This window comes from Clytia hemisphaerica, unplaced genomic scaffold (assembly GCF_902728285.1).
Source record: "Clytia hemisphaerica strain Z4C2 unplaced genomic scaffold, Clytia hemisphaerica genome assembly, whole genome shotgun sequence".
NCBI lineage: Eukaryota > Metazoa > Cnidaria > Hydrozoa > Leptothecata > Clytiidae > Clytia > Clytia hemisphaerica.
The window spans coordinates 306,684-418,030 of NW_027104154.1; the positions used below are offsets into that span (position 1 = coordinate 306,684).

Sequence of the window (111,347 nt, forward strand, 5' to 3'; positions counted from 1 at the left end):
CTTTTGTTCCTTTCTATTGTTTATAAGTTGAACTTGCGTTGAGAAATTTGTTTCTTCGTTTGTTTTTTTTTCTCACTTTTTGACCATGTGACTAAATTTTAAATCCAACCCAAGAGGAGAGAGTATCTTTATAACAGACAATCATCATCATCGGGAATTCAGCAAGTGTACACGTTTTTCATATATAAGAACAAACTATATAAGAACTTCGGCTTCGTTGGCCGAAGAGTTAAGAACAAGTTAAGATCATTTTTAAACTAATTATTATCAAGCTTTTTGGGGGCTCCTAATCTCAAAAGGGGGAGGGTATTTTCAACCACCCTTGCATAACTTCTGATCTAGGAAAACTATGGACTTGAAACTTGGCAGTAATGTTCTCTACCATAAAATAAATTAATAGGAAAAAATTTGAGTTGATGACGTCATCACAAAGTTTCATAATTACCGCTGACCAGTGAAAATGTAATCTCAACTAAAATTGCATTTAAAGTTGAACAAATAAAGATTTTTGAATTCAGTTTTGATTTTATGAAAGCCAAACAGAATATCTTTAACGTAATTGCAGGTTTTTAATGTACTAATAAAATTGACGTTTAAAATCTACGCAGTAGATGAAAAGATTTATATACTAAGAAGTATTAAAAGCTAAAACTTGTCAAAGTTTGAAGTTAAATGTATGCCAATATCAAAAGTTATGCTAAATTTAAGATTTTGTGATTTTACAGGGTTTTAGCTGATTATATAACATGCCTGAACTTTAAGAGTGTTAAAATTTATCCATCAGCAAAAAAGTGCCAGGGTGGTGGAAAACAACCCCCTCATAAAAATAGGGTTAAGGCTTTGCTGGGGATCCGATTTATTAGGAAAATGGACAAAAATACTCACAATATACCTTCATCTTAAGAACAATTTAAGGCTTAAAACTCAACAAAGTTAAGAAATATCCTAAGGTTTCAAACTTTTTGGATCTGTTCTTATAAAAAAAAGTGTACACAAGAATGCCAATTTTAGAGCAATTTAAATTACCCAATATCCCCCCCCCCGTAATACTAAAATGTTTCTCAAAAATGCCATAAAATTTTAAAATGAAAGTGTGGCTAATTGCTGGCCACAGCAATAGTATGTATTGGAATAAAAAACTGTTTCGTGCACAGTTTTTTTTTTGCTTTTCTACAGTATTATTACCTTATTAAATGAAAATAAATATGGAAGTATTTAACGGCCTTGAAATTAACACGCAAAAAAATCAACACGAATTTTATTTGCTTTTTCAATGATACCACGGCTGGTTGCATGTAGCAATAGAAAAATCTATATATTCTATATATTTTTGACAATGAATAAGCCACTGCAATCCTTACAACGAAATTATTTGTTCACTTACAAAATGAATTCCCTGCAAATTGTCATTTCTTTAGAGTGAAATATTAAGTGGTTGTTGTTTGCAAAGAGTTTGGGCTTGAAAATCTAGACATATATTTTTTTCTCATAAAATGTTGAGGATAATTTGATTCAAAATTACGTGGTTGACTATAACTTAAAGTCTGTTCACGATAAGTGTGCACTCTTTTTTCTTTTACCTATAATTTTTGAAGGGATTCTTCAATCTTTATAAATTTGGTATCGTTGGAGAGATATTTGTGAGTATAACAATTTGAAATAACAAAGTCTTTGAAAAAGTTCTAAAAACGAAGATGAAAATAAAGAAGAAAAAAATGAAGATCTTGTTAGTCCAGGAGCCAAATCCTATATCTCCTTAAATAAGTACTTTTGCTTAACCCAAGATTCTACAGAACAAACTATATATTTTTGAAATCCTCAATTATCCTAGTTTAAGAAATGGTCCGTCCCCAAAGCTAACTCCTTGTCAATTTTTCATACTGGGCCCAAATTTAGGGGGTACTTTTTACCCTTTGTAAGGATTTGTTAAGGAAAATATCTTTCCATGTATGATATAATTTGCTACACCTCGTGAATAAATTGACCAATTACTTTGAAACTTTGCCAAAACAGTTTTAAGATAGATTGGTGATCATCATTTGCAAAATAATTTAGCGAAAAATTATTTTGGGGGGTTTACCTGGGTGAAAATAGGGAAAATTTGGGTATTTTCACTGAATTTTGACCCTTTATAAGACTGGGACCTACCAATACAACTTTTAATGAGGCATAAACTTTGTGTTATGATAAAATTTGATGCGATACACCAGCAAAATTTCTTGTCAACTGTATTTGGTATCATTTTGACGCTTCAGGGGGTAAGAATGCCCATTTTATTGATTTTCTGCATAATTTGAGCAATATTCACTGCTTATTATCTCGCCTAAAATATCTTCGAAAATAGTTTTAACTTGATCTTTGTGTAATATACACTAGAAAGTTGCAATTCTGAATCGAAACTATCACATTCTGAGTGCAACTGGACAAACCAGGGGGTAAAATTGCCCATTTTAGTGGATTTTTATTCATTTTTGGGCCCATTGGACCCATAAAACAGTATTAAGGTGTACAAAATTTGATTTCTAACTACTGGAAACATTGATACTTTCTGATAGACAATAGAGGAAAGCAGTCTGTGGTTTTCCATTATCTGGCATCAGGGATACAGGTGGCAAATCAGGGTGTAGATATGCCAATTTCTAGTTCGCAGTCGTCTGAGTTTTTCTTTTGAGAAGTTTCCTCAAAAACCTAAATTTTTAGGATGGAAACCAGCTCTAACAAACTTTAAATTACCATTTAATCATTTGTTAGTCCTTTTAAAGACAACTACACAACATTTCGATGCTTTTAACTGAAGTTATGGCTACATAATTACAGTGATTTAGCGTAAATTTATCAGCTTTTTCTTCCCAAAACCGTCACTACTGCCGGCTTTTAAGTAGAACTTCTTATTTTGAGGCAAGCTACTGTTACTGTTAGGAAAGTAAAATAGCGGAAAAAAGAGAGAAGTCACCTCAAAGCATGACCTTATAGAGGACATCAAGTTCTACTTTCATCGAAGATGATTTGGCTTTCTTCGTCAGGAAGGCCGTATATCCCCCTTAACCCGCAATATACTACTTTTATTTATACGCCTTTTAGCAATTATTTATCAAGTACCAGACTCCAGATAATAATTGAACTGCTAGTAGGAACCATTTCGGGAGGTGCAACCTAAATACTGTTCTATGGGTCAAATGGGCCCAAAAATTTATAATAAAATCGTTTAAAATTGGCAATTTTGCCCCCTGGTTTCTCCAACTGCACCCTGTATGCAGAGTTTCAAGTCAGCATCGTAATTTTCTAGTGTATCTAGTTTACACAAAGATCAAGTTAAAACTATTTTCGAAGATATTTTAGACGACATAAGCAATGAAAATTGCTCAAATTATGTAAAAATTAAATAAAATGGGCATTTATGTACCCCCTGAAGCGTTGAAAATGATACTAAATACAGTTGAAAAGAAATTTTACTGGTGTATCGCATCAAATTTTATCATGACACAAAGTTTGTGCCTCATTAAAAGTTGTTTTGGTAGGTCTCAGTCTTATAAAGTGTCAAAACTCAGTGAAAATACCCAAATTTTCCCTATTTTCCCCCAGGTAAACCCTCAAAAATAATTTTTCGCTAAATTGTTTTGCCAATGATGATCACCAATCTATCTTGAAACTCTTGGCAAAGTTTCAAAGCAATTGTTTAATTTATTCATGAGATATAACAAATTATATCATACATGGAAAGATATTTTCCTTAACAAATCCATACAAAGGGTAAAAAGTACCCCCTAAACTCGGGCCCAGTATGAAAAATTGACCAGGAATTAGCTTTGGGGACGGACCATTTCTTAAACTAGGATAATTGAGGATTCTTAAAATGTATGGTTTATCCTGTAGAATTATGGGATAAGCAAAATGCTATTTTTCAGGTTTGGCTCCCGGACTATGTAAAAAAGTGCTATAACTTTCATTATCACTGGAAAGATTCTTTGATCTTGGGAGGTCATCACTGTCAAGAATTTTCGCCAAAATATTTATTCAATATAAAGCTATGATACAAAGTAAATAAGAGATTGACCCAAAAAAACAGCAGAGAACAGCGTTTTTAGACGTCAATTAGCTTATAGCTTTGTTTGATATCTTTTGACTGAATGATTATTTTTGAGAAATTCTTTCACAGTGATGACGCTCGATGATCAAGGACTCACTTCAGAGAAAACTTTTCTACAAGATCTTCATTTTTTTCTTCTTCATTTTCATCTTCATTTTTATAATTTTTTTAAATTGTTTTTTTATTTTAAATTGTTTCACTCATTAATAATATCTTTCCAATGATATCAAATTTATAAAGATTGAAGAATTGCTTCAAAAGGTATAGGTAAAAGAAAAAAGAGTGCACACTTATCGTGAATAGACTTTAGATTTAGATCCCTGTTTGAGGGGAGATACATTAGATACCGGGGGGGACCCAAGATGAATGACCTACCGTACGTGTGGTGCTTTTTCCAACCTTCCCAAAGTGAACTACTGTAAGAGTCGAAAAGAGGAGATGAGAAAAAATGCACTCTAAAGGGTGTAAAATTTGAAAAATCTTAACCATATTTTGCCTTATTATCAGTTAGTTACACTAGGAAATCAAGCTTTCAGAAAAAAACAACATCAGTCATCTACATGATGTATTTGCAACAACAAGGATGAGAGTTACCTGAATCAAGTTAAAACTTGAAAACTTAAAATAAGACAAAATGACAGATTGCGAACGTGCAGCAGCCAGAATATCAACTAACCAAATTTTGTCATTCAATTCCCGGGACAGCGCTTCGATTTCTAAGGCCTTGTTTATACGTTAAAGTAAAAATAATTCCACACATGTAAATGGGTCAGTGTTTGAGGTCCGGCAAAGTTTCCGGGAAAACGCCTATCCGGCGGTGTGCGGATCTAGGTGGGCTCCGTCTCCCCGTAGATCTTTTTCTTGGGAAGTTGATCTTCAAACTAGTTTTTAAGGTTGGCTTGGCTCGAATTTTTTCATCTATGGCCCAAATTTTCGAAAATGTTAATTTCATTAAAAAGCAATGGGTTGGTTTTTCATGAATCCCTTTAGAAGTTTTGCGGCGCATTTCTTTTCTTGCGAGTCAAGTAAACGATATAGCGCTTTCGCAGTATTAATCTTTAATACGCATTTCGGCGGGACGCTAGTGTGACTAATCAATTATGGTAAAAGCTTTTCAAGAAAATCCACCACAAGGGTCCATTTTTTACTCAAAATTGACTAAATTCTCTCTGCACTGCAAGGATTCAATTTTAAAGGTCTTATTTTGGGCCACATGGACGGTCGTTTTTTGAATCGAGTGCCCTCCTTGGGGGATTAGACAATTATAGAATAATTGCGTTTTGAAAGCAATTTTCGGATACTTGTATATAAGCTAGCAAGGAGCTATATTATCAATCTATATTACCAATTCAGTTTTAACCTTTTTTCGACTTTCACAAAAGTTATTTTACGGGTGAACGGTTCAAATGGACTTCCAAACCAGTTTTTGACCAAGTTCGCAAAGCTGGGTACAATCTTTGATGGGTAGGGCAAGTAGAGATGAGAGATCCTTAGAAGGTTCCTATTCGACAAAAATTTGATTTTATCATTTGATAGGGCTTGAAGAATACGTTCCAAATGAGGCTATTTTTCCAATTTGGTCGACCAATTTGGCCCCTAGGAAATGGCAGATAGAAAGGTTTATTGGTTAGGTTTTTATCATCCAAGCCAAGTACAATTTGAAAAGAAAAGTTCGTTTTGATTGGCAAATTCTCAAAACTGATTTAGTCGAGATTTAGTCATCGAAACTAGAGTCTCTTTTCCATTCAGCAGTTACGAAAAATTGCAAAGTTAATGGGTTGATTGATGCCTATAGACTTTCTCCCAGACCCACGTGGAACCTTTCCCACTGGAATAATTGGCCAGAATATTGTCCCCGGTGGAAAATTATCCTCCAATTTTTGTCCCTACTGGACATAATCAAATAGACCAATCCTCCTCAGGTTGGCGCACCCTCATCCAGATTTGAGGAAATATAAAATGAGTGCTGGAGCAAAGCAATCAAAACAAAATTGAAAACCAATCATAAAAATAGACATTAAAATTCAGGCACTTTCACTTTCGTCTTCAAGCAAAAAGTAACGTGGTTTGAATGTTTCGGCTAAACAACCAGGTCAGATCGTCACATTCGCCATATCCCTTTAGAACAGAGCGTGGTATTCGCTTACGAGGACCCCCAGAATGTAGGTCAACTACCCCCCCCCCAAAAAAAAATGAAGGCTCAAATTTGTTGTCAAAATATCTAACTTAGGACAATGAAGCTTAAAATAGACTACTTTTCCCGTTTTTGCCACCGGAGGAAGCCTAAAGCTTCTGAGGATGGCATTCATAGCTTCAGGCATAAGGAAGTTGGGAAAACATCTCATAATTTTGCGCGCTTTTCAGTATTTTGGTTCAACTTAACAGTAGCATTCTTATCTTACGGTCTCTCTATTGCTTTATCATCATCAAAAAGACTTTTCCGGAGTTATTTTGATCTGATTACTCATTTTGAAATGTCAGTTTGTCTTTTCTTATCCCTGGAGAGTTAAATGAATCTAAGGAAATTCTCTTTTCTGTATAGTTATTAAGCGCTCTTCATAGGTTAAAAATATTACTCTACTCAAAGTACTACTAAACGGGGGGGGCGGTAAATCGGTATTAGAGGAAAAAATTGATCGGTAATCGGTATTCTAAGGCCATCTCGGTATCGGTAAAAGACCCTTTTTTATGTCGGTATTTCGGTATTTTTGGTCAACTATCGGTATCGACCACCTCCTTGGTATCGAAGATCATGAGCCATATTGCACTCCAAAACCAATTTTGGTGGGATAAATTTTAAAATCTTGCAATTTTTTTCGCTCGCTTCGCTCGCAATACACAACTTGTGTTCACCAATTAAAAACAAAATATCTCAATTTTTTTGCTCGCTTCGCTCGCATTAGCCTCTTTGAATTCTTCTTCATAAGTATCAAATTCTCATCGCTTTTTTAGGGTTTTTACTATATGGTTGCGGAAGACTTTCAAAAATTTCCATATCGCCAAAGCCTCCGTTTCCATGGGAATATATGAACGATATGTTCTAAGCACACACTCACACGTAAATTAGTACAAATTATGGGGGACGCCAATTTTAAGAATCATGGCTGCAATTTTGATAAGGCAAGAGTCTCAGCCAGTGGTCTGCTTGACACATTTTCCTGCCGTGAATACAGTTGACGCTCTCTAAACGATCCATTTTGGCGTTTTGGCAGGGGGCCACGCCTCCCCAAGTGGAGTTTTGAACGCCCAACTCTTAAAATTACCCTAAAATGCGCTTTAAATTGCGCCCAAAGACCAGAAATAACTTGAAAAGTCATGAAATTTTTTTTTGCTCCCTTCGCTCGCAATTAAGTTATAAGACGATTTTTGAAGGGAGATCTAACTGCGCCCCACGACCAATTTGGCGAAAACAATATTCAAAACAAAAACTCACTATTTTTTTCTTGCTTCATTCGCACGCACTAGCTTCCTTCAATTTTTTGATCTAGAGATAGTATTAAATTTATATCTTTATCCGTTACTTTCTACTATTCGACATTCTATCACACGATAAGCTCCCATTTTCGATGAAAGTTCGAGGTTCCTTGATGGTTTTCCTTCTCTTATTCAATTTTTAGCATCTTGCTATACTTTTGGTCAAATTTAAGCTCTGTTTTGGAAAAAAATTTGGCTCGCGTCAAACAGAGTTAACTTTTTCCACTGACTAATACAGAAGCATGACCATGGTTGTGTTTTTTGTTCTTTTTTTGTCAAAAATTTAGTTCAATGTTATTATACTGTAATTGGCTTTACTCAATCCATCTCGATGAGCAATGTCGCATTTTTTTCTTGCTCGCTTCGCTCGCATTTCCTAAATGTTTCTAAAATGAACTGAATTTTAACTTCAATTTTTGGTATACGAATACAACCAAAAAATGGGCGCCAGAATACTCATTTTGTTTTATAAGCATAACGTTTATAAGCACACTGAAGCTCAAATTTCCAGAAAAATTAAGCATATGCTAAGCATACCTTGAGGCTCAGCCAAAGAAATTTTTAGAATTATAATTTCCAAAACTTCAGAAAATAACAGAAGAATGAAGAAGAGAATTACAAACAAAATTGGTGATTTTATTTTTGTTTAATTTCTTATAAATAACACAACTTATAATAACAACAACATTCGAAAACAATAGAATGTCTTCATTTCTCTCAAGATTAAAGATAGGGGAAAATGCGCGAGATTTTTTACCCCCCTTCATAATTTTTTTACCAAGCATAGGGTTAAGCATAGTCGAGGCTCAAACTTGAGCTTTATACTTAAGCATAGTGAGCTTCAGCCGAAATTTACCGTATGTTTATAAAACGAAATGAGTGTAAGCCTGCAAGGCGCCTTAAGCCAAAATTCTACTTTTGCCTGCCCATCCTTGATCTACCCACCACGCTACTGTTTGGTTTGGTAATCGTCATAGAGACTTTGGATGGTGACAAACCCAACCTTTATCGTCCAGAAAATACCCAGCACCCATATTTGGGGTACCCTCCGGGAGATAAGTACCTGAAAAATTGGGAAAAATTTATCGGTATTGGTATTTGAACGAAAGATTTATCGGTATATCGGTAATTGAGAGAAAAAGTGATAGGTATATCGGTATTACGAAGGCCCGTACGCCCCCCACTAAACGTGTACATTAGTAAAATAACATATGAAGAGCAGTATCTTCAGATATATACGCTTTTTATAGGAAAAACCAGTAAGTCATATGATTCTGGCTGGGCTGCTCTTAAATTTATATGTGTTTTTCAGCCTTAAATGTCAATATTAATTAAAATGCAGTAATTTCTGAAATCTGAGGTTTGGATTCTTCTTAATTTGTTCTTAGGTTTTGGCCAAATTTCAGCCTCGTATTCTTATGAAATTGTTCTTATAAAAACGTGTAAGACAAGCCACGGATTTCACTCTAAGTAGACTGTAAATCACTCCCTTGACACATTTGTTAGCATTTGAAAGAATTTTGACTCAGATGAGAGGTCACTCTTAACAAAAATTACTGTAGGGCTAAGATCATTCCTTTTGAACGCAAATTCAACTCTATGTGTTCTTTTTGCTGCGGTGGCACCTTAATGAAAGTTAAGGCTTGTCTTAGTTTAAGTAAGAAAATACCCTACTATTATAAATTAATTCCAATAGATTTCGATTTAGAGAGGATTTATTTAAAAAGTATCTAGATTCGGTTGTATCCTGTCAACTTCGATTCAGATTTTCATTTTAAGAAAATTATTTTAAGCTAAAATTTAATGTCTAGAAATAATAAGTAATATATAATGGTATGCTTTGAAACAACTTTTTATAAAGTTGTATGATCATTTTGGCTAAAATGCTAATAAATGAGAAACCTACATTCTCGGGGTTTACGACAATCTTGGGGTCAGGTGCTGACCATAGAGGTAATAAATGTTAGATGGAGTAACAACTTTTTTGTAATAGCCAAAGAAGTCATAAAACTCTTTAGAAATTTCTTTCAAATCGGCCTCATTTGTTTACCAATCATTAATAGCAAAAATCAGTCAAGCTATAGATTATAAGAACTAAAGTAAAGTTCCAACGAAACCTCCTATTTTTAGGTAAAATGAGAATTTTTTTCGAGTATAGATCTCCTTATAGTTTTAAAAGAAGTTTTTCATCTTATCGGGAAATTTTCGAGAGGTAAACTTTTCAAATTTTGCGAATTCTTCGTTGTTTGTGGAAGTTTCTTTGCTATAAATATTTTTTTTGATCTAAAATAGCAGCTACCTCAAAACTTTGATGGAATATAGCTGAAAGGTTGTCATTAGTAAATATGTAAAAATTAATAAAATTTGCCGACGATTCCCTGAGCAGCGAACATTTCGAATACGATGTTTTGTGCTTATTCTTCTTGCAAGGTTTTCTTATGTTTTATCAACAAACCTGTGATCACACGATGAAAAAATCAAAAATGTAGCAAAATTTTATTCAAATTTTCTCCGACTCGTATTTCCATAAGTGGAATCAAAATTTATGGTTTTCTCCCAAAGCAACAAAGTAGCAGTTTGCTATCAATGATATAATACAAAATAGAGTAGTAGGAGTGGTATCTCCATCTATATTTTTATTATTGCCTCCATTATTTGACACTACACAAAAATCTAATTTCAGTTTAAGTGTCTGTATCTGAGAAAGCGTCTTTAAATAAAGCATCAATTTTTGTTCACGCAAAGCTTTCCAATTCACGCATTCACGCAGTTTTTCTTTAATTTTCACGCATTCACGCAAGTGAAAAAGCCCATATTCACGCATTCACGCAAACCGCTGGGGGGCATCAGGGGGTTCCTCAATAAGAATAATTAATTTCTTATGAAAATTGATTGTAGTGTCGACACGTTCTTTTGTATGTCAACTTTGGCTGCGTCTAGACCAGCCTGGCATTTGTAATTGCTTGCAGTATTCTTTTGATTCTATTGTTCTGTGCAATTGTTCGGTTTGTCAAATGCCTAATGGTGCCAGCGTGTTGGCATTTCGTTGGTATTTGAAAAGGAATTCCCTTTTCTTGCATTTCAAATCAAACAAAGGAACCAAAACAAAGAGAAAAAATGACATTTTTGATTTTTTAAAGTATTTGCACGTTTTTTATTCAGTTCTTTCTATAGATTGTAAAATTTGCAAGATTTGGCATAGCCTAGCCCTACGGCAAAAAGTTTCAGTCTTAATGACTGCAGTTTGTGAGAAATTCCATGCTTTTCATTGTTTGATCTGTCAAAATTGAACTTGAGGGAATCACCTTTTCAGTAATGACTCTAAAAAGACGATTCCTTAAATGCCATGACAGAAAATACAATGGAAAAGCTAATAAAACCGAATCCCTCATGAGCAAATGCCAAATTACAAATGCCAGTTGGTCTAAACGCAGCCTTTGCTTATTTGAAAAATGTATCATTTCATACAAAATGTTTAAAAGATTGATAACGTTCTCTTTTGTTACACGTTTTTTAATAAGGAACCTTAACTTGGCTCCGAGCCTGGAGTTCCTTATTTTTCGAGAGAATTTCAGCTTCAAAGTTCCTTATCCAGTTTCCTTATTTAAAAAGCTGCTAAGATTGGATTTGCTAAGTATGTGGCTTATGTATAAGTATAACAATGGACTAAAATGTAAAAAGAGACGTTTATTGAACGTTGTTTCGTCAACATTTGTTTATCTTTGTGTTTAGACTTTGTAAATGTGTGAAAATTCAAGTTTAACTCTCTGAGACTTGACTTGTTTTGTTATTCTCAGCCTGAGCAGTTCCTTAACAATTCCTAGTTTTTCGGACCATTTTGAGCCTCAAGTTCCTTATAAAGAAAAAAACGTGTACATGCTACGCGGAGAGACTTTTATAGGTATAGTCCGGGAGCTGGGGGAGGTCAACTATGACAGTCATAGAGGCACGTGCAAACATATATCATCATGTAGCACTATGTCTGAAGTTTCCGAATTTACTTGTTTGCCGTCCGAAATTTTCTTATAGGTGTCTATTTTACGGACCAGAATGCAAAAATAGCGAGATTTTTTGACGTCAATTGTGTTTACTAAATTATATCTAACTTCTAAACGGTTTATAGAATTCAAACGAAACTGTGCCAATCTGTTACTGATAAATAGCGCTAACTTTCAATAGCAAAAACATTGCTGTGTCCCTACCAGTTTTTTTCATTTCCTGGTGATTGTGCAAAAGTTTCACCTTTTTTTCCACTTCTACCGACAAACGTTTTCAAAAAAACATGTTTTAAACTTAATTTTTTGACGTATTTTTACATCGAATTATTCCTTAGCATATTAGTAAGCGCTGTTGAAAGTTTTGTTACAAAAGTGAAACTCAAGATATTCAATTTTAAAGACCACCATGTATAAAAAATAATCAAAAACATAACAAAATGATAAAACTGACGTCGAAAAACGAAAATGAAAAATACAGACCTAGACGTCAAAATTGTTCAAAAATTGTTCAACAAACAGTATCCAGCTTTCGTTTTTTATATTCGGAGAATTCCAAAACGCAGTACAATGTAATGCATTACTAAACAATTTTCCCCCAAATATGCTTTTGCGCAGTAATAAGACAACTTTAGGGAATTGGGCTATGGATTGAATAAGTCTAGTGGTAGAAAATTTCCTAGGGGTAGGATATCTGCATGAGGTGCAAAAAGACGATGGTTCAACGCCGTGAAGGGGAGGCTTTGTAGAGCTTTGTTAGATTTTTTGTTTACAGAACGTTGTAAACTCACGTTTTAGCGTATTAATATATAGAATATAATATATAGATTAGAGAGACAATTTCAAAGTGGAAGTTTAAAAGGCCCTCTCGCCATACCCTTGAATAAGAAAAACTAAATTTACGCATGCCACAGTTGGCTTGCTGGTTCAAAAGAATGTACATTCTTCATGTAGATCAGAGTTCAAACCGGGACAAAGTAGAAAATAAAGATGTTTTAAAAAGTTTTGAAATTTATGGGGAACCGCTATTGTAAACAGAAAGTTTTAAAGAGCATCTGAATAAGAATTCTTCGAAAGCATAAATTATATTTGGGGTGAAGTTTAATTTTAACCCATCCAGCTGGAGCTCCAATGTTCCTGTATAGAAAATAGTGTCTTGGCGTCTCAAAGTTAGTCTCGTGGTAGGTAATCTGCATGAGGTGCAAAAAGACGATGGTTCAACGCCGTGAAGAGGAGGCTTTGTAGAGCTTTGTTAGATTTTCGAAAACTGTTTAAAGAACGTTGTAAACACACACGTTTTAGCGTATTAATATATAGATTTTTCGCCCGACTCGAGTCTATACATTGAAAAAATTCGCTCTTGTTGTATGGCGATTCTGCAACGGAAAAATATGTTGACAGTGTGCCAACACTGCTGGGCCTTTACGCCGCTTAGGCTTTCTTGTCTTATTAAAAAAGTCGTCATCTAATTGAGGAAAAAGTGCATAAATCTCATTTAAAAGGATTACTTGCAATTAAGATATATCCAGCCTTGTAGAAGCTAGCTTGATCCTATTTCCTTAATCCATTCAAGTCTGATTTTCACAATATATAAAAGGATGGAATTAGCTAACCTTCCATAGGGCTTATTGCATATAAATAGAAAATTTAATCCCATAATACAAAACCTTAGAATAACCCTGTTCTTTAAGGACTGTATCTTAAACAACTTCAACCTTTTCTCACGCAGAAAAGTGGAACGTTGTCGTCTTTTAAGACGAGTTAATCTCAATCATCTCTACCCTAATGGAAATGATCTCAAATTTTTAGGCTCCTCTTACCTTAATTCTCTTTCAACTTCTGTTCCGATAATCTATTTGATCTGTGATTTCTAGGTATTTTAACGTTTTTCATAATTTTAAGTTCGGGCGAGAATGGCAATTTCAGGCTTTCCACTTTTTCTAATCGAGCATTTCTATTTGACGGGGGTTTATTGGCTTCTAGACTATATTTGGAGCCTTGCTGGAGTATTTTTGAGCATTTGGATCCTCAGATCATAAGCTCCTAAGTCTTAAAGAGACATAAAAGTAGTAAAATGTAAACATTGCGCGAACCACGTGTCGTTAAAGAGAACAATTAAAATCACGTGTCCAAAACAAACTTGTAAAACAATTGAAACAATCAAAATCATCCATATTTGTTTTTATTTTTTATTTTGACATGTGGCATTTGTTTTGATTTTGTATCCCGCTGCGTACAGTTTGTTTACTAAAAAGTACGTTTCAAATTAGCTGGCAGTAAATTTTCAATTGCGTATTACTTTTGATAGATTTCGAATTAGATAGCAAAGTTAAACTTTTTGGAAAGGCAATCTGGAGTGGAATATTAAGGTCATTAAGCGTATAAAATTTTTCTAAAATTTTCAAACACGAAGGTGAAAAACGAAAAAGAAAAAAATCAGCTTTTTATCTAGCGATGCTATAACCACCATTTTTGGACTTGAGAAACTTCAATCTTTGCCCATGTCAACTGTGAAATTATTTTTCGTAATTATTCAGTCGTATGATATTGGACACGGAAGGAGGCTAGGTAGGCTTTTCCAACGTGTTTTAGTTTTACAAGAAAAGACGAAACGACGGGGGTTAACGAATGAGTTACAATTTGTTAATTACCAAGTGGCTTGTGATAAATTGAATGTTCAAAGTTTGATGCCTTTTCCCTCGCATGGGCCCCGTCAACGGGGGGGCCGGGGCGTCCATGACCCCCCCACTTTTTGGTAGACCATGTCATACGTTTTTAAGAGTTACTATTTTAAGCTGGTTTGAGACCAAATCAAGCCACAAAAACTATTATTCTCCCCAATTAGATAATCGTTTTAAGGTGTTTTGAGGGTCTAAAAAGTCAAAAATTTTCTTCGTCGCCCAACCATGGTGGGCAACATTTCTTTCGAAAATGTTGGCCCCCTCACTCAAAATGGCTTGCCGGGGCCCATGCCTCGAGGGCAAAATTTTATTCACAATTGAAAAGTCTTAATTACCTAACATGTACAACTCGTTTTATTGTATACGATAAATAAATGTTTCTACGGGCGTGTTCACACTGGAAAGTTTACTTAATTAAATCTATCAAAGTTAAACAAAGAGATTTATGATGGATGAATACACTGGTTTATTACAGTTCTTTGTAGGTTCACGAGATCTATTATAACACGGTAATTGATTTTGCTTAAGGCTTCTCATTGGTTGATTTTGTATTGAGAGTTTCGATTTCACCTGTGATTGGTTGATATTGGTATCCATACATCACTTGAAATCCGCAAACATATTTGTTCTAATGGTTTTACTCAATAACTGCATTCATCTTACACATCAACAACACCGTTTGCACTATTTCTAATTTTTTCCTCAGTTCGTTCGTTTTTGAAATCGTAAAACTTTTTGTTCACTGCACGCATTCTTTGTTTATGCTTCCTTAATAAAATCTTTTGTTTTAAGGGAAGCCTCTACCCTACCCTTAAGACAATAGAGCTTACGACTCTAAATTAAGGAAGATCGATTAAAAATTACAATACTACGCGTTCGACTCTTTGTTAAATGCACGTTCTGTATTGTAGTCAACAAAAGATTCTCCTAACTACATTTTTATTAAGGAAGGTCTGTAGTGTGAACACGACCTACATCTCATGAGAAATACATTATATGTTAATTACGCCTTACACTATCAGAAATTTACCCCCGTATTTTTCAAAGAAACGGAAAATTTACTTTGTGGTGAAAAGCCTACCTAGCCTCCTTTCGTGTCCAATATCATTCGACTGAATTGTTTTTTTCCAAAAAAAAGTTCACAGCTGGATGGGCAAAGATTGAAGTTTCTCAAGTCCAAAAAAGGTGGTTATAGCATTTCTAGATAAAAAGCTGATTTTTTTCTTTTTCGTTTTTCATCTTCGTGTTTGAAAATTTTGAAACAATTTTATACGCATAATATTCCACTCCGGATTGCCTTTCCAAAACGTATAAAATCGCTATCTAATTCGAAATCTATCAAAAATAATACGCAATTGAAAATTTACTGCCAGCTAATTTGAAATATACTTTAATTTCGTCAGTTTTTTTATGTCCTTTCAAGTCTCATGTTAAAACTCTACCCTTCTAACATTAGAGCGCTTCAAAAATATTTATGGTTTTCAAATTTTGCTGGGAATTTCCCTTTTGTCTCAAATATTTCGACCATGATTGTACAGTGAAAGACTTTGGATAGATTGCAATATTTTGCTTGTTGCAAAGATATGGAGAAGTAGAATTATCTTGTAAGAAAAGGCCTAAAGTTTTTTATAAACCATTAGCTTAAGCATTAGCGAGTCTGCGTAGATTTTGCATGAACTCAAACTACTCATTTTTTAATAAGCAACTCCAATTTTCAGGTCAGGGCTGGGGTTGCTAAGCATTCAAGCTCATTTTTACTTAAACATCTGCTTTGACCACCCCTGATATTATACCATATTTATGCTATCGGGCTAATCGTTTGCAACCATCCTCTAGAGGAAATTTATTGTTTAAAACTGTTTTTGGAGCTTTGGACTGTGGTATGTTTTTATTAGACTAATCATATGATTTTACTCGGCTGGGTGCAAAGTTTTTCAGTATCAAAGCAATTCCAAAATATACTATACCGGTATATACTATCGAGGCAATGCTAGCATGCGAAATTCGTCCGTTGATTGAATAATGGGTGATTAGATCTTTTATGAACTCGAGGAAAATAATAATTAAGAAACTCTTTTGAAGGGCACAACTGCTTTCAAGGTATTTTTGCCACGACCCTAAGTTGTTTTTATGCTGACGTGACTTATTCGCATACAAAAGCTATTATAGTATTCATTTAATTTCATAATTTTATTTGTAAAAGTAAAAAACATACACTACTGTTTGTTTCACGTTGAGCGATTGTCAAGCATAGTTACCAAGTGACATGTACGCAAATTGACCTTTTGTCCCGCTGAACGCCCGCATCCTCTGTTTGTCCTGCATTTTAAAATATTCAGTACAATTACGCTCAAAGTCACACAAAAATGACAAAAATGAAGAATCACAGCCAATACACCTTTCCCGAATTGTTATTTAGGCTTTTTGACTTTTTTGTTTTAATGTTTGAATGTTTCTATTTAGTTTCATAAAATTGTATGTCGCAAAACTAAACAAATAAAAAAAGAATTATGAAAAAAGCACTTCCGGTTTTTGAGTTATTTTGATTTGAAATTTCTTTATAAACAATAGAATTACATGGAAACGAGGCCGGGCTGTATGTTTTAGTTTTTATAAGGGATTTCACCTTGAACAAAAACAGTCATAAAAATTGATAGAAAAAAGCTTTTGAGCTCAAATTTTCAGCATGCACTTGTCTTTATAGGAGGAATACAAATATATAGTTTTCAATATGGTTTGAAGACCTTCGAAAAAAACCAAACAATTCGGGAAAGGTGTACTGGGTGTATAACGAGGAAGAAGATTGATTAATGATAAAAAGTTGAAAATTAGACATGTTTTGTAATTTTCTCTGGGCTCTCTGCCCCCAAAACCCCATTGGAAATGTTTAGCTCAATTTTGCACTCGTTTCATTCGCACACCTTGTCCCGCATTCAGAATATTGAAACTTGGCAACTATGGTCAAGTGTAAAACTAGCCTGGGTATCCAGACCCAAAATTTTAGAAAGAAAAACTCTAACCTCAACATACAAAGATTCTAAAATTTTAGAGTCTGGTGCAACTAAAAAAGTTGGGTACAGTTTTGAATGACACAGTCTGTGAGTGAACCCTTGTTGACAGAGTCTCAAAACTTTGGAAACCCAGGCAGACACACATAATTACTTACCATAAAACCTCTTTTACAAACTCAAAAGCCTTTCAAAACTAATTCAAACCACATCCAAACGTCAGCCACATTCATAAAGGATCCTTTCCATCAGCCATTTTGTTTAAAAATGAACCTGTGTTTTCATTTTCATTTGTTTATCTTTTTTTGCAATGTCAGCTTTTTCCATAAATTATGCGCGCGCATCGAAAAATATCGAAACCCCCGCGAAAATTATACTCAGTGACTGGGCGCGTACTGACCAATTAGAGACACTCCATATGCAGGGACAGATATCCCTGCCAGAGGAGTTAGTTGGACCAGACACGTAAACCAGAGACAAGATTATAAAAAACTAGACGGTGAAATAGTTTACGGTCTGGATATCCAGGCTAGTGTAAAACTACTTCGAAAAAATCTCAACAAAATGTACAAAAAGTTGTTTTTGTTTGTTTCCATAGGGAACATAAAAATTCATTATAGAGATAATAAAAGATAATAAAATGCTAAAAAGACCGTTGTAAAATGTAAAAAGTTTTAATCTTCCGGAGGGACTGCTTTAAAGCTATTAAAATAGAATCTGTTGCTATGGCGACATTTACATATTAATTCAGTTCTTTTGTTGTTTTGTTAATCAACTTTAAGTTCGAGTTAATCAAGTTAATATGGTACTTTTCAGTCAAGCATAAATTACAATTCATTTATCAAAATATATAGCAAATCAACAAGGCGGAATGATTTTAAGCATTTTTTTAAGCAGGCATTGTCCATTGTGCTTTTGTTTTATGCTTTGAAATATTTTTTGTTTTTCAAAACAATCTCTAATGAGTAATCACTTTTAATAAAGAGATGCGTACTGGAAAGTTTGTTAAATGAGTATGAGGTTGCATGGTGGCATGGTTGCTAAATGATTTCTAGCGTGTGAGATTGAAAGTCACTGTGGCTTCACGAATATATACTCGAAAGTATTTCTTTTGTATGTCCGTTTATTTTTTGTTTATTGCCGAGTTTACTTATTTGATATTCTAATGGTAGATTGGCGGCCGACCAGGCTAAAGCTCAAAGGAGGGAGCCATTTTCCCATCGGAGATGATTGATAGTCGCTCTTTGATGTGCCGTACCCCCAGTCGCATTCAACTGCCCTTGCGCGTAAACTTAAGAATATTTCGGTTAGACCAGCCAATCCCCGAAAACGAGGGCTTTCTTACTTAGTCTCCGGCTGGAAAACCCTTGACAGGGTCTTGCGAAATTCCGTAATCTAAACCTTTCAGTTGTTGAAAATTTTCCAGGTCTTTAGAGCTTTAGCGAGTCGGATGAGATTTTGTACATCTAGTACCAGATAACCAGTTTAACTTTTCAATAACTGTTGATAGACGTGTATATTCCTTTTTAAAATTAGTTCTTACAATGTAAACCAAGTATGGCAGAAAATAAGCATCTACTTTATGAGACTGGAATAAATAACTCTGGATAGACGGTGGTATACTTTTCAATAAGTTCTTACAGTGAAATAGACCGATTCCGTGTGATTTTTCTAAGAAATGGCAGAAACAATAGGTACAGGATGATTTAGTAACACCTTGTTTAGCTCCAAGGCTTATATATTGTACCCGTTTGGACCTGCGCATAGTTTCTTGTTTGCTTTTATTTCATTGGCGAAAATTAGTCAGTTAGGAACAGGCAGCTTGCTTGAGATTTGGTTAGAGATAGTGCCTAATTGGATATTGCCGAATCAGTCTATTTATAAATAGATAATCACAAAGTGCCCAAGAAAATTTGAAACAATTTGTCATGGATGGCGGTAAATATATGAGCTTATTTTTTTTTCTTAAGCATCTATATATTAATACGCTAAAACGTGTGTGTTTACAACGTTCTGTAAACAGTTTTCGAAAATCTAACAAAGCTCTACAAAGCTTCCTCTTCACGGCGTTGAACCATCGTCTTTTTGCACCTCATGCAGATTTCCTACCCCTAGGAAATTTCCTACCACTAGACTTTCAATCCATAGCCCAATTTCCCTAAAGTTGTCTTTTTAATGCGGAAAAGCATATTTGGGGGAAAATTGTTTAGTAATACATTACATTGTACGGCGTTTTGGAATTCTCCAAATATTAGAATATAAAAAACGAAAGCTGGATATTGTTTGTTGAACAATTTTTGAACAATTTTGACGTCTAGGTCTGTATTTTTTATTTTTCGTTTTTCGACGTCAGTTTTATCATTTTATTATGTTTTTGATTATTTTTTATACATGGTGGTCTTTAAAATTGAATATCTTGAGTTTCACTTTTGTAACAAAACTTTCAACAGCGCTTACTTATATGCTAAGGATTAATTCGATGTAAAAATACGTCACAAAATTAAGTTTAAAACATGTTTTTTTGAAAACGTTTGTCGGTAGAAGTGGAAAAAAGGTGAAACTTTTGCACAATCACCAGGAAATGAAAAAACTGGTAGGGACACAGCAATGTTTTTGCTATTGAAAGTTAGCGCTATTTATCAGTAACAGATTGGCAAAGTTTCGTTTGAATTCTATAAACCGTTTAGAAGTTAGATCCAATTTAGTAAACACAATTGACGTCAAAAAATCTCGCTATTTTTGCATTCTGGTCCGTAAAATAGACACCTACAAGAAAATTTCGGACAGCAAACAAGTAAATTCGGAAACTTCAGACATAGTGCTACATGATGATATATGTTTGCACGTGCCTCTATGACTGTCATAGTTGACCTCCCCCAGCTCCTGGACTAGTATGACATTAATCTTCTTAGTTGATAAGATTATGAAAAATATTATGTATCTCTGTTTTTTTTTCATCAGACAGGCGTTTAGTAGAAGTTTAGGTGACAAATAAAAAAATGCAGATCATGATACCAATATTGAATAAATTGCCAAAAGTGAGACGTATTTCCCAAAAGAAGGTCGCTGTAATGGTTGTTCTGTTTTTTGGTTTCGTTTGGATGGCCACCAACTTTGAAATTACTATCCGGAGAAGTAAAGTACCAATTACAATACAAACAACAACAATAACACTAACAACAAAACGAAAAATTCCACAATTAAACCCAAAAGCAAATATTAAGTTGTTGAATGCTGAGGATATTGAAAGATTTACTGGCAACATATTAGTTTTGACGACGTCTGGAATTCAGAATCAAAATAAAAGAGATTCGATTCGAACAACGTGGGGGAACTCAACCAAATTTATTGAATATCGTAAAAAATACAATCATATCACATACAAAGTTTACTTTAACACTGGTTTTCGTAGTGACACTATCAAAGCAGCTAAACTGGAATCATCAAATTTTAAAGATATGTTGATTACAAATCGAACTGAAGGTTATTGGGACCTATCTAGAAGAGTTATGCTTGGTTTTTTATGGTCATTGGAGTATTGTTCTTATGATTACCTCTTGAAGGGAGATGATGATGTCTTTACTAATATACCAAATTTATTTCAAATCATTTATACAGACCCTTTCGTATTAGAGCATAAAGATCGAATCTATGCTGGATTAATTTATCCAAAGACTCTCCCTAACCGTAATCGGAGATCTAAGTGGTATATTTCTAAGAAGGAATACGCGCCAGACACGTATCCACCATTCGCAACAGGTTTAGGTTTCATATTAACCAGATTGATCGTTGAAAGAATTCGTCCACACTTTGACTGGGTGAACCCATTTCGGATGGATGATGTTTACGTTGGAATGTTAATAAATCGAGCAAATATAACTGGACTAGGGATTCGTTATACAAAAGATGAAAAACAATTTTCAGGATTTAATTCACCTAAGCAATGTAAATATCAAAAAAATGCAGTTGTTTATCATAAAGTTGGTTCTCACTCGTGTATGAAAAGTTTAACAGATAAGAGTATCTGAAAGATTTCGTTTATTCTATATGACTTTGAGAGTACTTTAATCTATCATAAGGTAATCACCTATACTTATCAAATAATTACCTATACTTCGAGTAAATGGTATTTTAATCAACAAAAGCCACCGATGCTACAATTTCAAATTCTAGAATATCTATGCGACTTAGTGTTACTTGTTTGGCTAATAGTTTACTATAAAAATGAACTACTTAATGTATTTTATAGGAAAATTAAGTCCTGTCATTGGTTTACAGGGAAAATAAAGTGCTCGGTACCATGTATTTTGCAAGGAAAATGAAGTGTTCTGTATGTATTTTACAAGGAAAATCGAGTGTTGTGTATATCTTTTACAAGGAAAATGAAGTGCTCAAGTCTGTATGTATTTTGCAAGGAAAATGAACTGCTCAAAATGTAATTTTCGAGGAAATTAAGTGCTCTCGTGTATTTTACAAGGAAAATTAAGTGCCTTTGGACTTTACTCAACGTTATTTTATGAGCAAAATGGCAAAATGAAGCACTTTCTATGTATTTTACGAGGAAATGAAATGCTTCTTAGTTGTCAATTATTTCATCATCATTCGAACGATTATTATTTTTCATATTTATATAGTAAAGTTTTGTATAGGACAGTCTTTGAAAATTAATTGTCAAATTAAAACATCTTTGTGTTGTATTTCTTGTGTGTGGTAAACTAATAATAATGCCTGGAGTTATGATATTTAGTGTACAAACTTTTAAGTCACAAAAGTAAATTTTACTAATATTCCACAAGTCTCTAAGAAAACCAAAAAAGGGTCGTTGATATGTACAAATCAGTAAGCAATGAATATACTTACTAAACTATGTTTCAAATCTTTAAGCCACTGGAGCGAGCGCAGCGAGTGAGTAACTTTTTCCTCTTTGTCTCTAAGTACAACAAAACATTGATATATATCAGTATATTATAGAAGCTAATGTATACAACAACAATAAACAAGGCCTGTAAACAACTGGTAAAGCAGGGCGTTATATTCAGTGGACCAGGTCTTCACGGTAATTTGACGTTACAATACAGACTTGAGCACGCATTAATTTACCCGAGCACCTAAAGTCTCTTCGCCTCTACGAAAAGTCTTTCACAAAAAGCCAGCTTAATTTCGTCTTCTTTCAAAGTCGTTGTACTTCGTCACTATCCTCCGGGAACACTATCCTCATCTAAATGTTGTCATTTTGGCGCGTCTGGTATTGAACGAACGTTTGGATTGTTAGCGGTTACAAAGGTGAAAATTCGAACACTTTTTACGTCTGATGGTCCGTAATTTTTCTAATTTAATGCGTACTCTAATTTAACGCGTACCCTGTTTTTGGCGAAAAGTCGTAACTAATTTTACTCTAATTATCAACGCGTAGCCGAAATTCCAAGTAATTAATTTTACTCTAATTATTACGCGTGGTCAAAACTTGGAAATGAAAACTTAGACAAAAATACAATACAATATACGATACATACTATGTAATATATACTGTACAATCCTGACTAAATAAAGATTTCTACGTGATATCTACCTCCAATCTAGCGCGTCCAATTCAATTTCCCCTAATTATTAACGCGTACTCAGCACACTCGGATAGCGTAATTAATTATTCTCTAATTTTTCACGCGTAGCGTCCAAAATAATTATTTATCTTCACGCGTTAAATTAGAAAAATTACGGTAGCCGGTATATGGCGATTAAAGTCTGTCCACAAAAAATGGAACAGGTTGTTGAAAAGTAAAAGTTTAAATTTCAATGAAGATAATAATCAATGGCGGATCCTAGTGCACAAAATGTTAAATTAAAATTATTAAATATTTATATACAAATTTTTACAAATATAGTTTCAGTTCCTCTTTTTTGAGTACGGCTCTACAACAAGAAGAAATATCTTTAACAAAGAATTTAGTTTTTTTCTCGACTCCACAAAAAACCCAATGGTCTATGTTTCTAATTAATTTTCTCCATATTCTACATCTTTGACCAGTGTATTTGTAGCCGCAGGGTAAAAACCATCAGCACTAGCATCATAGGATGCAAAGATTTCAACATTATCCTTTTGTAGAAGTTCACTAGAATATTCTCTAACCATTTGTCCATTAAAGTAAACGTGTCATTGGTCATTGGTCATTGGTCATTCTTACCTATATCAAGGGCCATCGGTCAAATCTATTTACCATATCAAAAAGCTTCAGACTTTTGCGCTGTGTTGCAACTGTCACATCGCGCAAAATCTCTGAGGAAAAAGTCCATAAGTAACTTTTTAATTATTTCTGCAAGTTTTCTATAGCTTTTGGGAGTGAAATGCCATAGGTTCGGTTTTCACAGACCGTTCTTAGTGTTTACCCATTAAATTAAGGTTTCAGATAACTTTTATATAAAAATGAAAAAAAAGGAGAATATGTTCATTCAATTTTCTCCATATTCTAAATCTTTGACCAGCATATTTGTAGCTGGAGGGTAATAACCATCAACACTGCCATCATAGGATGCAAAGATTTCAACATTATCCTTTTGTAGAAGTTCACCAGAATATTCTCTAACCATTTGTCCATCGAAATAAACCTGCAGGGTCGTCTCTGTATCGTCCACAGCATCCTTATAGATAAACTCAAAACTATGGTAAGTGTTATGATTGAGCATGTAGCTTCCAAGTAATTTCTCATCCTGTTTAGCATTCGATGTGGTGAGCTGAACTCTTTTCTCATTGACTCTGGTTCTCGATAGGAAGAGGTTGGTAGACCGAAACAAAGAACATCAGAACGAATTGTAAATTTATCATCATCAAGCTTCATGATTTTGACTTTCAAATAACCGTTTTTCGGTGGCCATTTGAAAGGTACGTAGCCAAGGAAGTTATTTGCTGACACTTGAGTTTCGTAGAGACCTATAAATAATAAGTACATATATCAATACATCTTTTTTATAAGCAGGCTGTATTAGGCTCGCATTATGCTTAGCATTCTATTGTTCTCAAACAAAAGAACCATTGTTTAGGTACCAAGAGGCTAAGCATACATCTGCTTCTAAACGTTATGCTTATAGAAAAACATGCATCATTATTAGCATTTCTTAAATAGCCACTATAGTGGAACTCTTAGATATCCATCACCTTAAAAGATTCCACGAATGCATTTTCGATGAAAGTTGCTCAAAGGCCTGGTCACAAGACAAAAGTTTCAAAAGTCACGTTCATGCTCGAGTCTCCAATCGTGCCATCGTACAACTTAACATCGAACTTAAGTATTATCAAAAGGATGCTCCAACACTCGGGACTGACTCCCTTACAGTCACTCAGGAAAAGGAAGGTATCTGACATCTGACAGGAACAGCTGCTTTTCTGACCAAAGCTTTTTACCCACATTCCAGCCTCTTTCTGTCAGTCTACAATCATGGTCGTAATATTTAAGTAAAAAGGGAAATTCCCACAAATTTAGGTTGGAAGGGTAGACTTTTAACTCTGAGTTTTAACGTTAAACTTAAGACTTCAGACCTTAAGCATCTGAGGATCCAAAAGTAAAAAATTGTCTAATAACGCTCAGAATATAGCCTGGAAGTCTATAAACCCTTGTCAAATTGAAATATCTGATTAAATTTAAGAGATGGCCCAAAATTGACTTTCTCGCCCGAACTCAAAATTTGGAAAAACGAGGAAATAAGCTAAATTCTCAATAGATTTTGACCATGATTGTAGTCGAATTCCGAAAATGGAACTTTTTTCATCTTTTTTCATCCATAAAATTAAAAGTTCTTTTTTGACCTTATATCGACACGCTATCTTTAATTGGTATACCATTGTCAAAGTTGTAATAAAAGTTCCATTTCCAGAACTAAAAAAAAAGTTCCGTTTTTTGAACTCGACTGGACTGTCGTTATGAGAAAATCTTTTACCATGGAGAATCTACCATTTGAATGGCAATTTTACTTACCAAACTCAAAACTTCTCAAAACGATATTCTCGGAAGCCCTCTCTTCTCCTGCATAGATCTTTAGACCCTTAAAGCGACTGAATCTAGCTGTTAGAGTTTTCTTTAGAGCACCATCAAAGTAGAATCTCAAATCTGTATCATTTGTAGATATCTCTGATTGCTTGTAAAAGAATACGATACGGTGTTCTGTATTCAAAGCTGGAATGATCTGGAGTAGTTCCACATTCCGACTATCTTTCGTAGCAGTTGAGACAACAAATGATTGACCTATAGGTCTGATTTTTGGCAGGTTTCGAGTGCTGCCAATGGTATCTAAAAAAGGTTAACCGTACGATGTGAAAAGACAGCGCGTCACATTTATCTTAAACGGATATAAAAGAAGACACTCCCCTCTCACAGACCCGGTAGGATTTTTTTTCAGCCAGTGGGGATAAAACTAACGGCTATAAACTTGATGGGGATTGATATTCCTATATTTTTTATGGCTGGTGATTTCATTTTATGGGGATTTTGTTTGCAAGTCAGAAAAAACAGCGGGGATGGGGAAAATAGCATAATATTTTGTAGTTAGGATTGGTTTATTTGATTATTTTTTGTGGGGACTAAAAAGGGATTATCTTCCACCTTGGACGATATTTTGGACAAGTTTTCCAGTGGGAAGGGGTCCCAGTGGGTCTGTGAGAAGGGATGTAAGAAGTTTTAATGAAATTTACTGTAATACAAACAAGATCAAGATTTAAATGTTAATACAAAGCAAAAATCTTTCGATTGTCTCGCTTATTGTTTTACAGATTTGTTATGAAAGTGGTTGTAAATGTTTCGAAGCGGCTTGCCAGTTTTTGTATTTCATTCCATTATGTCCATTCGAGGTTACCATTTAAAAATTCTATTTTGGGATAAATTTCGAGAGGATTGAATTTTCACGAATTTTTTTTTTTATATTATATTATTTTTATATTTCCGGCACAAAACTTAAAGAACTTTCCTTTCACTATTGTCGCCTGTAAAATAAAATTTCTCGCGAATTATTAAAATTTTGCGGATGAGCAAGGTCACGAAATTTCATCGAAGCGAAATTCTATCCCATTAAAGTAGTCTCCTACCTAGACTATAGTTTCACACAAAACGAATGAAGTAATCATGTTATGAAAAGAGGATTTTTCTATACATATAACTTTTTCCACTTTTTTCGGTCGCATAACCTAACCTAACAAATCGAAAAATACCAAGAGTTCACAGATTTCTAAAAATATGGTACCTGATTTGACATTCAGAACTGCATTTTCCTCGTCATAAATTTCTTCACTTAATCTCTTCATTTTGAACGACATATAACCATGGTAAGGTGGCCACATGAAAGGGATTTCCCCAATAACGTTGTTCGGACGAACAGAGATTTCTTCCGAGAGAGATCTGTACTTCGCACGTTTGACAATAACTTTAGCCGATTGTGTGTTTTTCTTACTGAGATAACACTTGAAGTTTCGATAAATCTTTGGGTAATTATTCACGTTCTCATAGATCTGGATATTGTTGATATAGATTTTGAATCTCCATACACATTTTCCAAAGCCACAGTTGATTTCACGTTTTTGTTTCATTTTGAGTGAAATTTGCTGATCGACTTGCAAATTTAACTTGGGTGTGAATGTCATTTGTTCGCCATTCAATGGAAATTTTATTATGAGCTCGTCTGTAAGAATAAGGATAAAATGTACTTTTTCTGATATTTTATTGGCATTTATCCAGTAGTGTAGCCAAGACGGGCGCGACATTTGTGTAGGAGAGAAGATTTTTATGACACTGTAATTATATATTCATTATATTCATGACGTAATGTTTTCTACAGAAAGACCCCGGTTTTTGCCAGTAGTGGCAAATTTTGTACAACTTTTGTCTAGCTTAAATTTGCCACTACTGGCTAAAACTGGTATTTCCGTAGAAAACATTTCGTCATGAATATCATGAATTCATGGTATAGTAGACTAGCATTAACTATCGCTATAAATGTCCTCATAGCCCTGAATTTATTGCCACCGCAGGGAGCCTAAAGCGATCGAAGATGGTATTCATAGTTTCACGCATAAGGAAGTTGGGCAAACATCTCATAATTTTGCGTTTGCGTTTGCGCGTTTTTCAGTATTTTAGTTCCGCTTAACGGAAGCATTCTTATCTTACGGTCTCTCTATTGTTTTATCATCATCATAAAGACTTTTCTGGAGTTAATTTGATCTGATTACTCATTTTGAAATCTCAGTTTTTCTTTTTCTTATCCCTGGAGAGTTAATTTAAGGAAATTCCCTTTTCTGGGAAATTCCCTTCTTATACCACAAGTAGTTATTAAGCGCTCTTCAAGATTACAAATATTACTCTACTCAAAGTATTCGAACATGTCGCTAAACGTGTATTATGAGTATATACTAGCCGTCCCGGCGTCGTCCGAGACGACTCTTTAACATGATTATTACGCTCGCTTCGCTCGCTTTCACTTTAGAAATTATACATATTTTGTTTACTTATGCGAAATATGTTTTAGTAATGTAAAAGGAAAATTTCTACGAACAGTTAGTTATGTTTTCCAAGGAAACATAGTTAAGACATATTTCTTGTATTTTCCAAGGAAAATCACCGAGTACGATTTATTGTATTTTCCAAGGAAAATACATCTTATATACAGTTTTTTGTATTTCCCAAGGAAAATACCCTGTTACGATTTCTTGTATTTCCCAAGGAAAATCATCTTATGTACAGTTTCTTGTATTTTTCAAGGAAAATTACCTAAAAAATATGTTGAATTTTCCAAGGAAAACTAATTGAAGTAATTTCTTGTACTTTGCAAGGAAAAGGAAAACACATCTTTTGTCAAATCACTTAATATAATTTCTTGTATTTCGGAGGAGAATTACATCAGACATTTTTTTTTATGTTCAAAGAAAATTAAAACTATTTTGATACTACTTCATCAAGTTGGGTTTTTGAAAGAAAACTTTAAAATTATAGAGTAAATTGAATGCAAATTAAATGAAAACTGCCTGGGAAGAAATGAAGATCTTGCATTGCTAGAAATTACCACAATGAAAAATATCTTGTAAATATATTCTTTCGTTTAAGTCCTTTAGCCATCGTGGCTAGCCATCGTGGGTAGACATTCGAGGGTGACTTTGAAAGACTTTTTCAAAATGAAAAAGAAAAAGAAGAGTCTTCAATTTCAAAGTGCTCCTGAAAATATTCAAAAAAGAAGATAAGAAAAAGAGAGAAAAGATTAAATGTTTTTCACGGCTTTCATTTTAAAGCTGAAATTTTACTAATGTAAAAACCAACACAGAAAAGGCGCGAAAAAGAATTGCCGTCTGCTTAAAAATCGCTAGCGAAAAAGCTTCATGCGAGAATTGGAGAGTTCCGATTTTAGCGTATTATAATATAGATGGTATGAAGGGCAGTATCTTCAGATATATGCTTTTTATAGGAAAAACCAGTAAGTCATATGATTCTGGCTGGGCTGCTTTTTAAAAAATTTATATGAGTTTTTCAGGCTTAAATATCAATATTAATGAAAATGGAAACCTGTACTTCTCAGTAACTTCTGAAATCTGAGGCTCAGATTCTTCTTAACCTTTCCACCACGCTGTTTTTTATATTTTCACGCTGTCCCCATGCAACATTTTTTGACAAAATGGACATGTTCGGTTATTTTGTCATAACTCAAGAACTAGAAATCTTTTGATAACAAAGTTGCTATCCCTGAAAAACTAATTAAATTCTGCAGTTTTTAGGTTGGGTACCAATCCAAATAAAATACTCTAACTAAAATGGTAGCTCCACATTTACCAAAGTTCTTTTCCTCATTTTTCGGTAATGTCACTTTTTTGGTATTTTTCACTTCCTATGCAAAAAAAGTGGGGGAAGTTTGATTATTAAATCTTTCTTTAGTATTTTATCATTATATACTTACTCCTGAAGCCATATACCAAAAATTTGCTTCCAAAAAACATTCTACTGCTTACAATGGCTTTCCAAACATCAGTCTTTTTTCTCAGAAATCAGTGTTTTTCCGTCCGCCATTTTCAATCAGTGTTTTTCTTCGAAAAGTGCTGACTCACCACATGATCATAACATTACATCATTATATATAAACGGAAAGCTTAGACTCTCTACTTTCCTTTTCTTTTTTTTGACGATTACCAAGCAAGCCAATAAAAGATATGACTTGAGAAAGACGTGTCTATCAAATTGCGTAAATGTACGGCATTCGGAACGTATCAAAGACGTATATGTATGGCATTCGGGGTGGAAAGGTTAATTTATTCTTTCCCCACGAAGAAAATAATCAGAAAATTACACAAAAGTTGTAGATTTTTTGTATGAACATTAACTTTATAAGAAAGGAACCAATATATTTCAATCTAATGAATTAATTGGCTTTTGGCAGTTGGTTCTTTCAATACAAACATGGGATTGGGAATGACGCTAAAAATATGCCAATTATTTGACCAGGTTCTTATTCAACAAAACTGGTAAATATTATATCTAAAAATGTTTTTACCGACAAGTTAAGCTTATGCTCTTCCCGGGGGGGGGTACTACCCTTGTCGACCGACGGGGGTGCTTCGCTGAGGTTCGAAAATAGGACCCTACGTGGGACTCGAAATTTGCGAAAAATGTGACCCTGAATGGGACTGAAATTCAAAAATTTTCTCAAATTTTCTACTTTTCCTCAAATTTTCCAAAAATAGAGGGACTGATTTTTCTATTTTGGTGTTTTTGCGACCCTACCTGGGACTCGTGGAGGTTAAAAAAGGTACCCTGACCAGCGGAGCATCCCCGTAACACACCTTGCCCTAGTACCCCCCAGGTGCTCTTCAGGCAAATATCTCAACATTTTTAACAATTCATTGGCTGAAAATGCTCATCACCATGATTTTAAATTGTTTTAACAAAATTTGGTACAATTTCGGGAAAAGTGGATTAAAATATTTGATTGAAACAACAAAACTATGTGCAGATTCAAACGGGAATATTTAGAACATTAAAGCTAAAGCAAGACGCTTCTCAATCCATCCTGTCCAAATTGTCAAGTTAATTACCCGAAATGCTCAAGCCTAACTGGGTGATTTCATTCTGTCCAAATTGTCAAGTTATTTGCCCGAAATGCTCAAGCCTAACTGGGTGATTTCATCCTGTTCAAAATGTCAAGTTATTTGCCAGAAACGCTTAAGCCTAATTGGGTAATTTCATCCTGTCCAAATTGTCAAGTTAATTGCCCGAAATGCTCAAGCCTAACTGGGTGATTTCATTCTGTCCATAATGTCAAGTTATTTGCCCGAAACGCTCAAGCTTAATTGGGTGATTTTCTAAAAAGTCAATATTTTTATTCTACCGTATTATTTTTTACTAGCCGGTATCCGGCGTCGCACGCCGGTTAAGCTGTAGCTGAACGCGCTTAAAGTCCTTTGGATTTTGAAGCTGGTTTAAAAAAAACGATCAAATGGATTTAAAAAGATATCTTCAAAGTTTGTCTCTAGTCCTCCCCCGGAGATATCTTTCTCGCTTCGCTCGCATTAAATACACCGTCCAGTTTTCGACAATTTGAGAAAATGTCATGGTAAATAGGAGTGAAATGTTAAAATGACAATTCTTTATGAAAAAGCGGGAAAGCCACCAAGAATAGTGCAACTTTGTTTTTATCAGATCTAAAAAGATAAATAAGTCAATTCTGAATTGTTTTTTTAAACCTTTGTCATAACTTTTCGAATTTGAACATGTAAAATAACGTACACAGTTAAAGCATAGTATAAGAAAGCCGCGGCTGGAATATGTACCGCATTGTCTTTTCAGTTAATTGCTGTTCCATCTCTGTCTCCGAGCTTTATAAGAACATCGAGATGCTCAGTTTATTATTGGTAGATAGTTTTTGAAAATGTTCTCTTAATTTCCTTCACAAAAAGTCTTTTTGTTGCTAGATATCTTTGAATCTGTACCCAATAGAACACTTGAACTAATTTTGGACATATTTTAGGGGTATTTTGTGGAAACAATAGTTTTTCGACAAAGTTGAAATTATAAGAACTATATTCAAGATGACAACTCTCCTGTCAGTTTAAATGACACATTTTGAAATTGCTGGCTTGAAATTTTCACAGTATTATCTTGATGTACTTTTTCATTGATTTCTAAAAAGATTTCACTGAAATATTGTGAAGGCATTTCGAGGCACCTCATTAATTTTTGAGTTCTTTCAGCCCAGCCATTTTGTGCTTGTTTGAATTTCTTAGTGTTGATTTTCCTTTACAATGATTTTATAATACAAGTGTATTATCAAGGGCATATCATTAATGTCTAAAACGCACTGAGAAGTAAGTATTAACGACAAACCAATAAAATTTACCATTAAAGATGCTACATTACTGATTTCTTGATCAACAAATAGTCATCAAATACGACAGAGATAGAACAGCAGAAATTCAGATGTTATCATTCCAGCCGCGGCTTTCTTATACTATGGTTAAAGAGATGGACTACTTTCTTCTCTTGCTTTTTATCGCCATTTGAATGCTGTTATTGCTCGACAAATTTTTTAAATTTATGTTTTTATTTTTATCATTCAGGTAAGGCAGATCCGCCGTTGTCGTCTTTTTCTGAATAATTTTTTGCAGAATATTTGCCTTTCACGAAGCTAAGAGGCCCCCTCGTGCCGGGGGGCAATAATTACAGTAGCATAAAAATCTTCTCTCCTACACAAATTTTCTGTCCCTCTTGGCTACGCTACTGCTTATCTTTCAAATCTCTAATGGTAATGGTTGGGCATGTAGATCTCTTGGAGTATCTCTTGCTACCCAAAAATTCCGTTAAAGGTCCAATCATTTAATCTCAAAAGCTAGGATATTTTCTGGGTTCAGCGGTGAAGTTTCAGCACTGGAGCACTAGGGACAGATTAGTTTACACACGCTAAAAACCTATCCATCCTTGCTGACTGACCGAGAGGTGTGTCACTGAGTTTAAATGTAGACTTGTTTTGAGGAAAGTCTTTGATAATATTTGCAAAAAGAGTCCCTGATGTGACTACCCTTCAAAATCCACGACATTTTAAAAAACTTTACCAACGGAGGCTGCTACTATGGGATTATTAAACTTTCTCAATACAAGTGAAATATCTGTCCACTGTTTCTTACGGGCTCACCAATAAAAATATTTCTTATGCTGTGTACAAATGCGTAGACAACACACAACGGCCTGACTGACCGCCTAACAACTTGAAGCTAGTTTTTTACCTACCGAGATTGTTTTATTTTGTTGTAAATAGCAAAAGGGAAGTTTCCCCGGGAATGGGAAAGTTTAGCCATCCTACAGTATGCACCTAGCGGTACATTTCAGTATTTCTACACGAATGAAGTGAAATTTCTTACCTTTCTTTATGTGTACCCCAACCACAGTCAACATACTGGTGGTCTTATTTTTAAACATTAGAAAAATAACATTTTGATAATTTTCGATGGAAACATTTTTTGGTACAATATCCAACGATAAAGACCATGATTCAGAAGTTTCAGGGATTATATGGAATAACCTTCCTTCCACTGGATGCGTATCTATAAATCGAATCGAATAAATATATAGAATCTAAATGAATCGATTCTCTTCTCCAACTCCCTGGGGACAAGGCAAGTGAAAGGTACGGATATGTGTACTGCCCTGAAGGCTTACTCTGACCCTGGCCCATGTAAGGGTTGGGTAAATCAGAAAGAAAAATAGGAAAACTTCATTTTTCCCCCTTGAAAGAGCGAAATAAGGTAAAAATAGTCTCCACAGCGGTCTTAAGTATAAGTATAAAAAAATATCATCTTTCCTTATTCCACTCAGGGTCTCAGGGTGTCCAAAATCCTCGCAACCTTAGTACCCGTTCCCGTATTTAAATCGAAGAAGGTCCCTAATTCCTTCAAGTGGCAAAACCTTAAAAACAACACTTTCCATTACTCAAACAAGCTTCGACTCTCCACTGCCAGTCTAACTTAAGACAACTTTACCATAAAAGAGACAAACATTGTATCAAAATCTTTAATTCTAAGCCTTATCTTCATATTTTGGTTTGGCTGATATCGGAAAGATTCAAGATTGATACCTTGTGTTATAATGAAATCCGGGCCTTCTGGCTTTTTAACTTCTTCTTTTCGAACGTCGATGTTTCGAACAAGATGCAAGAATGTCCAGCCAACAGCCTCCACTAAACCATTATCATTGAAATTATAAACATATGGTTTTAAGTGACAAATCTTTTTATTTTTGTGATGGTTAGCGGAAAAACATTCTGCGTGATTTTGACATAGCAAAGAACATTCGATCTGATTGACACCATATTTTGATGATAAAGTGTGCCCAGACAGTATTTTTTCTTCAAAAATTTCAAAATATTGACCAGATGTTGCTATTGATCCACAAGTTAAAGTAAGTTGAACGAGAAACAAGATCAAATCAATAATGGGTTTTTCGAACATTATCCTTCTGAGGATAATTCAATATTCATCAAGAATCATTCGATACTTCAACATCTATTATCACATATTTGTGTCATCAGAGCATGCCAAACTATAAAATTGAATATAATGTTCTTCAACTACTCTACAAAACAGCCTTGTGTGTATATTCAAAAATTGAAATATTATAATTTTCTTTTTGATGAATAAAAAAATATTTTTTCGATTTATAGATGTTTACAAAGGTTACACACGGTGCAATCGATTGAAATATTGATAGGACTCTTGCAACACCATGACGCAAAAAAAAACAACGTCTAAACAACGTACCGTATATACGATGTCCATAACTTGTGCAGTTGTAAACATACACGTTTTTTTTTATAAGAACAAACTATATAAGAACATAAGGCTTCGAGGCCCAAAAATTTAAGAATATTCTAAGAACATTCTAAGGCTTTGGAGACTTAAAAACATGCATTTTCTTGAGAAATTACATCAAAATGTTCAAAAAATGCTGAAAATAAGAACATTTTAAGAACATTTTTAGGCTTCAAATCCAAAAAACTAAGAACATCCGAAGGCTTCGAAAATTTTTGACGTTCTTATAAAAAAAAAACGTGTATTTGAAAAACAATATCCTAGGGTGACCAAAAGTTTTGAATTGAATTGAAAAAAAAGGTTTGTCAGTTTAAAGGAAGAAAAATGACAAACATCCTTTTTGTATAAATTCAAACATTTATCAAGCTTTTGATTAAGATATATTTTAATATCATAATTTTATTTGTCAGTAAAAAAATTACACTACTGTCAGTTTCACGCTGAACGATTGTCAAGTGTAAAACTTCTTCGAAAAAATCTCAACAAAATGTACAAAAATGTGTAATCCCTTAGGGAACATATTGATTAACTATTGACAATAAAAGGTAATAAAAGATATATTTTAAAATTTTATGTTATTACTACTGATATAATATCACATGAATGCTAAATTTTACATACGGACCCTTGGACCCTTACCGGGACTAAAAAGGGACAACTTTGACCAACTTTGACCAAATCTTTCCGGGGGTAAAAAAGTGAAATCTTAATATTTCTCCGACCCTTAGTAGGACCGAAATTTAATTTTCTGATTTTTCCGACCGCTAGCAGGACTTTGAAAATCCGGGGCATCTTACTTAGCTTGCCAGCGAAGATTTTCAGGCTTACTGAATCATTTTAAAACTGGAAAAAATGAACCCTATAACGCAAGCAAAACAAGCTCATAGGATTACATAAAGAATCTCCTTAGTGCAAGTTAGCTAAACGGATGTCCGTGACATCCTAAGTGATCGAGAAGGAAATAATTTGAGCATTCGTAACGCTGTCCAACTCCCAGTGAATAGACCTTTTCATAAATTACGTCACGAACATCACTTGTCGCGTATTCAAACAATTTCCATGATGGTTAAGTCCCTTGTGGGTATGTATGCGGGATGGCAGTTTGCCATCCTCAAGGAGGACGGCTTTCTCTTTAAAACCTGCATACAACCGAATTTTAACTGTATATAAACCGCGAATTTTAGTATATATAACCTGTATCATATTTTAAGAATTTGATTTTTACTTTTCATTCCATCTCTTCGGAGAACTACAGTCGACAAAACATTTGAGGCAATTTTAGACCCCCCGCTGAGCAAAAATTGGGATTTCTCAATTTTTCAGACAATCATGGACAAAACATTTGAGACAAAGGGGATTTCCTTGCGAAATTTTAAACACCACAAATGATTGTAAAGCGCGGTAAAGTACGTTTGGAAAGTATAATTCTAATTCTGAGTTTTAACATGAGACTTAAGACTTATAAATCTTTAGAAATGCTTTAAGAATGAAATGATAAGACTCTTTAATAGTCGTAAAAGCTTGAGGGCGAAAGAAACCTTCATTAGGGTTGAAATTTCTGGAAATATGACATATCGGTTAATCGCAACCAATTTGGCTGCAAGCAAAAAGTGACGGAAATATCTCATCAACAATGCTGATCCGCTTGAGTTATACGATACATGTTCTTTCATAAGAACGAACTATGTAAGAACATAATATCTTAAAACTCGAAAAGTCAAGAACAACAATTTTTGATTTTCTCATAAAAAACGTGTAATTTCAAAAAATGCCTCTTTTGCCGAGTGGAAACGTGACATCAATTCATAAACGTAAGTGGACTGAGTAAATTTTAGTTAGCCTTGGAATTATATCATATTACAGAAAATAGGGTAAGTAGCTAAGGGTAGAATTCCTTGAAAAATAAAATGTGCAAAAATGATTGAATTTTTGGCAAAGCATACTAAACGCGACTACATGTAAATAGTAGCGAAACTGCATACGTTGTATAAATTGTCAAAATTGGCCTGTTTTCGGGTTGAATGCCGATACTTTTCGCATGGGTTTTCATTCTAAAATTGGTCAATGATAACTACCTTGCCATTCTTGACTTTCAAATACGACCAAATATTTTAACATCATATCGGAAGAATCATTTTTATTCAACGTGAATGATTTTTTTGGGAGAATTTAAATTCAAGAAGCGATGAAAAAAGAGGCAAATTTACCATTACAAAAATTCACGGTAAACTAGACTTAAAGGGACATTACAGTAGTAAAATGTAAACATTGCGCGAACCACGTGTCATTAAAAAGAACAATTAAAATCACGTGTCCAAAACAAACTTGTAAAACAATTGAACAATCAAAATTAGCCATATTTGGTTTGATTTTTTATTTTGACATGTGACATTTGTTTTGATTTTGTATCCGCTGCATACAGTTTGTTTACAAATTTCGCAAGTACTGTTATGTCCCTTTAAGGGCTCTGACCATAGCCGAAAAATTGATTTGAGTATTTAAACATAAAAGTTATGTTTTTAACAAAGAATTGCCTTTATAAATTGCTTTTTAATCAATTCCCTTAAGAGTAATTAAGAATTTAATTGCAAAAATGACGCTATGAACTTTAAAAAGACGTTAATAAAATGTTGCATTACCTTCTTCTATAAAAAGTGCTAAGTTTTAATAGATAATCAACCTTTTTGTTTGGAATTTTTTTCAAACTGTCTGCATTGAACTGTTTTAAATTTTTCGGAAAATTTTTTTAAACTAATGCATTAAAAGTTATGGCCGTTTTTCTATGAAAAATCGGGATGAAAAGTTGGTCAAAAAGCACTATTTTAAAGATATTGAGACAAATAAGCTTTTAGAAAAATTTTCCGAAAATCCTTTTTTAGTTCGGTAAAAGATACACCATCTACCGCAAAAATTAAATTTTTCTTTTCTTTGCCGAAAATCAGCTCTTCAAAGTTGAAATACTCTTCTTCGCAAAAGTTTTCATTTTCTTTTTTATCAATTTTTTTCATGGCGATTCTTAAAATCTCAGACTCAAGGATAATTGGCCTAACAGTAAATGTATAACATGCCACAGTTTTGTGTGATATACATCAAGTAGAAATTCATATTTGTACGTGGCAAATATACAAAATTCACTCATCCCCGCAAAGAACCCTATCTAAAAGCATTTTAATCTCGTATACTAATTCGAATGTCATTGGTTAATCCCTTGGGATATTAAATGTAACTTCCTTGCATATACAAGTAGCCACACAAATAGCCCGGGGGCTTCTTATAGCTTTCTTTGATAGACTGGATGGCGTTGATAAATACTTCATAGGAATTTTTCAGAAAGCAAGTTTAAGTCAGAAGCAAACTCTTCTAGTCTACCATACAACCGACCCTTCGTCAAAGGAATGGTGTCGAGTGAACAATGGTTTAAGAAATAGAAAATCACATGAGCCTACCTTTGCTGATGTCATCAATGGTACGTTTGACAGCAGCACGAATCAAGTTATCGATCAAAAACATCCAATGCGGCAAGACGTTCATATGGTCACGAATCACTTCTGATATCTGGTGAAAGAAAGATAAAAGTACGGCAAAGCCTCCATAACTCGAACACGCATGGGTAACAAAAAATTGTTCGAATTCAATTCATCCAAAAGTTCCAGACTTTGTCGAAGACGTCTGTCACAGAGCATCGAATCAAAGATTTACGAAAGATAAGCTTTACTGTGATCAACTATAGTTGAGATACTTACGCATTCAGCCACTAGGTGAAAAGCCAATTGGACTTCATTAAGAACGCGACTGTCTCCTGGAAAATCTCTTTGGATTGGGCCTGTAAATTGATAAAGTGCAACTTTAGTGATTGTGGAAGACAATGTTTTATCATTTTCATCAAGATAATCACCCAAAATCTAGAATTTGCGAGAATTATTTTGGAAAATTTTACCTAAATTTGCAGAAATTAGTTTAGTTTACTAGTTCTAATTTAGTTAAAATATTTAAATAGGCTGATATTACCTAGGCTGTAGACGATGACTGATCTTTATTGTGCAGTTAAGTTTTGTTGGTGGTCGAGGTACTGGGTTAGAAAGCAAAAGGCGAATCATCGAAAGATGTTATGGGAAAAACACCCTAGAAAATGCACTCCTAAAAATGAGTTTTTTTCAAGTATAATTTAATTTGTTGTTTTACAGGTCAAGCTACTTACAAAAGAAGGTTGGTCGGCGAAAAAATTATTAAAGCATCTTATAAAAACTCCACCTCCTCTGAGAAACTACTTTCTCCACTATTTCTCCTTTACGAAATGAAACAAACAATAAAAAACGATAGTTGTTTCTACTTTTTGTTTGGTATTTGCTTACATTAACACTCGCGGTAAAAAAAATGTTTAACAAATTCGGTAGTAAAATTACAAGTTGGATAAACTCAAAAAAAATACAACTGAATTTTTGTGACGAAGCGTGTAGCGTAAAACCCCCAGTGGCTGTTTATTCTGGAGGAAACATTATCTCCGAACCAATGGCGTCCGTCACCCCGACCTTCGGAGGTTAAAGGTCTTCCCCCCTTTATGTACAAATTGTTGACCGTCAAATGTAAGAGATCATAAATTTAAATTATAATTATTATAAAGGATTTTTACGAGGTATGAGCTTCATAGCTTCAAAATGTTATCAATCTATTTGTAATTTTCGTTTAAGGAATACCAAATTCATCAACTTGATAAAACACATCCCCGATTCCATGTTTGATAAGTTGTCGGTGGTGAATGTTGATAAGATCGTCAATCCCCAATGACCGGCGTTTGTTTTGGTAATCGATCGTCTTTTAGTATATTCTATTGTAGTCCTTGGTGGTTGATCGTCTGAGCCATTGATTGATCATCTGTTTGAAGTCCAGGAAGAAGCGCTCGTTCGATGTTCCAATGTCATAAAAGTAAAGAAAGGTTGACCGGAGTATACAGGGGCTTATGGTTAAATATAGTACGAGAAAATCTGGAAATTTCGGAGAAGTTTGCTAAAGTATGTTAAAATGTGATTTGAGTGAATGCAATAGCGAGGATGATTTAGAATTTTGAATTGTATTTAAAGACGTACGAATCATAATTATCACTTAATGATGCGCATGCATAATTAATTTTCCGTGCGAAATTGTTGAGAACCTGCTTTTCCAGCTTTTTTCAATCGCTGGAAACATCGTTTCTCCACTGTTTCTCCTTTTCGAAATGAAACAAACAATAAAAAACGATAGTTGTTTCTACTTTTTGTTTGGTATTTGCTTGCATTAACACGAGAAAGAAAAAGGAAGTCGGAATGTCTAAATCCCTAAAGAACGGGAAATTTCAAAACGTTTTTCGGCATTGTCTTTGATATACGTGTTTCTGCTGGTGTTCGATGACCAACGACCGTGTTTTGAAATGAGACGGTCCGAAATACCATTGTTTGCTGCCTCTGATGCACCTCCTGATCTTAATGAGTGCAAGCCGTAAATGGAAGGATTGGTTTCTTTTGAAAGATGATCCTTGAAAGTTTTCAAAGCGGTCGTGTAGGATATCGGAAGAAGACCATGGGCATTGTGACCACTCTTTGTTTTGTAAAGATGACAAATTAGGTAAGCCTCGGGTTTGTAATTTAATTTGAATAGTGACAAATATTTGCGAAGCCAGTAAATTGGGCAGCATTTTGTTCCTGTCTTGCTAATGAAAACGATATTACCTTCACGAACTTGGTCGGTTTTTGACTTTGGTAGAAAAACTGTTGCACCGAAATTGTCAAAAGTGATTTCCTTTATCTGAATTTGAAGGATTTCGCTAATTCTGAAAAATGCTGCAAAACCTATAATGACCATGAGAAGAAAGCGAATTTCGACTAAATTTGTTGAAGTGAAATATGTTTTTGCGAGGTTTCTAATAAGCTCAGAAGGCAAGGGCTCCTTTCGGCGGTGTCTGTCTGATGGGGATCGCCTCTCTGCAATGATGCGTTTACCTCCTTCGAGTGCTAACTTAACAAGTTGGTGATCTGTTGGAAAATCAAAACCTGAATTCAAATGACCCCACCTTATACCCAAGATTGCTGCTGTCAGTGCGCCTTCGGTTGCGAAAGAGTTTGTGAGATCGTTTAAGTAGATGGCGACGTAAAGTGGATCCGCAGGACAACTGTTTATTTCTTCGAAGGGGTCAGCCCAAGATACCCATTTCTCCCATGCTGGCTTGTATTTTCTCAAAGTAGATTTTGCGTAAGCTGCTTCTAATAGGGTAGTTAGACTTTCGGCTTTCCGTTTGAGGCTTTTATTCTTAATTGCCATTAACTTCTCTTTCAAACTTGGAGCGTAATTATCTGTCGGAAAATTTAAAGTGCAATAAATTAAGTAAATAATTATGTTACCTCTACGTCTGCGAACTTGAATTCAAGGTAGTAATCAATCATCAACTGGAGAACGATTGCTCCTTCAAGTGCGTTGCACAGGGGCATTGACGCATAAGTTGTGTTGCACAGGGGCATTGACACGTCAAAGGTGTTGCACAGCGGCATTGACACATAAAACACATTTGTAACGGAGACAGTGATGTGAAGTAAATTCGTTTTGCAACGGGGCGTTAAAGTTGTCACCATCATAAAATAGAATAAAGGAAGAATTTGTTAAGATCTTGTTCATTTAGTTTGCTCAATATATTATGCGGACATGTCAATAAATAACGCCAAAGAGTAAAAATTTGCAAAGCCGTCAAAAATACAATCGGTGTTTGAATAATTGACAAAGAAAGGATCAAGCACTAAAAAATGTTTTACAAAAGGTTCAAACTCGAAACCGTTTGATGTCAATAAAGGCCAGTAGTATGCTGATGGCCACAAGGGGATAAATAGTATGCCTTTACCTTTACAATTTCTTAAATGTTTAATTGTTTTTTCCTACTAATGCTATTGGAGGACAAAGCCAATTAATTTCATGGTTTCCCCAGTGGCACGAAAAAGAATTAACTGCAGAAGTACCAGGACAATATTCTTTGGAGTTAAACCGAGAAAATTTTTTGTTTAAGCTGTCTGAAAATCGGTCGATGGTAACCTGTCCGTAGTTTTTAAGTACATAATCAAAAGTTTCATTGTCAATTGACCAGTTGTCTGTATCGTTGGTCTTTGAGATTTTATCGGCAATTTCGTTTAACTCTCTAGGGATCCAAGTAGGGTAAATTTCAATGTTGGACGATAAACAAATGTTAAAATTTCGATTGCAAGATTTTGCAAGTGTTGCTTTGTGCTACCTCGATTTATGATTCTACATATATTATTATTGTCGGTAAACCACTCAATATTTTCGTTTTCTAAGATTTTAGGAAATGATAGCAAAATGTATTTTACTGCAAGAAGTTCGCAGTAAGTCGAGCTGGTTTGCCGTTCGGTTCGGTCAAAGTTCCCTCTAGCTATGATGTTACCGAGTTTTTCCACAACATAACCCCCGGTAACCGGTTTCACTTGCATCCAAAAAAACGATTTTTGTGACTTCAGGTTGTGTGTTAATTCTAAAGCTCTTCGTGACTTCTAAATTTTCCTTCCAAAATTCGAGCTCTTGTCTTACATCAAATGTTAGGAGACGTTTTTTGTCCCAAGAGAAACTGGATTCGACAAATTTGTACAATTGCTTTGTAAATAAATAAACAAGTGGCCCGATAGCTTGTGCCATAGAAATAAGATTTCCTGCTATTCTAGAAATTTCTCTAGCTGAAATAAATTCACAATTTAAAGCTTCTAAAAGTAAGTTTTGGACTTTCAGAATTTTTGTTGTTGGGACTTCGAATTTCATTTTTTCAGTATCGATTATGAAACCTAGCCATGTTTTTCTTTTTTCGGGTTCGAGGCTCGACTTTTCAAAGTTTACTGTCAAACCAGCTGATTGCATGTCTTGCAGCATCCTATCTCTCGATCGAATCAAAGAAAAATGTGAACTATCCCCAGCTATACCGTCATCAAGATACATCGCGCATTTAATTCCCATCGGACGCCATCTCTTTACTAATTGTCGCATGAGCTTTGTAAAAACTAAGCATGCTATATTTAACCCAAATGGCAAAACTTTGAACACAAAAAATTGCATTTTACCGTCGAATTCCCATGCGAATCCCAAAAAGGTTCGAAAAATATGATTGATCGGTACATGATGGTATCCGCTTTTGAGGTCGAAAGTGATTAAAAAATCGTTCTGGTCGATTAACTCTGAGGCTTGTTTTAAATTTTCGTATTTGAATTTGTTTGGTTTGATGAATTTATTGACGTGTCTGAGATCTAATACCAACCTAAGCTTAGAATTTCTTTCTGCTACGGTTAAGGGGTTGATGCAGTAGGGTGGCTCCGATACTTTTTCAATACAACTGTCTTCCAAAAGTTTTTTGATGCTGTCTTTGACAAAATGGTCGTTCTTTAAACTGGACGCATTGTTCTTAGCGTAAAAAGGTGGTGGGTTTGATTCAAAGGGTATTTTATAGCCTTCACGTACGACACCCAGGGCGAATTTTGATGCTTTCAAATCTTTTTCCCAAAAGTGCGAAAATTTCATTATCTTACCAGCAACGGAGACGCTTTCGGAAGATTGCTCAAATTCCCAAAATCTCTCTGGAGAAGCGAAAAATCGAACAAAAACTTGATATCAAATTGGCGAAAGTTATTTAGAAAACAACGATGTTACACAAATTTGAATTACATTCTACACGTTAAGTGTTGTTCATGTATATAAATTTAATAAATTGAAATGACTGTCCTTTGGTTAAAGTACATTAAACACAATGAACTTCATAATTCGAAATTACTGTCTTTTGATTAAAGTACATCAAGCACAATGAATTTAATTGTTCATAAAAGATAAAATAATACTAAGGAAAGTCGTTTGAATTATAACGCTTCAATTTTTCAACACGAGTAAGCAACTTGACTGTGAAATTTAAAGTGATAACGAATATTTTTATCCGGAGGTACTTTTACCGTCTTTCGAGCTTTTTGAAGAACTTGACGAATTTTTATTTGTTGATGACGATGAATGTGATTTTGTTGAATATGCGAGAGACGAAGGTGATACTATATTCGAAAAGGGACAGTACTTTATTGTAATCTGAATCATCGGAAAGTTTTTGTTTTTTATAAAAACGGCCTTTGACAATCTCTGCGTTTTTTATTGCCCTCTTTAGTCTTTTCTCCTCTGCCTCCCCAGATGTCAATTCATTAGCTTTAAATTCCTTAACTGTTAGCCAACCGTAGGCATCGGCGATCCTTAAATGCTTTATCCTGGTTTCAAGTAATTGCTTACCTTTCTTTAAAGCAGTTGTTATTCCTTCCACGTCCGTTGTTTCGATAGCTTCAAGGGCATCATCAATTTTCTCCAAAACTTTTGTATTATGTTTGAACTGATCGGGTGTCCAGCCTTTGAAAAAGTAACATTGTCGCTTTTTCTTTTATTCTCAAGCTTTTCCTTTAATTTTGTTAATGTATTAGAATTTGTTACAGAGGTTTGATCTGCAACTTGTTGCGCTCTTTCTTCTGCTACGTTTAAGACTTGAGGTCTCAACTCTGTTTGAATGATTTCTTTCACAACCACCTTCAACTGTTCGTAATTAATAGCTCCATCAGCCATCTCTCTGACTAGCCTGGGAATCCAAGCTCATAATTTTAGAAAAAACAAAAAATACCTCACCTCTCACAAAGTTCTAAAAGTATAGAGCTTGGTGCAGGTAGATTAGTCTGACACAGAATGTTATAAACAGTCTGTGTGTGAACCCTTGTTGATAGACTTTCTGAACTTTGGAAACCCAGGCAAACACACATAATCAACTTACCATAAAAACTCTTTCACAAGCTCTAAAGACTTTCAAAACTACTAAAAACCACATTAAAGCATCAGCCACATGTATTTAGACTTCTAACCAACAGCCATTTTGTTTCTAAATGAATCTATGTTTTCATTTTCATTTGTTTTCCTTTTTTCTGCAAAGTCAGCTTTTTCCATAAATTATGCGCGCGCATCGAAATTATCAAAATGCGCGCGAAAGTACTGCTAAGTAATACGCCGAAAGCTGGCCAATCAGGCCGAACCTGTATTGCAGGGAAAAATGTCCCTGCAGGCGAGTTACCTGCACCAAGCGTTAAACCAGCAGCAAAAATATCATAAACTAGACTGTGAAAAAAGTTTAACGCTTGGATTCCCAGGCTACTCTCTGACATGTGTGTATGTTAAAATGTGATTTGAGTGAATGCAATAGCGAGGATGATTTAGAATTTTGAATTGTATTTAAAGACGTACGAATCATAATTATCACTTAATGATGCGCATGCATAATTAATTTTCCGTGCGAAATTGTTGAGAACCTGCTTTTCCAGCTTTTTTCAATCGCTGGAAACATCGTATATCTTGACAAAATTGCAAAATAGAAAATAAAATAAAAAGACACAGAAAGCTCGAATTTATGGATAAAATGAAAAAATTGAATTGAACATAAAATTCTAAATACCTTGGAAAAACTACCAAAATTTTGAAAATTTGGCAGTCTGTAAAGCAATGAAAATAAAAATGTACTACCAAAATCGATTTTATTTTTATTTCGATTTTTGGAATTTCAGGCTCATAAAAACTTTGTGCTATTAAACAACAAAATTAATATTGGTTTGTATGTTTGATGAACAAAATGTAATGAATTTACTAACAGGGTCAGTGGCGTTGTGGCAGGGGGGGGCCGGGGGGCCATGGCCCCCCCAGCGGAGCTTTTTTGAAAGGGCGCCGAAGAGCAAGGGGCGCCAAAAGAGAATTTTAAAAATCATACTTTATGCGCCTTAAATTGCGCCCAGGACCAATTTTTCTGAGATAATTTTAAAATACTTGCAATTTTTTTCGCTCGCTTCGCTCGCAATACAGTTAATTGGTAACTTCTATGCAATCTAGGGATCTAGCTACTTTACAAGTTTTTTTTGTACAATATAGCATTATTAAATGAAAATCTAACTGCGCCCCGAAACCAATATGCTGACAACAATATTGAAATCATAAAACATCAATTTTTTCGCTCGCTTCGCTCGCATTACACCTTGTTTCTTCAACTTTCTTTTCTATCTAGCAAGTGTCAAAATTTGTGTATTTTTATTTAGTGATACCCTAATCTTGGCAGTCGATTTTTCTAGTCGGGCCCCAACCATGTTGGGGGCCTGTTTTTCCCTTTTCCATTCATCAAAGATAAATCTACTATTCTCCACTAAATATTTCCTTCCTCGTTATGCCTACACAAATGAATTAGTAAAAGTTTAGAAAATGGTGGGTGGGGACATAAACTAGATTCTACTTCTGGCTGAACTTTGCTTTTTGATAATTTTTTATGACGCTGAGTCCAGTGAAGTAGACACCACTTTGGAAAATTGGGGGAGGGGGCGCCATTTAAAAAGAATTGACTTTGGCCCCTCCAGAAAAATTTTCCCACAACGCCACTGAACAGGGTAATCCAAAAATATTATGAAAAGAAAAATCAATGAAAAGTTTTCACGTTAACTTTATAATTCGGTATTCCTTTGCCGGTAGTGCAAAGATATCTCATGGATTTCGGTTTCGCCACTCCTTTACACGGGCGCGTATTCATCAGCTTCGCCTGTTTACGCCCATAAAAAAGAATGGTTACTTCAAAAGTTTGATTATGTGAATAATTAATCACTTCAAATGTGGTTGAAACTGGAGTCTTGCGTTCAAATACACTCCTTTGTATTAAGTCTAGCGGATGTATTTCTCTTTCATTTCCTTTAGTTTTGTTGATATCAATCATGATTTTTGATATCATCTCTTTATGATTGAATTGGATTTTGAATTCTTTGGCAGTTCTCAATTTAGCAAGATCATATGGCTTAGGTGCGATGCTCTTCACATTCAGAGATTTTAGCGTGAGGTTAGAGTTGGTCAGAACCGAAGATATATTAATCGATTTTTCAAACCCATTGCTAGAGTCGAGGAAAAGTTTATCGCTAGTGTTCGATAGTTTCTTGGAAGAAGCACTGTTTTCCCCTGTTATTGAGAGGGATGATTTATGAGATTTCAAATCTACTGACTCAAGCGAAGGAGTTATGGTCAATAGTAAAGAAGATTTGGATGTCCTTTCAATCAAATCACAAACACACAAATGAAGATCCTTTTCACTTGTATCACTACATTTGGCATAACCTCCATATTTCGATATTCGGTTAGAAGTTAAAAATCGTGTATGAAACGAATTCAAGCCTTTATGAATATCGTATTGGACTTGAACTGAAAATTTTTCTTCTTTATTCGTGGATCCGAGCCCTGGATTTGTTACAATATCCATAGTCAGTTGGATAATCGTATCGTGTTTCCTGGTATTAAGATTCTCAAAACTTGTAGGTAGTAACCATTTACAATGGCCTCTTGGTGACGCGCTAGAAATCATGTTATTAAGATAACCGACTGCAAATTCGGCAAATTTCCAGTCACCAGATGTGTTAGTCATTGGAGAATCCCAGCCCTGGCAAACACAATAATTAGGGGTGTTTAGTTCGATGTCATCACATGTTCGATTAGGTGAAATCTCTTCAAATAGCCCTTTGTGTGGATGTGAGGAGTTGGCAATATGTTTGATGGTATGATGAATATCCATAATACTCGTTAAACGGAGACGGTTCTGACGTAATGTGTCAAGGGATTTCGGGCCCAGTCTCTCTACTACATTTTCCGGCAGGATGGCAAAGAAGTGTGGATGGTGCTGTTCATATCTGGCATCTAATTCTGAATAGATATAAGGCGTGTATGAGTTCCCATGATCGGCAAAAAAGAAAGTGATTGTGTTTTTCATTCGACTCATTACCGAGAAAAATTCGGCAACGCTTTGGTCGATGCCTTGAATGCGCCGACCGATTTGATCATGAGGAATACTTAACATGGTAAAACTGAACAAACTATGCGTGGTTTTCTTCAATTTTGACGTAATGTGCTGTAGGAAATACGTATTGAGATTGATGCCATTGTAGCATATCTGAGGCAACGAACGCATGTTGAAGGTATGCATTTGTTTGGATTTATAAAAATGAATAATCTTGCATGATGCCATAGTGATACCTTAAAAGAATAAACAAAAAATATTTTCATTTTATATCTAAGCTGCTATAATACGTTATGGGGAGAAACTTCAACGGGAATATAGTTTGGTGGGCAAAAAAGTTTTTACAGAGGGAATACAATGTTGCAGATGGCTTGAAAAATTAAAGTTGACGGGAAATCAATTTCGCGTGAACCTAATTTGGAAAATTTTGGCCGTATTCACCTAGCCCACCGAATTTTCTATCCACCAAGCTTTCTTCTCTTAAGGTACATGGTTCAGTCGTAGGGTGTTTATCGATCTTAGCTGCCGTCCAGGGAATCAAGGTTCTGACACCCTCCCTCCCTTGAAAAAACAGGGGTTTGAGAAGAAGAGGGGGCTTGTGGAAATTTCAAATAAAAGGGGGTTGGTTGGGCAAAAAGAGGGGGTATATTTGTAAATGATAATGAGATGTGTGAAGTGCTTCATACCTAAATCGTCAATTTGAAGATTCTTCAATTTCTTTGAGAGCTTTTTCCACGTTTTTCCGCCATTCAACATTTCGTTTAACCCATAAAAACCTTTGTAACACATGTCTTCTTGGTAGAGATTCTTATATCCAGAGCTCCTCATAAAATTGAAAAGTTTATTCATGTTTGGGAGTGTGTTCGATTTCTGTTTACCGCTCATCGTCTCCGGTAAGACACGCCCTTCAAAGAACGGGAAGGTATTCAAGTGTGTGTGCCCGTGAACTGCTTGCATCAGTTCAAAATCTATGACCTCAGCTTTGGTTGATTCGTTCGTATTGATTTCCCTGATTTGATTTATGGTCTTTGGTAAAGAAAGAAAGAAATGGCGACGAGATACTGAATCCAACCATATAACATTGATGTTGGTTTTGTTCTTGGTTTGTGGCGAATTTTTATCGTTTCTGTTCGCCTTTGGTTCTTTGAAGTGTGTTGCATCGAAATGTAAAAGCTGCAATTGGTTTGTTCCCTGGCAAACCAAAAACATGAAATCATCAGCAAACTTTGAAGATCGTTTGGCGAATTTTAGAACAGCTCTTTCAAGAGATTCTGAATCGTTGTAACCAGGTTTAATGGTGTAATGCCAGCCTGTGCGATTGGTATCAAACAACTGTATGTAAATTGATCCGTTGAACTTTGCCCCACAAGCTTTATGATTGCATTTGAATGTGGTTGATTGTTCCTGGAAAGTACAGATGTTCAATGTTGGTTCACCCTCACCTTTTCCACATTTGTAAGTGTGATAATCATAATGATACTTCGATTTGACGTAATTACAAGCGGATTCAGTCAACGTATTGGGTTTACATGTTATATCTTGTCGGTTACTACCTTCTGATTTCATTTTTGCAGGTAGTGTAGGGTGAGGACAGCGATCTACGACTATCTTCTTTGCTTTTTGCTTCTTCTTCATTTGGGCTTTTAACAGGTTCAAGTAAGACCTAGGAACTTTCTTGTAAACGAGTTTCACTTTGACTGATTTCAATTGTCTGGTCAAAGATTGCCACGTTTCTAGATTAACAAAAGCTGTCATAGACAACCAATAAAGAAATGTCAACAATATAAACACCACTATAATTGGTCTCCTTTTTCGCTTCATTGCTTCTAGTGTCTCCTTTCGAAGTTGGAAGAATTTTGTTTTAGTAGAAGAACTACCATGTCCTATAGCCATTTCACTTCCTTGATGCATTTTTCTTCTTGTGTTGTTAAGGTGTTGCGGTTTATAAAACTATAGATCAAGTTTTTTTTATCATTCACTAACTTAGTGTAACATTGAGTTACAACTATTTAGAATATTTCATCAATACAACAAAGTTATCAGAAAAAAAAATCTGTATCTATCAATTCAACATTCAGTGTTTTGATTATGTGACTCTTCAATGCCTACTTGGTTTCATCTAGAATTATGAATTTAATGTCTAAACTCTAAGCTTCATACACAATAAGATAAAAAATTTATGTTCATAAATAAAAATGTATCTCTACCAACTCGATTCCATAAAAAAGGAGCACCCGTAGGGGGGGGGGTACTAGGGTTGCGAGCTGACAGGGGGTGCCACCCGACTTTCGAACTTTGGACCCTTACCGGGACTAAAAAGGAGAAAACAAAGGAAAATTTTGGGAATTTTACAACCCTTAGCGGGACAAATTTGACCAATTTTGACCAAATTTCGATCTTTAAAAAACTTCTGTCATTCTTTTGTTTGTAATTCGAATTTCGAAGCTCGTTTACCAAAGGGAAATTCCCTTTCGTTAAAAGGGAAAGTTGTGAGTTGTTATGAAACGAGAATGAATGAAAGAGAATCAAAGTTTAGGGATGCACTGACATTTTTTGTTATTCTATTATTTGTTTTTTCCCAGGGGGGGTATATGTTTGCGAGGTAACGGGTATATCCGAACAAAAAATCGATCGAAAATTAGAGAGACTTCTCCCAAAAATCTTTGTCGACATTTTCACTCAATCTTGCTTTGGTCCAAATTTTTGAAAATCACGAGACCCTTTGAGTGGGAAATTTTGATTTTCGTGAGCTTTCGACCCAGATCATGAGCGGCACTTAAAAAGGAGGAAAATCGAAAAATTTTATGACCCTTCTTGAGACTGATTTGACCAAATTTCAATATTTTTAGGGGAAAAATTAACATTTTCCTTTTTTTAGACCCTTAACTCTTTCAGTACTGCCCAGCCAAATTTCGTTCATATTTGGACGATACTTTCGGCTGCCGGTAATTTTTTTTGAGGACCTAAATCAAAAAAGTGGCCCTTGAAAAGAGCTTTCCAACGAACCCAAACATGACCTAGTTTGCATCAGCCAAAGCCGAGAAAATTGCATTTTGAAGTTGACTGATTGTCACTTTGAAAAAAACTTGAAATTTACGTTTCCCACAGTACTGAAGGAGTTAATGGTACTAAGATTTAATTTCCAGATTTGTCCAAAAAGCCATGTACAAAGGGCGTCACATATACCCGTACCTTTCACTTGCCTAAGTTTATCCCCCCCCCCCCCGGATTAAAAGAAGAGATCAGACAGAAATTTCAAAGTGCTAAAACTTTCGGCTGATTTGAAGTCAACTTAAAACTCCTTACCGATAAAGTTTTTGATATCTTGCTCAATATACTCGATCAGTGCTTCTAACAGGTAATTAAAACATGTGTTGGTTAGCGTAAAATGCTGACTCAGCTCTTCTGTTTTACTCATCCACTTGTCGCAAATCTGAAAAGCAAAAAGATTTTTAAGAAATTGATTATTTACTGAATGAAAATGATTTTACAGCGACCGTAGTGCAGTGGTAGAGCATCCAACTAAGGTGCGCGAGGTCGTGAGTTCAACTCGGATCATACCAAAAATTTCCAAAATGGTACTTGATGCCTCTCTGCTTGGTGCTCAGCAATGGAGAGAAGGATCCAGGGTAAGTGGAGCAATCCAGAGAGAAAGAGTGGCACCCTCCCCTACCTTCGGGTGGATAGCTATCGAAAGAGGAGCCTTCGGGTCGCCTCCGACTGCGGTCGCAAGATTTACTTACTACTACTTAGAGCGGCGTCCCCATAACTTGAATTGTGTTACTTCGGTTGAAACTTTAAAACTCGAACCTCCCTTTCCCATGCTTAATTTCGTATTTAGAGATTCAGGGGGAAAACTTTATCTGAAGAACCTGGAGACACTCAGTCTGGAATAGATCTTTACTTTCTAGATCAAATTTCCGCATTTGAGGATAGCAGAGATATGAATAAGTCCAAAACACTAAAATTGACTATTTATTTGACAGGCTAACCTCACGCTTATGATTTTTCATGGATGTCAACAGCAACATTTTACGTTCATGTTCTTGACTGACTTGAGAGAATTCGTCTCCTTTACTGCTGTGCGACGATTGGCTCAAGAAGAACGTGCTGTTTAAAGATTATGTCGACCCTGAGGAAGGACTGTCCATTGTTTTCACTCGCCGCAATGGTTCACTGTTGGTAGTTTCAAAGAAAAAAAAATAAACGTTACATCATTTAAGGCTAATCCAGAAAAAAATTGTACCCCCTATGTTGAGGAGATCTTTTTTTAAAAAGGTGATTTTCTTCCATCTCAACTCCTCAACATAGGGGGCACAGACTATTTCTGGAATAGCCCATTATGGCTAATCATCGAACGTAATGTAGAGATAGAGTATCATCTAGCTACGGTGCGCAAGGTTGCGGGTTCGATCCTCAGTCGGGTCATACAAAGAGTCCCAAAATCGTACTTAAAATGCCTCTCTGCTTGAGAAGGGTCGTAGGAGAAGGAGTGGCACACTCCCTACCTTCGGGAAGATAGCTATCAACAGAGGAGCCTTCAGGTGTCTTACTTACTTAATCCTCGAAAAATACGTTTTGGGCTAGCCTGAAAGTAACCCAACCCAACCACTTAATACATTCGATGGCGCGATAGAAGCGAGTTTATGTATTTACACTTTTGAGCACGGTGGAGTAACGGAACAATTTGGAAAATCCCGCATTTTTTGAGCCGCAAAATTATGAACTTGCTAGAGTGACCTAGAAGTGTCAGAATATTGGCTTTTCTTTAGAAATTGCACTTATATTTTGTGAACATCCTTCCAGATTTTGATGTTTTTTTTTATCAAACGCCACATACAGTGAAAATACATGGGACATGTTGAAGTCTGTCTGTACAAACCTGTTAATTCTCGAAGCGTGAGGTTTCGAAGGTGGCGTCGGCGGAAGTTTCTTCATGAAAATATCCGTCGGTTTGGCAAGTCTGGTTGAAAAGAGAATAAAATAAAATTTCACTACAGATCTTACGGAATTGAAATTCTCCTGCTTGTTCAATAAAATGAAAGAGAAATGTTTGATCGACAACTTTAAAACTACAAGTATCCAAATTTTTGATTCATGCAAAGTTTGCAGAAAATTCTGTATTTGTAAGTAAAAAATCTAATAGTGTAATCCATGCTTTAAAAAAGATCCAGATTGTGTAAACCGAGACCATTTAAAAAAAGTGAAATCTAAACATCCCTACTTAATTTAAATGGCGAGTTTAAAGTATTTTCACTTTTAAGGTCGGCAGAGTGACTGAAGCGATTTGGAAAAACTTGAAGTCTTGAGTTTTGACCCGACCGTCGCCCTTAGTCAATCAGGATCTGAATAAATCAAATGATGACCGTCTCCATCGCAGAAAAACACTCATACATACACGTTTACTATTTTATAAGAAGAAAATATATAAGAACACAAGGCATCGATGGTTAAGATAAGAACATTTTTAGGCTTTGATTGTTCTAAAACACCTGATAGGAAAATGGACAAAAATACTCGGAAAGTAAGAACATGTTAAGAACATTTTCAGGCTTAAAACTGAAAAAAATATCAACATCCGAAGGCTTCAAAATTTTTGGATGTTTTAAAAAAAACCACATGTAGACTCCCTATCATTGATTTAAGTGCTGAAATGAGCTTTCTAGTGAACCAGCTAAAACCTTCACTAAGTTAGACCTTTAGATTCATTCCGACATTTCTCTGGTACTTTCGCTGGGTGATGAAGAGTGCAGCTATGGAAAACCCAACTAGATAATGATAACCTCCAAAGTTGAGGAAATATCATATTTCATATTTCATGATATTTCCAAATCTGAAATTCATTGAAAATATGATGTTGGCCCCCTTCCTTTAAACGCTCTCTCGAATAAACGCCCCTGCCTAGAGGAAAAATTTCAATAAACTCCCTTCAAATAAACTCCCGCTTTTAATAAACGCCTTCCCACTAGGAGAGGTGTTTATTTGAAACTAGTAGCTGTAAGAGGGAATCATCCGATGAAAACTTAAATATGGGGTAATAATTGTATTCTTTCAGTATTCAAAATAATTTTGACCCATTTTTACATTTCTAAAAATGAAATATTTGAACTGAAAGAAAACGAAAAAACGCCCCGGGTGTTTATAAACTTTTTTGGATTTTTAAGAGGGACGGTTATTCGAGGGGTCATCATATCCGATTCACTTTATTAAAGTGACCTTGGTTAAAGAATATTTTGTTGATGACCCCTCGAATAACCGTCCCTCTTAAAAATCCAAAAAAGTTTATAAACACCCGGGGCGTTTATTCGAAGTATCCTCCTTTATCGATGTGTTAATATCTAATATCAATGAGTTCTTTTCAAAGATCTCATAATGTTATCTATACTGTTGAAAATTTAAAGTTAATTTTAACCATTTAAGTTGGTTGTGAAAAAACCCTGTAAAGACCGATGATAGATGGTCACAATTTCAGTACACCAATCATAATCAAACCTCTGAAAGCGCATGAAAATTGACGATTTGAGGAAAATAGTCAATTTTATAACAAGAATCTTGTTATGCGTCGAGATGTAAAAAATGAATTTCACTTAATACAGCACCTATTCAAACACACTCGAGATATTTTGTTCTCATTCCCAGTCTTTTTAGTGTAACGTAAGCGAGATAGCTAATTCGTCTGATCTCTTGTCTTAACACAGCCCTCTAGAGCTTCAGCGTGGTATGCAGAAAACAATCACAATCTGATTTCAGGTTATTTCTGACTTAGTGATATTATAGTAGTTATTATAGCCCTCCTTGAGGCTAAATCTCTTTGTTCATTACAAGTTCGATAGTTTGAAAATCTTGAGGGAGCCTAAAAAAGTGACATTATTGTGCGAAATATTGTTTCACTTTGCTGTCTTTGTTTGTATAATTACTTTAATGATACATGGATTAGAATGTCAGATAAAAATGTTACAAAACAATAAGTTTTCGAATTAAAAAGGCTTAAAAAATAAACATTGGTTAATACAATAAATGGGTTAAAAATTATTTCGTTTTCGTTAAAAAATTTTGTCAAATCAAGTACTGTCTACCTAAGGACGGACGCATGTTCCAAAACCCTCTGAGATTTGGCGCCAGACTAAGAAATTTCCACACGTTTGAACAAAAGTTCCAAATTGTGTGCATCGAATGAAAAGATGACGATTTGGATGAGCGAAGTAACCGATTTTTCCGACGCAAAATGCTGATGGACTGAAGGGCGTTGTTGGTGGGTTTGTTGGGGCGGCAGTTGTAGTGGATGGATTAGTTGGAGCGGCAGTTGTTGTCGGTGAATTGGTTGGGGCGACAGTTGTGACAATCGAAGGGAATGATGCTGAAGATCTTACGCAGGTACCGTAACCCTGTGCGATTTGAAGCCAAACCAAATTTCCACATGTTTGTACAAAGGTTCCAAGTTGAGTACAACGAATGAAAAGGTTACGGTTTGGGTGAGCAAAGTAACCAATTCTTCCATTACAGAATGTCCTTGGATCAAATGGTGTTGTCGGTGGGTTTGCCGGTGGGTTAGACGGTGGGTTAGTTGGTGGGTTGGTCGGGGCGGCAGTTGTGGTTGGTGGATTGGTTGGGACGGCGGTCGTTTTCTGCGGGTTGGTTGGGGTGGTAGTTGTAGACGGTGGGTTAGTTGGGACGGCAGTTGTAAACGGTGGGTTAGTTGGGGTGGCAGTTGTTGTCGTTGGATTGGTTGGAGCAGCAGTTGTAGTCGGTGGGTTAGTTGGGGCGGCAGTTGTTGTCGGTGGGTTAGTTGGTGGGTTTGTTGGTGGATTTGTTGGTGGGTTTGTTGGTGGATTTGAAGGTGGGTTTGTCGGTGGATTAGTTGGTGGGTTTGTTGTTGGGTTAGTTGGTGGGTTTGTTGGTGGGTTTGTTGGTGGGTTTGTTGGTGGGTTTGTTGATGGGTTTGTTGGTGGGTTTGTTGGTGGGTTTGTTGGTGGGTTTGTTGGTGGGTTTGTTGGTGGGTTTGTTGGTGGGTTTGTTGGTGGGTTTGTTGTTGGGTTAGTTGGTGGGTTTGTTGGTGGATTTGTTGGTGTATTTGTTGGTGGGTTTGTTGGTGGGTTTGTTGGTGGATTTGTTGGTGGATTAGTTGGTGGGTTTGTTGGTGGGTTAGTTGTTGGATTTGTTGGTGGGTTTGTCGATGGATTGGTTGGTGGATTAGTTGGTGGGTTGGTCGGTGGGTTGGTCGGTGGGTTTGTTGGTAGGTTAGTCTGTGGGACAGGAGTTGATGGTGCGATCTATGTGGTGATAACAAATAATTCTTAAACACCAGGCTGGGTTGGTTGAACCTAATTAAATAGAAAAGAATTAAGCCATAATTAGTTAATTCTAAGCGCTGGTTTTATGTTTTTCAAGTGCTATAATTTACGATTTAGTTAGTTTTATAAATTCAACTCCTTACCTCACAGTTGGGGCCGCTGAATCCATTGTTGCAGATACAAGCTTGGGATATTCCTTGTCGAAAACATAATCCACCATTTTGACACGGGTTACTTCCAACACAAGATCTCAACTAAGATAGAAAGGGATTTCTTACAGAGATCAATCAAAGGGACAGACTATCTTGAAAAACTCAGATAGGGCAGATTTCAGGGCAGCGTTTGTAACTAAAATGTCGCATTTTTATAAGCAATTAGTTTTGAATCTTGAGTGTTTGCACCATATTGTTTTAGCAAGTCAATAATACAGCTTTTTAGATCCCAGTTTTCTCAATGTACATTCAAATCAAAGTTTTAAATAAATTTAGAGTAACTCAATTCACATTTGTCATGCCATCAAATAGGCTAAGAATGTTTGAGATAAAAGATTCAACTCACTTCACATTGGTTTCCAAAGAATCCAGTAAGACATGAACAAGTGTATCCATCATCCGATCCATCTGGTTGACAACTTCCTCCGTATTTACATGGGTGACTGGTGCAGGCTGACGCCTAGGAAGGACAGAAAAAGACTTTTAACGAGCTGGTATACAAAGTTGTTGATAAATCTTGCATTCAAATAGTTCACGAAATCATGATGATAATAGTTATCCACGTCAGAAAATCGACAGAATATAGAAATTAAAGTTTCGTAAAATCGCTTTTACGAACAAAGCGTTAAAAAAGTTACTTGTGTCAGATTAGGAAAACTAATTTACTTACAGTGCAGTGAACACCAAAGTATCCGACTTTGCAAGTACAAGTAAAACCATCAGCCGAACCGTCAGGTTTGCAACTTCCACCATTTTGACATGGTTGCATATCACAATTTGAGGCCTGGATAAGAAGAACACGAAAAGTTCAAAGTTAAATTAGTAGGATTTCCATTAAAACGGACGATAAGATTACTCCGGAAGAAGATAAATTACCCCTGGAACGATGTTTTTTTGGAGAGAAAATCCAATAGAATGCAATTTAGAACACGGTCAATTTCAATGACAATCTTACAAAACCTTTTCAAAAGCTACGGATTGGTCTTTTGGCACTTACCATACAATTGACACCGAAATATCCTTCTTCGCATGTACAAGTGTAACCGTCAGCAGAACTATCAGGTTGACAACTACCACCATTTTGACATGGGTTTGGTCCGCAGGCTGATTGCTGTGGAGAAACAATTTTTTTAGTTCAAAACATTGTATTTTTTGGTTCCTTAATCGAGTCAGAAGTTAAATGGATGAACCTTTATAAGCCAAAGGGTAAAGTTTTAACTCAAAATACTATTTTTTCTGACTGGGTTATCGACAGCAAATAAGCGATTTCAAATAGGGTTATTAATCAATAATGTGCAGTTAGGGTCTCTAATCTATGTTTCATCATTACCATAATGGAACACTGTTTTTAATGATTGAGTAATCGAGGCAACTTACACTGCACGTGGCATCAGAATACCCAGGTTGGCAATTACACGTGAATCCGTCATTACTTGAATCAACAATACAAGTTCCTCCATTCGAACATGGCAAAGAATCGCAAGCAGAAGCCTGGAAAGAAAGCAGAATAGTTTTTAGTAAGAATGCTGTAAAATTGAATTGACTTATTGATTGACTTATCTCTTTATATCATCAGAATAAAATCATTTGAAGACTAAATTTGCTTTTAGTGAAAATGTGTGAACTCTTTATACAGTGGATTATCTTTAACTTGAACCTCTATAACTCGAATACCTCCTTATCTCGAATACAATAAGAACTGACTGAGCGAGACACGAAATATAACTTACAGTGCAAGTTGGTCCAGAATACCCTCCTACACATGCGCAAGAATAACCAAGGGCGGTACCATCTGGGGTACATGTTGCTCCGTTTTTACATGGGTTGGCATCACATGCTGAAGCCTGAAAAGTTGCGAGGATAGAATTAGTTCAAAAGTTCTGTGTGGTTATGTTTGTAATTTTATAATTGCAAGTTTGAAATTTTATCATTCCAAGTAGTGTTTAGTTGACAAAATTCTCTTATAACTCTAATGATACTTACACTACAAGTTGGTCCTGAAAATCCAACTGGACATGTGCAAGTATATCCTGGGGATGCAGCAAATGGGTTACATTGGGCTCCATTGGCACATGGGTTGACATCGCAGGCTGAAGCTTCACAAGTGGGTCCAGTGTATCCATTGTTTGCGCATGTGCATTGGTAACCAGGTGTTCCTGGCGCTACTGCGCATGATCCTCCATTTTTGCAAGGTTGTTGTAAAGAACAGATCGACTCCTGGGAAAATTGAAGTTTTATATTCATGATATTTATTACGTAATGTTTTCAACAGAAATACCTGACGGTAGTGGCAAGTTTTAAACATTTTTTTACTAGCTTAAATCTGCCACTACTGGCAAAAAGCGGATTATTTCGGTAAGTATTACGTCATGAACATCATTAATAGGTTTTGGTTTGGTACCAAAAAATTTGTTTGATAATGTCTCTTTATTATCACATATAAATTCAAAACTTCAAAAAAATTCTCCAAAACTTAAAACGTCGGACTTACGATTCCATTATTTTAACAAAATGTTAAGCTCAATCTTTGAGGTACACGCCGTGGCATTGATAATATGATATTTAAATATGAACTAACCTGACAGATCGCACCAGTATAGGGAGCAACACAAACACATTCGAATCCAGGGCTGGATGGTTTCGTGGTACAACTTCCACCGTTTTGACATGGGTTTTTTGAGCATGCACTGATCTATAATAAAAAATATATCTCAACATCATATTTAAAGATACTGGGGTGACAAACTTTTTAAGAACTTCTTTCTGGACGATTCAAAACCATTGCATATAATTTGATTGCCAGTTTGGCTCGTAGATAGAATAACCAATGAAAGTTGTTTCCCTTGTTCATTCAACTATTTTTTGCCTTTTTTGCTACATAATATATATTTTAGTTGCCTTGTTCAACCAAATTAACAATACAGAGTTTTGTATAGAAAACTTACTTGACACTTTGGTCCTGAGAATCCTCCATTACATTGACAAGAATAACCAGCGTAGAGAGTATTTGAAAGCGAACAATCTCCTCCGTTCACACATGGGTTTTCTCCGCTGACTGCTCCACAACCATCGGCGACCTGAAGTGAACAGTTTTCGTACATAACCTTATTATTTCTGTATGGGCAATCGAGAATTTAAGATAGAAAGATTCTTTATACAAAACCTTGTTAATAGAGATTGACTCGCTGAGATTTGAAAATCTAGTTTACTTTTATGAAAGCCTTTTTTGCTTGGGAAGCAGAGATTAAGTTTCACTTAAGACATCGTTATCTCTGTTTGAATGTAAGAGACAAACTTACGTTACAAAGAGGATTCGATTGGCCAGCAGCGCATATGCATGAAAAGCCATTGGCTGAAGCATCAGGGACACATGTACTTCCTGTGACACAAGGGTTTGCGCTACAGCTTGATTCCTTGAAGGAAAAGATTCGATAACACAGTCATAACAATTCTAACATCAGGGAGAATGAAATTATGACCAGAGTCTTTCGCCTAACACCCTGCCTGAAATGCTTGTGGTTCGAACACAGTCAATTGTGGCGCATATAATATTTCTTGAGGTACATTGATAGCCTTTTATCCAGTTGGTGAATCGATCTGAATTTATCGTTCTGCATCTGCAGCTTTACTAAGCCTACTATACTGCAATTTCAGCTAAGATTCTTCTAGACAGTTCCAAGTTCTAGAGAAGTAAAATTGGTAGTCTCTGTTTATGTAAGGGGTCAAAAAGATTGTTTTTTAAGAAAATAATTAAGAAATCATTCGAAATTCGAAGCCACTCACAGCACAAGTTTGACCAGAAAATCCGGCAGTGCATGTGCAAGTATAACCAGCAGCAACGAGACTCGAAGGCGAACAAGTTCCTCCGTTTTGACATGGATTTATGTTGCAAGCCAAGTTAATCTGAAATGATTTTGTCAAAATGTTTATTAATGTCTTTATGTAATAACTATGAACATTTATATTAAGGTAAGTTTTTAAATATTAAAGCTGTAGGTTGTCCATGAAAAGGCATTTTCAAACTTTGGCAGAAAACTTTTCTGAGACCATTCCTGTATCTAGCAATACGTTATTTGTAAGAATATGTGGTATCAAACTTTGTAAATTCTTGAAGAGAGGTGAAAATAGCATACTTCACAAGTTAGACCAGACCATTCAGTGCTACATATGCATTGTGGGCCATCAGCAGTCGGTGTACAAGATCCTCCATTCATGCAAGGGTTTGGTCCGCAAACTGAGTTCAAGAAATGAAAAGTAAATTACTGTCAAATGATATCAAAGTCTATAATGAAAAATTCTATTCAATCAAAAAATTAAAACTAATATGATATCATTTTAACAATATAGTAATATGAATTTAAGAATTGTATATGATTATCATGAATCTTTCCAGACAACCTACCTGACAAAGAGCACCAGAAGTTCCAGGGGGACATTGACAGGTATAATCCCCATTGGCACCAGGAATACAAGTTCCTCCGTTTTGACAACTGTTAGCACCACATGATGATTGCTGAGAGAGAGAAAAAGGTAATTCATAATTTTCACTCGCCTGTTTTGAAACTTTAAAACCATATACAAGAGGTTCTGAAGGGAAGTTCGTGGGTATGGCAAATCATAATTTAACCGAGCTTTGATTATGGTGTTTTTAACTCTTATTGTTGAATCACATATATCAAAATATCCGCACTTTTAATAAAGGAAATTAGAATTAACTTACAGTACAGTAAGGACCGGAATATCCAGCTGCGCATGTGCAAGAGAAACCATCGACAGTTCCATCAGCCATACATGTACCTCCGTTTTGACAGAGTAATCCGTATGTGTCGCATGCGTTCACCATCTGAAACACAACGAGAGAAATATGAAGGAATCGTGAGATTTGGACAAGCAAAGAAGTTTTACACAATTGATTGTGACCCAGCATCGGGGTCTTTTATTAGCTTGTCAGTGCCTGAGTTTATTTTAGAAGAAACGACGCCTTGTAACGATCATTACGGTTAATCAATAGTGAGGTTATGTATTTGCTCTTTTGAGGACGGTAGGGTGACTGAAGCGATTTGGAATAATCCACACTTCTGACGCGAAAAATCGAGACGGTAGAAGTATGCTGATTTATCGTCGTCCTCAGCTGGTCAGGATGTAGTCAAAGTAGAACCTTACCGTCTCCGTCGGAGAAAAACACACATACATAAACTCGGTTATAATCAATTGTACGCGGACAAACATTAAGACTATTGCTATTCCGCTTGATTATTTAATGTATAAATTACATCAACTTACTCGACACAAGTTACCCGAGAAGCCAGTAGGACAGGAACATTCGAAACCATCTGGATAAGCATCAATACAAGTTCCTCCGTTTAAACAAGGGTTGGTCGGCGAACATTTTTCTGCCAAACTCTGAAAATTGAAAAAGTCGTGTTAGGTGATTTTCAAGAAACCAAAAAAATCGTATTACTAATTAACCGTTTTACTTCAAATGAAAGCTCCTCCCGCTCGTATAAACGCCCCCTTAATAAGCGTCTCACATCTAGGAGGGATGTTAATTTGATACATTATAACTTAAAAGTTAAAAAAGATATTCTTGAATCTGATTTAGATTTTACGAAATATTTAAGGTAGAAATTAGCTTACTCTTAGGTTCCAAATAAACGAGAGGAAGAGTTCAAATAAATTGGGGGTGGGGTTGGAAAATTTTAAAAATTTTAATAAACGGGGGGAACCTAACTGCCTGGAGGGGGTTGGAAATTGTAATTACGAAAACCCAAAAATAAAGTAAATATAAGCTAAAATCAGGCTATTTAAAGCAGAATAAGGGACCTTCTCTTTGAAAGCTGCGTAAAAAGTCTTAAAATTTAATAAACGTTACATAAATATGGTCCGGGGGTTGGAAAGTTTTCGAAAAATTTACAAGCGGCCTTTATTTGGAACCTAAGAGTAACTTACCATTTGAATAGAAGCCGCAACGCTCAATAAAATGAAAAAGTTCTTCATGATTCTTCCTGTTGATTGAAACCTTTGCAGTTTGATGTTTTGGTTCAAGATATCTGCAGAAATTTGCTGGCTCAAAAAATCTTCTTTGCTTTTTACAGTGACTTCACTTAACTGCACCTTTAGTAAAAGGTCTTGAAAGTGACTCAAACTGTTTGTAGCTGATGAATGATTTTTGGGACAACATCTTCCTGTATTTATACAAGTTTCATGTTTTTTTCACAAGAATATTTTAGATTTGCTACATAGATAGATTTTCCTTAACTTCTTTAACTTTCAGTCTCAAGAAATTGGAAAATCAAGTATTTGTCATTGCATAAATTTGAAGACTAGGCCCAAGTCTTTCTTCTAAATCGATATTTTCCATTTATTTGGAAAGATTTTTTAAGATTTTCTACTAATTAAATGATTTCTGATTTCATTTCTTGTAAACTTTATTCTTAGAAAAAATCTGAAGCAATCCTTAATCTGTAATTTTTGGTAGAGTGTCTCTAATTATCCTTTAATGCTTTGCTTGTTTCATGTTACAAATTTGTCTATGATGGCTTTAATTTAGGTAATCATTATCTTGATAGAGCTAATCTGATTTTGAAGCACCACGCTGGAGTGTTTTTATTTGTTATTTATGCTCTCATTTACCTTACTCTGCACTCCACCGAAGAGATTTTTCTTGATTGTGCCTAATCTCATCGTCAGAATTTGTTACATTATCAATGTATCGGAGATAAAGCTTTTTTGCAAATCGCAGCAAGATTTTATCCTTAAGCCGACGGAAATAGCCTCTCATTTGATTTGTATTTCAGGAATGTTTCAAAAGATAACAATTCTGGTTTATACATAAAAGCCGAAGTGAAAGCATGGCTCCGAAATACTCGAAATAAAGTAAGTTTGTCACCAACAGGTGGGTGTGATTAGAAGGTAGCGAGTATCTCATAAAAAAACAATAATTTTATATGCCTCTCTCGTTGAGTAACACTTAAAAATCTACCAAACGGAATAGTCGCCTGAAATACAAACGCGCCTTCATTCGTTATCTACTATTTTTTCGAAGGTTCAATTGTTAAAGTTTTTGGTATGTTCCAGCTAGAGACTGGACCCAAGCTCCTGCCCAAGCTTGCGCACCATAGCGGAAGATGTTTTCCGTGCACTAGTGATTAGCAATTCTTTACAAGCAAAATGGCTCGAAAAATCATTTTTACCCTGAATTCTCACATGTAAAATTGACCTTCCAAATGGAAAATTGTTCAAATGTTAACAAATCCTCACCGCAAAATATTATGCTATTTTTTTAATCCCCACTGAATTTTCCGACTTAAAATCAAATGGAATTCAAATTCCTCAGCCAAGTTTCAGTCCGTTGTTTTTAACCTCAAAATGGCTGTAAAATTCCTAAAAAAATCACAGGGTCTGTTAGATTATATTATATTTTCCTTTTGGTGAAGCATTGCAATTCTAAAGTTGATCTATTCTGTCAAGACACGAGCTCTTAGATTATACAATTTCAGATCTAAACTCACTAACACATTTCCCTCACAAAAGAGGTTCAATAAGGTTCAAAAACACTAGATAGAGCTACTTTGTCACCGGCTGAAGCAAAACAATCTGCCATCTTTATAATAAAACCACTATTTGGTTCTGGCAATTTGATGAATCATGACTCCTCATTTCTGACCATGTCATAACAATTTGCCGGCGCTAAGTACTGTAGTCTACTCAGTAAAGATGGTGCATTATTTTGCTTCAACTACACGTTTTTTTTTTGATAAGAACAAACTATATAAGAACATAAGGCTTCGAGGCCCAAAAATTTAAGAACATTCTAAGAACATATAAGGCTTTGGAGACTTAAAAACATGCAATTTCTTAAGAAATTACATCAAAATGCTCAAAAAATGCTGAAAATAAGAACATTTTAAGAACATTTTTAGGCTTCAAATCCAAAGACTAAGAACATCCGAAGGCTTCGAAAATTTTTGACGTTCTTATAAAAAAAAAACGTGTACTGTTACTTGAGAAAGACAGAGTAGCTCTATCTGTAGTGCTTTATACAAGATTTCTGTGAGTAGATGCCAGTGAAAGCTACACCTGTAGATGATTGGGCCATTCCATTTTATGAACATACAGATGGGTGGACAAACTTTTCCAGGGGGTATTCTGAGAAGAATTTCCAGGAGCTCTAAAGAAGTGATTTGTCATTTTTCCAGGGGGTAAAAATCTATTCTTAAGCTTGCAGGGGGTAAACGACAGATTTTATTTCGTCCACCCTCATTTTACGACATGAAAATAAAAATTTCAGTGTCTTTTTTGCAAATTTTGTCATTTTCCAGGGGGTGTCCACACATTTCCAAGACATGTGTTTTGACTTGGAAAGGTTCATCCTTCTGTATGGAAATGGACAGCCCATGAAGTTCTTGTGTTTGTTACGAGAGCAAATATCGTTTCGTTTAGGTTGTAATTGGTCGGCTATTTCGTTATGTTGATGCTTCAAAAGTCGCTACAGAAAGCATGGGTGTAGTTGAGGTATTGGTTTGATTTTTATATTTCTGACGGTTTAAGGGGCTTTTCCAGAAAATGTCCGTACATGGGGGTGGAGGATATAGTGTCCAGGGGGTAGTGAAAAATCTACAAAATTTTCCTTGTCCGGGGGGTAAATTTGCTCTGTTTGGGGGTAAGTTTGCTCGGTTTGAGGGTTATTTTGAATGTGCAGAGGGTCTACTGTTCCTTGTCCAGGGGGTCAAGCCTGCTGTCCGAGGGTCAAGATTCACAATTTTCGGTTGGGGGGGGGGGGGTTAAATTTCTAAAAAAATGTTATATCCTACACCCCCACCCCATATTAAATTTTTTTTCTGGAAAAGCCCAAGGTCTTTTTTTGACCTTTTGTGGTCCCTGCTTATTATTTATGTCTAAACTTTAGCGAAAAAAAACTCTCCCACCAACCTCGTCCCCGTGTATCCCGTGTATTTACGTTACTTATGGACGCCAGAGAATACCCTGGTGTTGGCTGATGCGAGTTCCCCCTCTCAGAGGGGGAACTTCTCAAAACAATACGTCATAAAAAAAATTGACGTTAAGGCCGGCCTCCACTTGCGCGCGCTGCGATCGCATCTTTTGGCTTCAATCCTTTTTGCTTGGGAAAAAGATTGCGTCATAAAAATGTAGCGCGCGCTAGAAAAGAAATTGAACACATTTCAACTTTTTACAACCGTTACGTCAGATCGCACCAATGGAGTTGCTTCATTTTTCTTTTGACCAATAGCGTGGTGGAAGCTTTGTTCGAAAAAGTGCGATCGTAGCGCGCGCAAGTGGAGACCGGCCTTTACAAAGTTGCACTGCAATGCAATGGTTTCAAACCCAGGAACAAATGAAATCTGACGTTTTGTTTTTGAATTACGTAATCATACGCGTTCGAAAACCAGCCAATGCCAGGGTATTATCTAGCGCTATCAGTAAGCATCAAAAGCTGATAATACGCAGGGAACGAGGTTGCTCTCCCACTTGCTAAGTCAGCCCTAGGTTTTCATATTCTCAACTTCAGTTGAGCTAGAATCTGACAATGCATGTACGTATGTGTGTATGTATGTCTGTCCGAAAACTTTGGGGCAGGCTGGAGACTTCAAAAATGGTCGGATTTGGCTGAAATTTAGCACACTTGTTCTTTGGGTGAATATCTGGGGGAGAATTTCATTTTTTGAAAATTTTGATTTTTAAGGGCGTGGTCATGAGTTCTTAGATGAAATTGGTTACAATTTTACAATTGGGCCTACGAATGATTTAAAAACACTAAAGTTGAGCTCAGTGCAGTTAGCACGTTCGACAGTTTCTGTATAATATTGGAAAATATCATTGATTTGAAATTTTAACAATACAAATCTTTACAAAATTATCAGCATTAAGATTGCAGCAAAATTTATGGTTATGCTGAAACTGAGTATTTTGGATAAAATACAGACCAGTCTGTAAAATACTAACGTCACCGAACTGAAAATTCGCACACTGTCTCAGGCAGATGGCACTAGTCGAAATAAGAGATTTCCAATCCTGGAAATATCTTGAAAATATGATGTTTCCATATACATTTGTAAATAGGGAAATATGAATTTTTTTTGAAATTCATTGAAATATAATGTTTTAGATTTGGAAATATCATGAAATATGAAATATGATATTTCCTCAACTTTGGAAATGACACCAGTAACAGCTAAAGAAGAGTTGTCTCAATTTAATATTTCTTCCGAAGAGCTTCAACAAATCTGGTTAAAATTTAAGCAAACTATTTTCCTATAATGGAAATGCTGAAAAGTTCTTTTCAAAAATGTTTACATTCTCACTACCTTCTTCCACAGCTCCAGTCTTCCCAAGACTGACCAAAAGAGTCGCAAATGTACTGTGCAACGAGCTGTCGACTCAGTGTCTGAAGCATCTTAGCAAACCTTGTGCTTTTGCCAAGTCGGTTCCAAAATTCCAATGGACCGACAAGGCAAAAGAAGTTGTAGAATACCTGGCCGGGTATTGTTTCCGTGAACTTTATTCAAGGCTTCATCGAAAAAAAATTATTTTTGATGACAATTCTTTTTTCTGTGAAAATTGACCCTGAGAGCTATTTTGGTCAAAAACAAAAACTTTTCAAAATTCATGACAGGGGGGTAGCCTAGAAATCTAAGCCAGATTGATTCAGTCATTTAGCAAAATCTGATGGTAAGTTGTGACTGAATATCAGTTTTTCAAGGCAAACTTAAAATTCCGTACATCATAAAAATCATTAAAGCACCGATAACGCTATATTGTCTTCAGCCGTATCTTGGCCTTGTAAAAACTAATCTCATAACCGATCACCATTGCTAAGGCATATGATGATCTGAAAAGTTTCTCCAGCGGAATTTTACAAAACCGCGTTCGGCGGGGTCTGGGAAAAACTATGACACGTGACCAGATACCGGTATCCGATTGGCCCGCAGTTTTCAAGATTTATTTATCATTTTATAGGAAACAATTTTTTGTAAGAAATAAGTAGCAAAAACCTCTGTATCTTTTGAAAATTTGAATATTTTCCAAGAATTTTTTCAGATGATAACAGGCAATTGTACATGGAACAATCTGAATCTTCACCTGTCAAAAATACTAACTTTTTTCCTGTTGGAATGCCCTTTGAGCACCTGAACATATCATGGCTAAAAAATCATAAATAATATAATTTAATTTGGAGTTTTGAGACCTTTTCAAGCCAAAAAATAATTTCCAGAACTAAGAGTTGGTATTTGTTTATCTTCCAAATCTATTAAAAAGTTCTCATGAAAGTTTTTTGAAGTCTGATTGCAAAAAGTATAAACCCAAAAAACTGATCATCGAAACCGCTTAAAAGCTCAACAAACATAAAATTTCACCAATATTTTATCCAAAAAGAGTATCCAAATATCCAACAATACAAAGAGAGCCTAAACTAGTCAACCTCTTAGTGTTTGAATCAAATTTTTTGTCGGTTGAATCCCGGTTGAATGCCTGACAGACATTTCGCACACGTTAAGTTATAATTGTTCTGATAAAATGCTTCATTCCTCCTAATAATCAAGCAGATAGCAAGAGAAAAGTAATCATTACATAAGAGAACATACCTGTAATAATTTGGTTGATGTTTGAGCGTTCATCTTGAACAAAAATGAGAAAACATCCAAGCAAAATCAGTGTACAATCAATAAACCTTTCAAAACAGTCTTTCAAAGCTTTTAGGTCAATAAGTATGAGCAGCCATTTCTGTGGGTGTATGTCAGAGCTACACTAAAATGAATAAACAACATTTGAAACATTGAATTTTCCTTCATAAGTCTCAAAAGCCATAAAAAAATCAAAACATTGACCAAGAGCCAAAACGTGAATTTCAGGCGCCATCTTGGATTTGGTTCGGATCAAGAAAGCCACGGTCGCAGTAGAATCGGTTTTGTTTAGCCCACGCATCCAAAGACGGCCCGAGGAAATCGATAAATTTTATGCGAATGCTGCGATTGAATCAGATTGAATCGTGAAAAGTACTCTGAAATTTCAGAGTGTCGGCCATCAAAGAAAACCCGAGAACCTTCGCAGGTCTTCTTGCAGAACCATTCCCTTTAGAGCGCATGCGTGGAATGCGTGGAGCACGAAGAGCTGCTTGGAGGTTATGTAAAAACTGGCTTGGTTAACAAGGCTAGGTTTATGGATGGTTGACAACAAAGCATATAGAATTTTTGAGATCTGTGAAGAGCATTTTCACTATGTTACCTATGGGTTTAAATGTTTCATTGACGCTAATCAAATGACAAGATCAATGATGAAAAATCCAAGTGTCAATAGTAATTATCGTAACATTTGTATTCAAGCAAATGTTGTCACCGAAAAAGAATTAGCAAAAAATTTGCTCGAAAAACTGATCCAATTGTATTTTCGGGTGCGGTCACATTCAAAAGCCAGACAGAGGAAAGAGGATGCAAAGGTCGAAGCAAAAACATGCCAGCAAAAGTCATTAAGAACAGAAATGAAGCGTGAAGAGGGAGACAAAAAGTGAATGTAATTTAGTATTTTTTTTGTAGAAAACTAGAATAAATTCTGAAAAAGGCTCAACTTATTTTTATACCAAAATTACCAAATAAAAAGTTTTGCTTGAAAACAAGAAGAAAGAATATAAAAGATTTTATTTTATGATTTGAAATGGCTGAACTACTGTAGGTAGGAAATGGTCATATCGGCTAAACGCACATGCAGTATGTGTCCAAAATATCTCATCAATGGTGCTGAAAAAACATGAAGAATCTTTAAAAAAACTTTAACCCTATTCAACCTAGGCTTTTAGGGGCTGTTCAGAACTAGGAGGGGGGGGGGCTTTTCCTGTACCACCACTTAACTTATGATCTAGTGGGTCTTTTTGGATGAAATTTAGCACGCAAAATCCTTGTCACATAAGGCAACTTTTGTATTCTAGCAAAGGTTTTAGAAACAAGCTAGATGCTGAATGGACCTACCTGATGATGAAAGTTAGATAGCAATGCAAGGAGAAAAATGAGAAAAAAATCAGTCAGAAAACATAGCGTTTAGCGAAAATGCATAAAAAAGGGAGCAAGAATCTAGCTGAAAATTACAGACCAGTCAGTCTTACATCCATCGCCTGCAGACTGATGGAAAGAGCGTTAAGGGACCAAATTATGAAACATCTGGTAGATGAAAAACTATTATCTAGTAAACAACATGGCCGAAGAATGGTGATTTAACTAAAACCGATAACTATCGCGGAATCAGTCTCAGTCAAGTCTCGGCTAAAATCTATAATCGCTTGATTCTAAATAGACTGCGTCCTGAAATTGATAAAGTACTTCGACCAAACCAAAATGGGTTTCGTAGCTCTCGATCGACATCATCCCAGATCCTTGCCCTCAGACGAATAATTGAAGAGATGAAAAATCACAAAATGGAAGGGGTTATCACATTCATCGACTTCCGTAAGGCTTTCGACAGCATCGACCGAAAACGTATGTTCAAAATCCTGCATGCATACGGAATTCCACCGAAGATAGTTGATGCCATCAGAATAATGTACGAAAACAACTCTGCGACAGTTCTTACTCAGGAAGGTGAAACTGAGTTCTTTAAAATCGAAACAGGGGTATTACAAGGCGATCCACTTGCACCTTTCTTATTTATCATCGTTCTGAACTACGCACTAAGAAAGGCCATAAAGAGTTCTGATGGATTGACTTTGTTTAGACGAAGAAGCCGCCGTCACCCTTCAATTCATCTTGCCGACTTAGACTTCGCAGACGATATTGCCCTAATTGACGAAAGCATCAAAGAGGCAGAGCGTGTTCTCCACAAAGTTGAATTAGCAACACAATCTATTGGCTTGTTTTTGAATATACAAAAAACCAAATACTTGCATATCAACTCAACAAACAACCAAAGCTTCAAAACCATTGATGGATCAGAACTTGAAAAGGTCCAAGACTTCAAATACCTCGGCTCGTACTCCGAAACATCTACTGAAGTCAATACGAGAATGGCACAAGCTTGGTCTGCTCTCAACAGGCTTGATACATGCTGGAAGTCGAAAATCTCTGCTAAAACGAAACTAAAGATCTTTGATGCGACAATCATGTCGATCCTTTTATATGCATGTGAATCCTGGTCCCTCAATAAATCTCTCGAGAGAAAAATTGACGGGACCTACACAAGGATGCTGAGAAGGGTGAAAAACATCAATCCCCAATCACATACCACCAACAGAGTCCTCTACGGAGGGCGACCTCCAATCAGCAAAGTCATTCAAATCCGCCGTCTCCGCCTAGCTGGCCATATCATACGTGGTAACGAACCTGCAACAAAACTTTTGTTCTGGGAACCTGAAAAGCCTAGACGAAGAGGTCGACCAACCAAAACGATTAAATCACTGATACATGAAGACACTGGGTTGGAAGAGAGGGAACTTATACGGCTGATGCACGACAGAGATAGATGGAGGGAACACATCATGTCACCCCAAGTGGATGCCTAAAGTAAAGTAAGTAAAAAAGCATTGTCGAGAAGATGTAAAGTTATGAGTGGAGTTCCACATGGAAGTGTACTTGGTCCACTTCTTTTTGTTTTGTACATCAATGATTTACCAGAGGCTACGAAAGCAGAAATGTTCTTGTTTGCTGACGATACAAAACTGGTGGAAGAAATAAACAACGCCGAAGATGCGCTCAGGCTACAGGAAGACATTGATGCCATGGAAAAATGGTCAAAGGACTGGCTTTTAGAATTTCATCCGAACAAGTGTCATGTTTTAACACTGGGTAAATTTTGGAACATCAAATTTGCCCATCCCTATACCATAGCAGGATCTGTTCTAGAACATGTTGACCAAGAAAAAGATCTAGGAGTGATAATCGATAGTGACCTGACCTTTGAAGCCCATATATTCAGTAAAATTAAGAAAGCTAACTCTATCGTTGGCTTGATTAGCAGGAGCTTCGAATTTCTCTCACCAGATATGTTTCGCACGCTTTTCATTGCATTTATCAGACCCCATTTGGAATATGATATGCACATGTAGTATGGTCTCCAAGGCTAATCAAACATATCAATGCAATCGAGGGCGTCCAACGAAGAGCTACAAGGCTAGTTAGTTGCTATAGAAACTACTCATACGAAGATCGGCTACAACTCATCAATCTACCTAGCCTACAGACCAGGCGGCAAGTTGGTGATATGGTGGAAGTTTTCAAGAACCTCCACATTTATGACCAGTCTATAACATTAGAGAAATTACTCCTCGAACACGACCACGGCGTCAGCACGATTACGAGCTTCAAAGGAACTTTGCTAATGACGGTATGAGAGGCTACCAAAGCAACTCTCTTTTTTACAGAAGTGTGAAACCTTGGAATGATCTAGAAGAAGATATTGTTGAAGCACCATCCTTACAAGTCTTCAAAGAGCGTTTGATAAAAGAATGGGAGAAAAAACTTTATAAAATGTAAAATCATAAGTTCTGTTTCATAGGTCAATAGACCTGCGAAATATATTAAAATAACGCAAGAAATTCATCATTGATTGATGGTGGGGGGAGAGGGAAGGGTTGTAGGGAAAAAATAAATAGAAAGCTCTGGTCGCAAAAATCAGTTTTATTGACAATTGAATCATGCTTGATGGTGAGCATTGTTATCAATAATGTTTTTGTGTGAAAAACATAGAAATATAAGAAAAAAGTCCAATGAAAATCTAGAAAAACGGCGATTTCCGGCATATTTCAGGCATTTTCCGCCGGAAAAAATTTTTTCTCAAAAATCGGACTCAGCCATGTTATTTGGGCATTATTAATACGCATCTTTAAGCAAAAAATCAGAAAAAAATAATGATAAAATCTCAAGAAAACGCCAAAAAAACAGTTTTTCCGGCATATTTCCGGCATTTTCGGCCGGATATGAATTTTTTTTCGAAAATCAGGCTTCGTTACAATTTAGGTATTGACATTTTGCATCAGTGTGCAAAATTTCATGAAGAAATATAAAGTACAGCTCAAGAAATTCAAGAAATACCGTTTTCCGGCGAAAATCGGCTGTTCCGGCGATTCTTAGAAAGTTCCAGCTTCAAAAATCAGTTTTATTAACAATTGAATTATGCTTGATCGTGGACATTGCTATTAATAAGGTTTTGGTGTGAAAAAACAACGAAATATAAGGAAAAAGTCCGATGAAAATCTGCAAAAACGGCGATTTCCGGCATATTTCCGGCATTTTCAACCGGGAAAGATTTTTCCTCAAAAATCGGACTCGGCCAAGTTTTCGACATTGCTAATATGCATCTTTGTGCAAAAAATCAGAAAAAACTAATGATGAAATCTTGAGAAAATGCCAAAAAAACGGTTTTTCCGGCATATTTCCGACATTTTCGGCCGGAAATGATTTTTTTCGAAAATCGGGCTCCCTCACATTTTGGGCATTGCCATTTTGCATCCTTGTGCCAAAAATCAGAAAAAAAATAATGAGCCAATCCTGAGAAAAGCTGGTAACAGACGGACGGACGGACAGAGGTTAATTTATAGGACCTCCAGGTAGGTCCAAAAAGTTACCTGAGTTTAGAATGCTTATTTAATCCTAAATATTCAATAAATTAGGGTTTAAACGATATATTTGACATTAAAAATAAATTTGTATTGGAAAAGTGTTCATTTTTTTGACCCCTTACTGTCAGAAATGTCATCGTGCTCAAGGTGTGAAAATTTTTAGGTGTCAATTTATTTATTTTTTTGGAGCTAAATAAAAGTTAGGAATTTACAGAAAATTTCATGGCAAAAGCTCTATTATTTCAAGAGCTATTACCATTAATTTGACCTCCGAACATAACACCCCCCCCCCTAGGCCGAATAGGGTTAAGAATGAAATCAACATTTTATTTGAAAGGGGTAAAAGCTTCAGAGCGAGAGAAACTTTTATTAAATTTGAAATTTCTCAAAAAGGCCATATCGGTTAATCGTAACCAATATGGCCACATAAAGAAAGTAATAAAAATATCTCATCAATGGTGCTGCAAAGGTATGAATAATCTTTAAAAATGCTTTCAGAATAAATTAAAAATACTCTTTCACATTCGGATAAGCTTGAGGACGGAAGAAACCTTCATTAAAGCTAAAATTTCTCAAAAAGGCCATATCGGTTAATCGTAACCAATATGGCCACATGCAGAAAGTGACGGAAATATCTCATCAATGGTGCTGCAAAGGTATGAATAATCTTTAAAAATGCTTTCAGAATAAATTAAAAATACTCTATCACATTCGGATAAGCTTGAGGACGGAAGAAACCTTCATTAAAGTAGAAGTCTCTCAAAATGGCCATATCGGTTAATCGTAACCAATATGGCCACATGCAGAAAATGACGGAAATATCTCATCAATGGTGCTGCAATGGCATAAATAAACTTTCAAAAAGCTTAAAAATGAAATAAAAATACTCTTTGATAGTCGTAAAAGCTTGAGAACGAAAAAAACCTTTATAAGAGTTGAAATTTCTCAAAATGGCCATATCGGTTTATCGCAACCAATATGACCACATGCAGTAAGTGACCAAATAACTTATTAATGGTGCTGGAAAGGTATGAATAGTCTTTCAAAAAGCTTCAAGAATGAAATAAATATACTCTTTGATAGTTGTAAAAGCTCGAGGACGAAAGAAACCTTTATAAGAGTTGAAATTTCTCAAAATGGCCATATCGGTTAATGCATTCTATTAACAATCTTTCCTAATATCTACATCCTAAGTAATACACTTCTTTTGACGTATAAAAATGACATGCCTAAGGCCCCCAAGTTTCTGCGCAAAACTTATGTCGTTATTGCACATGCACTTTTTGATAAATAACGAGATTGCTCACGGGGAATCTTTTGACCCGCATTCCGCGCGATCGTGTTTAATCACCCGCGCGTGTACGCTCTGTGAATTCTGTCTGCTGTATATGGGTACTGTAGTATGCAAGAAAAAGCTCGTCTCCTCAGTCTTTTGAGACTTTAAAAAGATTGGAGAGTGTACTAACCCCCCAAATGGAAATTCTACAGGGTTTACAGCCCGTTTGTTGCAGTCCCACTAAAGAGTCATGAAAATCCTCTGAAAATCTCGATGAGTGATCGGCTCGTCGGCTCCCGCATGTTGGAAACGATCTAAATTATTTGTTTAAGAAGTTAAGGGCTCTGACCATAGTCCAAAAATTGATTTTGGTATTTTAACAAAAAAGTTGTATTTCAGGTTCCTTAACACTTTTAACAAAGAATTGCCTTTATAAATTGCTTTTTAATCGAATCCCTTAAGAGTAATTAAGAATTTAATTGCAAAAATGACGTTATGAACTTTAAAAAGACGTTAATAATATGTTGCATCACCATCTTTTACAAAAAGTGCTAAGTTTTAATGGGTAATTAACTTTTTTGTTTCAAAATTTCTTTACCCTGTCCGCAAAGAATTGAACTATTTTAAATTTTGCGGAAAATTTTTCTAAAAAGATGTGTCAAAGTTATGACTGTTTTTTTAAGCAAAATCCAGGTGAAAAATTGATGAAAAACGACTATTTTGAAGATTTCGAAACAAGAAGCATTTACAAAAATTTTCCGCAAAAATTTTTATTGTTCGGTAAAAGATACACCATCTACTGCGAAAATTTTTTCAAAATGTTTTTTCTTCGCCGAAACTAAGCTCTTCAAAGTTGAAATACTCTTCCTCGCCAAAGTCTTCATTTTCTTCTTCATCAAATTTTTTCAATGCAATTTTTAAATTTTCAGATTCAGGAATAGTTTGTCTAACAGAAAATGTATAACATGCCATAGTTTTGTTGGTTACATCAGTCAGAAAACACATTTTAAACACGGCAATTATGAAAAATTCACTATGGTCAGAGTCCTTAATACCTTGACAGGGTAAATAAAATTATACAGATCATGGCAAATAAAATTATGGCTCTATTAATCATTGTCTAATAATCAATGCAACTTGAGTGGCCGAGTGGATAAGGCGATACGCTGGCTAATATGGGAATGTTGTTTTTGAGAGTTCGAATCCTATACGGTGCGTTGAAGTTTGTGTCATTTTGTCATAATTGGTCAAACTTTTTCTGGTTTTATGAGCTCTTATTGATATTTTTGAAAATTCCCGTTATAATTTTAAGAAAAAAAAAATTTGACTACAATACAGTTTGACTCAAGTACAGTATTTCAAAATGGATCAGGCTGGTTAGCGGGTAAGAGTCAAGAGTCAAGAGTCAAGAGTCATGACTTTCCTTTCTCTTGAAAATCCAGTATTCCAAAACTTTCGACTAAAAAAAATGCATAAAAATCGACTTTCGTCTTTTCTATTATCTTACAATCACTTTTTTCAGAACCACAAGTGAATAAAAAAGAAAACTAACTGCTAAAAAATGATTGACAGGTCTAAAAAGTGATTGACAGGTGCGGGCTTGCTCGCGCGGGTTAGAAATTCCCGTGAGCAATCTCGTTATTTATCACAATGTGAGCACATGCCATAAGTTACACAAGTAACTGTGTCCATATCGGTTGCGATTAACCTATATTGGCTTCTTAATAAAATGGATGGTGCTAATAAATGCCCTGGTGTGACATTGTGGACCTCATTTTTTGGCTTTGTCTGAGCACACAGCAAACTAGATCCAGTCCTTTTATGGAGAAAAACAAACAGAAAACAATAAGCAATTTAACATTTTCATTATAGTTTCATAAACTTTGATGGGGGTTTAAAATATTTTTTACTGTTTTGGTGTTTTTATATACACAAGTAAAAAATTCTAAGATGGCAGGGTCCTCTAGTCTTCTTCACTGAACTCCTGAACGAAGCTTCATGAAAATATTAGAAAGCAAAGTTCAGTCAGAAGTAGTATTATATAGGTAGTATTTTAATCATGATGACATCATAAAATGTGGAAACTGTTGATGCGTAAGCATTTTCGTGACAAAATGAAAATTGGTGATGCTAAAAAGGGGAGGGATGTGTTTAGTTTAACAGTTGATGATGAATTTGTATGAAATTGTGTACACATTTTTCCTCATTTGTAATGTTGTTGACAAACTCTTGCAATTTTAATTCAAATCTTATACCCGATTGTTCACATTAAAGATCCTGGTTGTTTTTAGCTAGTAGCGGCCGAACTTAAAATCCAAAATCAACCGTCTGAGGAAGGCGTGCATCAACATTTTGGAAAACGTTATAAACAGATTCTTTCCCCCGGGGGAGGAGCAATCGATTCAAAAACAATCGTACGTGCGGCCAAACATTTGGTATATGAATTTGGACCCTTACAGTGAAGAGAATATCTTGTATAATTTAAGCGAATTTAGGCCACAAATTGGCCCTTACGGTCCATTTACTTGAAAGTTTTTGACCATTTTCATAAATTTTACACTTTAAGAGTGCAATTTTTTTCATCTTGTTGATTTTGACCCTTACAGTGCACTTTGGGAAGCATGGAAAATACCCTTAAGGGCCGCACGTACAGAAGGTCATTTATCTTGAGTGACCCCCCCCCCGCCCCCGGGCTCTTATTGCTCAAGCTCAATTTGTCTAAGCGCGCTAGTCTCCATATCATTTGGACACAAAGCCTATTTAGATGAATTCATCTTATATGCTTTTCATTTTCAAGACATTCAATTGAACAAACCTTCATTAAACTTGAAAATTCTCAAAATATCAAAATTAAGTAATTGTAACTAAGTGTCGAAAAGAAAACGTTGCTGAAAAACAACGGTGTTTAAAGTGTGACAGAAAGTACACGAGCCTCTGTAAAAAAGCCTTTTATCATGCCTGATCACCCAATAATTTGCAAAGTAATTCTTTAAAAAAATATTTTTCATAGTGCTAAGTTTTGAAGCTGAGGAGCTAGCTATTCACAATATACCGCAAGATGATTTTTTGTCCCCTTAATCTGATTCGCACCCCTGGAGCCATGTTTATAACTTGATATGTAATAGACTATGTTATAGTCTAAGACGAATCACTATCTAAGAAAAAAGCCCAAAGCCGAAGAAAATTCGCAAACGGGTTTTTTTGCCGAAAAGAGTTTACAGTCGGTAGAGTTGCCAGTCTTAGACTATTCGAAACTCTCCCGCCGATTTTTTTCCGTATACCGCCATAACGCCATACCGCCATTTTTTCCCGCCATCGTCTAGATATGTAACCGCTGAACTTTAATAAAGAGTGTAATTTAAGAAAAAAGCTCATTGATGTAACCAATCTGACCTTAGGATTTTCATTATCATATTATAGAAAAATGCTCAACCAAATAGAGTTACATATTATGGACTAGTGGTTTAGAGAAATATGAAAATATTGAATGCGATACATCAGACAGATTTTGTGGTGTACCGAAAAATTTCTATAAACTCCGCCCTCTCGTTTTTCACGCAGAATCTTTATAACCCCCGATTTGTAAATGGTGTGAGAGACACGAAATGTATATCAATAATCTAATGAGAATTGTCTGAATTCTTATTTAAGAAGCAAAATTTCCGTGTGTCCACGCAATTTTCAGAGAAAATGAGCAATACAGCGTGTCTAAAAAAAGCGAACAGATTTTTACATGAAGTGAAATCCTAAAAATTCATCATCTTATCTGGACTTAGAATGATTGAAACAAAATTAAAATTCTCTATTTCCCTCAAGCTTTAGAATCCGTACTCCCGGATGAAACCCTCAATGGGGTGTATGATCGCTGTCATTTAGATAGAATAGCCCAATAATAAACGTTGACAGAAACAAAGCATCAATACAACCTAAACCTTATCTGTCAAAAAAAAGAGAAAAGTAACAGAAAAAACTCGTTCATATAAGTATTAGTTACTTTACAGACCGGTCTGTAAAATACACGTTGACCACCTGACGGAACTCAGGAACTACTGGAGATTTTGACTTGAACTTTTCACCAATGATAGATATTGACAACATCGAAGACAGTGTGCAAAATTTCAATTTAGTCACCTGAGTGGTTGGTATTTTACAGACCAGTCCATTTTTTACCTATATGCCCACTTTCAGCATAACACGCGTTCGATTTTGCTAAATTTCGGCTGCAGACTTGTATCATCAATAACTAATACTTGTCTAGATTTCAAGTCAATAACATTTTCCGATCATAGAGATACAGTATCCTAGGGCTGCTTAGGCGAAAAAAGGGCGATTTTGGGCTGGTCTGTTAAATACAAAAATACAAAAATACATGTCACGTGGAAAGTTGCCTCACAAAATCTGAGCAAAAAATCAAAGTGAAAAAAAGTTAGAGGGGGGGGCCTCCCCCCCTAAGATGCTCGAAGGGTTAATTGACATTGTTTACCGTGGTTGAATTAAGTTCTCATTGGCGAATAAGACATTACAGGCATTGTTTTCAAGCGCCAGGGATATTTTCTATGGACTTTTAGAGATACTTTCTGTTAGTTGCAACGATCCCTGGTATCAAACCTTTTCGGTCGTGTTACGGCAATGGTTAAAAGATCAACTTAAAGATTAATCATTGAAAAACCAGGGTATATACTTTCTGGGAACAGGTTAGTTACAACAATTTCATAAATCAAATCTTTTTGATCGCGTTAATTAGTGCTTAAAGATCAACTTAAAGATTAATCATTGAAAAACAAGGGGATACTTTCTGGGACCAGGTTAGTTACAACAATTCCTGATATGAAATCCTTTTGATCGAGTTACGGCAAAGCTTAAAGATCAGCTTAAAGATTAATCATTGAAAAACAAGGGTATATACTTTCTGGAACAGGTTAGTTACAACAATTCCTGATATGAAATCCTTTTCGGTCGTGTTACAGCAAAGCTTAAAGATCAACTTAAAGATTAATCATTGAAAAACGGGTATATACTTTCTGGGAACAGGTTAGATACAACAATTTCATATATCAAATCATGTTGATAGAGTTACGGCAATCGTTAAAGATCAGCTTGAAGATTAATCATTGAAAAACAAGGATATCTTTTTACGATGAATCACAAGTAATAAGAGGCTTAGTAAATCATCCGAATCACCTCGTGTTTTTCCTTCTGATCTGATTTATTTGTTTGTTGCACTCAATTTTGGCCGTGTTTAGCACTTCATCAATATGCAACCCTCCCTTCTAAATGCTTCCTGATTACAAAAGTCGTAAATTGTTTTTTGATTGATTATAAAATTTCAAATTTATAGATGTGTATTTCACAGGTTTATTGACCTCTACGAAACAATCTAATTTATACAGTCAGGCACAAGGCTAGTAAAATTGGCCTGTTCTTTGAACCATTAAATTCCCCTTTTCTATGGAATTAAGCTCTACCGTGTTCTAAATTGAAAATTGAAATTAACAAAAGTCGGCAATTTTCCTTATTTTCGATTCACAGATACAAACAAAATACAAAGGAATGGAAATGTTAGCAAAAATCGATGAAGTTGAGTTAAATGCGTGATTTCTGGATACACTTTTTTTTAAGAATATCCAAAACTTCTACGGATGTTCTTAGCTTTTTTTAGTTCTAAGCCTAATAAGAACTTTCTTACAATGTTCTTATGCTTGATATAGTTTGTTCTTAAAAAAAGGTGTGTTGTATGAATTCTTCACAGGCTGTATTATAAATTTGAAATCTTTAAACCAATCCAGGGGGGACTCAAGGTAAACGATTTATCGAACGTGCGGCCCTTAAGGTTCTCTTTTCCAAGCTTCCCAAAGTGAACTGTAAAGAGCTGAAATGAGCAAAGAGGAGAAAAAGTGCATTCTAAGCGTGTAAGATTTGGAAAATCTGACCATATTTTGCCTAAAAACGATCAAAAACTTTCAAAAAGATGCACCACAAGGGTTGATTTTTCAACTTTACTTGCGTTTTTAAATGAGTCACATTCTATGGTTGTTTTCGGTCTATATGCCCAGACATATTTAGGTAGTTAAGGGTAGCCAATCACCGAAGGCCAAAGGCCACCATGATTAATGATATAAATCTTAACGAATGCAGTTTGTTTGTTAATTTAGTCAAATAAAACATATTGCAATTTCCTTTTAAAAACAACCCTCTGATCTTTTATTGCAATTGATACATGTTTAGATAGCTTAGGTAAATTTAATAACATAAGCTTTACGTAATACAAACACACAAATATACAAACAATTAGTTGTTCTAGACCAAATAAACAACAAAATGTGATAAGATAAGCATTAATAATAATAATAATAATAATGTTTTACAGATTTCCAGGCCACCGTGCAAGCACATGGGCCTCTATAAATCGCTCATACATTGGTTTGGTTTATTACAAAGGTTAACTTCAAACAGATATGCAACAATAGTGACAATTTCAATCATACTCAAACATTTTCTCTTTCCAAGCTAGACCGAGGTTTTCTTTAAACTCTTGTATTGTAGATGATTTAACTACTTTTTCAGGTAGGCTATTCCACTTTTGAATGCCCCGATAGTAAAGGGAGTTGCTCTGGGGTCCACGGACACCATCGTTCCCGAAAATTCTTACCAGTTCAGAATTATGTGTTCTCATTGGTCTTATTCGTTGGTTAAATTTCTTAGGAACACACGATTTTTCATAGTGATTTAAATGTTTAAAGATCTCAACCATATCACTTACCGCACGCCTATATTTTAGACTTGGGATTCCAATTCTTTGTAGTCTGCTTTCATAACATAGTCGTCCACATGTTTCAACCGTTTTTGTAGCGCGCCGCTGAACACCTTCTATAAGTTTTTTGTGTTTTTTTAGTTTTGGTGACCAAATGACTTGTGCATATTCTAGGTGGGGCCTGACAAATGTTATGTAAAGTTTACGGAATAATTCAGGAGTGAGATACGTGAAGGTTCTTCTAATCAGACCAGCCATTGAGTTTGCCTTTTTTACTTGGTTTGATATATGTTGGTCGAATGATAGATTTTTGGTCAAAGATAACTCCGAGATCCTTTTCGAATTGTACATGTTTCAGTAAATTTCCTCCGAGTGTGTATTGATGTACATGTTTAATTATATTCGGCTTACCTAACGTTAGTACATGACATTTGTCGGGATGAAATTTTAAAAGCCACGTATCTGACCACTGCTGTAGTCGATCGATGTCCTCCTGGATTATAAGTGCATCTTCAATTGATTCTACTTTATTGACAAGTTTAGTGTCGTCAGCAAATAGAAAGAGTTGTGATTTAATTGAATCTGGTAAATCGTTGATGTATAGAACAAAAAGGGTAGGCCCTAGGGACACTACCTTGGGGTACTCCACTAAGAACTAATTGTTTTTCGGATTCAGCTCCATTTACTTTAACTATCTGAAATCGATCCTTCAGGAAGTATCTGATCCATTCAAGCAACTTATTTCTTATTCCGTAGGCTTCTAATTTGATTAAGAGCCTTTGGTGGGGAACTGAGTCGAATGCCTTTGCAAAGTCAAAGTATACTGCGTCAACAGCTTTGCCGTTAGCAATGTCTTCGGTACACACATCTAGATAGTTTAGCAGTTGTGTTACTGTTGATCGGCGATTGATAAAACCATGTTGCTTGTTAGAAAGCAGTTTCTCTTGCTCTAAATGTGACATAATATGTGTTTTAAGAATCTTTTCCATCATTCGACACACAATGGATGTCAGGCTAATCGGACGGTAGTTTTCAGCTATATTTTTGTTTCCTTTTTTGTAAACAGGTGATACATTAGCATGCTTCCAGTCGTTTGGGAGACAACTTTCGTTGAGAGATTTTGTCATTATAAGGAAGAGCGGTTTCTGCAATATATTCAGCGAGCTCCTTGAGCATCCTTGGGTGAAGTTCATCTGGCCCCATGGATTTGTTTGGATTTAACGCCTTGAGCTCCTTTTTAATAGTTTCAGTTAGTATATTTATCTCTACTTCTTTATCCGTCCTGGAATGGAATTCAGGGAGTTGTTCAAGTGGCTCACGTGTAAAGACACTACAGAATTGGCTCTGGAGTATGTTGGCTTTACTTTTGTCATCATATTTGATCGAATTTTCATTATTAGGGTTTTCGAGGAGAGGATGTATTCCCGTTCTTGCTTTCAGATTGCTGCGTACATATTTCCAGAATCTTTTTGGATTTGTTTTTGATTGTTCGCTGATCTTTTTTTCGAACTCTCTCTTGGAGCGAGTCAGGGCACTATTAGCGGCGTTGCGCCATCTTACGTACTCCCTTCTACGTCTCTCAGTGTCGTCATTTTGAAGTGAGATGATCCATTTTCTATGCGCCTTACGTTTCTCTTTAATTATCTGACAAATTTTTGGATCTAAGGGATGCTTCCCTTTCCTTCTTTGATTTGACAGGTTGTTCTTATTGTGGGTAAGTGGCACATAGAGGTTTCGGAGCTCGATCATTTGTTTTAGGAATAGGTCCCAACTCTCATTCACATCTAATTCAATCGAATTTTGGATGAATTCGATAGACCAATTGATATGGCTTAGATGAGATCTCATAAACTGGTAGTTGGCTTTGCTGTATTGATATCTATCAAGCTCATTTTTAATTGTGAAATAACCATAGAATTTAAAGGAGAGGACACTGTGATCACTGAGATGGAGTGGGGCAAGGTATTTTATCTCGGAAATTTGATTTTCTTCCCCTGTAAGGATGAGATCGAGTATTGATGGTTTGTCGGTGCCTCGTCGCCGTGTCGGCTCAAGGACATGTTGGTATAAAAAACAGTCTCTTAAAGCATCAAGGAATTTCTCCTCGTCGCTATCTTCTTCACAAGGTGAGGACCAATGGACCCAATCGATTTTCTTATAGTTAAAGTCACCTATAAGACATATATGAGTGTATTTCGGATTTAGGCAGAGATCTTTTATGAGCTTATTCATGTTCTTGTTATTTTCATCGAAGATATTTGTTTCAGTTTTTGTCGGGCTTCTATAAAGACATCCGAGTAACATGGTGTCTTTGTTCTCCATTGCAATTTCTAATAGACAAGTCTCTTCAAATTCAACTTTCGTTTGTATTTGTAGGATGAGGTGATCAATAGACTTGTGGACTAGAATGATGATTCCTCTCTTTTTTTGTATTCCTATGTTAGTTTTATATGGTGTAGAATAATTCTCAATTGAGTAGTCTTGATCTTTTCTCTCAGAGATCCGTTTGGTGTTGACTTCGGTGATCGCAATTATATGAGGTTGTTCAGCAGCAACGTGCTTTAAAAGTTCGTTTTTCTTCTTAGATGTCATTTGGTCTGCATTTGTGTAGATGATAGTAAGTTCACTAATTGCTGTGGTTTTGTTTTTTGAATCGTTTTTGTTAGGTGGGTTTTCATTCAAGCTGTCGTTATCGTTATCGATCGGTTTTATTGATTGATAGGGTTGTTGTATCGTTTTTGTGTTTTGTTGTACACCTTCTTTATGTCGAAGCCGTTTTTTGACGATCCTCGAACCCGATAAATAAATTCATCGGTTTCTAGGTCATCATTTAGGTCTTTCGCCTGTTGTGATAGCTCTTTATACTTTTCACGTTGGGACCTACATAGATCTTCTTTGATACTTATGCCTTTATAAGTATCGTTACCTTTAAGTGATGGGAGATTTCCCATGATCTTAAGTTTACCATCTTCACTATCGAGGCAAATTAACAGTGGACGATTTGGTTTCTTACCTATTCTAAATATTTTTTTGATCTTAGAAGAAACATGTAAATCCTTAACTAATTGATCAGCCCATTCACAGTCCCTAGTATGATTATTTTTGTCACTATTATCGCATACCTGTTCTTCTTCTTTTATTCCGTGAACGATGATGTTCGTGGCTCTTCTCCTCTTCTCCATCTCAAGAGCGATCTCTTCGTCTCTGGCTTGTTTAATAGCAAGTTTGATTCCGCTCGTGTCACTCGTCGGTTGTTGAGGGAGACCAGATTTTGTGGCTTCTGAATACGATTTCATAGCTTGTTGGCATTCGTTCTTTATTGTTGACAGGATACTGTCCTTGAATTCGTCAAGCTTTCGTTCGAATTTCTTTTCAGCAAACTCGAGTGTATGCAGGCCGGGGTCAGCTTTCAAATCATTTTTCAAGAGTTGGAGATCTGCGTCCTTATCTTCAAGCTGTTTCTTAAGGTGATCCTCAAAGTCACGACTACTTTTTATAATTCCTTCGCATGCGTCGATTTCTCTGCGAAGGCGTTTAATTTCATTTTGGGTTTGAAGCGATGGTTGAGCCTTTTCCTTCTTGGGGACCAGTTCGAGCAGCTTGGGTTCAACTTCAACGCAGTTGATACAAATGTATTTCTGGGTTCTGTTGGCTTTGAGTGTTTGAATATGGAATGCAGGAAGCATACAACATCTGTAGTGAATGGATCTCTTACATTTTCCACAGGTTAGCGAATCTGAATCCCTGTCGTCAACACATCGATTTTCGGTGCATATAATGATATCTTCTTTCGTTGAGATTTTCTTAGAAGCAGTAGATTGTTTTGGCCTTACGGATGATGTAGCCGATGCCATTTGGTCAACTAGTTGGTTGTAGTAATTGAATTTGTTGGAAAAAGCAGCTTTTTAAGTGTTTTTTATAAGATTTTCCATTGCCATTGAGCTATGATGAAATCATAGCTCAATACTGGGATAGTAATAAATTTAAAATTATGAATGAAAATAGTGTATATGGTTGGATTTAAAATCTCCTCCCTTGAATCAATAATTAACTACTTTTAAATCTTTATTTATTGTGCTGTAAGCCAAATAAGAAAAAAACTTAGCGAAGTAAAAGGCATCGAGCTGTATTCAATGCATCTTCTCAAAAACTTTGACTTGAAAGTGTCCCGTTTTTTATTGTCGTCACAAGCAAGATAACATATTAAGTAAACTTAAAGTTTAAATAAGCATCATTATTGTCTTAGATTGTCTTCGAGACCCGATGAGGAAGAAAACACCCCCTACTCACAGACCCACTGGAACCCCTTCCAACTGGAAAAAATTGGCCAAAATATCGTCCTTAGTAGAAAATTCGACTCTAATTTACAATAATCAGATAAGTATTGTGCTATTTTTTCCACCTCCACTGAATTTTCTGGCTCGAAAACAATGTAATTTTATATCCCCAGCAAAGAACATAGAAAAATCAATCCCCATAAAGTTCCAGTCCATTATTTTTACCTCCACTGGCCGAAGAAATCCTACCGAGTTTGTGAAAAGGGTTTGTAATAGAAGACCAGACAAAATACCAATGAGAATGGAAGGGTAACGTCCGTAATATAAACAGCGAAATACCGGACAAAAAAATGAGCAATTACCGTGCCATTGAAAACCTTGAATCCCCTCCCACCTTGAAGTATCTCTTTTTTGTAGATTGGAAATTAGATTACACAGGTTGCAAAATTAAAGTCTGAATACAAATCCCGCTTTTACTCGAAATTTTTAAGTGCTTGTACTATGACATTTATTTCTGATTTGTTCGAATTCATGGACACTAATAAAGTTATCAGCTGTAGGTTGTAAAGCAAGTAACATGGGAATAAATTAAAATCACGTAAACTTTTTCGAGTACCTTATTGGAACTAATTTTCGCAGGTTTTAATTTTAGCGTTTTTCGCGGTTTTTCGTCAAAATCGCGAAAATTTGATCCCGCGAAAAATTTTGAGAGTTGAAAACCGCGAAAATTAATTCCCGCGAAAATGAGTTCCAATAAGGTAATCACATTTTTTGACTGCACTGATATAATTTTGCAGCCCGTGTATTAAATTTTTCGACCTTAAAAAGAGAATAGGTATGGGAATTCCAAAGGTAACCTCTGTGTCCAACTATGGAAATTTTCTTATTCATACATTTTTGAGAGAAGAATTTCAATCGAGTTTGCAACCCGAATATAATTTTTTCCCATCTAAAAAAAATTCCACTGATTGCATGGTAAAGTGGCGTGATCCATTTTGCCCAACCCTTTGTCATAAGATCCTTGAAAAAGAAAGTAAGTTCTGTAATAGCCTTTTCATTGAAATATTAAAGGGGTTAATGATTCCAAATTCAAATTTGTTACTCAGCAAAAAATTACTTTACAGATGCAGTTTTTGAGGCCGAATCGCACCCCTTGAAAAAAAGACCTCCTGGCCTCCTTCATTTGCTCAAATCAAATTTCTCAAGAAATTCACTCTGAACTCTATTTATTTTGTTAGAAAAATGGCAGGAATAGACCTTTTCATAAATTACCTTACGAAAATCAATTGCCTCGCTTTGAAATTATTGCCATGGTGATTAACTCCCGGCAGATTTTATTAAAACCGCTTTCTATTCATAAAGAAATCATTTAATGTCTCAAGGGACATAATCACCATGGTAATTGTTTGAATACGAGGCAAGTGATGTTCGTGACGTAATTTATGAAAAGGTCTATCGAGGAATCCTCCCGTTGAAGTAGAGTAGTGTGTTTCATTTCATCTCTCGAGGAAGTGTTGACTTCTTGAATGATGCTTCAAAAATCGATTAGACTACAATGAGCGAATTATTATTATCTCAAGACGTTTTTAAATGATCTTGAAAATATAAGACCTTTGCATCTTGAAAACTCTCTTATGTAGAGTCAGGCCCTTAGACTTCTCATAGGTCCTTTACTAAGTTGTTAAACATTATATGGTTCTTATATTTGAAGGCAGATTGATTAAAAAAATGATTCATCTTTGAATAATGTATGAATGCAGTATCGAAGAGGATGGGGACTCCTCATCAAACTAAAAGGTGTTAGGTTTCAAAAATCTTCGCGTTTTTGCGTCAGACCTGGTTGCCCCCTATATTGAAAATAATCTGAACCATGATATTTTATTTCCATTAGAATGATCCCTAATTTTATGTGGAGGTCTTCAGTTGTAATTACAAGAAATCACCAATTGATTTTCCATCCCTATTGGTATTAAATTGTTTATTTTATCCCCAATATAAAATTATCTTCGACGAGGTCGCCGAGATCCTGTAAATATGACACTCCAAGCCCGGTGGAGCAACGGCTAAAGTGGAGAGAGAGGCTGACGGCTCAAAATGAGATAAAATTTGGTAGGAATTTGAGAAAAAAATCTCAGTTGCACAAAAGTGGGGAAGCTGAATTATCCCAAGTCTCCTCGCTTCCGCCGGGCCTGCATTCTAGTGGAAAATCAGAACTGTACCCATTGAAGCTTATTTTAACATAACATTGCGGTCATATATGAAAAATATTTTCTTTAATTTTTGTTCTCGAAAAATTCTATTGTGTTTTTGTTCATTTTAAAGGTATTTGTATTATTTGCAAAAATATGTGGTTATTTTGCAACTTTTCATGCATTTTTGTTGTTAAAAACAACACTAATTTTATTTATTTACCCATAAGTGGGATCTTTTTGTGCATGTCAACTCTCAAGAGGCATACATACAATAAATTTTTAAGCTTTTTAATGATTCAAGGAGCAAAGTCTGGATAATATTTTGTAAACAAATCGAAACTGCAAACAAATCTTAATCAGCTAAAAGAATTTGATACATCCTTCCATATCACATCATAACCTGGAAAAATATTATTACAAATTATCGGCGTGACATTCTAAATTATGGCGACCAATCATTCCATTGATGAAATGCTTTTGGAGATGAACAAAGTCGAAGCTTTCATGCTATCAAATGGTATCTTTTCCAACACCACCAACAACAGCAAGAATAACAAAGGTAATTGAAGTGCTTTTAAGAGAAAACTATCCAATATTTTAGATGGATACTTCAACTTCTTATCTTAAGTACAACCATGAAATACTTCGAAATGATTGACAACATTTAGAAAATCGACTGTGAAATTAATCAGGTGCCAACTGTTTCGCTCAATAGTTCCATAATTCGATACAATGATAGTTATTACCGTTCCTAATGATCTTTTTCACTCATTTGAACATAACTTTTCATCCGATCGACGAAATTCGATAAATGATGAGCCAGCGAAATTCAAGTTTCACTTTCCTCTTTCTCATGCAAAAGAACATAGAACTTCGAGAAAATCCACTACAAATTATGGCCTACGAGGTACTTAGGATAGGGCTAAATACCCTTGATTATCAGGCAATGATATCACCTTGAAACCAGCATTACAGGAAAGAATAATTTATGTTTCAATGATAGTGCAGCGTATAATAGGGAATGTACATAAATTACAGGGAATGATAAAACGAACTTAAAGGGTGTTATGATGTCCAGACAAGTAATATTATGCTTTCTAGGAGAAACAAATTGAAGGTCTCGATTTTTTGGGGCTAAATTTTCCAGTAGCATACTACTGCATGAACAAATGATCTATGTATGTAGCTTTTCTCATAAAGTTTATCGATGCTCTACATATACGCCTCAAATTGCGGCATTTTCTTGTGAAGTGATTTTGTTTACATCGATAAGTGCCCAACTGTGCGCTTCAAGGGGACTTCAAGTTATTTTAAGACGAAGAATATCCATTTCAATAATGTTTACATAAATCAAGATTTTCTTTATCCTTTCGTAATCTTCAACTAAATATAGGTGATGGAGTTTATAAGTCTCGTGGGTGGTTGGCAAAAGTAACTTTTCCAGTCCTTCAAGAGATTAAACTTAATCTTCTTATGATTTTAAGAACCTCTCTTCGGTCATCTAGTCTACAAGACCACCATCTTGAGGAATGTCATTTAAATAATATCATGAAAAGATTTTCTGTTTTAACTCTATACTAAAAGAAATGAAAATCTCAATTCAACCAATTCAGCCATGAATGTGCTAAAGGGGCTAAAGTATAGTTACCTAGTATAATTACCAGAACAAATCTTCAGTATCAAACTCTGCAGTATAGGTATATAACATTTGCAGCTAGTAAAAATGAGACCTTAGCTCTAGCATAATATTTTAAACAATAATTTTCCAATATTTCAAAATTATAGTTCAACTTGAATAATTTTCTAGAGTGCTTCTACACCATGAGCCATTAAACTACAAATAAGAAGCAATAAGGGAAAAAAGGAGACACTAGAAGCCTTTATATACGCAAAAAAAATATTAAAGGAACACTTTTTAAGTTGGTGAGGAAATATATCTTGACAGCTACTTCAGGCTTATAAAGTATGGTCAAAGGGGGCCTATGGTTCTCTCTTTGTAACTCAAATGTGTTTCTTCAAGTTTGTTTTTAATGTTAATTGGTAATATCCTTTATTAGACCTCGCTCTCTTGATTCATAATCCGTTATGATTTAAGTACTTTCGTGGTACTTTGCGAGGTTGGTTATTTACAAATTACAATTTATGAAGGGGTTGTTCAATACACATTTTTGACCGTAGTCGCGCGGTCAGGCCCGTGCCACTTAATTAATTAATTATTCCCCTAAACTCGATCCAATCCTATTTTACACCTTTTTTTATTGTCTATAGGTGCGAGAAAAAGCTATTTTAGGGGTGGTAAAACGGACAAAAGAATGCACGCGCTGCAATCGGAGGCTAAAGTCGAAAAGGTGTATTGGGAACCATTCGACATATGATTTTCCATGATTATACATGCAACTTTCACATTTAAATAATGCCTCGATACACATTTTCGACCGCAGTCGCGCGGTCAGGCCCGTGCCACTTGATTAATATTAATAATCCCCCTAAACTCGATGCAATCCTTTTTTACACCTTTTTTATTGTCTATAGGTGCGAAAAAAAAACAGACAAAAGAATGCCTGCGCTGCAATTGCCCGGCTAAAGTCGAAAAGGTGTACTCGACAGATGATTGCTCATGATTGTTCCAACTTTCACTTTTTCATTATGCCTAATAATGATTCAAATATCAATTTTAAAATCAATTACATGTCTTTTTAAAAGAAAAAACTATATAAGAACATAAGGCTTCGATTTTAAAGCTTTTTGGAGCCTTAAACACCTATTTTCTCAGGAAATTGGACAAAGATACTAATAAAACGGTGAAAATAAGAACATGTTAAGAGCGTTTTAAGCTTAAAATTCAGAAAGTTGAGAAAATCCGAAGACTTCAAAATTTTGGATGTTCTTATAAAAAAACGTGTAATATGCAATAAAGAATAGGAAAATAATTTGTGCCTAGATTAAAAAGTTAAAAACTTGCTTTTGCTTCCGAGGTGTTGTGCCTTTTCATAAGCCCGATGAGAAATCTCAGTTTAAGAGTCATAAGAACTAATAATCTTTTTTCTGAGGTTCGGTTGCTCTTTTTCGCACTTTGAGTCCTAAATTGCTCTTATCCTGTTCTCATTTTCGATGCAAGATTGAAGAAATTTAGGCTTTAAACCCGATTCTTACTACTTTGACCCTTAAATTGCTTGATATTACAGTGATTCTAGGCTTAGCATTGTTCTTAATTTGGTCTTAATATTTTGACGGTTTTTAGCCTTGACGTTCTTATGAAATTATTCTTATAAAAACACTCTTTGTTTTAAGACAATTTTATTAGAATAATGAGGCTCAAAAATACAAAAAGAAATTCAAAAGAGGAATAAGAAATGCTGAATTCTAAGCAAACTATGGGTCAAATTATTGAACTTTGAAAAATCAAATACATTATTCCTAACTCAGCGTTGTTCATAAACTTTTTAAACTTTTTTTTGTCATTCTTGAGCCTCATTGTTCTTAACATTGTTCCTATAAGAAAAAATACTGGTAATCGTTTTAATGTCAGCTTGAAATGACACTTTTTTGCAACCCCTCCCCTAAATATGGTGTCAGCCCACAGCACGATTTAAAAAAGGTTTTCAAGATTTCAAAATCATCTGGCCACCGAAAGTTGAAACCACGAGTTGAATTATTTCAGTTTTTCAAGCTGAAAAGCCTGTATTTACAATTTTTTTGAAATTGCAATGAAATTATAGATCTTAGCGTTTGTTTAAAAGGTAATCTTCGATAGCTTTGTTTGACAAAACACGCTAATGATTTTTGCACAAACTTATAAAACATGTCTACTATGTAACAATAGATATAATGAAAAATTATTTACTGCAAAACTTGAGAAGGCGTGTAACGGCTAGTGTAAGGTAAGCAATTTCTGTCTTGATTGTGCGTCGTTTGTTGATTTAAGTACAGACAGTCAATAAATGATTTGACACTTTTAAATCATCTCAAATTGTCGCGAGTGAGAGAAAAACGAAATTGTAAAAAAAAAAAAAAAATATTTCAAAATTCATGACAACAAAATATCTGCCTAACACTCTTCATTCAAACTCATCGCCTTGTCAAAGAAACAATCACTAAGACCACCTACGAAGGAGTTTTTTTAACAATAGATTTAATGAGCTTCCATTGTTTAAATATTCTCCTCCCTGGACGCAGTTTAATGAGTATATGCTAAAGCCGCATACACAATAGTTGAATAACATATACTAGAAAATAGAAATAGAAAAAATGTATCGCTTGAAAATTGACATAGCTGGTCTCATTTTACCGATAGTCAGGTCCACCCCCATGTCAATATAGACAAATCTTATGCTTTATCTTCTAGTAAACGAGCTTCTTAATTTTCAAATATCTTTTGAAGGCGTCGCTAAGTTTTTTGTATACACAGACATAAGAACCAGACGAAAATTTGAAAACAACAATTTTTCATGTAAAAAAATTACTACCGCTTGTGGATTGAAACTTGGGGATAAGAAGATAATTGATGGCCCATTTCTCACCTTTCATCATTAACAAAGATTATTGTAAGTTCGATTATTTTTAAAGCTTCTTCTCTTTTTTATTTAATCACCTTTTGTTTGTTAAGAAACCTACTGTTCAGAAGAAAGTAGACGAAAAAAAATTTCCGCGAAATTACAAAATTTTCCGCAAAATATTCTAATTTTCCGCAATTATTTTTTCAAAAATGCGCGCCTCATTTTTATTTGACCCAGTCCACGGTTAAGTTGTTTTGTATTCTGAGTGGAAACTATTGGCAGTACAAACTAAACTACTTCAAGAATCCGTGAGAACTATTTCAAGTGTTTCAAAGCTTTTAATGGTTAATTTTTTGTTCATTTGTCAGACAGTGTTTATGAAATCACTTGAGATTCTTTCTAGAAATATTCAGATCATATTTTTATCGTATTATAACTAGCCCGTGAGTTTTCCTTTTCTGTAGGAGGTCGGACTGAGGTTTTTTATAAGTGTTCTATCACTTTTTTTCGAACAATTGATTTAATTGTTTGGGTTTATATAACTGTACTATAGTACAGCATAGTATAGTAAACTCATTGTATGAAATTCCGATCAACTCTTGAGCAAGTTTTTTGAGATCTCAGAGAGAGAATATTTAACTTTAACTGATCTTAGCTGCTCATCACTTTCCATATCTATTTATTAATTAATTGCAATGAGTCTATCATTTTTTTTTAGAACTTGTAAAAACTTACATGATAATAGCCCAAAAATATTCAAAACTATGGAACGAAAATAATCATGAATGTGGAAAAAGTTCTAACTCAGCATCGACATGCAAACTTTCAAAAAAAGTCATATGATCATTTATATTTCTCTCGAAAAAGTTTCTTTGAAACAAAATTATTTTTACCGTAAAGATAATCTCTTCAAAATTTCGGAAATTTATTTCTCGCCAAAATTAACTTTTCATGTATTTTTCATATAACCCTTTAATCTTGGCCAGAAACCAACTCATTTTTAGGAAATAAAGAACAAATTTACCCTTTTAATTGCAAAAACCTAGTTCACAAAAAAACTTGAAAAGTTGCTACCTGGAAAATAAAATTTCTTAACAAATGTGTTCCCAAACATTAGTTATCGGCAAGTTCTCTTATGGTACAGATCATTGAATTGTTTACGGAATGCATGTAGATATGACCCGATAAATCCGACAGTAGATATGAAGGGCTGTGAACGATTGAAATAACTGATAAAGTTAACTGCTTTGGTGTGCCTATCGTAGGAGCAAAGAATCAAAATACTGGGGATGGGCCGTGGTCCCCTGGGTTCCATAAGCAAAAATGAAACCATAACCGTCATGAAGTCTAAGCAGATATTAAAAAGGGACACGCAAATTCTGACAACCTGAAAAGGGGTACAAAAAGTTGATGGGCGGGGAAATATGACAATAATTGAGAAAAAATAAAATTATTGACATAGCGATCTCACGTTCGGTTCATAAGCTTGTAATCGAGCCATAAACATTCATTGTCATTTTACAATGGTCTGATCACAGTCTTGATATGCTTAAGTTTTTCATAGATGGGTAGAGTCTTTAACAACGTGGATAGACCATTAGCCTATTCTTTTTGACAGTCTTTTTTCGAGTGTTTCCTTTGAATCCACGTTTAGCTGACATGGCTAACTGGAAGGAGCTAATTTGACGACCGTATAGGTATAGCTCCATAAGCCCTGGGTGGTGAGAAAGGAAAGGGTACTAATATAATCAAGCCCATATGAAATAATCAACCCAACTAGCAGTTGCCAGCTAGCACGATCTCAATGAACATTGAAACAATGTATTTGTCAACTGGTGGTAAACCTAGATTGTTTCGTGAAATTGTTTTTATTTCTAGGTTATGTTAGCTTCAGGCCCTATATTAAGCATTGATTGTTGCGTATTAAAAACTGAGTTCTACGCATCGAGTAAGACTAAGATTACGTTCACACATAACGGTTCCGTTTCGCTCCGAAACGAAATGAAGCCATTCTATTGGTTAAATTCAAGTTGTACGTCACTTCTAACCAATAGAATGTCTAAGTATATAAGCCCCAATGAAAAAAGGCATGACTGCAACGCTCAAATATCGATATCTTAGGACTTCACCAGGTTTGAGATGTTTCAAAAGTGTTGAAGTTAAACGAATCTTTTGTTATATTTGTGTTTCTTATGAACCTTTGTTAGTTTTTTTGTATGTAAAGGAAGACTTACAGGTTTGATGGTGTGAGGGTATTAGCCCTTTCTACCATCCGTGGTGTTCAAAGATAAATGTGACGGTATTTGGGTGTGAAAAATACCGTGCGGTGACAAAATAAGGATTTAGGAAAATTGGTATTGGTGTTGATGGTATGCGTCGGTATTTCGGTGTTCGCAACCCCCGCACGTCCCCACGGCAAAGGGTTTAATATTTAAAGCGAGCCTTTAGAAAATGGTGAGGTTTTATGTAAAATAAGTGATTTGTAGAATATGCCCAAAAAACGCTGTTTTAGCGCCATTTGTTCCCAGTTAAAGGCGCCATTATGGGAATATCCACCGTCTCTCTCATCAAGGAAAGAAAATATCATCACACACAAGATACAGACATAACGCAACCAGATATTTTAAATGTTAATATAAAAATCTGAACAATCGAGAATTTTAAAGTTTTTAACTTATTTGGAGTTATCGAGACGAAACGATGAATTTGATTTTGTCGCTGACCATTTGATTTTTTGAACCACGGATTTGGATAAATAGTTACAGTACAAACAAAAAATCAAGTTACTCATGGTATCGAAGAGTTCTACGAAGAAAAAACAATAGCCCACTTCTATTGCTATTTATTCACTTTTAATGTTTACATAGCATTTCGATTTCTTTTCTTTTAAGATGCAGGATAAATCTTCCGTTTATTTAGTTTATTGTGAACCTTGTAAGCGCACTTGAAAAAATGTGTTCTTCTTTGGTAAGCAAGCTTTGTGAAGTAGCTAATTGAAATGTCTGAGTTTTTATGAATGCCTTTTTTAACAACTACATTACATACCACTTCTGAAAAAGGAAATGTAAATATATAAACAAAATGGTATTTCGGCCAAGGCATTTCATGTGAGTAGCTTTTAGATACTTCACCAATGTTTAGATTTTGAATGGGTTTTTAATGAGGTAACTCTTGGGTGTTTTTGATAATATCAAGAGTACTCTATACTAGTATGGATATTTCATTATTTGAATTTTGAGTACATATGCAATGGCAGATCATCTCTGGGTACATAGAGCTGCAAGAGGAAGGATACACATAGTGTTTCACTGTAAAAATTACCCAAAACAATAGATTTGAACAATAAATTCTTTTGTTTGACAAGGTATGTTTTATAGGACACACTGTATCATTGCTAGATTGGAGTGCCGTTTTCGTTGAGGTTCAAATGAATTTAAAACTTAATTCCAAGATTTAAACCCGTTGGTAAAGACTTGTTATCATTATAATTGCGATTGCAAGATATTATCTTAGAATGAAACCAATTGTTAAAATCAATAAAATTGAAAGCCTAAGACATTGCTGGTGATTGATGGAGTAATATAGATGAAGCAGTGTTTTTACTGGTGATTTTTACTGTTGATTTTTACTGGTTTTATCTACCAATGGCATTCCAACCTACCAATTGCATTCCAACCTACCAATCGATATTTCAATTGCAATTGCAATTGGCAATTCAGAACACCCCCTTCTCACAGATTCGGTAGGATCTTTTCAGCCAGTGGGGATAAAAATAACACACTGGAAAGACTAACATAATATTTTGCAGTGAGGATTGGTTTATTTGGTTATTTTCGGCGGGGAAAAAATTGGAGTATAATTTTCCACCGGGGACGGCATTTTGGCCAATTTTTCCAGTGGGAAGGGTCAGTGGTTTCAGAGTATCAATCGAAAATTGAATTACTGAGATTTACAACTAAAAACAAAACAGTACTGTGTCCATACTGCATCACCGTCAATGAGAAAATTATTTTGTTGTGCTTTTCTTTTTCTTTTTTGTTCTTTGGTTGTGAGTTCCAGTCTTGCCAGATCCGTTGGTTTTCCAGTGGCTCTGGTGCCTGGTCAAAGACAATATTAGAAAGACTATAATCACTTCATTGTAATTCTTTTGTTGTTGTTGGTCAATAAATCGATCCATTCTAATTCAAATACAATGCCAGTGGAAAGAATTCACATTTCTAGGTATATTTATTTGCATTTCATTGAAAAATCATGGAAATCTGCAGTTTAAAATAGTCTGAAATTTTTTAAGTTCTAAAGTTTCACATATTAAAATGCTATGCTTATATAATTTGAGTTATGGTATGACTCATGACATACCATTGTAGGTAGTCTCACCGTATAGATAGATTGTGAGCAACGGTAGAATTTTTGCAGAAATTGCAACGCCATGGGAGCATCTCTCAAATCTATTGTTTATATTTCAAAACCACATTTTAAAGTGGTTTTGATTGATGGCCTATCCCAGAAATGTACTTCAAAAAATATAAAGTATGTGTACCACTTCAAAAGGTCTTTTCATTTAAGATAATGCCTCCTATTATTTTTAGTTTTATCTTTATTATTTCAAAGACTCCTTCTTGTTTTTTGTGGACTTTCGCAAAATGTGGTTATTTCGTTCATTGTGGTATTGTAGCAGGTATCAGATGCCATAGAGATGGTCCTCTGAGAGAAACGTTAAGTAAATATGAAAAAGGATTTGGATAGCAAAGGTGTGTTTTAACCTGTTTTAACTAATTAAGTGCAGTTATAGGTTAGTTAGAGTAACATATCTAAGTACTAAGGACGATTGGTAAAATTTTCCGCGTTAATTCTGTCTGAGTGGCACTACTCTTGTCGTCTTACAGGGGTGCTCCACTAAGGCTCGAAAAATAGACCTTAAGTGGGACTCATTTTTTTTTGAAAATTTGGCCAAAATTTACGGAAAACCTGAATGGGACTGAAATTCTAAAATTGTCTCGAAATTTTCAACTTTTTCTCCCCACCATTTTTCCCAAATTCGTTCAAAAAGATACCTTACGAGGGTTAGTTTTCGAATTTTGGTGTTTTTGCGACCCTACCTGGGACTCAAGGAAGTGAAAAAGGTATCATCCTCCTTTCAAAAATTCTGCATAAACATGTATTAAAATTGAAAGTTAATTATAATCCTACGAATTAGCCTCATCTTTAGCTTTATATGTTCGCAGTCGTCAGTGCAGATAAATTTAAAAAGCTCTTTCAAATTTGATAGATTATAAGATATAAATAAGAAAAATTATTGTTTCGTTGACGAAACCTTTGGAAAAAAATAAATAACATAAAACAACATGGACCAATCGAGAAGTTCTTTTGACAATATGGCACCAGCAGTAACAACATCATTTCTGGTAGATAGTATTTTAAATCAACGACAACAAAGTGTAGATGTCTTCGAAAATAGACTTTCATCTCCTCCCATGGATCCGCACTATGGTGGCCCCCCGCCACCACATGGTTACCTAGGTTACCAACCATGCGCACCACCTTATCTTTACGGTGGTGAGCGTCGAATTCCGAAGTGGGAACGCCATGATCCGGATGACGTATCGAATAATGGAGGAACGTCGCCGATAAGTCCTAGATCACGATTACCTGGTGATTATATGGCTTCGCGAAGGGCTGAAGAACTTATGGCGTTTGGCAATATGAAGAATGAACCCGGACGGTTAGAAGTAGACCCAGGGTTAAGCTGTATGGTTGCAGAGGCAGAGAGAAAAGCTGGACATAATCATTATGATACAAACAGTAAGACAAATATATTTCTGTTTCTGCGATTTCATGTTTTTGATGGATTCGTCGTAGTCTAAAACAATCCCATCTCACAGACCCGTTTGGACCCCCTTTCACTAACAAAATAACGCCGATAAATATTGTCCCAGTGTAAAATTATACTCCGTGCTATTATTTCCATTCCCACTGAATTTTCTGACTTGAAAACAATGGATCTCAAATCCCCAGCGATAACAGACATTTGAAGATCAATCCCCATCGAGTTTTAGTTCTATATTTTTACCCCTACCAGAAAAATCCTACCGGGTCTATGAGAAGCTTTGTAGGGTTGTTTTAGCCGCTATCTCATAAAATCTTGCATTACTACATAGTCTAGTCTTTCAGTTGATGGTTGTGGTATTTGGGTGACATTGGTCAATTAGGAATGTGTCTTTGTTTGAATGTCTAAAAGCCTACGAAGAAAACCCCATTGAAACAACTGTCAAGTAGCCTTCAGTTAAAACCTCAGATCAGTCTAAAATGACATTTTCAGGAAAGTTTGGATATTATTTGTTTGACACTCAGACTTATTTTCAAGCACTCGCCAGAAAATTCTTTCAAAAAGTTGGCAAGCAATTGTATTCTTTTAAGCTTGTGTGAGAATTATGTTCTTTAAGTTTGGAATTTTGGCAAACGTTGTCTTTATGAGGCTTGAAATTTCAAAATAGTTGAGCAATTTCTTAAAGCAATATCTTGAAAATATCTCCCACATTTCAAAAGATGAACATTTGAGCAAAATTTTAGTGTAGGCTCTATGTAAACTACTTGAAAAATCATAATCTATCAGATTTATTTTTAGAATAGAATTTAAAGTAAACGCAGGCTGCTAGCAAAAACGCCTACGATTTTGTTAAGTCAATAACATGAATTCTAAGAACGCAACAACATGGGGAAACTCAATAACATAGTTCATTTTCTGGGGTTGATAATATAGGGTATAATATTCCTAAACTTTCCAGAACGATTCACAAAACCATGTTTTCTATAATTCTTTGACATTTTGTCACTTTTTTTTCTCCTCTCCAAAAAAAAACATCGTCAAAAGGTAATTTCGGGAAATTGATGAATCTTTCCCAATGCTTAAGACTATTAAATTATCTGCCAGTCTTGGAAAAATGAAAAAATGAACCAACCAATGTAACGCTTTTGCAATTTTATCCGTAACAATATCAGAAAGGCGCATGGTTAATCACAATGAACTCTCGGGAAACTATTTGAGACCCCGAAAAATATAGGAACAGAAGAAATTATTAAGAAAAGAATATTTTTTATCTCCATGAGTTCCAGATCGAGAACGAGCAAAAAGTAAGGCAGTAGAAAAAGAAACCCTTCTGTGAAATGTCTTTTTGACCCTTTAGAAATTCGGAGAAATAAGAAAAATTTGAAAATTTAGTAATGCTGAAACCCAAAAAATCTAAAGCGTAAAATCCCATTGAATCCAATTCTCACTCAACCTTCAAACTCAACTTTACGAAAAACCATTTTCAACAACTGAGCAACATACTTCACTTAACATTTAAAGAAAATGACGAGATTCTAAAGTTTGAAAAGTACTTTTAAAGGGTGTATGTATAGAATACGACGTATAGAATTCATTTTAGAAGACATACTTTCTGTTAAAAGTGGTCCTCTAATAAACTACTCCAAAGTTCTTCCCACCTACTTTTACTGAAGGGCCTCACAGACACATATACTGTAAAAATATGTTACTTTTGGAAAATTGACCCAAGCACAGAGGACAGAACGCATTGTATTCAAGCTTATAACATTTATTTTTAGGTATTGCTTTAATTGACAATTTGACAGTTTGACAGTCAATGCAAATGATTTTTTTTTTCAAATTACAAGACATACAAGATCATACTTTTAGGTGAAAATTTTGTAAATTTAGTAAAAAACCAGTAAACCAGTTCTTGTGTTCTTAAAGAACCTTTGAGCCTAAACCGAATTATATAAATTATTCCAGGTTTTCATCCGGCTTTATTTTACTGACTCGACCCTTAATTTCTTAAAATTTGGCCATTTAAGATTCTGGGTTAGTTTTTTTTAATAGTTTGTTATTTTCGGCGAATTAGATAGACTACATATCATCGTTTTTATAAAACTGTGCTAATAAAAAAACGTCTTTATTGGGTACATTACTTGAAGATAAAATATTTCTATTTTCAAAGACTTCAAAGTCTGGTTTCGAGAATCTTTTTAGTTTGAAATTTGCTCAATTGTACAAACAAGACATTTTTACAGGCTTCCAACTGAAAAAAAATCTGGGCGTTTCTCCCGACTTTCTATTTGCTTAGTGAAAATAGAACGATGATTTTTTCAAAGTATCATAATCTTTTCCTGATTTTAGACCTGAAAGATTTGGGTTTTTTTAAGGCTTTTTATTTTTATAATGGCGTCTGTAAATTGAACTTTTGAAAGGAGGCAGGCTAAACAATCACATTTCAATCAGAATTTGTTCAAAGAGTAGTTGATTACCATGCTCAGAACCTCCTTTCATGTACAAAATTAAAACGCCTTTTTGTTTGACAAGGGAAAATATATTTTATTTTTGAATCAAACTTTACATCCAAACTTGATGTCTAAGTCCTAGTCCTAAAACCTCAGAGCAATTTTCCAAATATTTTTATGGAATGTGGTTACAACTTTAAGGCAACACTTGATCAATTGAAAGCACATTGATTCAAAGACTCAAATGATATAGTGAAAATGTTTCTTAAACTTCCTCAGAAATTTAGATTGTAAGGGGGTGCACTTTTTTTCTAGAGCTATCGATAAACCGAAAAGATTTCTTTCAATTAAAGATTTACCGATAAGTTTTTCGATTAATTACCGATTCCCAATAAGAAATCACTATCTTATAAATTAGAAAGCTGTACAACTATCCCCTTAAACGGAATTTTGCATAACTCCAAAAAAGGGAAGGAACTACTGCAAAGCTGATACAAAACTTGCAAACAATATTTATGAAAGTCTATGATATCTAAACGTCAAAACAATATTGTGTGTAAAGCTTGCGTTATAGTTGTAATAATTTCCTATGGAACATTGAACTATCTCATTGCCAGTTTGAAATTTAAGTTATTTTTCTCTAATCATAGATTCATTTTGTAATAACGTGTACGAAATTTTTGAAACCGAAATTTCGAGAGGTCAAATAGAACCATTATCGGGTCTTTGAAGCCAAGACATTTTTATGGATTGGCTAAAAGCAATAAGGAATTTCAGATTACTGATTATTATAAAAAGTCTTGACTACTTTTTAGGATGGCCTTGTTAAAAACTGTGTAAAATCAAGAGCCCAATGACAAAAATACCAATCTGACACATTTTTAGAATTAAGCTTGGATTGCAATGATGACATAATCTTAAATCTATTTTCTTTCAATTTGATTTATTTGATGACGTCAGTACTGTCACGGATAAACATGGTTAGTGCACCGGTCGGGAGAAATGTGACGCTTGTAATGTATAAATTGGTAAATGTATTGGCGACTGAACCTTTGATTGCCACTTTGGAGGAATTTTACCTGTAATGTAAAATGCCAAATATCCCCAAGCAATGGTAAAAACCTTCACAGAAAGCCATATCTATTTGCTTGATTTATGTATAAAACGCAATTCTGGGTAGAATACGAATCTTAAAATACCTTTAAAACATTTCAGGATAATTTTATATTGGAAAAAAAAACTTTCTTACAAAAAAGATGAAAATGAAAAAAATTTCATCTTTAATTTGAATATTTACCATTAAATTTGTATGAGAAGATAAAAAATCATGTAAAAAATTAATTAGATTTTACAGTAAATCCGAAAAAATACAGCAAAATTAGCACGATTAAATCAATTCAAAAACCAAGTGTTTTTGAGGTTTTGTTACAAACGTGAGCGCGCGATGATAATTAAGAATTTTTCTTCCCTTCTCTAAAAAAAAGAAAATTAAACTTTATAAAGTGTCAACGGGATCATGAAAACCTTTCTGTTTGGAAATGGGTTGGTTTTTCGAGGTTTTCAAACTCTATAAAGTTTTAATAAAGATTGTCATCCGCTGTATTTTTAAACGCGTATAAATTTTAAAGAAGTTTTTTTTTTCTGAACAAAGCAAAATTACTGAACTCAAGTATATAATGGCTCATTGTTAATGATATTTCGGGTAAGAGTGCTAATATTTTAGAGAATTCATGCTAGATTATATTGTAGGAAATTGGTATAGGGATATCAGTAGGGCTATATCAGTGTGGCTGCTTCCAAAACTTCTAATAATTAAAAAACTAGGCCGACACTCCTAACAAAACAAGTGCAGTAATGGAAATTTTTAAATGAAATCATCCTAACTGACATTAACAATACTTATGAAGAACTCTTAATTCTGGAATTGTGCTTTATTTCTTTGCTTGCATTTTCAGCGAATGATTCGATTTGATGAGCATGTCGAAAAATTTCGAGAACAGGGATTAAAGGGAAAACGATAAAAAGTATGCTTGTGCGATAAATTTATACCTAATATTTTCAATTTAACTTCATTTTTCAAAGCTGCCAGCCCTATATAATATCAAAAGATTCATATCTGATTCCTGCTTGCTGAATTGTATTTTTGCTCAAATTTTCGAAAAATTTAGCTCACTTCTTTCTCCTCGCTATGTTTTTCTCATGAAAGTAAAAACGTTTTACCTTTCATAATTATTTATTTCAATTTTTCCAATTTTTAGACCCTTATTTTTCCCAGTGAGACCTCTAATTCCGAAAGCGGCGACCTTTTTCTTCGATGTGTTCTGAGAGTATGTTTCAGCTAGAAATTTTGATCTGTTTTGATCAGATCTTCAAATAATAATCAGCTAATCAGAAATAATGATGAGTTCTGACGAGACAGGGGTATAATCAAGGTCATCTTGTTGTCTAGGTAACCCTAGAAAGCTCCAGAACACATCTTTAAGAAGACAGGGGTATAATCAAAAGAAAATTGAAGTAATCTTGTTGAAATTTTCAGAACACATCTTTCGTGGAGAAAAACAAATATCTTACAAGTTTATCTTGGCAAACTGCTTTTCCTAGAATTTAGAACACATCAAACCATAAAGTAGTGATAAGTTTAGGGAGACAAATTGTGCCATAAAGGTTTCCTAAAAATTAGAGCACATCATTTGTATAAAAAATTGAAAGATCATAACATTTGTTATCCTAGAAGATCAGAACATATATTTCTAAAAAATCTCTTCGCCGGCTGCTTCCGTAATTCCCCCTTAATTCAGACCCAGACGCATTGACACCCCCTTCTCAAAGACCCGGTAGGATTTTTTCAGCCAGTGAGTGTAAAAATAACGGACTGAATCTCGATGGGGATTGATATTCCAATTTGTTCCCCGTGGAAATGAATTCCATATTTTCAAGTCAAAAATTTCAGTGGGGATGGGGAAAATAGCATAATATTTTGCAGTCAGGATTGTTTTATTCGATTATTTTCAGCGGGGACAAAAATAATTTTCCACTGCACTGGGGACGATATTTTGGCCAATTTTTCCAATTTTTCCAGTGGGTCTGTGAGAAGGGGGTGTGCATTAGACCATATTTAATTGCACTCGGCACGTAGCCATTGTACATGACTAGGGGAAAAAATGATCTTAAAACAAAAACATGATGAAATACTATCAGGTTTATGTTTTTGTTAAAAACGGTCTCATGGATAAAGTTCTCAGGGTACTTGAAAGTGAAAATATGTAAAGCATTTCTGCTCATCAACTTGGCTGATGTTTCTAAGGTGTAAACAGCCTTTTAAAATTTAATACCCTCTTTTTTCTTCGATTCCCATACACAGCTACACAGCACAATTTGGGCGCATTTCTTTTTTCAAAAAAATATTTGACAATTTGAGCTTTGTTATTATATACTAGTGTACATTAGTGTTTAAAATGACTCAGAGAAGGATTATCTTGGTCCGGAATTACGTCAAGAATGGTTCGAACGAACCATCAGTATGGATAACCAGCTACAAGTTTTTTTATAAGAACATCCACAATTTTTGAAGCCTTCGTATGTTCTTAACTTTTTCAAGCCTAAAAATATTATTCACATGTTTTTATATCCACCATTTATTTGAGCAAGAATATATAAGACCATAGACCTATGGTCTTATATATTCTTGATTTGAGCATTTTTGCCCATTTTCTAAAAAACCGGCTGTTTTAGAGTCGGCAACCTGTTTTTAACATTATGGCCATCGAAGACTTATGTTCTTATATAGTTTGTTCTATAAAAAACGTGTACTCTCTCGATTTGTAAAAGGAAAATTCAAACATTATAGCGAGAATAATTAGCATTCTCACACTCAAAGAGTAGATAGATAGTAGTAGTCTGGATATCCAGGCTGTAAACCTATTTTTTATTTTTGATATTTCTAGGCTAAAATTTTGCCAACCTGGGTTTAAAAGCATGTAAGTAGCCCAACAGTTTCCACTCTAGACATCCAGGCTAACGCACCGAGTCCCAACAAGTTGATAGTTGATAGTCAACCTGAACTCCTGGAGGCGTACAGTATATCAAAGACCTCGTAGAAATCCCTGCATTTTATGGATATACGGAGCAAACTATAGTCTATTTACCTAAAACAAGGAGATTTATTTGATTCAAGGAGCAAGGTTTAAAAGGTTTTGTTAACTGAAGGGACCATAGAGCTTGTTCGAGTTAAGGAGACATTCGAGTTATAGAGGCTCGAGTTAAAGAGACTGTATATTTTCTTATATAAGCATAACGTTTATAAGCATATGTAGGCTCAGTTTTTGGTACCTAAACAATGGCTCTATTGTTTGAGAACAATGAATGCTAAGCATAATGCAAGCCTGGAATAGGGACAGACAATTGCTTATATAAAAAAGATGTATACTGTATTCTAAATTAAAATGATTACCTTTTTTAACTGAATTGAGTACCTGTCCACAGAATCAATTCATTTTGGCACGTCCAAAGTTTCCCAGGAACTGCACCCAATTGGAATTTCTTCACACAACCAACAAAAATGACATTTCAAATCTAGAAATAATAAATATTGATGACTTTTTTAGTATAATACCCCTTTTTTCTTTGCAATACGTAATTAGAGGAAATTTTTTGAAGAGCCTGAAGTGTATTTAACAATACCTCTTCATTTTATGATGCAAAAAACATAATGACATCATAAATATAAGAGGGTGTAATGTAGAAGACCAATCAATCTTATTCAAGTTTAAATGCTGAGTGGCTATTTCCTTTTTTGTACAATGATAATTTAGATTGACAAGATTTGTAGGGGTTACATACGGTGCAACATTTAGTAAGGGTCCAAGTATGAATTAAAAACTTCGCAGATTTTCACGCACACGCTGAAGCACCATAAACACCTTAATTTGCATTATTCAATAATATGGATGTTCATTTTCAAGATAATTTTATTCGAGGATTAAATATTATAAAGGATCTTGAAAATTTTTGGTCCAAAATTTCCCGAAATAAAATTATTTCATTTGTTGGAAAAATTGTGGTAAAATATTTTACCAAAACTTCATTTAATCGATATAATCATCAAAAAACTTTGACTAAGGACTTTTTCGGGAAAATTACACTTCTCACAAAATAATTAAATGTAGGAAAGATATTCTAAAAATAACAAAACAAAGTCGGAAAACAAAAACATGTAAACAGAAAAACAAATAAAAGGGATAAACACTATTAAAAGTACAAACAAAACGCAAAATAAGTTCACCATCTTTCTATTTTGTTTCTAAAAGTGCAATAGAATTAATCGGGGTGATTAATTTTCTGACAGGATAATAAAAAAAATTGTGATGGTTATTAATTCAAAGGGAGCTATGAGAAAGTCTATTATTTGCTTTTCCAGATTTAGCTCGGTCAGAGTTTGAAATTAGAAGTTTTGGAGAAAACTTTGCAAAATTTATACTTTGAGAGTTTCACACAATGGAGCAAATTTCACCAGTGACTAATTTTGAGTTCAACGCACAGAACTTGAATTTTGTTTTCTATGATTCGTATCCACAAGCCTTCTGTAAGTTTTTCAGAATTCATTTCGTAGATTTTCAATTCCTTAGCGTTCTTTCCGCAGTATTTCTGTTGAATTATTTTAACCTATTCAAAAAAAGAACAATGTTCTTGTGTGTAATACTCTGGAACTAAGGCGTTCAAATATGCACACATTGATTTTTTACATAATTCAAAACATTTCCGATTTCCGACATAAGTCCGTAAATTGGTTTATCCGGTATCGATCGGTCTAATTTTAATTGGGTCATTTGTTTTGAGCTTTATTGGTTCTTAGAAAAACTTCAGGATGTATACCTTTCTAAATCGAAGCTCTATAATTTGCATTATAACTTTAATTCAAACTGAAACCATTCTCGTTACTACCTTGGAAAGCATTGTAAGTAATAGAGTGTCTCTATTTCGAATACTTAAGAAATTTGAAACAAAAGGCTCTGAAAGATATGACTAGCCAAGGTCTGACACTCCTGCTTAAGGATAGTTGATTGCATGCAATGTAAACTAGGACGGTCAGTGGCCCTGGGTAAGCAGTAGACAGAAAGTAAAGGCACCACGGAAAACTAAAAGAACGATTTGAAAATAAAATCACTTGTTTTTTTAATATCACTATTCGCCCCCAATATAGGGATAGGAGTAAAGTTTCAATGATGTATCTTTCGGATTGGGATCAAATGTGATGAATTTTTTGTACCCTGAATAACTTTGACTTTATTACGAGTAGTGTGAGAGCCAGCAATACAGATCTAATTATTTCTTACAATATGATATAGAGAGAGATATACTAAGTATTTGTGTAGTGAGAAGTAAGACATTTGCAAGAATCAAAAATACGTATTTGGGCACTCCTATCTCAGTTAACCGGCGAGAAGGGGGCGATTGGTAAATGTCGATGGATGGATTTCCTACAACAGTCTGTGACAGGACAAATCAACAAATTTTGGCAACTTTAGATGTTGGTGTGATTTTTATGGTTAGCAAGTGTAGCTTGTTTATATCTACCACCTTATACCGAAAATTAGTACATTCATTGAAAGAGATGGCCTTAAGTAAACAAAAAAATGTGACGATATAAACTATTTCACAAATCATAAAAAAGAACATTCTTTAAAGGTTACCAGTAATTCTACCATGAAGGTGTCCAAAGGAGAATATACAGTGTAAGAACCCAGCAAATCTTTGATAAACCTTTGGTCTTATTTTTTGGAACTTTGTTGAGCCTTAAATTCTTTTTATCCTTTTTCTCTTAGGCAAAAGTGAAGTTGTCTTAGGTTTTACATCTAATTTTTTCTAATTTCACTTCATAGACATTCAATATGCTTGCTCAGCGTTGCTTTTACATATCTCCACTTTTTGGTATTTTGAGCCTAACTTTTCTCATTCTTATAAAAAAGGAGTGTAGAAATATGTAGAAGCGACGGTAGGTGGCAATCTTTATCAGGCAAGGTCAGTCATCTGCACAATACCCCAGCTGGCACTTGACGTCGTATCAACGTCCATTAGACATGCATGATGTCCAAGTAACGTTATTTGAACGTTAAAACAACGTCGTGCTTGCTGCACAATAATCATAGTTTTAGTTGATCGTGGTGGCAATGTTTTTATTTGGTTTTAAAAAAATGTTGATGATGAAACATACTGGGTTCAGAAAAGGAACAAACAAAAAATTAGGGTTATGCGTGTTGACGTCATTCTAAGGTTTGTTAGCATTTCTGGTGATGTTATTCTTACATCGAAGGCCTCAGTTCAATGGAAAAGTATCTTTATAAGCCACGTCGCAAAAAAAAGCATCGAAAAAAAGTCACTGTTGTTTATCAAAAGTATTAAATCAAAATATAAACAGGATCTAAATTGGATTCCCTATGATTTTCTCTTGCAACTGGTTGGTCACCATATTGTCATTTTTGTATGCCTTTGGTTGTTTTTTTTCTTTTGTTATGTTTTTTGTGTATACGTGTTTTCATGGAAATTAAGCTTTATGTAAACCTTTTGGTTTGAACGAGGGGTAATCTTGCTATAAAAAGAGATTGTCCGTATATCATTCTAGAATCAGGCTTCGTGCAATATAGAGAATCTTAACTCAATACTGAGCTATTGGTTAATTTGAAAGCTTTGGTAGATCTCTCAGTGATTTTTGAGAATCTGAAATTTTGTGCAGCATGAAGTACGATGAATCAAATCTTCTTTCTTTGTCTTCCAACACAATGGAACTTATTCATGCGTTGAGTGATTGTTTCTTTGGGCCAATGACTGCTAATTGTCAATTGAAGAAAGGTAGATTGGTTGACAAAAGATTTTTTTTTTTTTTGGAATTGGTTCTTAAGTTTTGTTTTATTTGCGTTTTGTTTACAATCGTTTTGAGCTTCGAAAACTACCATTAGAAAATCAAGGACATACTGCCCAGAAACGCCCTATCTTTAACAGACTTTGATTAAAAAACACAATATGCGTAACCAAGTAAAACTCAAACATCCCTTTTTGCGTCGTTTCTTTTGTAGCGATGGTTATTCCGAGTGTAATATATACCTTACTATAAAACGGCAAATATTGGCCATCCATGGATTTAATATAGATGGCTTCTCTATATTAAATCCATGGGTTATCTAATAGCTTTAGAATAATAGACTTTATTCATGTCTATTTAGTTTCGATACATGCAATTCAACTTTGGTTGATTCAGTGTTTAGCTTGCCAAGGGAAATCGAAACTTACTTAGTAAACCAAGAGTGTTATTGACTTTAACCAAGAATTAGAATAACAGGAAACGAGAAATTTTGACGTTCCAAAAAAAAAAAAAAACAACTCAAATACTAGGTTACTTGCTGTCTTATAATTTTCAACAAATTACGAATTTTAAAATTTTTTTATGTTTTTTCCGTGTTTTTTTCAAGTTTAGTCAATCGACGGGCATATAATCATAATGAGCGCCAGTCTGATTTGCAATTGATTTGCAATGCAATCTTTTTCACCAGTTAGGCGAAAATTATTACGTCATCATTCCTTTTAAGATAAAAATCATGGGCTCAAAATCAGACTTACGGATATAAACCAACCTTGTGAAAATTTCCCTGTACATTCCCAACATTACTATAAAGAATTAGATCTAAAAGTCAGGTTGCCATGAGTAGTGTTTCTTTCGTAGTAGAAAGAATTTATAGCAGCCCTCCATTACAAGGTTGAAAGTCGATGAAAATGGATACACTAGAGTGCCCTTCAACATTGTCAAGTTTTGTAAAGAGAAATCTTACGACCCTCGACTTGTTTTACATCTAACGTTCTTGTATTCTTCTGTTTAAATTAAAAAGCCCTTTTTGTTATAAAACACAAAAATAGCATCACAGTCTTCTAAACCCCCCCCCCCCCCCCTAAAGGAGCAGTGCATAAACAAAGCTTACGGACAGTTCTTGCGAAATTGGCCTAAAAAGTGAAATCAAATTCCTACAAAATTTTTATGAATGAATAAACAAAGAGTATAGTTTTCTGACAAGTAGAAAATTCGTAAAAGTTAAATTCTACAAAAAAATGTTTGCGCAAAAATTTGTTTCCATAAGGTTTGTAAATGGTAGGTGGTGCGAACATGACCTAGAGTGAATGCTGAGTAAAATTGAAAGCATTCCTCTTCGGATAAAATGGGAGTAATCCTGCTAATACTATAGTGATGAACAATACCCGCTTTATCAATGTAACTATTTTTAGTGAAAACGCATAATAGGTCGCGATGCGATAATATAAACAAAAGCTGGCGTTGGATAAACAAGAATTTCTATTCTTCTCAAATACGCCATGACATTGATGCTTTGAAGGATTTGTTGTTTTTTGTGGTTTGGGAAGGGTACCACTTGTATATAAAAGCTAGAAACATGTACCTACTTCATATCACACTTCTACTTCAAAACACAACAAAATTTGTGAGGTACTTTTGACTCTCTCACACTTATAACAAATACGATTTTCTAAATTGGTACTCTTTGATACTCACAGGTGACCCATCGATCAATACAACAATTTTACCGACAGTTCAGCCGAAAACCGAGTACGACCCGACATCACACGACATGCATGCGACAAACGAACAACTTGTACAACAAATGCACCATCAAACGACGACAAAACCAATTCGAAAAAAACCAAGAATTTTATTTTCACAATCTCAAGTTATGGAGTTAGAGAAGAAATTTAAAGAACAAAAATATCTATCAGCTTCCGAACGTGACCAAATGGCATCAAAATTAAATCTAACACCAACACAGGTAAATTATAAATGACTTGCCTTCTTTCCAATGTGAATTTATATCATTAGCCTTAGCTCATACTTGAGCCCAACAAACAAATTTAAAGGTAGTGCAAGTTGATCTGGGTACGAGGTTGGCCTTAGCTATAACTCATGTTACTATATTGCTTAGGACTTCCATTTGGTTAATTGGATCAAGCCTATAGTTGCCACACTTCCAGAATAGATTGAAAAACAGCCAATCAAAGAGTTCAAGTTCTACATTTCAATAAAAAGTTTGCACTTCAATCAAAAGATTTCCAGAAAAATCTTACAAAAAATCAAAACCACTCATTTACTACGTTTAAATTTTTTCATTCCAGGTCAAAATTTGGTTCCAAAACAAAAGATACAAGTGCAAGAAACAATCACAAGAATCCAGGCGTGGAATCCACCCACCGCCCTACGAATGGCCTTCACTCTTCAACCACCAACGTAACGTTCCTGTCTTAGTACAACCACCATCATGCCCGCCCCATTGTTATCGCCCTTCGCCACCATCGGTTAATTTAAACTCGCCTATCCCGAGTGAAAGCTATACCGGTTATTTCCCGGAAAGCTACACTGCACCACATTACAATAACAATGTTTATTCAACGTCACCTTACAACCAATGGCCGTGCTACAAATGATACCATATTGAATTAAAAATGGCGGTGCTCAGTGGGATCTGATTGGTTGGATCAAGGAGTAAATGATGCTTTTTCTCCGTACGATGGTCTAAAAGTTCTAACGGGAAAAATAAAGCTAGGTACATGTCAAGATGGACGGAAATGATGACCTAAACTGAAAATTGAACCTTTTTCTAGAAGCAAGAAAGACTTATTTATTTTTTTACTAAAAGCGACCTGGCTGTCGCTCTTGCTTTCGAAATAAGAGAAGAACAAAATTCTTTATTTTGAAAAAACGGAGGAATGAAACACGCTGTAAATATTTTTTCATATACATTGTACATATTTTTTGTTTTTTTGTTGTTGTTTTTAAGATAGAAAAGATAGGGTTTTAGGGAAATTATAATTGCTGTAAAATAGTGTGCGGACGAATTTCTCAGAGGAAAATATTGTGATGGAGACCAAAGATTGACAATTTTTCCGTGGTCACACAATAAAAAAGGCTACAGCCTGGTTTCCATACAAAGGTTTATTACTTTTGGGTACTTTTAAAGGTCATGATTAAAACAAGGATGCTTTTGTTGGGATCTATTGTCAATGATCAAGTTTTGACAAGCTTTAGCCTGCTCCTGCAGCCAGTAGAAAAAATACTTTCACAATCGTCTTTTATGCTGTTTTTGGCTATAAAAACAATTTATGGGTCTTTTGATACTAAACATATCTCTGAGAATAAACCTCTTGAAATATCATTTTTGGTGAGGACGCATTTTTAACTTATTTTGTTTTATCGCAATATATATTTTGAAAGAGATATTTTTTAAAAGAAATCTTTTTTTTTGTACAGAGTTACTGTTTATTAGGAATATTTTGTTGGAATTGATATTAAAAAGCTAGAAAGATAAAAAATCTTTAAAACTTAATAATATTGAAATTTATGCACCTTAAGATGCTAATTATCGAGTATTGTTGACATGAGTAGACCCGTAGCTGATTAAGGGAGCAAAGGGGCTGGTCAATTCAAAATGTTTAGTTGAGATTTATCACGAAGGGGGGGGGGGGACTAATATCCTTACCGACCGATGGGGTGTGCCGCTGGGGTTCGAAAGATGAATCCTATGTGGGATTCGTTTTTTTTGAAAACTTTACCAAAATTTAAATGGGACTGAAATTCCAAAGCTTTCTCAAAATCTTCCACTTTTTACCCAAATTCACCCAATAAGGGATGGTGTTTTTGCCCCCCTACCTGGAACTCATAAAGGTGAAAAAGGTACTCTGACCAGTAGCACATCCTCGTACCCCTTTTTGCCCAAGTACCTCCGGAAGAAGCAGTTCGTTCATTTTTTTAAATTTTAGCCAATCTAAAAAGAGCTTTGGTCTTCACGGTACCAGACATCAACGTATGACTTCTAGTATGATAATGAGAATAATTTTGCTTGATTTTGAAATTATATTTTTGATTAATGGCTGAAGTTCACCCGTTTTCAGTAATTTTCATTCAAGGTTGTAGGTGTCTTCTGCCAAATAACCACTTGTGATTCATTTGGGGGAATTTCCTAAGTGTCAAAAAGGCTTTTCTTGGCACTATTGAGGAAGTTTTGAAAAATCTACCGACGTTTTGTCCATGATTGTGTCACATACTCAGTCCCTGCTAAGATGAAAGAAATCACAT

General features: G+C 35.1%; 9 protein-coding genes across 11 annotated transcripts; 2 read left to right on the forward strand and 7 right to left on the reverse strand.

The window, feature by feature from the left end:
* The first annotated feature begins 20,207 nt into the window (after positions 1-20,207).
* On the forward strand, positions 20,208-21,291 carry LOC136814107 (beta-1,3-galactosyltransferase 5-like). Its single transcript, XM_067070613.1, has one exon. The coding sequence runs from the start codon at positions 20,245-20,247 to the stop codon at positions 21,271-21,273; it is 1,029 nt and encodes a 342-aa protein (XP_066926714.1). The 5' UTR covers positions 20,208-20,244; the 3' UTR covers positions 21,274-21,291.
* A 618-nt stretch (positions 21,292-21,909) lies between these two features.
* LOC136814100 (uncharacterized) lies at positions 21,910-33,863 on the reverse strand. Its single transcript, XM_067070603.1, has 5 exons — positions 33,329-33,863; positions 32,616-32,798; positions 26,471-26,905; positions 25,213-25,524; positions 21,910-24,170 (listed from the first exon to the last, which is right to left on the reverse strand). The coding sequence occupies exons 1-5, from the start codon at positions 33,699-33,701 to the stop codon at positions 23,710-23,712; spliced, it is 1,764 nt and encodes a 587-aa protein (XP_066926704.1). The 5' UTR covers positions 33,702-33,863; the 3' UTR covers positions 21,910-23,709.
* A 3,630-nt stretch (positions 33,864-37,493) lies between these two features.
* LOC136814062 (integrase/recombinase xerD homolog) lies at positions 37,494-40,352 on the reverse strand. The gene is made up of 4 exons (XM_067070560.1): positions 40,034-40,352; positions 39,764-39,883; positions 37,805-37,884; positions 37,494-37,616 (listed from the first exon to the last, which is right to left on the reverse strand). Exons 1-4 carry the CDS (start codon positions 40,350-40,352, stop codon positions 37,494-37,496), a joined length of 642 nt encoding a protein of 213 aa, XP_066926661.1.
* A 773-nt stretch (positions 40,353-41,125) lies between these two features.
* Positions 41,126-103,808, reverse strand: LOC136814102 (uncharacterized). Of its 2 annotated transcripts, XM_067070605.1 has the most exons (6): positions 103,677-103,802; positions 51,779-51,859; positions 50,889-51,072; positions 50,203-50,329; positions 43,341-43,454; positions 41,126-42,652 (listed from the first exon to the last, which is right to left on the reverse strand). In XM_067070605.1, the coding sequence occupies exons 3-6, from the start codon at positions 50,925-50,927 to the stop codon at positions 41,475-41,477; spliced, it is 1,458 nt and encodes a 485-aa protein (XP_066926706.1). In that variant the 5' UTR covers positions 50,928-51,072; positions 51,779-51,859; positions 103,677-103,802; the 3' UTR covers positions 41,126-41,474. The 2 variants fall into 2 exon arrangements, with proteins under 2 accessions (XP_066926706.1, XP_066926708.1); XM_067070607.1 differs by lacking the exon at positions 41,126-42,652 and having other exon boundaries at positions 42,676-43,454; positions 103,677-103,808.
* On the reverse strand, positions 45,537-48,857 carry LOC136814095 (uncharacterized). Its single transcript, XM_067070598.1, has 2 exons — positions 47,583-48,857; positions 45,537-47,132 (listed from the first exon to the last, which is right to left on the reverse strand). Exons 1-2 carry the CDS (start codon positions 48,805-48,807, stop codon positions 45,541-45,543), a joined length of 2,817 nt encoding a protein of 938 aa, XP_066926699.1. The 5' UTR covers positions 48,808-48,857; the 3' UTR covers positions 45,537-45,540.
* LOC136814096 (fibropellin-1-like) lies at positions 53,787-59,635 on the reverse strand. Its single transcript, XM_067070600.1, has 13 exons — positions 59,533-59,635; positions 59,183-59,302; positions 58,699-58,812; positions 58,345-58,476; positions 57,978-58,091; positions 57,383-57,616; positions 57,130-57,243; positions 56,777-56,890; positions 56,397-56,510; positions 56,070-56,183; positions 55,746-55,859; positions 55,331-55,441; positions 53,787-55,166 (listed from the first exon to the last, which is right to left on the reverse strand). Exons 1-13 carry the CDS (start codon positions 59,611-59,613, stop codon positions 53,973-53,975), a joined length of 2,670 nt encoding a protein of 889 aa, XP_066926701.1. The 5' UTR covers positions 59,614-59,635; the 3' UTR covers positions 53,787-53,972.
* LOC136814063 (adhesive plaque matrix protein 2-like) lies at positions 59,640-61,743 on the reverse strand. The gene is made up of 5 exons (XM_067070561.1): positions 61,349-61,743; positions 60,683-60,802; positions 60,120-60,242; positions 59,802-59,912; positions 59,640-59,681 (listed from the first exon to the last, which is right to left on the reverse strand). The coding sequence occupies exons 1-5, from the start codon at positions 61,394-61,396 to the stop codon at positions 59,640-59,642; spliced, it is 444 nt and encodes a 147-aa protein (XP_066926662.1). The 5' UTR covers positions 61,397-61,743.
* Positions 81,059-82,576, reverse strand: LOC136814065 (uncharacterized). The gene has a single exon (XM_067070562.1). The coding sequence runs from the start codon at positions 82,574-82,576 to the stop codon at positions 81,059-81,061; it is 1,518 nt and encodes a 505-aa protein (XP_066926663.1).
* Positions 86,864-110,548, forward strand: LOC136814106 (homeobox protein Nkx-2.5-like). 2 transcript variants are annotated; one of them, XM_067070612.1, is made up of 3 exons: positions 86,864-87,012; positions 108,779-109,047; positions 109,391-110,547. In XM_067070612.1, the coding sequence occupies exons 1-3, from the start codon at positions 86,898-86,900 to the stop codon at positions 109,697-109,699; spliced, it is 693 nt and encodes a 230-aa protein (XP_066926713.1). In that variant the 5' UTR covers positions 86,864-86,897; the 3' UTR covers positions 109,700-110,547. The 2 variants fall into 2 exon arrangements, with proteins under 2 accessions (XP_066926713.1, XP_066926711.1); XM_067070610.1 differs by lacking the exon at positions 86,864-87,012 and adding an exon at positions 96,223-96,751 and having other exon boundaries at positions 109,391-110,548.
* The last annotated feature ends 799 nt before the right edge of the window (positions 110,549-111,347 follow it).

Coding starts and splice junctions, on each gene's coding strand:
- LOC136814095 (XM_067070598.1), bottom strand. CDS start 48,807: ATGCATCAAGGAAGTGAAATGGCTATAGGACATGGTAGTTCTTCTACT. Junction 47,133..47,582: donor TCTTCAAATTGACGATTTAG/GTATGAAGCACT, acceptor TATTCTTTTAAG/GTATCACTATGGCATCATGC.
- LOC136814062 (XM_067070560.1), bottom strand. CDS start 40,352: ATGGCAATTAAGAATAAAAGCCTCAAACGGAAAGCCGAAAGTCTAACT. Junction 39,884..40,033: donor TAAGTTAGCACTCGAAGGAG/GTAAACGCATCA, acceptor TGGTCATTATAG/GTTTTGCAGCATTTTTCAGA. Junction 37,885..39,763: donor AACCGACCAAGTTCGTGAAG/GTAATATCGTTT, acceptor ATCAATTTACAG/GCCCAATCCAAAGAGATTTT.
- LOC136814065 (XM_067070562.1), bottom strand. CDS start 82,576: ATGACATCTAAGAAGAAAAACGAACTTTTAAAGCACGTTGCTGCTGAA.
- LOC136814102 (XM_067070605.1), bottom strand. CDS start 50,927: ATGTTGCTGTTGACATCCATGAAAAATCATAAGCGTGAG. Junction 50,330..50,888: donor TGAAAAATCATAAGCGTGAG/GTTAGCCTGTCA, acceptor TTTGCTTTTCAG/ATTTGCGACAAGTGGATGAG. Junction 43,455..50,202: donor AGATATCAAAAACTTTATCG/GTAAGGAGTTTT, acceptor ACTTTTTCAAAG/GCTGGACACCCGATCAGTTC.
- LOC136814107 (XM_067070613.1), top strand. CDS start 20,245: ATGCAGATCATGATACCAATATTGAATAAATTGCCAAAAGTGAGACGT.
- LOC136814063 (XM_067070561.1), bottom strand. CDS start 61,396: ATGAAGAACTTTTTCATTTTATTGAGCGTTGCGGCTTCTATTCAAATG. Junction 60,243..60,682: donor TCTCGGGTAACTTGTGTCGA/GTAAGTTGATGT, acceptor GTTGTGTTTCAG/ATGGTGAACGCATGCGACAC. Junction 59,682..59,801: donor CTTCTGGTGCTCTTTGTCAG/GTAGGTTGTCTG, acceptor TTTTCATTATAG/ACTTTGATATCATTTGACAG.
- LOC136814100 (XM_067070603.1), bottom strand. CDS start 33,701: ATGTTCGAAAAACCCATTATTGATTTGATCTTGTTTCTCGTTCAACTT. Junction 25,525..26,470: donor AGTTCTGAATGTCAAATCAG/GTACCATATTTT, acceptor AACCTTTTTTAG/ATACCATTGGCAGCACTCGA. Junction 24,171..25,212: donor TTTGAGAAGTTTTGAGTTTG/GTAAGTAAAATT, acceptor TATTATTTATAG/GTCTCTACGAAACTCAAGTG.
- LOC136814106 (XM_067070610.1), top strand. CDS start 96,295: ATGGACCAATCGAGAAGTTCTTTTGACAATATGGCACCAGCAGTAACA. Junction 96,752..108,778: donor TAATCATTATGATACAAACA/GTAAGACAAATA, acceptor TGATACTCACAG/GTGACCCATCGATCAATACA. Junction 109,048..109,390: donor TAAATCTAACACCAACACAG/GTAAATTATAAA, acceptor TTTTCATTCCAG/GTCAAAATTTGGTTCCAAAA.
- LOC136814096 (XM_067070600.1), bottom strand. CDS start 59,613: ATGAATGGAGGATCTTGTACACCGACTGCTGATGGCCCACAATGCATA. Junction 56,184..56,396: donor ATTTCGGTGTCAATTGTATG/GTAAGTGCCAAA, acceptor CTTCTTATCCAG/GCCTCAAATTGTGATATGCA. Junction 55,860..56,069: donor ACTTTGGTGTTCACTGCACT/GTAAGTAAATTA, acceptor TGTCCTTCCTAG/GCGTCAGCCTGCACCAGTCA.